The sequence below is a fragment of the Elephas maximus genome, chromosome 4, assembly GCF_024166365.1.
Source record: "Elephas maximus indicus isolate mEleMax1 chromosome 4, mEleMax1 primary haplotype, whole genome shotgun sequence".
NCBI classification, from domain to species: Eukaryota; Metazoa; Chordata; class Mammalia; order Proboscidea; family Elephantidae; genus Elephas; species Elephas maximus.
This window is the reverse complement of record NC_064822.1, coordinates 107,880,880-108,024,639: the sequence shown is the minus strand read 5'-3', so window position 1 is coordinate 108,024,639 and position 143,760 is coordinate 107,880,880. Positions and strand designations below refer to the sequence as shown.

Genomic DNA, 143,760 nt, shown 5'->3' with positions numbered 1-143,760 from the left:
TATTTGATGACTGAGAAGGAGACATGAGCCCAGGGAGCACCCATTAAAGTGCTTTCAACAAATATGTATGAAGGACTTCCTGGGGCCCCTTCTAGGAATATAGGATACAGCTTCAGCTTTAAGGAGGTGTTGAGATAAGACGTACTTATGTAATACCAATAGCAGCAACACCATCATTTCATCACACTTACCACTCCCAACAGCTCTGTGAGGCAAGAGTTATCACTCCCATTGTTATGTACGAGGAAACTGAGGCTCCAAGAGCTTCAGTGGGTGACACAGTTGGTAAGTAGCACAGCTGTGATCTGAACCAAGGTCTTCTGACTCATTGTCCAGTGTTCTTTCTGCTATCCCTTGAGATGAAGCACTTAGTAGCTGTGTCACCTTGGGCAAGTGACTGGGCCTCACTTCACAGGGTGCTGTAAGGACTAAATGAGCTAAGGCACGTAAAGCACTGAGTGTAGTGTCGGGAATACAGTAGGTGTTTGGTAAATAATAGCTACCCTGGGGAATCGCCTTCCCTGTGCCCTTGTCTGTGGTCCCCTGCACCCGAGCAGCTGCCATGGTTGCACCTACAACTCCCTATTACAATGACCTCTCCTTCCAAACTTTTAACAAGTTGAGAGCAGAAAGCCGACCTTACCCTTATTCATTTTGTATCCTTAGCACAGTGTTGCTGAGTAGATGTCTTTGCACTCAACTGAGGTGTTAAGTTAACCATCATCTCGGGGGAGCAAGATGCGCTATTCTCCAACACCACTAACATCTAAGCACAAGAGAGAGGAGATAGAGCTAAGGATGAACTTTCCAGCCCCAAAGGGGTTCCGATGGTAGAACAGAACATGGTGGTATGAAGGGTGCAGGTGGGCATCTCTGCCCTGGAATCTTAAAGAATGAGAGAGATTTTGATGTCGATGACTCCAATGACCCCTTCTGGTTTTCTCATTTCTCCAATCATCTCGTTTAGGCTTCCAATCTGGAGAAGGCCATCGCTGATGCTGAGCAGCGGGGAGACAATGCCCTGAAGGACGCCCGGGCCAAGCTGGATGAGCTGGAGGCTGCCCTGTACCAGGCCAAGGAGGAGCTGGCCCGGATGCTGCGCGAGTACCAGGAGCTCATGAGCCTGAAGTTGGCCCTGGACATGGAGATCGCCACCTACCGCAAGCTGCTGGAGGGCGAGGAGTGCAGGTGAGGGTGGGGCGTGGTGCTTTGGCATGAAATCCCCAAGGGTTTGGGAAGAACCAAAGGAGAAAACCTAACACATCCTAATCCAGAAAAGATGAGTTCTTGGGCTGTGAGGATGGCAGGTGATAGGAATAATGCTAGTAATTAATAATACCTATCAAAGAATTTTTTTTTTTATCAAAGAGTCCCTGGGTGATGCAAAAGGTTAATGTATTCAGCTGCTAACCAAAAGGTTGGAGGTTCAAGTCTACCCAGAGATGCCTCGAAAGAAAGATCTGATGCAAAAATCAGCCATTGAAAACCCTATGAATCACAGTTCTATTGACACATGTGGGGTTGCCATCAGTTAAAATCACTCCATGCCAACTTTTTTTTTTTTTAATCAAGACTCGAGTGCTTATTTCATACCACGTACTGTGCTAACTGCTTTGAGTGGATTGGTTCATGTAATCCTCATGACTTCTCAGGGTGCACCTGGGAACACTCTACTGCCCCCCCCCCCCCCCAAAAAAAAACAACAACTCATTACTATATTGGGCTTTCTTCTTCCATCTTCCTTACCTGTCCAGGTTCAATGTGAGCTTGTCAGGGGTGTCCTCCAGGTTCCCTAATGTTCTGGGGAAATGGAAGGCCGTGGTGTGTGGGCCTAACACTTGGGGAGAATGCACGTCACATATCATGCAAACTATTCTTGGGCTTGGGTGGCTGCCTGATCACTCCAAAGATTTCAGATTGCCCCCAAAGTGTCTCAGGTTCTTCCTGTGTCAAAGATCCCTAGAGTTCAGACTCCCACGTCAAGCCTGCAGGTTCAGTAGCTCTGAGGATTTGCCTCCAGGCAAAAGAGACTGTGGGTCAGATGACTGCCCTCTCTTATTTCTCTCCTTAACAGAATGTCAGGAGAATTTCCCTCCCCTGTCAGCATCTGTAAGTACTTATGGTCTTTGTCCTAAAATTATAGAATCTGGGGACTAGAGAGGACCTTAGTCACACCCTGTATCTAAGAACCCTGTATCTGGCTCTAATCTAAGAACCAGAGAGGGAAAAATCTTTGCCTAAGATCACACAGTAACCACATGCCAGAGGCACAGTCAGAAATCAGGCCTCTAGACTTCCAACCCAAGGCTTTTTCCTCCTTATCATTCTATCTGGTTCCCGGGGGTAGCAGCTAGGGAAGGCTATTGCCATAGGAGATGGGGACACAAAGGACATGTTGCAAGAAAATAATTTATGGATCTGTGTGAGGCAAGGGGAGCCAGGTATGTGAGTTGCAATCAGATTTAGGCTGGGGGATCAGAGGGGCTAGAAGAATCAGAGAAAGGGGGTCTTAGAGATCAAGCCAATAGTATTGGATCTCTGAGTTCAACAAAGAGGCTAATAGAAGGGGCGGTGGGTAGAAGGGGCGGTGGGTAAGTGTCCAGAAATACAGGTGGTTATGTTGGTCACTAGACAAAGAAACAGGTCTCTGAGATTAAATGGAGCAAGAATCAGCCAGATTGGGTATAAACTGATCAAGCCAAGGATAAGATATAGCAGGAAGTGGTCTTTGGGGCCTTTCCCCAGCGGCAGGCTGCGACCAGAGCCCCCACCCACCCACTACTCTGAGAATTGCCTCATCTGTCCTGGGGATGGGAGGCCTCTTTTGGTTCAGGCCAGCTCTGGCTGCATGGGCACTGACTCAGGTTCTTTTCTACAGCCATCATCAGCAGCACCAGTGGCGGCTTCCGGCCCAGCTCGGTCAGCGGCGGCTATGTGGCCAACAGCACTAGCTGTATCTCTGGAGTGTGCAGCGTCCGCGGCGGGGAGGGCAGAAGTCGAGGCAGTACCAGTGATTACAAGGATACCCTGGGCAAGGGCTCCAGTCTGAGTGCCCCCTCCAAGAAAGCCAGCCGGTAGAGAGGGCCCTGTGCCCTCCTGCCACCCTGTGACCCCACTCTGGGCCCCTCACTGCCCTCTCCCCAACCCACTGTCAGCTTTGTCTACACCCTGTCTGTACCCTGCCAGCCCTGCTCTTGTACATTTGGCTCTGGCCACTCCACTTCTCCCAGCCCGGGTCTCCCTGAACCTGGACAGGGCTGGATGACTCAGTTTGTGAAATGCCTCCCTGCAAACTTATGGCATTCTCCTTGGCTGCAGTCCCCCAGCCAAGCCACCGTCTTGGCTCCTGGCTTCCAGCCCTTCCTCTTCTGCCCAGCCTCTGGCTTATTCTCCAACTACTCTGCCTGGCTCCTGAGGTCTCAGACTGAGGTCATCTCATACACTGGGGCCTTTGTCCCTGTTTCTGCCTATGATAGGAGCAGGCTGTGTGTTCAAGAAAAGGAGACTGAAGGACAGACAACCAAGAGTGGCCCATTCCCCACCCCACCATGGCTCAGGCCCACAGCTGATTCAGAGTGGGACCAAGTACAAGTTAGGGTTTCTTTCTTCACTCTCCTGCTTCTAGAAGCAGAGGAGAGGAGACACTTTTCTCTTCTCTCATGTTCTTAAAGGTCTGCCCTGTTGCATCCCCAATAAACAGCACGATCTCATAGCTTGGTCTCTGAGTATTTAAAGTGTGTGCGTGTACCTCAATTCAAATGCTCATGTGAGAGTGTACCACATACACACACAGAGAGACAAAACACACACTCACACACAACACACAGACGTGCACATGAATGCACACACAGCACAAATACGCACAAACATGGACACTCATATACAACACACAGACACACACAGGCATGCACATGAACATTCACACACAACACAAACATGCACACACACACATGAACATTCACATACAACACAAACATACACACACACACAGACACATTCAATACCCAGACAGTGCACATAAACACTCACATCCAGCACAAACACACACACGAACACTCACACAGCACAAACACACACACACGAACACACACACATGAACACACACATGAATACTCACACACAGCACAAACATGCACACATACGAACACTCACACACATGAACACTCACAGCACAAACACACACGGACACTCACACAGCACAAACACACACACGAACACTCACACTCACACACAACACAAACACACATGAACACACATATGAATACTCACACACAGCACAAACATGCACACATGAGCACTCACACAGCACAAACACACACACGAACACTCACATAGCACAGACACACACTCACACTCACACAGCACAAACATGCACACACAAACACTCACATAGCACAAACACACACACAAGAACACTCACACGGCACAAACACACATGAACACTCACACTCACACAGCACAAACACACACACTCACACTCACACACAGCACAAACACATATACACATGAACACTCACACACAACACACATACTTGAACACTCACACAGCACAAACACGGAGACACACAAATACATCACTGACTAGTACCTATAAGGGCCTGTATTTCTAGGTTCGTTTTCTATGCAGAGCAGAAAAGTAGAGACTCTAAAAACGTTCCTGGCAGTGAGGGTGGGCGTGTGCTCTTGGGAAGATGCTAGGTGGCAGGTCTTCTGGGAGGAGGGAAGTGTGGAGCTGAGTCTGGGAGAAGGGGAGGAAGAAGGGAGACAAGAAAGGAGAATCCTGGAAAGGGTGTATATACTTGATTTGTAGCTTCCAACAAAAGTGTTAACTCTGTCCAGGACAGATACGATCATGCTCCTGACAGGGACCAGGCCCTCTTTCTGGGACTAGACCTTTCCTAGTGGGGAAGTGGGGGCTTGGCATGTGTTCTACCCTTTACTCCCTGCTCAAGGCCTGGCCTAATGAGCAGCCAGAGTTGAGAACCGCTGGTCTTAGAAGGATTCTGTGGTTGGGCCCAGATCAGAGGGAAAGAACTGCCGTGGTCACAGGTGGCAGGGGTGGTGGTGCCTATCTAACGCTTTATAGTTTACAAAGCACTTCCTCACCAATATCTGACAACAACACTCTAAAATTGTTGCTATTGCCATTTTACAGATGAAAAAACCAAGGATCAGAGGCCTTGTCTATGTACAACCACCCTGGGCTGGAGGAGACCCCAAAGTAACCCTGTCTATTCCTTGTCTTTTAGGGGGCTAAAGGGAAGACAGTGGGTACAGGGCTCAGCTCTGGCTCATGAGTCAGGACCGGGGTTTGTTTTTGGCAGTGCTGCCACCTGCCTGCCTGCTCCTCCTGCCCAGCAAGTTCCAGAAGAGATCAGCCACAGGGTAAGTGAGGAAAAGGACTCAGTGCTGCAGAACGTCCATGCTGCCTGGCTTCTCAAAAGGCTTTGATTTCCTCTTTTTTTAGAGAGCAAGAAGAGCCCTAGTGGCACAGTGGTTAAGACCTCAACTGCTAACCAAAAGGGTCGAATCCACCTGCTGCTCCTTGGAAACCCCATGGGGCAGTTCTACGCTGTCCTATAGGGTCACTATGAGTTGGAATTGATTAGATGGCTTTTTTTTTTTTTTTTTTTAAGAGAGCAGGAACTACTCTATTTCACCAGCCAAGGAGCTGAGTCACAGAGAGGAGCAGAGGCCTTGTCTAGGGTCATCTAGGTTGTCAGGCAGAGACTGGCTTGGACCCAAACCCTGAACTTCCATGCCCTGTGCTCTTTCCAACACACAGCACTAACCTCAACATGAACAATGGACAACAGCATTAATGCAGGACAGTATTAATCTCAATGTGGGTGAGGAGAAGGTGTGCCCATGGTGGCAGGAGGATCAGGGACAGCGGGGAGAGGCCCAGGTGTCTCAGGAGTGGAGAGGATGCCAGGAACAACAGCGAGGTGGGTATTTTACAAGGTGGGCATGCAGCGGTGTGGAGGAGGAGAGTAGAGGCAGGCCACAGGAACAGGCAGTGTGAGAGGAGGGCAGGTCAGAAGCCACCTGGGGAAGCCAGAGATACACAATGTGCACTCATCAGCTCTGCTCTGAACTGTTCAGGGAAGGTCTTTCCTGCCTAAGCCTCTGGCTCCCTGAAGCCCAGGAGGAGCAGAGACTCCTGGCTACAAGAGATGGGGAGGAATGGGGTCTCTGGAGACACCCCAGGCAGAGGAAAAGAGATTCAGGTTCACATTGTAGTCAGGATGAGGCCCTGAGTATGTGAAAGAATCTTCAGTAGGAGGGAGGAGCTGGAAGCCTAGATGGAGGGCTGTGCCAGAGACTGGCTTCCTAGTGATCATGGGCTCCATGGGGAGGGGCCGGGCTGGGTTCGCATGTGGCCCTGGGAGTTGGAGCTACACCTGAGACACTGGTCTCTCCCTGGAGAGGTCAGGGTTTTGGACACTGTCAGTTATTCATGGACTGACTTCCTCTGCTGCTCAGCCACTTTCATCTCTCACCTTCATGACCACATGCAGAAGCTGGACAATCTCACGTCCCCACCCCCCACTCACAGATGCAAGGCTCAGCCTCAGAAAGGGCAAATGATGGGTCCTGGCTCAGGCGTTCTGATTCCCAGTTCACTACCCCTTGCATTTCACTACTCTCCCAGCTAGTAGGAGGACAGGACCAACAGGGATCAGGCAGCAAAGCTCTGAAGATCTTCCTCTAGCTGTAAGTGCTCCAAGAGACAACTAGTTCTAGTTCCCCAGGTAGAACTAACCATTCTTTCCCTTGCAGCCCGCACTGTGCCTTAGAGAATATCTGTTGCATGAATTCCTCACTGTGTCCCTTACAATAACAGACCCTTCTTCAACTTTAAATGTCCAGCACTAGAATCAGCTGAACAGCTCCATTGGGCAGGGATGGTTTGTGTAAGAGGATGCCCAGAGTGGGACTGAGGGGCAGGGCAGGGCTAGGAGCTCACCCAAAAGAGAGGGGGATGTGGTTGGCCATGATATGGAGGCGGAGAAGAGGCGAGGAGAGGCGAGGAGCAAGGGGCGAGGGGCTAGGGGCAAGGCGACATTGTTCACTGCAGAGTCCCTGTCCTCAAATGCAGATAGTGGAGGCCTGAGATGCTTGACAAGTGTCCCTGAGAGCCCATCTCTGCTTTCCACTCCACCTTACTATTCCTCTCCATCAGTCTCCCAATACTAGTGGCCAGAGCCTGAATCATTTGCACCTTTGTCTTCCCAGCCAGTGCCTGGCACACAGTTTTCACTCGGTACAAGCTGGTGGAATAACTTCCCCTCCCCACAGGGCTCTGGACTCCAGGCTACTCCTGTGGATAGCAATGGACTTTGGCCCTGGTTTCATCCAGCTGGAGGGTACAGAATCAGGGCAGACCAGACAGAGTGGCCCAGGTGGTCGACTGCCATGTGCTAAAACAACCAAAGAAACCCATTGCCATCGAGAGGATTCTGACTCATAGTGACCCTTTAGGACAGAGTAGAACTGCCCCATAGAGTTTGCATGGAGTGGCTGGTGGATTCGAACTGTTGAACTTTTGGTTAGCAGCTGAGTTCTTTAACCACTGCACCACCAGGCTGAAGGCCAAATTGGCCTTAGACTAGGCTGGAGACTGGCATCCTCAGGACATCTCTGGAGGGCCAGGAGAGCAGAAGGGGTTCCATATGGGACCTTAGGATCCTGCCAAGGTGGCCGAGGACCTCCCTGCCATACCCGCCGTTCAGCTTCTTTTCTCCATGTGTGAAGTATCAGCCCCATGGCCCTTCCCTACACTTCGGGCCACCCAAAGTACCTGGTCGGGGCTCAAGGGTAGGGAATGGAAACTTATGCTCATGGAGAACTTACCATGGGCCAGAATCTCCCTAGGCAGGCCACCTGTGTCATCTCTCTGAGGTGGGCGTTATTATTCCTAAAACAGAGGCAGCATACTCAATCCGGGACTGCAGAACCAGGAGATGGCAGAGCCAAGATTCGGTGAGGTCTGTCTCTCCAAAGCCCACACTCTTTCCACATCACCACCCTGCCTCCCGGTGTGGGAACAGTCTGCTCTGTCAACCAGCTGCTGCACCTTTCCACCCTCCCCTGACATCCTGGAGACTCACTGCCCATTTTCTATGGGAACTTCTGTCCTGTTCCACCAGCTGAACCCTGATGTCTGCAGGTTCCAGGCATGGGGCTGGGCCCTCTTTTTCCCTGCTGATTGCCGTGTAAGCTACCCCTGGTTTCTCTACTGCAGGCCAGCTACAGAAGCTGTGGCCCATCATGACCTGTAAGCCATGGAGGCTGATCCCCCCAGTGGTTGGGAGGGGGTGGGTAGGGAGACAGGGCAGCACCTAGATCCCAGCCCACTTTTCTCTCCCATGAAGACCTGGTCTGCTGTGGCGAGGGCAGCCCAGAACCAGGAGGGAGGGAGGCTGTGGGGAGGTGGTGATGGGCTGGGGAGTGGAGACAGCATAGGGTGGATGGGAGTGACTCTTGGAGGGAGAAGGGTTGAAGCAGGTTGAGGGGCAGTTTACCCTGCCAAGCTGACTGGGCCCTGGCAGCAAAAAAACATCAAAGTGAAACCCTAGACCATCAAGAAGAATCTGGAAAAGCAGGAAAGAGATGACCGCAGCCAAGTGAGTGGGCTCTTTTGAGCACTGTCCTTTCTTCAGACATCAGTGTGGTAGCCAGCTAGAGACGACCACCACCTCAGCAACCACTCCTAACAGAGTCATCCCCTCTTCTCTTGAGCACTTTCTTAGCAGACGCCAGAGTTTGTACTTCTCACAACCTTGCCACCCCTCCAGCTGCCTGGGACATTTACTCCCTATCACTCATGCCCCACACTTCCCAGCAGTGAAGACTGCTTCTTATTTGGCTCACTCGCCCTTGGCCTTCTCAGGGGTCCTGCAGCCTGACCTCGAGGACTGACCCTCGAAAAGGCATGCACTGAGAGAGAACTGAGCAGGCCCCAGGCACTCCAGGCCAATACAGCCGGATGTTGACAATCAAGTCAGATACCCAGGCTGTCCCGGGAGGGCCAGCCTTTTATTTTGTCAAGATGCAACACCAAAGAAGCAAGAACTGCCATCTACTACCTTCACCATTTCATAAAAGAAAGCAACAATATAACAGTCAGAAGGACACTCAGAATAAATTCAGCCCTTTAGATTAAGTGAAGTTAGCCCCAGGAAAAACTTACTGCATTGTACTTATTTTTTCTCAGTTAGCCTCAGACTAGTAAAACATGCCAACTGTGGGCCCTGTCAGCATTTATTGTGCAATCTCTTTGTACCTCAATGTCCTCGTCTAAACAATGGGAATAAAACTGCTCCATCAATTGCACAATGTTTAGAAAATCATCAAAAGGGATAGTGAAAGGGAAGCAAGCAGGAAAATAAGAGTTACGGAATGTAAGGAATGATGACAGTGACAAGGACGGTGAAGATCCTGTGGAGCCATGCTGTGGAGGGCTCAAGGGGTGGCCACTGGTCCCAGGCTCCTGGCAGGGCTGCCACTCACTGTGTCTGCTTCCTCTTTTGCAAAAATGGGGGTAATGACAGCAACCACAATAATAACAACTACTTCTTAGCATGTTGTGGTAGGTGAGACAATATACATAAAATGCTGGAAATAGTGCCAGGCCCACAGTAAGGGCTCCTTCAATGTTAGGCATGATTATTGTTATTATTAGCTACAATGATAACTACTCAGGAAACCCAGGGTAATTTTTAAGGATTCTCTGGGAACTCCAGTCTAAAATCGATCTCCCAGCAGCGGAAGGGCTTGGCTCCTCCCTTCCTCATCTGTGCCCCAGGCTGATGTATTTTCAGCCTTGTTTCTGAAACACTGCCTCCTCCAGGGAACCGATCCAGATTTTCAGGGCCCATGACTTCCTTCTCAGTCTTTCCCTGCGTAAAGGAGCTCTTACCCCTGCACTTCTTCCTGAACTGAGCCCCTGGAATCCCCCTCTAGATCTGTGCCTTGCTCCTGACGTGCACATGTGGTTAAGAGTTTGTGGTTCACTTTGAACAGCAACGCTGGTTTCCCCTTTAAATGTCCCCACCCATTCCTGGTCTCAGTCAATGTGTCCATCTCATCCTGGTGGTGTCTGATGGGCAGAGCCTGAGTGGTGAAATGGTTTCTTGCACAGTGTTTAGGGCAGAGCAGCTACAAGCTGAATTAGTTGTTTTCAATGATGCTGGGTACAAGACACCCTGGTGGTGCAGTGGTTAAGTGTTCAGCTGCTAGCCCTAAGGTCAGGAGTTCAAATCCATCAGCTGCTCCTTGGAAACCCTATGGAGCAGCTCCACTCTGTCCTATAGGGTAACTATGAGTCGGAAACACTCGATGGTAATGGGTTTTGTTTTTTTTTTTTTTGGTTTGGGTACAAGAAACCTACAGACCTCTGTGCCCAGTGTTCTGAACACTATATATGTAATTGTAAATGTTCTAGTAGCCTCATTAATTTTGTATATATTGAGTCCTGATTGTTCCTGCTGTGAATAAATCTTTGATGGTCTTGGAAACCAGTCAAGTCAGGAGATGTATATAAATATATACACACACAAAAAAAATTATCATTTCAACATGTAATCAATATTAAAAAACTAATGATACATTTTACAGTCTTTTTTCATACCAAGTCTTCAAAATCCAGTGTGTATTTTGCATTTGCAGACTTCCTTCTCTGTGGCCCTCAGCCACCCCTCTGTCTCTTTGCAGACCTGCCTTTGTTGGGCTGGGAATGACCAGGAGGCAGGCCTCAGGCTGAGTTGCCACCTGACATCCCTAAGGACCAGCTGTGCTGGCAGGCACCACCAAAGCCAGTTTGCTGCAGAGAGGGTCTCAGGGTGAAAGAAGGCAGGCCAGCTTGGGCAACAGGCCAAGGCAAGGAAGGGAATGGCACAGTGATTGACTATCCAGACAGGGTGTCCAGAAACTTGGAATGGGAGCCATGGCTGGTGAGAGGAGAACAGATGGAAAAAGGTGTCCTGAGTCAGAAAAGGGGGGGGGGGGGCCTGGGAGAGGGGGGCTGAGGAAACTGTAGTCCATATCTCTGAGGCCCTGACCACCAGGAAGGGAAGGATGGGGAGGCCTGTCAATGCCACAAAGGGCAGGCCTGGGGAGTGGTAGCAAGAGAGTCGGAGACAATGGCGTGCTGGAGAATGTTTAATAATCAGCTCCTCCTGGATGGTGCAAGAGGTTTTCAATCAGCTGCTAACCTAATGGCTGGCAGTTCAAATCCACCCAGCAGCACCATGGAAGAAAGGCCTGGTGACCTGCTTCTATAAAGATTACAGCCAAGAAAACCCTATGGAGCAGTTTTATTCTGTAACACATGGGGTCATCATGAGTCAGGGGCCAACTTCATGACAGCTAACAACAACAATGTATACAAACACACACATACATGTACATCTATCTATATATATACACACACACATTTATATATGAGGAGCCATGGTAGCACAATAGTTAAGCATTCAGTTGCTAACCAAAAGTTTGGCAGTTCAAACTCATCTAGCAGCTGAGTGGAAGAAAAACCTGGTGCTCTGCTGCCGTAAATATCACAGCCGAGAAAACCCTACAGGACGGCTCTACCCCAACACATGGGATTGCTATGAGTCCAAAATTAACTTGATGGAAACTAATAACAGCATATTTATATATAATTTTATTATAAGTTTTTAAATAAGTTTTATTGATATAAAGGCTATGCAGCACACAATTTACAAATAATGATAAAATATACAAGACTATTGTAAACTCTATATAGCCAACTGATTCTCACAAAATGCTTTCAACTGATGTTTGCCAAACTTTTATATCCATAGGCTAAAAAGCCTAAGGGGGGTGGGAATACTGAAAATACCAGACAAAACAATTATCTTACATTAGCCTCTGAGAAAGGGTCTAGGTGTTGAGTGTGCTGGCCTCGCATCTGCTGTTGTTGGGTGTACTGCAGCAGCGTCTGCTCTGCCTTCCATTCCTTAGCCCACACCTGAAGTATCAAGCAGAATGCAGTCAGCAGGCTCTCTGCTGTCTGAAAGAGCCCCAGGCACCTCCAGGCATCCTAGGCAGCCCCCATCAACACACTGAGCAAAAGACCGCACTTCTGGAACGTGTCCAGGCCCGTGAGGCAAGAGCTGGTGGAGTCACGTTTGTTCCTACTGAGAGGTCCATGCTTTGAGTCCCCAGCAGAGTGACCTGGTAGGTCAGGCTCAAATATATGTGTTCTTGGATTCCTGAGTTCCACGTCAGAATGTGGCCCATGGAGAGGACTCCCAGCTCCAAGCCTGCGGCCTGCTCTCTTTCTCTTCCCACCCCTGGCTCTATGCCCCCAGAGGGCCTTATGAACACCGCAGCCTACACACCCAAGCTCCGACCATACCTGAAGACAGCCTAGAGATGTACCCACCAGGAAGACTGTTGCTTCTCTGTAGGATGGACCAGAGGAAGAGGTCTTCCCAGGCCTGAGTGAGGGCTTGGGGTTACTGGGGAGGGAATTCTGGGGTCTTAGTGACCTAAGCTGGTCTAGAAGGGAGAGTGTGGGCTCCAGATGAGCATATCCCCCTGCCCTACAGGCTCCTTGCTCTGTGGGAAGAGAGAAACCGGAAGGAGCTAGAGTAGGACCCACCAAGGAGGAGTCCAAGGCAAGGGTCCCTCTTGACTAAGTGTAAGGGTGCTCTTGGATACAGGACCCACATTCAGGACACCAACCAGAGCAGAACTAGGTATCCAGGTCCAGCTCTGGGTGTCAAAGGGAAAGAGAAGGCTCTGAGTCCATAGAGGAAATGGGGGTAAGAAATAAGTGCAGAGAAATGTTACAGGTAGGACTTCCCATGTGCCAGGCCCTGGGCTAGGTTCTTTAAGCGTATTTCCTTATTCAGCCTTCATCAACAAACCTATTAGCACTCCATGTGCTTAAGGTCCCCAGCTGAAGAGGACACCACATTCTCTCCTTCCCTGATGGTGACAAAGCATGTTGGAGAGGCGAAAGGAGATCTTACTCTCTCCCTCTTGCATCTCAGATTTAGCACCCGAAGGAAGATACAGAGTCAAGCTGTGAAGGCTGGCCAGGGCCTCCTCTAACAGTGAGGGCCCTTAGGGCTTCCAGGGAAGCTAGGGACTGTGTGTGGGGCCAATGGGAAGGATCTGGTAGGCTAGAGTCAGCACTGTGGACCGGGCAGAACCTGCCAGACATAGTCAGGCAAGCACAGGGCCCAATGCCAATGTGACGAATTCTGGTTGCTGGGGGTAGATGAATGAGTACTTGGAGAGTGCTGTTGGTGTTAGTTGACATTGAGATGACCAAAGGGCACATTGCATTGGGCGAATCTGCTACGAAAGACCCCTTTAAAGTGTTAAAAAGCAAAGATGTCACCTTGAAGACTAAGGTATTCCTGACCGAAGCCATGGTGTTTTCAATTGCCTCATGTGAGTGCAAAAGCTGGGCGATGAATAAGGAAGATCAAAGAGCTGATGCCTTTGAATTGAGGTGCTGGAGGAGAATATTGAATATATCATAAACTGCCAAAAGAACGAACATTTCTGTCTTGGAAGAAGTACATCCAGAATGCTCCTCAGAAGTAAATATGGCGAGATTATGTCTCACATACTTTGGACATGGTCATGGGTTGAATTGTGTCCCCCAAATACATCTGTTAACTTGGTTAGGTCATAATTCTCAGTATTGTATGATTGTCTGCCATTTTGTCATCTGATGTGATTTCCCTATGTGTTGTAAATCCTATCACTATGATGTAATGAGATGGATTAGTGGCAGTTATATTGATGAGACCTACAAGATTAGATAGTGTCTTAAGACAACCTCTTTTGAGATATAAAAGATAGAAGCAGGTAGAGAGACAGGGGGACCTCATGCCACCAAGAAAGCAGCACTGGGAGCAGAGTGCGCCCTTTGGACCCAAGGTTCCTGTGCAGATAGGTTCCTAGTCCAAGGGAAGATTGATGAGAAGGACCTTCCTCCAGAGCCAACAGAGAGAGAAAGCCTTACCCTGGAGCTGAAGCCCTGAATTTGGACTTCTAACCTGCTAGACTGTGAGAGGATAAATTTCTCTCATCCACTTGTGGTATTTCTGTTATAGAAGCACTAGATGACCAAGAAAGGCATGTTATCAGGAGGGACCAGTCCCTAGAGAAGGACATCATGCTTGGTAAAGTGAGGAGGTCAGCAAAAAAGAGGAAGAACCTCAACAAGATGGATTGACACAGTGGCTGCAACAATGGGCTCCAGCATAACAATGATTGTGAAGATGGCACAGGACTGGGCAGTTTTTTGTTCTATTGTACATAGGGTCACTATGAGTCAGAACAGACTTGATGGCACCTAACAAAAACAACAATTGAGATGTTAGTTTCCTGTACTATCTTCATGATTGTCGGTACGTTTAAGTCCGTAGTTGTAGACACTGTGTATTTTGAGCAGCTTCTAACCTAGGGAACTCATCTCCCAGCACTATATCAAACAGTGTCCCATTGTAATCCATAAGGTTTTCGTTGGCTAATTTTCAGAAGTAGATTGCCAGGCCTTTCTTCCTAGTTTTAGTCGAAGCTCCACTGAAATGTGGGTGACCCTGATAATATTTGAAATACTGATGGCATAACTTGAGTATCATAGCAACATGCAAGCCACCACAGTGTGGTGAACAGGCAGGCAGGGAGAGTGCAGGCTCTGTGAAACCTGAGGGAAGGTGCTCCTTTCCTCAGCCAAGGAAATTTTTGGATGCAGACCCTGCCTCAGACATCTCAGATTCTTGTCCCTGGGAAGCAACTGCAACCTTGACCTGAGTAGTCAGAATGAAGGGTGTGGCCAACCTGCTGCCAGCCTAAGGCTGAGCTTAAATTCTGGTCCCAGACCAAGGCAGGTAATTGATGGTGCTGGAGGCCTTTGGAGGCTCCTGCCTAACTGAATCATGAGGTGGGGCCCAATTTAGTAATCTGAACCTGCTTTTGGGAGCTAGAACATCCACGCTGGATTGGTTTCCTGGGGTAGAAAACCCAAGATATCACTTATGCTGTACCTTCCATTTCCATCAGGGGTTCTTCCCTTCCAGTGGGAGAACTGTAGCCCCACCATGCTCATTTTCCTGGAGGGATGTGGAGAGGAAGTAGCCGTGGGAATCTCAAAAGTGCTCAGGGTGAAGGGGAGGACAGAATTCCTGAGCAGCCCAAAGCTATTTTCAGGTGAAAGACTCTGTCTTCAACTTTTGCTCCCAGCTGAGCTCATTATAATATAAACACATTAGGCATGCCCCTATTCTTCTCAAGGAGAAGAACCTCTGTCAAAACGCTAACACAAAAGGCGCTCTTTCCTCTCTGCCAGCCAAGGGGGCCATGGGAAGATGGACAGAGCCCATTCTGTTCAGGGATGAACCTCTGCCTGTCTGGGGAAAGGGTGGGACTGGTTTCCACTACCTACCCCCAAGGAGCTGGTCCACTGGGAAATATCTCCATTTGTCCACAAGACCATTGTCCTCAGGGAGCCACCAATCGTGGGGTGACAGTCCAGGACAAACACATTCTTCACCAACTGGCACTGCCACTTTGCCTTTCCCAAACCTGTACCTGTGAGTAGGCAATGGGGAGAGACCCCAATGTGGACAAAGGCAACAATGGGCAAAGTCAGTTGCCCAGAAAAACAAGGCTATTGAGCTAAGAGACCAATCCCCTCAAGAAACCAGGACGAATTCTGGTAGCATGCTCTTCATCACAGAGGATAGGCCCACCCCAAGAGACAAGGTCCCAGAGTCAAACCAGCTAGGTGGCATTGGGGCTGTTTACAGGCTCAGTTCGTCTCCCCTCAGCTGGTGCGTGAGCAGCTGAGCATGTCGGTCAGCTGTCACTGCTTCTGCTAACTCTGAGTGGGGCAGAAGAATGTGGAAGGGTAGTAAGGGAAAGGGCAGTGCTGAAGAACGTGGGCCCAGAGGACCAGTCCATGGCAAGCTCTCAATATGAGAATGGTGGACAAAAGCCCCAAATGAATACAGACTCTGGGGCAGAAAAATATAGACCTTCAGCAGAAAGTCTCCAGTGGCTGGTGAATGTAACCTGCTCACTGTTGTTCCATAGACCTGGTCCAGGGCCTGGAGGTACAAAATGGAGCTTAATGAGTGTCTGTGTAGTGGGCATGTTAATGAGATAAAAGACGATCATCCTCAAGAGGGCAGCTTTTTGGAAAGGAGCTGTGAGGGGCAGAATTCAGGAGGAAGGAGAGGATTCAGAGGCAAATATCTTTGGAGGACCATTATTCTGCCTAGAATAGATGGTAAGGTAGGAGGAATGGTGAGAAGGGGGGACACAGAAGAATGAGGAGTTGAGTAGAAGGCCAAAAAGAAGCTAGTGTGTGTTCTTGATCAAAGGAGAGCCAAGCCTCACTGAGGGACTGAGGATAACCTCTGTTCTCAGGGTTAGTGTGAGATCATTTTCCAGACTCAGAACAATGGAGCCATGTTATATCTGAGGTCTTGCAGACCATAACGTGTTATTGTTCTCTGTTGAGGGCAGTGTGCCAACCTGCAGGAGGCCATTGCTGATGCCAGAGTGAGGGGGCCCAGCCCTCAGGGATGCCCAGGTCAGCTGGCTGCTGGAGGCTTCCCAAGAGGGTTGGAAGGTCATGACACTCTGGCTGTAAGACATCAAGATCCATTGAGTATCTCCAGAGCCCTGGACAATAAGGCTGTCCCTTTCAGGGAGTCCTGAGGCATGAGGAGGCCAATGGGTGGGGCAGACTCAGAAACCAGTTGGGACTTCTGGGTGGCTAAGGAGGGAGGCAAGGCATGGCGGGGGTGGGGGGAGGGTCATCATGAATAAGAGCTTTTGTTCACTCCCTGGCACATACCCTGCCTAGGAAGGCTAATGGGTAAGTGGAGAGCACTTGAGCCTAATAGATCTAGAGAGTTGGGAAGTTCCATCTTGCAGAAGGCACTGTGGTGTTGATGACTCCAGTAGTGACTACATGGGTAGAGCTTGGGGCTTAAGGGTGGCAATCTAGTTAGAAGGAGGCAGCGGTCTGGCAGACTTGTCTCAAAACTGGTGTGCAGAAAAGCACACAGGTTTTGTTCAGGTGGTATGTTTATTTGAGGTGGCTTTGGTGTGTGGGGCTGCTGATGGAGACTACGGGGGTGCTGGGCTCCTCAAGATCCCCTTGGCACCTCTACTGTATTCTGGTTGACAGTATAGATTCTTGGAGAAGCCAGACCTGGGGTCAAGTTACACCCTTGACACTTACTAGCTGTGTGATCTTAGGATGATAATAGCGATTATTTCCTGTGGATAAAGTGAGTAGTAAATAACACAGTGCACAGAAAGTCTTAGCACAAGGTCAAGCACTTAGTAAGGACTCAATAGCCATTAATTTCCAGAAAGGCTAAAGGAAATCAGGCCCAGTGTCGCCAAAAGAAGTGAAGTTACATATCTGAATGAAATGGGGCTAATTACTTTTCTGAGTGGGGTAGCCTTACGAAAAGAACTGGTCTAATGCCTACGAGGACACTGGATAGCTTGGGCCATTCCAAAGGATCAAAAATGCCAAATAACCCTCAATGTCATCCCATTCCACCTCCTCTTGCCCATTTTCTCTACTCATCCTGTGGGTCTGTCTGGGTGTCTTGGCCATAGGTGGTTGTGGGGTTGGGAAAATGAGGAATAGAACAAATATCTGAGGCCTGAACCAAAACATCAGACCACATCCAGAGGTGTTGGGTGTCAGGGGAATTAGTTGTCAGACACATCCCAGCCATCTGGAAGAGACTGCCCCAGAAGGCATCTGGTCCTCTTCCCCATGTCTGGTGCCAGAGAAGTGGAGAGATGAGTGATAGTAGGTGACCCCAAGGGTTGTTGTAGAGGATGACTCCGACCCACTGAAGTCTTGCCCCAGTGTCCCAGCTGTCCCACTCAGGGTTCTGGCAGTCCAGAGGGGGGTCTTCCTAAGGGTCCATCCTCTTGTCTCTACTCAAGGATAGCGCTTCTTCTCCTTCAGGGGAGCTGGGGAATGATGAGATACACTGACTGGCTGAGTGGCACGTAAGGCCCTCTGCATTTTCTGCCCTCCCAGGCTGCCTGGAGACCAGAACCTCCACTGAAATGATTCTCATCAAAGTCAAGTCATGGTCATGGGCCAATAACCACAGCATCAGCGATGATGGAGACAAAGGCTCTTGGAACCATATTGGCTTGGGTTCATATCTATACTCTGTCACTTACTAGGTGGGTGACCTTGAGTTAACCGTTTAACCTCTCTGGGCCTCAGTTTTCTCACCTACAAAATGGGGATATTAATAGATCCACATCATGACTTTGTGAGGATTAAATGAAATAACATATCCAGAACCATGCTTGGAGCATAGTCGGTGCTATGTAAGTGTGGCTATCGTTATTATCATCAGTCATTTCACAAAGCACATACCGGGCACTGACCCATTCCACATTTTGAGCTGTTTTGGAATTGTGAAAGGTCCAGAGTTTCAGAGAGAGACCCAATTTAGCAATTTTTCCTCCCATTTGGAAGAGACTCCTTGAGGAGGCATCTGGGTCTAAGCTTCAGGTGTGTACCAGGAAAGCCAAGACAAAGAGAGAGAAAAAGCCAGCACCCAGCAGGGCCAGCTACTCCCACTGGCGTTAAAGCAGGGTAGTGGGTGGGCATTGGGCTGGGTGTGAATAGCTGGAGGGTGGAGCTGAGGCTGAAGGGCCATGAGAACCCAGGGACTTGTGAATGGAACAAGAGAGGATGGGCACCTTTGACAACTATCTCAGAGGACATGGGTTTGACTAGGGTGCCAGCTGAGAGCATGGACTCTGAGCCCAAGTAAGATGGAGTCATATGTGGATTCTCATTCGTTATGGAGGTGAGAAGGAGCAGGGGTTGGGGAAAGGGGCAGCACAGAAAGGGGTTTCCATCATTCCATTTCTTTCTTTCATCTGTGGTCAGTGTCCACAGAATAGTGGGACCTTTGGCGGCCTGGCTTGGGCAACCACTTTGGGGGGAAGATCCTCAGTGTTGGCTTTGGCTCAGAGGCCAGGTTCCTCCTGGGAAGACCCAGGTCAGTGCCAAAAGTTCCCAGGGCTCTAGATAGGGGAGAGGTGAGAGGTAGAAAAATCACCATCACCCATGAGAGCCACCCGTCAGCCCCCTTAATACACACAGACCTCTCTCACAGTGGTCTTCTGGAATTGATTCTCTAAAAGGTAACCTGGTCATGCAGCCTTGGAGGGGCAGATACATGGGCTCTTGCTCTGGCCCAGGTGAGGCAGCACAGGTAATGGAAGTACGTCGTGGAACAGGAATAAGGTGCTAGTCTGGCTCTGACGCTACCACGCTGAGGGATTTGGGGTTAAGTTCTGCACCTTTCAGAACTTCCATCTTCCCCTCTATGAGTGGATCACTGGGGGTCATCTGGGCATGGCTAGAAGGGAGTACGGAGGAGTCAGAGTCAGAAGATTTCCACGGGAAAGTCTGGCCAAGGCTCACCTTAGATGGCCTATGGGGACTGAGTTTTTCCTGAAACCAAGTCAGGTGAGATCCTCCAACCACCTTTGCACACCCCCTCCCAATACTAGTAAAGAGTATGGGTTGCTCTCATGGGCCTGGTAAGGAGGTCCAGGGAGGAGACCCAGCCCTGACCTCAGGCCCAGAGTCTGAGGGAGGAAATGGGGAATGACAGAGAGACACAGGACCAAGGTCAAGAAGTGACCCTGTGTCTCCCCATGGGTCTGAGCTCTGCGAGGGGGGAGCAGTGTCCGCCTATCTGTCTCTCTCCCCTCACCCCAGCAGACCAGTGCATAGCCCATCACAAGTGCTCAGAACATGGAAGAAATGACTGAATGACTGGTACGCCTGTTTCTGTATTCTTTTCTCAGTTGCTTTTGACATTGAGCTTCTCTTGAAAAAAAGCCTTAATCTGTTTTCACTAACCCTTAACAGTGATTACTGGTCCAAGTGGACAGTAAGCAAGGCCAGTGGTCATGTGTCTACGGGGTCTGAAGACAGGGTCTATGAAAGTGCTCAGAGGGTGGGGTGGGGCAGGTAAGGTGCCCCTTGGCTTTGAGGACTGTCCAACTCCAAGTGTATTTCCTCTGGGAGAGGTAACCATTCCAGCCTCAATAATGCCCTTAACTTTCTTTCTTCCCCATCACATTACCACTGTCTCTACTGACACCACACATGATTGGTGCTCACCCATAACCAAAGGGAAAGTCAGACTGAAACAAGACTCTCTGTTCCCTTGTCCCTTGCCCAACCATTCTCAGGACTAGGAAGCTGGGAGCCAAGCAGGATCTCTGAGAGAGGGCAGCTCCAGTTTCTATCTGTCTTGGGTGAGCCTTTCCACTCCCAGTTAGCTACTGCAGAGGGAATAGAAAGGACCAGGGAGAAAAGGAGCATGGGCAGGTTAAGAATGAACCAAAGTTTGCCTCCGTTCCCCTAATCCCATTTAGGATACAAGCCTGGCATAAATCAATCACATCCCAGCCTCTCCATCGTTGAGAAAGGCTGCAAATTCCCAGAGCACTAGGCACTCTCATAGCCACAGGTAAGGACCAAAGCAATGCAAGGAGAAAGGTAAAAGCCCATGTTTCTTTGTTCATTATTTCAGGTCTATATGCAAAGTTCATAGCACAGTACCCAGCACGTGGTACACGCTATAGGTGTTTATTAAAGAAATACCTCCCTCTACGAGAAAGCAAAGCACAGGCGTTTTGCTGTATATCCTTTTTTTAGTCCCTCTGACTAATTAAAGTATTTGTTGATTTCTAGCCCATAGTTTCAATCAGCCGAGGGGGATTTTCAAAGGCTTTAGTATGCCACTGGCAAAACACCCTTCCAAGGAGGGAAGAACATTCCCCAGACTTGCAGGGACCTGCTGGAGGGATGCTGAGAGCTCTTTCTGCAGCACTGGCCTCGCAAGTGCCAATCTCCTGCTCAGCCCCAGGGATGGGGGCCAAGGCTGTTCCTGCAGCCCCGTGCATGTCTGCCCCACCCATCCTGCCTAACCCCCAGCCGGCTCAAAACAGAAATGCCAGCTTGTATGGTCCCTTCCAAAGAGCTCGGGCCCCTTGCCTTCCACACATGTAGACAGTGTTTGTCTCTCTGCACCCATGGGGAAAGTTGTGCAGTGAGTGGATGAGCAGTGTGTCCAGGGCCCCAGAATAATTCAAGGGCTGGATTGGAACCAAGACATGGTCCAGTGTGGGGCCATGAGATTTTCAACCTACGCTGTGACCCACAATTTCCATAAAGCCCTTGCACCAGAAAACTCAACCCCAGTGGATCGGAGCCCACTTGTGATCCCAATAATGACAGCAGGCAAATGTCTCCAAAGTCCACCTGAGCCAAAGCAATAGTGACTTTACTTCTGGACGTTTGCATTTCTGTCCAGGCTAGCATTCGGACTTGGGGTCTGAAAGTCTTAGAGAGGCTGGGTGGGATTCCCAACCCTGGGGGAATGGTGATGCATCCAGCTTCCCTGGTCCACAGAGAGACCAATCCCCTTTGTGCCTCTGCAACCCTGAGAATCCCACTGAGAGCAAAGCAGGGACCCAGAGTTAGGGTGGGAGCAGGATTCCCTTTGGCTCTCAGTGGAGGCAGGAAAATTCTTCTCTCCAGTCCTCCCTGAGGCCAGGGCTTTGTGAAGGGTTGTCTGGGGCTGGCTCAGTGCTCCATTTGCCCTTCCCCAACCTGCTGAATCTGGCTCAGGACTCCCAGGTGGGGCTGCCAGGCATGGCCCAATGATAGGTTGACTCATTCCTCAACTATTGCTTCCCTGCTTTCTGCGCTGAACGTGTTATGGGATGGAAGGTCTGCAAAGACAAGGGTACTTCAGCTTTCTCTCCTGGGTGGGGAACTGGGGGCTGGGGCAGGGCCTGGGGGCTGCTGTGGCTGTGAGCTTCTGTAAGTATGAAAAGTCCCAGAGCAACTAGTGGGCTCAGGTGCAGAGGACTCTCAGGGCCAGGGAGTACAAGAGGAATGGAGGGGAGGCCAGGAAATGGAAAGTCATGAGCTCTGTCCTCAGAGAGTGCCCAGGCTGGAGGAGAGGGAGACCCCCCTCTGGACAGGGACCCAGAGACAAAGGGGTGGACAGGACCCTTGGCCTCAGCATGGGCCTCACACAAAGACCTGGAAAGAAGTGGAGGGACATGACCTTCTGTCTGTCAATTCAAAAACTGTGTGCTGAGCACCCCCAGTGTGCAATGCTGGGCTGGGGACGTGGGACACAAGGTGAGCTGCAGTGCTCCCCGACCTTGAAGATACCTGAGGCACCATGAGACCTAGAGGGTGTGTGCAAAACCAGATCTGTGTCCTAATAAAGACATACAGATGGCAGTGGGAGGTCTGAGGAGAGAGCCTCAGGTACTGCTGAGTTTGTCTGATCCTTGCCCTGAGGACACTTGGACAAATACTACTCCCTGCCTGGTGTCTGTAAAGGGCTTCCCTATTTACACTGTGCTGCCCATATTCTATGTCCTCTGTACACCCTGTGAGACAGGCCACAACTGTCCTCTGGTTGCTCCCACTTCTCTGATAGGGAGCCCAGAAGGGTCAGCCACTAGACACCACGTAGCCCTCCCCCCATTTTTTGCTGATGGGGAGAAAGATGCCCAGAGAACTAAGGAACATGTCCTACCAAGTCTCAGTAATCCCTCTGTGGAGTGCCCAGCAAAAAGGCTGCTCAGTGTAATCCCGCTCTTCCTGCCACAGTGAGATTCCAGGCTGGGGTGGGACTCTCCCACAAGGCATGGTGCTGGTGCCTGGTTTCTTGTGGGGCTCATCGCCATTATTTACACGGCCCAGGCCTGGCATCAGGGAGGGGTTGCCCTGCCGGCTTGGGGGAGGATTCCCACGAAGCTCGGACAGAGGAGTGCAGCTTTCCCCCATGAGTGAGGCACCCAAACACTGCCTGCCACAGTTACCTGTCACGCACACACCTTTTGTCCCTGGCATCTGAGTCCCGAGCTTGGCAAATTGCAGTGATTTTCACACTGGCCAGAATGCATTCCTGCTCCTTCCACAACACGGCTGGGAGGAGGGTAAATGGGGAGAAGAGAATGTCCCAGTGTCCCCTGAGGGGTGGGGCTCCCTGCAAGGGCAGTGGGGACTGCACCCAGGAGCCTGTGTGTGTGTGTGGGAGGAGGGCGCCCTGAGGGTGATCTCTCAGTGGAGCGGGAGGACTCATGCTAGATGCCCCCAGACATTTGTTTCAAGCTTGGTCTATCCTATCAGGGTTGAGAATCCCTAATATGTCTCAGGCCCCCCAAGACACCCACATCTATTCCTGGAAAGACAATAAAGTGTGAGATTGGTGAACTCAGTAAAACCCATCTCTGAGAGTCTCAGAAGGTCTCCAGGAAAGAACCTGAGGCTCATTGCCCAAGACCTGCAATGCCAGCTCGGGCTATCGGCCTGTCGGCCTGCATTTATCTGTCAGCTGCTTTCTCAGCACAGCCCTCTGCTGAGCAATTGCCACCCCGGCTGAACCCGCTCCTCACAGAGTCACTTTCCCACAGCCTTGGCTTTTTTGTAGCTAACCGCAGGCCCTGGCTAGAGATTCCTGAGCCTGGGCTGGGTCCAGATTCCTCTACTCTTGAGAGTGAAGCCCCTCAACTTAGAGGCTTAGGACCCACCCTCACTCCACTTTCAGCCCTGGCTCAGGGTTACCCCCATAACTCATTGTGGGGCCAATGAGAGTCCTGGTGCTGTTTGGATGAGGCAGAAGAGGTGACCCACTTAGGTATCGTGCAAATTTGGTTAACGCATTCAGCTGCTAACTGAAAGTGTGAAGGCTCAAGTCCACTCAGAAGCAGCTTGGAAGAAAGGCCTGGAGATTTAGTTCCAAAAGATCACAATCATTCAAAGCCCTGTGGAGCACAGATCTGCTCTGAAACACATGGGGTCGCCACGAGTCTGTGTCGACTGAACTGCAGCTAGCTTCGGCTTAGGACAGATGCTTGCTCAAATCTAACCAGAACCTTCTCTTTTCCCTCTACTGCCACAACCCACCCAAACTAGCCCTACATAGGGGCTCTTATGGGGTCCTGTCTGAAGCCACTGTGGCAGATTGTCATGCCACAGCCTGGTCCCCCCAATTGCTCTGTCTTGTGTCTTTGGCAGGACAAGCCATGGACTGAGAATTCCATTTTCCATTCCCTTGGCCGTGAAGGAGGCTTTGGGTTGGCACTTAGGGAAAAGGCAGCAATTCCCGTTGCTTGGAACGGGACGGCTCGCCCGCCGTTATAACAGGTCGGCAGATTCTCAACACGTTACTGACGAGATTAGAAACTCCTGCAAGTATGTGTTTGCGGCGGCCTCCAGCCTGTATCAACAGATTCGATGATTCATTTCTTCCCTAGTAGAATAGCTGAGAGCCTGCTGGAACATACCGGGGGGGCAGCTCCCCCTGAAAAGAGACGCGACTGCCAGGCTGAGGCTCAGGAGTTTTTGTCAGGGGACACAGGGGATCCCTGGGTTTGCTAAGCCCCTGTAACGTGCTGTCAAAAAGCAAGGAAAATGTCAAAAGCCACAGAAAATGCTGAATTCAGAGGAGTTCTACCAGGCAGGGGGCTCATGTGGCCCCCGTTGCTATCCCCCAACCTGGAAGAGCACATGCCTGTTGTGTCTGGGCTAGGACGGTCAACATTAGCAGTGGTCCTGTGAGGGTCCCTCAGGACACTCTGACCAATGCTCCCTTGCTCCCTGGCATTCTCGGTCTGCTCACAGCCCCCGGCCCTGTCAGTGAAGAGACATTGCTGCTAGGGCTGCGGAAGTGCTGCCAATAGATCAGCGCTGCAAGGCAAGGTTATTCCTAAACGAGCTGAGCCTGGCAGGAAGAAAGAGTTTGCACCCCACACCACCGTGCAGGTGTGCGGTGAGCTCACAGCTGCCCCCCAGCCATGCCCAGCCCACTTACTTCATCATTCACATCTCGACAGCTCTCCAGCCCAGCCCAGCTCTGGAGGGGATAAAAGGGGCTTGCAGGTCCCAGTAACAGAGCCACCTCTGCCTCCTCCTGAGCTCTGTTCTCGCCAACACTTCCCAACTCCTTCAGCGTCCAGTACTCTTGCTCCACCAGGAACAAGCCATCATGTCTCGCCAATCGAGTGTGTCCTTCCGGAGCGGGGGCAGTCGTGCCTTCAGCACTGCCTCGGCCGTCACCCCGTCTGTCTCCCGCATCAGCTTTAGCTCCGTATCCCGGTCTGGGGGTGGTGGTGGTGGCGGCTTTGGCAGGGTCAGCCTTGGTGGGGCTGGTGGAGCAGGTGGCTACGGCACCCGGAGCCTCTACAACCTGGGGGGCTCCAAGAGGATCTCCATCAGCGCTAGCGGCGGCGGCTTGAGGAACCGATTTGGTGCAGGTGCTGGAGGCGGCTATGGCTTCGGAGGTGGAGCCGGGAGTGGATTTGGTTTTGGCGGTGGAGCTGGTGGTGGCTTTGGGCTCGGTGGTGGAGCTGGCTTTGGAGGGGGCTTTGGTGGCCCTGGCTTCCCCGTTTGCCCTCCTGGAGGCATCCAAGAGGTCACGGTCAACCAGAACCTTCTGACTCCCCTCAACCTGCAAATCGACCCCACCATCCAGCGGGTGAGGACCGAGGAGCGGGAGCAGATCAAGACCCTCAACAACAAGTTCGCCTCCTTCATTGACAAGGTGAGACAAGATCCCTTGGACAAACCATTGAGAGTCTGCAGTCAATGCCAAAGAGAGTGGGAAGAGGGAAGTTATGCCTGGCTTTATGCAAATGCCCACATAGTTTGCAGCTACGTGCTTCCATTTGTTTTTTGAACCTGGATTTTTTAAACAGACTGGGAGCTTGCCAGGGAGGGTCCGGTTTCTTCCCAATGCAGATGTGACAACATCAGGGCCCTGTGATTACTGTTGGGCAGAGAGATGAATTCCAGGTCTCATGTAATGGGGACAATTGCAGAGAAAGATAGATGAGATCATTGGGCAGCAGCCTGAGTGCCTTTGTGGTCACCTCCGCACTGGGCCACCCTCTGGCCAGCCGTCCCTGATACTATCTGTGCCCTAACGCATGTCCTGTCCCCTCTAGAAGAACAAGGCTAGGCACGTCACTCAGGACCTCCCCTCCAAGGCTCAGGACCAGGCACCCCAGATGGGAAAGTTTTAGGGGGACAGAGTGAGGTGGGAGGGAAAACTGGTCAATGAACCACTGAAACATGAAGCATAAGTTTCTCCACCTTCAAACTCTGCTCCCCTCCAGGTACGGTTCCTGGAGCAGCAGAACAAGGTCCTGGACACCAAGTGGACCCTGCTCCAAGAGCAGGGCAACAAGACCGTGAGGCAGAACCTGGAACCCTTGTTCGAGCAGTACATCAACAACCTCCGCAGGCAGCTGGACAGCGTCCTTGGGGAGAGAGGCCGCCTGGATTCGGAGCTAAGGAACATGCAGGACCTGGTGGAGGACTACAAGAACAAGTGAGTTAGGGCGGGGTTGGAGATGGAGGTGGGTGCATTGTCTTCTTGGCATCAAATGGGCTTTATAACCAGACGTATCTTATGCCTGTGGGCTACAAACCTAAACCTTCCATGGGTATCTACAGTACTGTTAAAAAAAATTCCAGGTTCATGTTTAGAATGTTTCAGTCCTAGGCTCAGCCCCTCTGTCGGGCACTTAGCCAACAGCCAGAACAACAGCCCACACCCTTGGCACCACCTGGTGAAATATGCAATCATGTAACCCTTACTCTTTGAGACTTTCCTCCCCAATATGCTTAAAGTAAACAAAATGGGCCTCCCCTCAAAACAAAACAAACAAAACAAAAACCAGGCACTGATAGCATAGCCCAGGATGGTGTTTCAAATAATTTCTTTAGTCCTTGTGAACCAGCAGCTGGGCACCTCCTTTTATGTTTTATTTTGATGTTCTGAGAGCTGAAAAAAATACTAGAGAAATTAACTAGAAGTAGAGTTAAGGGAGAAACAGCGTAGCTTTTCTACAGGAATATTCTCGAAGCAACTGAATTATAGCAATAATACCATGAGTATCTGGTAGGCAGTTACAGGGAAAAGAGTGCCCTAATGGGTAAGGACCCTGCCCAGGGGCTCAGGCTGCCAGCGCCCCTCTCTGCCTCTGCGATGTGAGCAGGCCCTTCCCAGTGGGGGAGCAGGCTCATAGTTGACTTGGCTCAGTGAAGACCCCAGGCCGCACCTGCCCCTCCCCCTCTGACCCACACTCCCTATTCCTTTTGCCACCAGGTATGAAGATGAAATCAACAAGCGTACCACTGCTGAGAACGAGTTTGTGATGCTGAAGAAGGTGCGTGCGGGTAGGAGAGAGCCTGTAGTAGCCTGTAGCTATGCTCTCTGAAGGGAGTGGTTCCTTTAAGTCAGGATGGAAATCTGATGCAATGCCAACCATCCCTGCTTCTCTAGGATGTGGATGCCGCCTACATGAACAAGGTGGAGCTAGAGGCCAAGGTCGATGCACTGATGGATGAGATCAACTTCCTGAAGCTCTTCTTTGAGGCGGTGAGGAATGTTCTCTATTCAGGACCCAGACAGATGGCCACCGGTGACACCCAGTGATTAAGGCCTTCGGGTAGCTGGGACTCCCCAAGCTTGAGTGACTTTCACTTATTCCTAAGCTGTGGGCACAACTCTGTCTTTCCTACCCCTTTAATACTATCCGTTGCTGTTAAGTAGATTCTGACTCATAGAGATGCAAAAGGGCCACCAGGCATCCCCTTTAATGCTATTTACACTTTATTCTTTATAAGACTAATTCTGGGGGAAAAAAACTGTTAAAGCACAAAATCCTTTCAACAATCATTTTGCAGAGTGAGGCTTAGAGTGAGTTATTGGAGACATAATTATACCTTTCCTGGCTACCTTCCATTTCTCGGATACTATCCCCTATTTTTTTCCTTCCAGCGTGACAGGCTACAGAGATAGATTCTTTTAAAATAGTTCATGACCCAAAAGGATTTGAATCTGAGAGATTACATAGTAGGAGTTTCTTAGAGTCTCAATGATTTGGGTTGTTCAATTAAGTTCTCTAATTTTGTGATGTGAGTGGTTATTTTTTTCTCAAGTTGGTACATCACATCACAATGAGAGGAATATTTAAATGGAGCTGACATTAAATACCACAGAATCCTATGACTGACTTCAAGTCTGTCTGCAGGAGCTGGCCCAGATGCAGACTCATGTCTCAGACACGTCCGTGGTGCTGTCCATGGACAACAACCGCAGCCTGGACCTGGACAGCATCATCGCCGAGGTCAAGGCCCAGTACGAGGACATTGCCAACCGCAGCCGGACAGAAGCCGAGTCCTGGTACCAGACCAAGGTGGGCGCCAGGGAGAATGTGTCTTGAGTGAGAGATGGACGTGTGTCTAGGATTCTAGACCATGACATAATGTTAAGGATGGGGTCCTGAAACCTGGTGATGCCTCTTGGGATGGGTTATGGAAACAGCCATGTATACATTTCCCACATAAATCCAAGAACCTTAATGAAAATCTCACCTTGAATCTCACACCAGTGTCTCTAGGGAAGCAAAGGCACTAAAAAGAAAATTATTTAAGACCAGGTCCTTGTTGGCAAAGCCTAACCTGGCCCCAGAATCCCAGATAATTATAACATTTGCCATTTCTTTGGGATAGTGCTGTCCATGCTCATATAAGCTCAATCTTTTCTCTTTTCTGGTGGCATCAGTATGAAGAGCTGCAGCAGACAGCTGGCCGGCATGGCGACGACCTCCGCAACACCAAGCATGAAATATCCGAGATGAACCGGATGATCCAGAGGCTCAGATCCGAGATCGACAATGTCAAGAAGCAGGTAGGATGATATTGAAAGAAAGCAAGGAAGGGGTCTGAGGTATGAAAGGGAAGCCTATCTTGTTTTGTTTAAATTTTGCATGTGTGTGTGCGTGCACACACACGTAGCTAGAACAAGTACCAGTTAGTGTCTCAGTGTTCCACCATCCCCAATGCCCAGGGCAGATGTACTGGGTTCTACCTGAGGCTCCAGATAATTTAGTCTGCTTGACCAGAATCTCAGAAAGAGGCATCCAAGGCCTTGCTGAGCCACCAGTGCCCCCATTTCTCCTCTTTCTTCCTTTCCCTCTGTAGTGTGCCAACCTGCAGAGTGCCATCGCTGATGCTGAGCAGCGTGGGGAGCTGGCCCTCAAGGATGCCAGAAACAAACTGGCAGAGCTGGAGGATGCCCTGCAGAAGGCCAAGCAGGACATGGCGCGGCTGTTGCGTGAGTACCAGGAGCTGATGAACACCAAGCTGGCCTTGGACGTTGAGATCGCCACCTACAGGAAGCTGCTGGAGGGCGAGGAGTGCAGGTGGGTAACACCTGGCAGGCGTCATGAGCCCAGGATGGCCTCTCATTTGATAAAATAGAGTTTCTTCTCCACTACAGGATGTAAAATGTACACACAAGGAGCCACAATCTTGTGCGTGATAATTATGCATAGGGTTTCAATCTCACACATGTGAATACAGCTGACCCCATATAATCTGGCCACACTGTTTTTTCTGGTCTCATTCCTCACCACCAGTATTCTTGGATGCTTCTTTTCTTCCAAACAACTAAGCAACTCACCAAATGTGTCCTGAACTTTGTCCATTTTCTGCTTTTGCTCACGGTTTTCTCTCAACCTCAATGCCCACGTCATACCCACCTCCAGAAGCCTTTCGTGATTACTCCAGCTGAGTTAAACTCTCCTGCCTTTAGGTTCTCAAACTACTCCTTTTGTGTCAATCTTCTGACACTGACCATGGTCTACTTTCTGTTAGAAGGATTTCTGTCCATGTCAAGTTTTCTCATTCTATGAGTAGGTTCCTACAGGGCAGCACTGCATTATACATACACATATTTCCCAGGGCCACTTACTCATGCTTTCCAAGTAATGGATAGAGGGAAACGTGAATTATAATCTTCCTTCAGCAACCTGTTTCTAAGTCTTCTTCATTGGAAGGTCTTTCCACAGATCTATCTCTTGCTCTAAACAGTTTTTTAGGTAAGCAGATTCTAGTTTATGGAATGAGCTCTAAAAATGACTATGGGAGTTATCCACATAGATTTAATGCTATCTTTTTTTGAAGTTTTTAACTGTTATTTCAATTTTTCCCCTTTCAGACTGAGTGGAGAAGGAGTTGGACCAGTCAATATCTGTAAGTAACTCTTTACAATAATAATGACGATAGTATGGGGGTATATCTAGATACCTGACATTCCCATCCCGGTATATGGTTATTTAATACACTTAGTAGGAAGCAGATGATGGAAGGGAAAGAACACAGATTGGGACGTGAAGCAATATGGTTCATGTCTTATCTTTTAAAGGTTAGGATTATAAGGATACTCTTATACTTCTTGAAATCTCACCTCCCAATTCCCCAGTACGTAGCACCATTCTTTGCTTACTACGGTTACCATCTTTCTGCTAGGGGCCTTAAGTAAATGACTCCAGTCTTCTAGGCCTCATTTGCTACTCTTTAAAGGGGGCCAGGTTTAGTGCTCTAACAACAGCAAGATCAAATAAATTGGGCATGTGGGATCAACCTAACAGACTGGTCTCACCAAGTTCTTTCACTTTTTCCTGCAGCTGTTGTCACAAACAACGTCTCCTCTTCCTACGGCGGTGGCAGTGGCTTTGGGGGTGGCTTCGGTGGAGGTCTTGGCGGAGGCCTTGGCGGAGGTCTTGGTGGAGGTCTTAGCAGCAGTCTTGGTGGAGGTGGAGGCGGGAGCTACTATTCCAGCAGCAGTGGTGTCGGCCTAGGCGGTGGGCTTGGCGCCGGAGGCTCTGGCTTCAGTACAAGCAGTGGCCGAAGCCTGGGAGTGGGCTTTGGCGGTGGCGGCGGCAGCAGCTCCAGCGTCAAATTTGTCTCCACTACTTCTTCCACCCGAAAGAGCTTCAAGAGTTAAGAATCCTGCACCAAGTCACTGCTCCCAAGTGCAGCAACCTGGCCCATGGTGACTATCTCTTCTAGCTAGCTGCCCAAGCCAAAGTTTTCTCTTTTCTGGAGTGTAGTCTACTCCAATCCTACTGCAGAATCACATTCTTTGGTCTGCTAGAGTACCTAATCCCGTTTCTTGTCTCCCGTGTCACAATTTTATGTTCTGCTTCAAATCAGCCTTTAAGTCCCTACAGCATAGTCTTTGATGACAAAAGAATCTAAAGTTTTCCAGTGTCTAAACCATCAAAACAGAATCCTCATCCCATCTCCCCAGTTCTTTTTGGTTCTGACTACCTCCAGAGTCTGTTCAAATAAAATGCTTTTATAATATAAGATGTTGTGCAGAATTGTTCTTCAAGGTCTAAACCCAGTCTAGAGATCCCATGAAAGTTAATCTACCCAGGTTTGATTGGTTGGTTCTGTTGATAATTTACAAGGAGAATGGAATGACATTAAAGGAAAACTGGCCATCGTGGGTGATCCAGAGGCTCCAGGAGGCATGAGAGGAGGTTGCTAAATTCTCTACAGTGAAGGAGTCTCTGGAGGGCACTAGCAGAAGTGTTTGTTGTATCGTGATTTGGACAGTTCTAGAGCATTTTGTTTTTTTTGGAAGGGGCCCCATTCAAGGTGAACTGATCTGTTAGGAACAGCAGAAATGGGCTCAAGTAAAAATTGTACATGAGGAATATGTTGCCTCCAGAACCCAGAAAGGCCCAAAAGGTGAGCTTGTTAAAACGTTATGAGTGCTGAGGGTCAATAGCTGTTTTTTTGACAGGGATGGAACGGCTCTTGGCTTACAAAATTTAACTGAGGTGGCGGGACTTTGCATTATGCCTGGGGCAGTGGCCCATTCTCTTTTGGGGAGCTCCTTTGTAAATATTTATATGTCCTAAATGAATGTGTCAAATGAATTTCTTCAGAGAAGAATATCATCAATGTAATGTCATGCCTGTGCTCCTGGAGAAAGTTGGATACAGTTAAGATCTTGCCTGCAAAGACTGTGTATGATAGTAAGGCTGTTGAGGTGCTCCATGAGTAACCGGGTAAAGGTGAATTATACCACTCCTGAGGTGAAGGCTAACTGTGGCCAAGAGACTGTTGAAATACGCCCTGAACAGAATATATCAGCCAAATCTATAATAGCAAAATATTTACCAGTTGTTGATTGGATGGAGTCAATAATTTCAATAACATTGGGTTTGGGGCCTTCATGGGTAGGACCATGGCATTAAGGTGATGGCAATCCACTGTAAGGCGCCATTTATTCTTTTCAAGTTTAAAAACACGTGAAGTTAGGTTGTTAAAGGAAAAGCAGTGGGAATAAGCATCCCTTCTCTGAACAGGCCTTGTTTAATGGGTTTCAATTCCTGAAGTTCCTGTTTTAATTTACATTGGATCATATTAACTGTTTTAACAAGGTCAAATTTTGTCAAGCCAATTTGCAAGTGCCAAAGACTTAATTTAATTTTAATTTATTACTCATTGGGTCAGAGTGGCAATGCCCACTATGGGATATTTTAGGGGAAAAGGTTCTGTGACTACGGGGAATTTAGGAAAGGTGATAATTCCAATAATTAAGGTGAGCCATGCCTGTTTTTTCTCTATTTTATGTTCAGTAACTTCCCCCAAGATTATAGGTGGTTGTTGTTGCTAGCTAACCTCTAGATTGCCCCTGACTCAGGGTGATCCCATGCACGATGGAATAAAATGCTGGCCGGCCCTGAGCCAACCCCAAGATTGATTGACAATCAGACCATTGTGATCCATAGGGTTTTCATTGGTTGGTTTTTGGAAATATATTGCCAAGCCTGTCTTCCTACTCTACCTTAGTCTGGAAGCTCTACTGAAACCTGTTCACCACCACAGCAACATGTAAGCTTCCACTGACAGGTAGGTGGTGGCTATGCCTGAGGTGCATTGGCCGAGAATTGATCCCAGGTTCCTTACAAGAGGTAACTTGTTTAAATTTAGTGGGATCCTCAGGTATAATTGTAATTTTAGCTCCAGCATTGATTAAAGCCATGAAGGTTTGCCAATTGTATTTCAGCAGATGTTAAAGTTAGTTTACAACCTATGTTGTAATGACACAAAACCAATCAGCACCCTTTTATCTTTTTGTTGCATAAATTATTTTAGTCAATTCTGGATTTCCAGTTGGGTCAAACTGTGGATCTCTGTTTCAGTTTTTTTGTTTGTTTGTTTCTTCCCCCATGTGTTCAGGTTCCTTCCTTCCTTCCTTTCCTCCCTCCCTCCCTTCTTTCCTTCCTTCTTTCTTCCCTCCCTCTGTCCCTTTCTCCCTGCCTCTCTGTCTCTTTTTCTATTTCTCTGAGTGAATATACTTGGAGGGGATTTCTCTTTACCTTCCTCATGTTTATAAGTTTCTTCCTCCAAAACCAAAAAAAAACCCAAACCCTTTGCAGTCAAGTCGATTCTGACTCTTAGTGAACCTGTAGGACATAGTAGAACTGCCCCATAGGTTTCCAAAAAGCAGCTGGTGAATTCCAGCCCCGAGTTTTTGGTGAGCGCTTCAGATCAGTATTGTCAGGGCTTGAGACCTCCTCCATAGAAATAGTTGAATTAATCCCTATAACCTTGAGGATCAGAATCTTTTTCAGTGACAGAGGCATAGGCAGCAGCAGCAGTAACAAAAGCATGCACATATACCAAGAGGATATGAAAGGGTTTATGACTCATGTAATAAGGCTTTTTGGAAAGAGCAGGGGAGGCCTCCCAAGGTGGTCCAAAAACAGCTTGAGAAAGCAGGGAAAGAAGACTGGTTTGGAGTTTTTATGATTTTTAGGAGGTGGAGCCAGTCTGAGGGTTCTTGCACATGGTTTAAATTTTGAATGTCGAAGTACTCAGGCTTTCTTATCAGCTCTCCCAGATGTGGGCAGAAGAGGAAGAGCAGGATTGGGGCTTACAAGCTGTCAGCATCCAAACATCACTACAGTGTGGTTTATCAATCAAAATATTAATCATGTAACGTGCAACATTAATAGAAAATAGAAAAAATGTATAGGAATCAGATGATCATCTTGAGAGATACAGGAAAAGCATTTTAACACTCACTCATAATTTTAAAACACTTGTTAAAACTATAAATAAACACATATTTTCATAATATGATCAAGGGCATTTACCAAAAAATATAGAGAAAATATTTACTTAGTAGTGAATGATTGAAAAGTTTCACTTTGAGATCAGGAAGGAGGCAAAAATACCTATCATCGCCATAATTATTCTATATTATACTAGAGATCATAGCCAGTGCAATAAAGGAAGACAAAGAAATAAGCATCTTAAGGACAAGAAAGAGAGAAATAGAACTAAAAAATTTTTCATATAGCATCACTGTGTATGTAGAAGATCCAAAAGAATCTCCAAACTTTTAGAATATTTGGAAACTAAACAAAGTATTTCTGAATAACCCATGGATCAAAGACATCACAAGGAAAATTTTAAATGAAAACATTTTAGAGTTATTGATAATAAAAAAATCAGTATATCAAAAGTCATTGAATGCAGTTAAAATCAGTGCTAATAGAGAAGTTTATAGCTTTAAATGCTTGTATTGGAAAATAAGAAAGGATTAAAAGCAATCAATGATCTGTTTTTACACATAAGTTGTTATGGATTGAATTGTGTCCTCCCAAAATGTGTGTCAACTTGGCTAGGCTGTGATTCCCAGTATTGTGTGATTGTCCACTATTTTGTCATCTGATGTGATTTTCCTATATGTTGTAAATCCTACCTTTATGATGTTAATGAAGCAGGATTAAAGGCAGTTATGTTAATGAGTCAGAACTCAATCTACAATATTAGGTTGATCTTGAGTCAATCTCTATCAAGATATAAAAGAGAGAGGCAAGCAGACAGACAGAGGGACCTCAGTACCACCAAGCAAGAAGAGCCAGGAGTGTATGCAGTGAAAATTTCCTAGACCAAGGGAAGATGGATGACAAGGACCTTCTCCCAGAGCCAACAGAAAGGCTTCCCCTGGAGCTGGCACCCTGAATTCAGACTTCTAGCCTCCCAGACAGTCAGAGAATAAATTTCCTGTTTGTTAAAGCCATCCACTTGTGGTATTTTTGTTACAGCAGCGCTAGAAAACCAACACGGAATTTGGTACCAAGAGTGAGGTGCCTCCAGGCACCTAATGGTGGAGATGAAGAGCTTTGGAATACTTGCCCAGCAGAGTAGACATGGGCAGTGAGGCCCGAGGGGCCAAGAAGCCAAGGAACAGGAATCAGAGTGGCCTCACTTTCAAAAGGTAGGGCCACAGCCTCTGGGGTCTCAAAAGGTGGAGCCATGGCCTCTGAGGTTTCAAAGTATGGGGCCATAGCCTCCTAGGTTCCACCACTCAGTTCTGGAGTGTGGGCCTGCCTTTCAGGAGTGTCAGTGGGATGGGGCCAGATCCTCTACCCGAAGCTGAGGGGGCGGGCTGCCATGCCCAAGAGGCAGAAGAACAGGGACTACCAGGGCTGAAGGGGTAGGCTCACCACTCAGATGGACTAGGAGAATGGGGCTGTCCAAATGTGAGGGAGCAGAGTTATCATTCCAGGGCATGGAAGGTGGAGCTGAAGCCCAGGGCTGAGGGACCTCCATCCAGAACCTGGAGAATGTGGCCAACACTCAGAGTCTGGAGGGCAGAGCCACTGCCTAAATGGTCTCAGAGAACACAGGATTATTTTCAAGCCTTGAGAGCTAGTATAATTTGTTCTGCTGACTTGCTTGATGCCTGTTATCCCTTCTTTCCCTCCAATTTCTCCCATTTGTAATGGAAATGTTTACCTCGTGCCTATTCCACCATTGTGCTTTGGAAGCAGATAATTTGTATGAAGAGGAATTTTGCCCCAGGATGGAATTTGGACTTGGAGTTGATTTAAGACTTTTGGGATGATATGATAGGGTGAATGTGTTTTACATGTGGCAAGGACATGAATTTTGGGGGGCCAAAAGGTGGAATGTTACGAATTGAATTGGGTTCCCCAAAAATGTGTGTCAACTTCGCTAGACCATGATTCTCAGTTTTGTGTGATAGTCTATCATTTTGTCATCTGATGTGCTTTTCCTAAATGTTGTAAATCCTACCTTTATGATGTTAATGAGGCAGGATTAGAGGTGGTTATGTTAATAAGGCAGGACTCAAGCCACAAGATTAGGTTGCATCTAGAGTCAATCTTTTTTGAGAATAAAAGAGAGAATTGAGCAGAGAGACGGGGGACCTCATATCACCAAGAAACTAATGGCAGGAACAGAGTGTGTCCTTTGGACCCAGGGTCCCTAGACCAGGGGAAGATAGATGACAAGTACCTTCCCCTAGAGCCAGCAGAAAGAGAAAGCCTTCTCCTGGAGCTGGCACCCTGAATTCAGATTTCTAGGCCTCTAGACTGTGAGAGAATACATTTCTCTTGTTAGAGCCATCCATTTGTGGTATTTCTGTATTATAGCCCTAGACAACTAAGACAGAAGCTAAAACAAAAGGAAAAGAGCAAGTTAAACACAAAGAAAGTAGAGGGAAGGAAGTAATAAATGTAAGAGCCTAATTCAATAAAATAGAAAATGGGCAAGCGATAAAAAAAACCAACAAAGCTAAAAGTTTGTTTTTTTAAGAGAATTAATAAAATTGAAAACCGTCTAGTACATTCATCAAGAAAACAAGAGAGAAAACACAAACTACAATAGCATGAATGTAAGATCACTGTAGATTCTACAGACATTAAACAATAAGTAAATATGAACAACTTTATATTTAAAAGTCTGACTAGTTAGATGAACAAATTGTTTAAGAAACACAACTTAGCAAAACTGATAAAACAAGAAATAGAAAATCTTAATGGCACTTTTGCCAATTAAAGAAATTGAGTAGATAATAAAACTTTCCACAAAGAAGATCTAGTCCTGGGTGGCTTTAGAGTAAATCTTAGCAAATATTTAGGGAAGAAATAATACCAATATTACAGAAACTATTTCAGAAAATAAAGAAAGATGAAACATTTCCCAACTCACTTGGTGATGACAGTATAATTCTGATAGCAAAACCAGACAAGAATATTACAAGAACAGAAAATCATAGGCCAATATCCCTCATTAACATATATACAAAAATCATTGACAAAATATTAGCAAATCAAATATAATAATATATAAAGTGGTTAATATGTCATGGCTAAGTAAAATCTATTCCAGAAATTTAAGCTTAGTTTAACATACAAAAATCATTTGATATATAAAAATCATTTGATACAGTTCAGCATATCAACTAGCCAAAGGTGAAACGTTATATAATCACTTCAATAGATACATAAAAATTTTTTGAAAAAATTCAACACCCATTTATGATTATTTTAAAAAATAGCTCTAGAGGGGAGATTCCTATACCCGATAAAGGTCATTTATGAAAAACCTACAGTTGGCATCATACTTAACAAAGAAAGAGTGAGTAGGACAAGGATATCTGATCCCACCATTTCTATCCAACATTGTAACGTAGGTTCCAGCTAGAGCAATAAGGCAAGGAAAATAAATAAAAGCCCTAAAGATTGTTGTTGTTGTTAGGTGCCATCAAGTCAGTTCTGACCCAACAGAATGGCACTCTGCCCAGTCCTGTGCCATCCTCACAATCCTTGTTATGCTCTAGCCCATTGTTGCAGCCACTGTGTCAGCCTATCTCATAGAGGGTCCTCCTCTTTTTCTCTGACCCTCTATCAAGTGTGATGCCCTTTTCCAGGGACTGATCCCTCCTGATAACATGTCTAAAAGTACATGAGACAAAGTCTTGCCACACTTGCTTCCAAGGAACATTTCGGCTGTACTTCTTCCAAGACAGTTTTCTTCTTTCTTTTGGAAGTCCATGGTATATTCAGTACTCTTCCACAACACCACAATTGAAAGGCATCAATTCTTCCTCAGCCTTCCTTATTCATTGTACAGATTTCGCATGCAGATGAGGCGACTGAAAACACCGTGGCTTGGGTCAGGCACGCTTTAGTCTTCAAGGCAACATCTTTGCTTTTTAACACTTTAAAGAGGTCTTTTGCAGCAGATGTGCTGAATGCAATGCATCCTTTGATTTCTTGACTGTTGCTTCCATGGGTGTTGATTGTGGATCCAAATAAAATGAAATCCTTGACAACTTGAATCTTTTCTCCGTTTATCATGATGTTGCTTATTGGTCCAGTTGTAAGAATTTTTGTTTTCTTTATGTTGAGGCGTAATCCATACTGAAGACTGTGCTCCTTGATCTTCATCACTAAGTGCTTCAAGTGTTTTTCACTTTCAATGAGCAAGGTTGTATCTCCTGCGTAACATAGGTTGTTAATGAGTTTCCCTCCAATCCTGATGACCCGTTCTTCTTCATATAGTCCAGCTGAATAACTATGGTGAAAGGATACAACTTTGATGCACACCTTTCCTGACTTTAAACCACACAGTATACCCTTGTTCTGTTCCAACAACTGCCTTTTGATCTATGTACAGGTTCCTCATAAACACGATTAAGTGTTCTGGAATTCCCATTCTTCACAGTGTTAACCATAATTTGTTATGATCCACACAGTCGAATGCCTCTGCATAGTCAATAAACACAGGTAAACATCTTTCTGGTATTCTCTACTTTCAGCCAAGATTCACCTGACGTCAGCAGTGATATCCCTGGTTCCAAATCCTCCTTCTGAATCTGGCTTGAATGTCTGACAGTTCCCTGTCGATATACTGCTGCAGCCGTTTTTGAACGATCTTCAGCACTTCCAGCCCTGCATCCATTTGTTGAAAGGAATCAATTGGTGTTCCGTCTATTCCTAGAACCTTGTTGTCTCCAGTGCTTTCAGTGCAGCTTCGACCTCTTCCTTCAGTACTATCGGTTCCCGATCATATTCTATCTCCTGAAATGGCTGAACGTCAACCAACTCTTTTTGGGATAGTGATACTGTGTATTCCTTCTATCTTCTTTTGACGCTTCCTGTATCATTTAATATTTTCCCTATAGAATCCTTCAGTACTGCCACTTGAGGCTGGAATTTTTTTTTCAGTTCTTTCAGCTTGAGAAATGCCAAGCATGTTCTTCCCTTTTGGTTTTCTAACTCCAGGTCTTTGCACATGGTATAAAAATGCTTTACTTTGTCTTCTCAAGCTGCCCTTTGAAATCTTCTGTTCAGTTCTTTCACTTCTTCATTTCTTCCGTTCCCTTTAGCTACTCTACATTCAAGAACAAGTTTCAAAGTCTCTTCTGACATCCATTTTGGTCTTTTCTTTCTTTCCCATCCTTTGAATGACCTTTTGCTTTCTTCATGATGTCATTCCACAACTCGTCTGGTCTTGGACCATTAGTTTTCAACATGTCAAATCTACTCTTGAGATGGTCTCTAAATTCAGGTGGGATATGTTCAAGGTTGCACTTTGGCTCTCGTAGACTTGTTCTAATTTTCTTTAGCTTTAATTTGAACTTGCCTATGAGCAATTGATGGTCTCTTCCACAGTCAGCCCCTCGCCTTGTTCTGACTGATGATATTGAGCTTCTCCATTGTCTCTTTCCACATATATACTCGATTAAATTCCTATATATTCCACTGGGCAAGGTCCATGTGTATAGTAGCCACTTACGTTGTTGAAAAAAGGTATTTGCATTGAAGAAGTTCTTCGTCTTGAATTTTGCATTCTCCGCCATCGTTTCCATCACCAAAGCTGTATTCTCCAACTATTGATCCTTTTTCTTTGTTTCCAACTTTTGCTTTCCAATCACCGGTAATTATCAGTGCATCCCGATTGCATGTTTGATCAATTTCAGAGTGCAGAAGTTGGTAAAAATCTTCAATTTCTTCATCTTTGGCCTTACTGGTTGGTGCATAAATGTGAATAATACTCATATTAACTGGCCTTCCTTGTAGGCGTATGGATATTATCCTATCACTGACAGTGTTGTAGTTCAGGAGAGATCATGAAATGTTCTTTTTCATGATGAATACAATGCCATTCCTCTTCAAGTTGTCATTCCTGGCATAGTAGACCATATGATTATCCAATTCAAAATGGCCAATACCAGTCCATTTCAGCTCGCTAATGCCTAGGATATTGATGTTTATGCATTCCATTCATTTTTGATGATTTTCAATTTTCCTAGATTCGTACTTCTTACCTTCCATGTTCTGATTATTAATGGATGTTTGCAGGTGTTTCTTCTCATTTCAAGTCATATCACATCAGCAAATGAAGGTTCCGAAAGCTTGACTCCATCCACTTCTTTAAGATCAACTCTACTTTGAGGAGGTAGCTCTTTCACGGTCATCTTTTGGTGCCTTCCAACTTGAGGGGCTCATCTTCTGGCACTGTATCAGACAATGTTCTGCTGCTACTCATAATGTTTTCATTGGCTAATTCTTTTCAGAAGTAGACCACCAAATCCTTCTTCCTAGTCTATCTTAGTCTGGAAGCTCAGCTGAAACCTGTCCACCATGGGTGACCCTGCTGGTATTTGAATATTCGTGGCATAGCTTCCAGCATCACAGCAACACTCAAGGCCCCACAATATGACAAAATGACAGACGCTTGACTGGAAAGGAAAAAATTAAATTGTCTTTAGTCACATATGACATGATTGTATAAGTAGAAAATTCCTGTGGAATCTATAAAATGCTACTAGAACCAATAAATTTTCTGTCATTATAGCCAATCAATTGTATTCCTATATACTAGCAATGAACAACTGGAATATTAAAAAACAAAACATCATTAGTAATAGCATCTTCAAACAAAATATTTAGATATGAATTTAACCAAAAATATGCAAGACCTCCACACCAAAAACTATAAAATATTGCTAAAAGAAATTAAAGACCTGTATACAAAAACATATTATGTTTATGTGTAGAAAGCCTCAATATTGCTAAGGTGTCAACTCTCCCAGAATCAATCTACAAAGTCAATGCAATCAAAAACCCTGGTAGACTTCATTGTAGAAACTGACAAGATGATTCTAAAGTTAATGTGGAAGGATAAGCATCTTGAAATAATCAAAACAATCTTAAAGCGAAGAAAGTTGGATAACTCACTCTACTAAACTTCGAGACATACTTTAAGGTGGCAGTAATCAAGACAGTGTAGTAATAGCATTAAAGACAGACAAACAAATAGTGGAACAGAACAGAGAGCCCAGAAAGAGTCACACTTAAATAGCCAGCCAACTGATTTTGACAAGGGAGCCAAACCAATTCAATGGGAAAAGAAAATCTCTTTTAAAAATGGGAATGGAATGAATGGATACTCACATACATGAAAGAGAACCTCAATCTCTACCTCACACTATACACAAAAATGAATTCGAGATGGATCATAGACCTAAATGTAAAAGCCAAAACTTTAAAGTTTCTGGCAGAAAACATAGAAGAGTATCTACATGACCTTGGAGTAAGCAAAAATATCTTAGCCCATACATGGAAATCACTAATCATTAAAGAAAAAAACATAAATTAGACTTAATCAAAATAAAAATTTTCTGTTCTTCAAAAGATACCATTAAGGAAATAAATAGGTAAGCCACAGACTGAAAGAAAATATTCCCAACATGATTATCTGACATAGGACTTTTATCCAAAATATGCTAAGAACTCCTACAACTCAATATTAAAAAGACAACACAACAAAAAATGGGCAAATCACTCAGAAATTTCACAAGAGAAGATACATAACTAGTCAATAAGCAAATAAAAAAGTGTTCGACATCATTCAATATGAGAGAAATGCAAATTAAAATCACATAAGATACATACCCACAAGAATGACTAACATGAAAAGATTAAAAATGCCAAGTGTTAGCAAAGACGTGGAGCAAACTGAACTCTTGTGTATTGCTGGTGGGAGTAGAAAATGGTAAACCACTTTGGAAAACTAATACACTTTTCTCCTATGAAATATCAATTTCATTCCTAGGTATTTATGTAAGCAAAATGAAAATATTTGCCCACACAAAGACTCATAAGTATGTTCATGACAGCTTTATTCACAGTAACCTCACCTGGAAATATCCCAGGAATTTATCAGAGAATGGATAAATAAGCTGTGATGTATTCTTACAATAACATACCATTTCAGCAATGAAAAGAAATGAGCTCCTAATACTCATAAAAACGTGGAATGAATCTCAAAAACCAGACAAAAAAACTATATACTTTATGATTCCATTTATGGAAGGTTTTAAGAGAGACAAAATTAGTCTATGGTGGAAAAATCAGAACAGTGATTTCTTGGGACAGTGGGATTGATAGGGAAGGGGCAAAAAGGAATTTTCTCAGTTTATGAAAATGTTGTATATCTTGATAGTGGTGTGGGTTATAGAGGTACATTAACCTATCAGGATTGATTGAACTCTGCACGTAAGATCTGTGCATTCAACTGTACATAAATAATACCTCAATAAACAATTAAAAAAAATAGAATTTCACTTTTCCAGTTTCTGTAGTGGAAACGGGAAAGGAAGAAGTGAATTGGGAATGAAAGCTAGATTAGTGAATCCATAGTTTCTGCCTTAGGGTCTCAAATTTCCTGCTTCCATTGTGTGTTCTTCTGTGCCTATCAGGAAAAATCCAGGCTATTTCCCAAAGCAGCAGAGGGAAGGGCAGAGGAAAAGTGGAAGGAAGTCAAATTTATCAGATCCTCCTGAGGCCTCACGTGCAACATTACTTCCACAGACTTATGCCACGGTATCAATGATCTGTCACTAATCCCAACCCTAGGCAGATGTACGTACTAAGATGTTCCAGGAGACTGCATCTCACCCAATCACTTAACATCTAAACCACGTACGTTGTGCAGTGGCTACTTCCATCTGTCAATCCTTTATAAAGGATTGACAGATGGAAGTAGCCACTAAATGCCAAGAAATCTCAGAGGAGACAATTTGAGGCAGGTTTGCTCTCTAGGATATTCATATTCTAAGAGCCAGACGATTTTCAGATGAACTTTTGGGGTAAGAATTGCCCACTACATTCGTAATTAACCAGACGTTTTCCCTTTGCTGAAAGAAAGGAAGTTTAACAAGAAGGCAGATGTACATACCAAGATGTTCCAGGAGACTGCACTTCTCCCAGTCACTTAACATTTAAACCAGGTACCTTGTGTATCTCATTAGGGGGTTGTTGGAGCATTCCCCTCTCACCACTACCAACTACACTTTTCTTTAATGGCATGGGAAGTGAGGTGGGCCCAGCAGTGGCAAGAAGACAAAGCCAGAGGCTCAAAGTGGAAAAAAAAAAATAAAGGGAGGTGGGGGTGTGAGGAGACAGTGGAGGGAAAAACAAACCAGCCCACTGATGACTCTCCTTGGAGATTTTACTGGTCCCTCTGGAGCTCTGGCTTGGCTTCCTTCAATCCCTGTTCATACTAAAACCTCAGGGTCTTTACAGGAAGAGCACCTGACCCCTCCTACCCTCACCCATGCCCTTTTGCACTGCTTATGCTAGGCATGCCCAAACCTGGTCCTACTGTTCAGCTCACCTTCTTCCCACCTTCACATCTTCTCTGAAGCACTTCTTTTCACCTCCAACATCACTTCTTGCCTCAGATCACCAAAACGTCTCATTCATGAGATACACATTGCTCCTCCTCCTCCAGGTGGTTTCCCCACATTGATGTGGAAAGCCAAGGATTGTCTTCTTTTCTGAGTATGCTCTTCAGTCCCCAGCTCCATTACGTGGTTATCGTTGACTTATCGTTCAAGCGAATGTGCACCTATTCAATACCAGTACCTACAGAGTAAGTAAAAAATAAGTGAACACGTTCAAAAATGTATTAGTATGTGTTATATGAACATGTCACCAAAATAAGGGAACAATCAGAGTTATTTCTGTTTGAGTTACGAACACTCAACAGGTGCTTCTCATGCCACATGACCTGCATCAATCCTGTACTGTAATAATTAGACTCTCATCCATCCCAGACCCTTTTTCACATATTACTTTTGATGGTTGAAATGGTACCCACATTGCTTCTCTCCGTTTTCTCAAGTCTGTGAGGAACAGGTGGGACAAACACAAGGTCTTGGTATATCCTCGCTAGAAGAAGTCACATGGAGTGATATCTGGGGACTGTTCCCAAGGCAGTTCAATGCTTGGAAACAATCATCTCTTCAAAAACTGTGGAGAGTGTTCTTTAAATGAACTCTGGACCCCATGGTTGGCCTGAGGTAGAGCCCCAACGCATTGGAAAATGAAATTGTCAGAGACTTCCTGTAGCTGTGCAGAAAGCCATTTAGCATGTCCAGACATGTGCTTTCTACCAAAAAAAAAAAGTGCACCACAGATTCATGTACATGAAAATTGAGAAATATAAGGGAAACTCTACAACTTAGTAGTCCATAAACAAACTTAGTAACCCATATTACATGCATATAAATAAGCTGGTTACTAAGTAATATGACTACCACCTGTCTGTCAGTTTGTCATTCTGCGGTGGCTTGCTTGTTGCTGTGATGCTGGAAGCTCTGCCACTGGTATTTCAAACACTAGCAAGGTCACTCATGGTGGACAGGTTTCAGCGGAGCTTCCAGACTAAGACAGACTAGGAAGAACAGCCTGATGAGCTACTTCCAAAAATTAGACAATAAAAACCTATGGATCCCAGCAGAACGTTGTCCAACTCACTCGCTTTGAACACATTATCAGGAGGGACCAACTGCTGGAGGAGGACATGATGTTTGGTGAAGTAGAGGGCCACCAAGGGCAAGCAAGACCCTTGGTGAGAGTGATTGTCGCAGATGCCACAGTGATGGGCTGGGACACGCCAGCAACTGTGAGGATGATGCAGAACCGAGTAATGTTTCATTCTGTTGTACACACGATCACCATGAGTTGGAGTTGACTCAACAGCAGCTAATAACAAAGTAATAAAATTTTCATAGTGTCAATACTCTTGGAATCACTCCGTATGTCATAGAAGGCTGCATTGTCCACTCCAGCCTTGGTGCTACCGTCTCCATTCTTTATACATGTGGCTGCACGTGTTTCTATTTCAGTGGGCACCCCTGGGGCCAGAACCGGGTCTGTGGGATTCCCTCTGAGCAGCATCATCCTGCTCTGTGGCTTGCAGGATTAGGCACTTAGTCTCAGGCTGTTGACAACAATGACAATAGCCTACCCCTCGTTCTCATCTGCCAGTTCCACCCAGGGAGGCTGAAAGACAAGGCAAATCCTTTGAGGCAGAATTTCCGCTGGCTCAACCTTCAAGAGCTCCCTCCTGCCCTTCCTCCATGCTGGGAAAAATGCAAGAAGTTCATGTTAACCTGGGCTCAGCACAAAGCCTCTCCTGGTTCCATGGCAATCCAAGAGAGCACCGGAGCATATGGAGGCTCTCCTGGCAGAGAAGAGGCTGGGCTCAGCAGCCCGCCAGGGTGGAGTCAGCTGTCACCTGTGTTACTCACACTGCTTGCTTTAGTTTCTCTCACATAGTTGGTTACCCGAACTATCATCTTTTGTTCTGATCTTATTATGAAGATTCTGGCCTTCCCCACCCTGCTCCTGTGGGAAAACGGAACTCCCTGGGGTGCCACCATTCTGGGTCACTGGGGAGATTTTATCTGAGAGGCCAATTCTCTAGCCATCCAGTGACCCCCACTGCCTGTGAACACATCCTCTCCTGGGTGCTAGGGCAGAGAAGGGGCTGTACTCTACAGCAGGGTACTCAGCCCCAGGGCAACAGTCTGAGAGTGGGCTAGGGATCCAGAAAAAGGAAGATATAGAAAATCAAGTACAAACTTAACCCTTTAAGGATTGTAAAGGTGGGAAAGAGTAGACTCAGAATGAATCAGCCAGGGGGCCCCTGCTCTCCAGCTCCACCTCTGCTCTCCTGGGAGCCCTCATCATCCCTCATGAGTCCTCCCAGCTGCTGACCTCACTCTCTGCCAGGGCCCCTGGAATGGTCTCCCAGGGCATCCCTAGCAGGTGGTGAAGAGGATTTTGAAAACATAGCTACTAACAGAAGTATATATATTAGAGACCTTCTTCTAAATCTACCAACAGGAGAAATGTTATGTGTCAGGAGATTGAACATGATACTTTATACTGCTGGTGCACGGGCCAAGCCTAGGCCTAGATAACATGTTGAACCTAAAGCATCCTCTGAGAGGCTCAATGGTTGAACGTGAGGTCCCTGCTGCAATTCAGTTATATACTTCACTCAGGGATGAGTCCTACCCACCCTCAAAAAGATGTAAAGTCAGCTCTAAAAGAGGACTTGATCTGGTCATGTGTGCTGGTTGATAGCCACCTGGCCTTGTGTGCATAGCCTGAAGGGGGACTGGAAGCTGACAGATGATGATGTGGGGAAGCCTGATTCCCGAGGAGGGAGAGCAGCTTCCTGGGCTTCTGCCAGGGACTAGGCTCCTTCCTCCAGCCATGTTTTCCTCCAGGACAAAGTGCTGAATCTACCAGGGAACAGAGCTCTGCCATGCCCTGCTGCTCTGAGCCCCAGTGGGTTTACAGACTGCACTTCTGATCTGGTCACTCCTGTGCCATCTGTGGCTGTGTATGCCAAAGGTATCAAGGGCGATTCCATATGCATGGCTTCCTAGGCCTTTACTCACATGACACAAGCCTGCAATGGTGGATTCATCTTCTCTCACTGCCCCCACAAAATGCTGCACCTGTGCTCCAGCTCATGAAGCTTCTCATGGGTTCCTGAATACATCAAGATTTCTTATACGTCCATTATGAAAATAATGATATTAGCTCATCTTCATCAAGAACAGTGCCTGCCACATAGTTGGCCCTCAATGAATATACATTGACTGACTGACTGAATGAATGAATGTTCTCTATACATATTGTCCTCCTAAGTTCAATGTTCCTATAAAGGAAGTGCTACATTTTATTCATGTGCTATTCTCTGTATATGCAGGTCCCTGGTTTGTGCTTGACCTCTAACTGAAAGGTTGGTGGCTCAAATCCACCCAGTGGCACTGTGGAAGAAAGGCCTGGCGATGTTCTTCCATAAAGATTACAGCCAAGAAAACCCTAGGGAGCTCAATCCTACTCTGGTACACATGGGGTCACCATGAGTCAGAATTAATTCAACAGCAACAGGTTTGGGTTTTTTGATGTTTTATTCTCTATATCTATCACTTAGGCCTGGCACATATTTGTTGTTGTTGTTAGGTGCTGTAGAGTCAACTCTGACTCAGAAAGGAAATGTTGCCTAATCCTGCACCATCCTCATGATCACTGGTATATTTGAGCCCATTGTTTTGGCTATGGTGTCAATCCATCTTAACAAGGGTTTGGCTCGTTGTCGATGACCCTCTACAGGTGCTCAATAAATGCGTGCTATTAATTATGTAGAACCCAGTGCAATTTCCCAGCCCTCTGAGCAGGGCTTGGAAACTGATCATCAGAGCATGGGGCATATATCTTTCTTTAAAGGCAGCAATGACTAGAAGCAGTGCTAAAATTTGATGTGATGCACAGTTGGGTTTGTTGCTAGGGAAATGAGGGGGGCAGTGTGGGAGAATCCAAAGGAAATTTCAGGAAGCAAATATTTAAAGTCTGTGTAGGAGGGAAGGGAGGAAAGAGTGAAAGCAAGGAGGCAAGCAGAAAGGAGGGAGCCTCCAGGAAGAGGGGCTTGTAGTCCAGATGTGCAGATGCTACTAAAAGTGGAATATGGAACAGGGTAGGCAGCAATGCAACTGCCAATGGCTGAGGTAGGGTGGAGATGACAGATGGAAGAGCAGGGGTTTGATACTAAGTGGAACAGAGACCTACAGAGGGGGTGCCTTGAGCTGCACTCCCTTGTGCTACAGTGGAAGTGAATACAGCCCCAAAGGAGCTGGGGGAAGAAAGAAACTTTCAGATTTACTTCAGATGGTACTGCACCCAATTCTCTCAGAGGGTAGTTGTGACAGAGCTAACATAGCAAGGGAGCTCATGGCTGGCTCAACCCTGAGGAATGTATGAAAGGGAAAGATCATCAGGGACCAATGTGACTGTCTGAAGTCAATAAGTAGTGCTTAGCAGGCTGTGGACCAGGAATTTAAGGGAAGTTCTGAAATATCTTTAATAAGTGGAGCTTTGAGCTCCCCACTTGGGCAGCACACTGGGAGGCTTGGAGGTAATCAAAAGCATGGAGGGAGAGGAAGTGGGAAGCAGGTGTTTCTGTTGGACCTCAGCCTCAACCTTCAATGACTTCACCTGTCATCTTCGATTCCAGAACTCCAGTTTCCAAAGCACTGCCTAATGACTAGGCATCATGGAAGTTTGCCCATTTTGGAGAAGGAAAAACAATTTGATTCCTTAGGGGTACCAGCTCCCCAGGAGGAAAATTAAAAAAGCTCTGATTTATAGCATTTCCCAATTTCAATATTGTAAATATCCTTATTATGGGTTATTTCAAGCTACCAGTGATTTACCTACTGGCTCGAAAAAATTCGGAACATATGACATTGGTTCTCATTACAGGAAATCACTGTCTGGGTAGGGTGCTCTTGCCTCCTCAGCATACAGTAAGCCAGGCACTATGCCGAGAGCTAGAAATAAGGAGACACAGTTCCTGGCACAAGCTGCTTACAATCTAGTAGAGAAGAGAATAACTGGCAATCATAATGCCAAACCACTTCTGTTGGCAAGATTTTAAGACTAGGGTGGGAGGGGGCAATGGTGATACATGAAACTAGAGAAAGGAGTAAAGGCAAGGTATCCAAGGGTCTTATGAGAAAGATTAGGGCACTGGGACTTTTTTTTTTTTTTTTGTACTTTAGGTGAAGGTTTACAGAACAAACTAGTTTCTCATTAAACAGTACATGTATTGTTTTATGACATTGGTTAACAACCCCATGACATGCCAACACTCTCCTTTCTTGACCTCGGGTTCCCTATTACCAGCTTTCCTGTCCTCTTCTGCCTTCTAGTCCTTGTCCCTGGGTTGGTGTGCCCCTTTAGTCTCATCTTGTTTTATGGACCTGTCTAATCTTTGGCTGCAGGGTGAGCATTGGATGTGACTTCATTACTGAGTTAAAAGGGTCTCCAGTGGCCATACTCTCCGGGTTTCTCCAATCTCTGTCAGTTTAGTAAGTCTGATCTTTTTTGTGTGAGTTAGAATTTTGTTCTACATTTTTCTCCAGGCCTGTCTGTGACCCTCTGTTGTGATCCCTGTCAAAGCACCCAGTAGTGGTAGCCAGGCACCATCTAGTTGTACTGGACTCAGTCTGGTGGAGGTTGAGGGAGTTGTGGTCCATTAGTCTTTTGGACTAATCTTTCCCTTATATCTTTAGTTTTCTTCATTATTCCTTGCTCCCGAAGGGGTGAGACCAGTGGAATATCTCAGATGGCTGCTCACAGGCTTTTAAGACCACAGACTCTACTCACCAAAGTGGAATGTAGAACATTTTCCCTATAAACTATGTTATGCCAATTGAGCTAGATGCTCCCTGAGACCATGGTCCCCAGCAATTCCGTCTCTCAGGGAGTTTGGATGTGCCTATGGAGCTTCCATGAGCTTGCCTTGTACAAGTTCTCCTGGCTTCCCCAGCATTGCACACTGTCCTATAAGGCTATACTCATATCCATAGGGCTCCACTGTGGGAGGCTCATAATCTTTGCCACCCCTTTTGCTACCCCTCTGAGCTGAATGTCACTGTGTAACCACACTGTGGAGCCTCATAAGCTTGTCTGCAGCATAAATTTGAACCGCGGCCACAGTTGGAGAATCATAAGGAGCTACACTTTGCATGGAACCCACCACCTTCCACCTGCATTTGAGAGCATTGAGGATCCCCCCTCACTCCAGCCCTGCAAGCCCAGAGCTAAGCTACCTAATGCAAAACGGGAGGGATACAGCCAACATTACATTGTTTGGAGGAGTGCTAGGAGCAAGGTTGGTCAGAAACCACAACAAAAATGCCAGAAAGAAAAGTAAGCAATCCAGGCAGACACAGAGATGGTCTATTCCTAAGAGAATCTTCAACACATTGACAAGCAAAACCTGTTTTCACTTTCCTTGCCTTTTCTTCAGAGTTCCCAGCATAAAGGACAACAAAAAGGGGGCATCCCAGCATTAGTATTTATAGAACTGCTCGACTAGCAGGGTAACATTGATCAAGGGGGTTAACTAATTTAGTGAATAGGGAAAGAGTATTGGGGTGCTAGGAACTCTGTCTGCCATCAAGAGAAAGTGCCTGGAGTGTAAGCTATCCCCAAGAACACTGGGAAAATGCTGCTGCTCCTAATTGACATTCCAATCCTTCCTACCCAACCGGGCATCATCCACGCCAAGCCTCTATCCCAGAGAGCTGAGTGGATCAAAACACTGCACCACAAGAAGGAACACATTCCCAGAACTGGGTGGAAGCACATTCTTGGTCAGTCATTGTGCAACCAGGGTGGAGGGAGGGGAGATGCTTCCGTTGTCTTGGAAAGGTGTTTCTTTCCTGCCAGATGCTGAGTTAGCACCTTCTTTGGGCAGGAAACTCCCTGCCCTCCCGAATCCCATGTCCCCCCAAATTTTGGAGAGATGGGACTGCTCATAAAATAGTAACAAGAGTTTTTCTCAGGCTTATCTCAACATGGAAGTTTGTCTTTCCTCCCACAGCTACCTCCTGAACTAACGTGTTCTCATAGAACAACGTGCCTAGAACTGCTCTCAATTCTTCCCATACACAGTACTTTATGTCTGGACTGGAAAAAATGGACCTCTCTCCCCTCTAAACCAAGCAACACTCTCATTTGGCAGTCTGCCCACCCTCCTAAGGTATGTAGAGATTTGAGATTTCTAGCACTGAGATTAGAAATATAAATTTGGAATTTACTTGTGACATCAGTCCACTTGCAAGGGCACATTTTTATGATTCACTGCTTCTATATGCCCCTCAACTTTTCCATACACGCCCTATTAAAAAGTCTGATAGTTAATTCGTAAGAGATGTCAAATACTGTGGGAATGAAAATCCAGTGAAATCCTTAATGGTTTTTGTCCTATTCATTTTGGATTCTTTAGATTGAAGGTCTAAGAGACCTTTTCAAAACAGCAGAGAGAGAGATGTCTATGAATTTCAACTGGGAAGAAAAATTTCATGATAATCAGCTAAATGGTAAAAGTAAATGTTGGGGAGGGGCTCATGAATGAACATTAACTGCTTCCAGAAGCCAGGCACCTGGGCAGAGTGGCCTTGGGTTATGTCTGCTTCTGTCCTCTCAGAAAATGACAATTGAGCAGCTTATCACACAAGACAAAAACAAATATTGCCCTTAAAATGTAAAAGCTCAACTCCTGTGTTCCTCTTGTCTTTCAAGGGAGGGTTATGTCCCTAAAGTAGCCCCCAGTTCCGTACCGAGGTTAACAGAAGGAGTGGTTCAACTTTGGTGGAAAAAAAACACAACAGGTCACTTCTTGCCCAGGCCTTTGGGCGAATGCCTCTAAGCCATGAGGAAGAGTCCCACCCTGGTGGGGAGAGCGCTGCTGGTGAAGGAGAAAACCTGTGTGGGAAGAAGGCACACAAGGGAGTGTCTGAGTAAGCAGAAAAGAAAAAAAAAAAGGAAGGGACAATTACCACAGATCAGCTCCTTGTCTCCTTTGTTTGAGAACATGACTAACTCATTACTTCAGTAAATTTGCATCCAAACTTATTGTGTTGTGATCAAGTCAAGGCTGGAAGGCAGGAGAATTTCTCTATGACTAAAGGAAGCCAAAAAAGCAATCTTCATATTTCATATCTTTCTAGAAGCTGGAGGTGATCTCACTATTTGTAAAGCTTGGCCCATCCCAACTTGCAAGCTCACCTTCCAGGACTGAGCCCAGCCCATTCTCACCATATATAAAGTGCGCTGGGAAGCCCTGCTCAGAGTTTCCCTCCTGTCAGCTCCACACCACAGCTCCTCACACTTTCCTCACCTTCTCATCTTTAGAGAACCATGTCTAGCAAATCCACCATCATCCGCCGTGGCTTCAGCACCAGCTCGGCCAGAGTCCCTGGAGTAAACCGCTCAGGCTTCAGCAGCGTCTCAGTGTCCCGCTCCAGGGGCGGTGGTGTCCTCGGTGGGGCCTGTGGAGGAGCTGGCTTTGGCAGCAGGAGCCTCTATGGCCTGGGGGGCTCCAAGAGGATCTCCATTGGAGGGGGCAGCTACATCACAGGGGGTGGATGTGGCAGCAGAGTCGGAGGTGGCTATGGCTTTGGAGGAGGAGCCGGGAGCGGATTTGGTTTTGGCGGTGGAGCTGGTGGTGGCTTTGGGCTTGGTGGTGGAGCTGGCTTTGGTGGTGGCTATGGGGGCTTCCCTGTCTGCCCACCTGGAGGCATCCAAGAGGTCACTGTCAACCAGAATCTCCTCACTCCTCTGAACCTGCAAATTGACCCCACCATCCAGCGAGTGAGGACTGAGGAACGGGAACAGATCAAGACCCTCAACAACAAGTTTGCTTCCTTCATCGACAAGGTAAGACACGAGGACATTCCCTTCAGCAAGTATTTTACAGTCTCCTAACTAGAGAAACAATAAGCTTGCTGCCAGGGAGAGATTTAGGAAGGGAAAGAAGAGGAGTCAGTTTAGCATTCCACAGGGGTCCACACTGGCTCCATATTGACAACAGGTAGAAGTGATGGAAATAATTTTGAAAGAATGAATCTTTTGAATGGCTTTTATTCCTGGATAGGAAATTTTCTCTATTTTTGATAACTCTGAAGCATAGAAAGGGAATGAAAGAATGTAATGGGTTCACTTTCATTTCTGAAGTTTCTAAGAGATTCCAAAGAAAAGTCCAGTCACAAACTGCTCTGTTGCTCTGTGCAGGATGGGGAAATAATGAAAAAGAAGTAAGAATAATAATGTTTGGTTCAGATGCAGAAATATTCATATAATCCATAGAAAAATAATTTATTCTACAAAGAGGATGACCATCAATCAAGGATATTTTAGAGGAGATTCTTGCACTAAATGGGAAGTTAGATTTCGATCTAATAATTGGATAACATTTAACATCCCTTCTGAGCTCCTATATAAAATACAAACTTTGCACAATACATCAGGTAAATAACATTTTTAAACTAGATTTAGAATTCTTCTTGCCAAGACAGGAGAATGCTGAAAACAACTGATAAGTTCCATAACTTCAGGGTGGGAAAAGTTCAAAGTTTCATGGGGGAGTTTCACTGGGGAGGTCACTGGGGTATGAAAGGAAAAGGTTTCAGGAACAGCACTCTCAGCCTGAGCCTCTGAGCTGCCTCTCTTAGGCCAGAATCAAGGAGACCTCCCAGACCTGCTTAGACACCTGGGAACACAGACACTTCATTCTTTCCTTTGCCTACACATGGCCACTTGTTTCCTTTCCCTCCAGGTACGGTTCCTGGAGCAGCAGAACAAAGTCCTAGACACCAAGTGGACCCTGCTCCAGGAGCAGGGTACCAAGACTGTGAGGCAGAACCTGGAACCCTTGTTCGAGCAGTACATCAACAACCTCCGCAGGCAGTTGGACAGCATCCTTGGGGAGAGAAGCCGCCTGGACTCTGAGCTCAGGGGCATGCAGGACCTGGTCGAGGACTACAAGAACAAGTGAGTTAAAGAGAATTTGTAGGGCATAGTCCTTGAGGATGGATCTTCAAGTAATAGATATCACAAGATACAAAACTGACCCTACAATTCCTTATAAAACAAGTCCAGTGGAAAAAAAAAATTAAAGTCTATGAACAAACCCAAAAAACAAAAGAGAATTATACGTAGAATAGGAAAGGTAAAAAAAGAAAAGAAATTGATGAAACATAAAAATCATCATTTAGGCTCTCTGAGGCAAGAAAGGAAACCCTGGTGGCATAGTGGTTAAGTGCTACCGGCTGCTAACCAAAGGTCCGCATTTCAAATCCACCAGGCGCTCCTTGGAAACTCCGTGGGGTAGTTCTAATCTGTCCTATAGGGTCGCTATGAGTCGGAATCGACTCGATGGCACTGGGTTTGCTTTCATTTGGTTTGAGGCAAGAAAGCTCAATTAGTAAATATTAAATTTTATGGAAAGCATTGGATCTCAGATTGCTTTTTCTACATCATCTTACCCATTTGCTAAATTATACTATGCCTTCTTCTTCTTCTAGATATGAAGATGAAATCAACAAGCGCACAGCAGCAGAGAATGAATTTGTGACTCTGAAGAAGGTTGGTTGATTCAGATCATGGATTCAGGTTTCTTTATAGGAGCAGAATTGGTAGACAGCCTAAAAATTGAATAGGCTGGGGATGAGGGCTCAGCTGATTTAAGGTGTTGGTCTTTCCCCAGGATGTGGATGCTGCCTACATGAATAAGGTTGAACTGCAAGCCAAGGTCGATAGTCTTACAGATGAGATCAATTTCCTGAAAGTCTTCTATGACGCAGTAAGTATCTCTATCCCCATGTTATGTAGTCTAGTGGGGTTCAGTAATGGGTGGAAGATTCTTGGGCTGGAATCCCCTGTGAATGTCTCTGGAAAAGGTGATCTTACAATCTTCTGTCCTGCAGGAACTGTCTCAGATGCAAACCCACATCTCAGACACATCTGTGGTCCTGTCCATGGACAACAACCGCAACCTGGACCTGGACAGCATTATTGCTGAAGTCAAAGCCCAATATGAGGAGATAGCTCAGAGGAGCCGGGCTGAGGCTGAGTCCTGGTACCAGACCAAGGTGAGCAGTGAGTTGGCAGCTGTGAGGAAACCTGTGCCCCTCTCGCTGATGGTCCAGTTAGCTGAACCAGCAAGAAAGTGGTCTTTATTTGAGAAATGTATTTCAGAGAAGCTGGGGTCTTCTCACAGGATATATGTCCTTTCATGGTTAAAGTGGACATTTACAGTATTTATGCCCAAATATATTAAGTAAAAGAATGCAACTGCAAGAGGAAACTACCTTAGATAAGCAGCTAGTGATCTTTCATTTTATCTTATTCCTGAATCCTGGGTCTCAGAAACATTGTACAGAATATCACCTTCCCGGAAGAGAAGAAGATCAACAGTAGTCCAATAATAAGAATGCTGTGTGATTCAGTTGTACAGTAGCTAAAAACCTTGAAACATCAACTTTTCCCACATTCCCTAGATGAGAAACCATTAGGTTCAAGTTTTTTGAATGCCTGGTCAAGAACTGAAAGCCACTGTCGGCATGTGAAAACCCATACCCAGTGTCTCTCTCTCTCTGGGCCACAGTATGAAGAACTGCAGATCACCGCAGGCAGACATGGTGACGACCTGCGCACCACCAAGCAGGAGATTTCTGAGATCAACCGTGTGATCCAGAGGCTGAGGTCCGAGATCGATCATGTCAAGAAGCAGGTACAATAGTGGGGGAATAGAGGGGAATAAAGAGGGCGATGGTGAATGAAAGCAACATTCCCTTGTTAGTCAATCAGGCAGTCATCAACCATCATCTGTGCAGATTTCTGGGTTCTGAAGGAACAGCAGGGGAGGGAAGATGATCCAAACCAAGAGTGCGATATGAACATGTGGAGGGAAACATTCCCAAGTGTTCAGATCTGAAAAAAATTTAGGCTAGAGACATTGTAAAGGAGGTACACAAGAAGAATGACTGACTTGGAAATTGCAAAGGAACATATTGGGAAGGAAAAATGCAGAAAGCTTGAGGAATCTAGTGGCAAATCTGTACAAGTTAAAGGTGAAAAAGGAGAGAGGAACAAAGGCAGAGCGTGAAGAGCAGTGTTGCCCAAGTGTGTTGGAGACTGAGGTAAGAAAAAGGCAGGATCTTTAGAGTGTGAAGTGAAAACCCACCACTTTCACTGAGGATGTTTTTAATTTCATGTAGGTTAGTGTGTCATCCTCATCAGATCATCAATAATGGTCCTGGTTTGGCTTTGGAGACAATACAACAAAATGAAGTGAGACCCTTCATTCCAATGTCTGCTGTACTGTCTTCCATCAGTCACCACCCACACCCTCATTCAGGGTGGTTAACACAAAGCAGCATGGGTCTTTGTCAAGCGAGTCCCAGACATGAAAAGTTTTAAAGTACTGAGACTTGGTAGGAAGAGTCAAAACTCCTCTTCATCAATTCTGTGTTGTACGATTCTACATCACTGAGAAAGGAGAACCAGGAATAGACACAACAGAAAAATCAGATTACAAATTCATTCTTTTTCTTTTCCCCATCAAGTGTGCCAACCTCCAGGCCGCCATTGCTGATGCTGAACAGCGTGGGGAGATGGCCCTCAAGGATGCCAAGAACAAGCTGGCAGATCTGGAGGATGCCTTGCAGAAGGCCAAGCAGGACATGGCCCGGCTGCTGAAGGAGTACCAGGAGCTGATGAATGTCAAGCTTGCCCTGGACGTGGAGATCGCCACCTACAGAAAGCTGCTGGAAGGAGAGGAATGCAGGTGGGTAAAACAACTTTCTCAAACTTCTGGATGGTATCTCCAGGATATCCAGCCCCTGAGCACGCATTTTGGCCAGTACAGTCATGACCATAATCGCTATTCTCGAAAAACGACCTAAAGGACCATTTCCCCTGGACTATTCCTCACTCGATGGCACTGGATTTTGGGTATTCCTCAGATTGAGGCTTCCCCCACTAATTCAGCTAATGGCTTTCTAAAATCTCATCTTCCCCGTGTTTCTTGTCCTCCTAGGCTGAGTGGGGAAGGCGTTGGACCAGTCAACATCTGTAAGTACTTTTGTATGCCTTCCTCCCCTGCCTTTGCTCTTCTGCCTGGATTCAGGCTGGCAGAAGGAGTTTCACCATGTTTCATTGTTTCCTTTTCCTCTCCCCTCACAGCTGTAACGCAGTCTACCATCTCCGGTGGATATGGCAGCTCTGGTGGTGTTGGCAGTGGCTTAGGCCTGGGTGGAGGCAGTGGCTACTCCTACAGCAGTGGCTTCAGTTCCGGGAGTGGCAGAGGCATTGGAGGTGGCCTCAGCTCTGCTGGGGGCAGCAGTTCCACCATCAAATATACCACCACCTCGTCCTCCAGTAGGAAGAGCTACAAGCACTGAAGTTCTACCACCAGCTTCCGGTTCTCCAATGCTTCAGGCCCATTGCCAGCAGCACAGCCTCCACCTCAGGCTGCCTCTCTTCTCCTGGCCTCTCATCTTCTCTGCTGTCTGAGTTAGAGCTGATGTTGCCTAGTGTCCTCATTTCCTCTCTTTACCTATACCTGCTCCACCTGAGCTTCCTTTTCACACCATCACAATGTCAACCTCTGAGTTTACATCATAATTTAATCACATGTGATGTTTCACTTTGTTTCTAAATTATCCATCTCTTGCCGCCAATGTCCTGCATCTGAGACTAAACACTTCAACAGAATTCCCTCTGCCACAGTTAATTATAGAAACTCAGTCTAGATTATACTCCAGAACGGGACAATTTCCCTTTGATTTCCAGTGGCCCAGGAGTTCCCCATCTTACAAGTGTTGTGATCCTCCCTTGCAGTGGCCATGGAGGCACAGGTGACAAGCCCTATGATGTACAGAGTCTGTATCCCTGTGATGTTTTCTTTGCTCTTTGATCTCTGGTCATTGCCAAATAAAGCAGACTTATAATATATTGCGTTGTTTCAGTTTCTTTGCCTTGGCACCAATGGCTCTTAAGATTTTTCACCTCACAAAACCTCTCTCATTTTTGAGAGATACCCCAAATCCCCATGTCCCTCACTCCCTCCTTATAAAAGTCTAATAAACAGTAATTTGACATTGTGATGCTCAGGGTTCCGCCTCATATCAGATCCCATCCTAAATGTTTAGCAAGTGAAATGGGAAGGATCTGGTCCACCATCATTGGACACTCTCATTTTATTGCCCGTACCATGTTCCAGCACCTTGGTCCCTCTGATTGGTGTCTGAGGCCATGCCATCCCCTGTCCTACCACTCACCCTTAATTTCCAGGTGGAGAAACATATTCCTGGCCAACCAAATCAAAAGAATATTTGACAAGAGCATAGAATGTTTGGTTTATACTTAGAATTGCCTTCCTGACCAAGAAACTTACCTGACAACATGTACCCAGAGCATTAAAAAATGAGCATACTTTTGAATTATACTTCTAAAAATATATCCTGAGGAAATAGTACAAATGCAGAGAGATGTGCTTACATAGATGTGTATCACAAGAATATTCACAACAGGGAAAAACTGGAAGCACTACAGTAGATCATATTGAGCACCCAACACACTCAGACACAAAATTCAAATTCTCATTTCTTGAACTGTGAAGGCAAGCCAAGAATGGAAATTCCCTTCTCCTCACTCTCTAAGAATCTAAAGCAGTCCTGGGCCTCCCATGGAGATCTAGGAACAGTCCGGTCTGTGTTGCTCAGAAGGGGTGGTCCATATCTTCTCTCACATGTGACCTATATTGGTTTGACTTCTATGAATGGGTAATAGGAAACTCAGAACTCAGAGTGAGGTTGGTCTGTCAACTTGTACTGCTCTGGGGCCACACCAGTCCTTGTTTCTCCCCAGAGGGACAATGATTCCCCCAGCCCCCTGGCTCTCATATCACAAGAGAAATTTTCTTGGATCGACTAATATACGGAGGGTATTTCTGGAAACTGCCGTATCAATATCTTGCTGTGTTCACCCCTAATCATTCCCTCAGCCACAAGCGTAGCCTGTTACGTTACTGCCTCTTTACTTTTCTCACAGAACTTCCCCAACAGCAAGTAAGTGATGACTGGCTTCTGAAATCTAAGCCTACTTGCCACATACATTATTATGTGCCAAAGAGGAATAATGGAAAGGAAAATAACTGACAAGGAAAATTACCTAGGCTATAACAATGTATCAGTCTGGTTGCTCTAGAGAAACAGAACAAAAAATGAAGCTGAGAAATAATCACCAATGGATTCTAAAATCTCAGAGAAAAATTTTATGGTATACATTATTATTGAGAGACTAGGCTGAAAAATGCTCATATCTCCAAACATCCCTAGTATTATGTGTCTCGTGATATGATACAATAGAGAAGACATAATAGGAACTATGAAATAAATGTGCCTGAAACAATTGAACTAATCTAATCAAGTCTCTAATGCAACTACCAGAACATAGAAAATATTCTTGGATTGGGCATAGAAGCAGTTAAATGATACCAACAGGAAATAATCAGCCAAATCCAGAATGCAAACACTCTATTAAAAACAATTCATCTACTATTCAGTGGCATAAAAAAAAACAAAAGGAAGGGTCTGTTATAGAACAAATGAACTTAAGACACATAACAGTCAAGTATAACATGTGACCTCTTGTGGATATAGCTTCAAGCAAACCAGCCACAGAAAGACATCTTGGAGATAATTAGAGACATTTGAATATGAACAAGATATTAGATTTCATTAAGGAATGATAATTTTAATAGATTGTATTGGTCATGGTTCTTCAAATAAACAGAACTAATAGGACATAAATATATAGAGAAGATAGATATAGAGACAAAAAGGAGAAAAAAGGAGAGATAGGTTTTAAAGAATTGGCTCATGTGATCATAGGGGGCTTGCAAGTTTTAAATCCGTAGGTCAAATGAGAGGCTGGAAAGTCTGGTACGATATTGTCTTAGTTATCTAGTGCTGCTATAACAGAAATATCACAAGTGGACAGCTTCAACAAAGAGAAATTTATTTTCTCACAGTAAAGTAGGCTAGAAATCCAAATTCAGGGCTTCAGGTCCAGGCGAATGCTCTCTCTCTCTGTTGGCTCTGGAGGAAGGTCCTTCTCACCTATCTTAACCTAGACAAGGAGCTTCTTCTTGCAGGAGCTCTGGGTCCAGAGGATGTCCTTGTTCCTGGCATTGCTTTCTTGGTGGTATGAGGTCACCTCTCTCTGCTCCTTTTGAGAGATAAAAGGTGGTGCAGGCCATACTCCAGGCAAACTCCCTTTACATTGTATGTGGGATGTGACATGGGTAAAAGTGTTACATCCCACCTAATCCTTTTTAACATGACCTAATCTTGCCTCATTAACAACAGCCAGAGATTAGGATTTATAACACACAGGAAAATTGCATCAATCAGAAAATGGAGGACAGCCATACAACACTGGGAATCATGGCCCAACCAAGTTGACACTTATTTTTGGGGGACACAATTCAATCCATGACAGATATCTATGTTGCAATCTTGAGGCCAAATACATTTGCTTCTCAGAAACCTCAGTTTTTGCTCGTAAGGCCTTTAACTGATTGAAAAAAGCCCACCCACACTATTAAAGATAACCAAAATGTGAGGGTTTAACACAAGAGTCACAACAATAGTCTCAAAGATATCAACGATCGTGAAGGTGTTGAAGGACCAGGGAACATTTTCTTCTGTTATGTATAAAGTTGCCATGAGTCGGAACTGTGTCCATTGCAACTAACAACAACAATCTTCTTTATAAGCGTCAACTAATTGCAAATGTTAATCACATCTACCAAATACCTTCACAGCAACATCCAGACTATTTGACCGAACAACTGTTACCGTAGGCTAGCCAAGTTGACACACTAAAATTAAGCATCACACGGATATAATATTGTTATGCAGTTAGACTAAAGAATTAATTGCTTAGGCACATATACGGAATGAGCCCCTGGGTGATAGAAATGACTGAAAAACTCAGCTGCTAACAAAAAATTTGGAGGATCAAATCCACACACAGTCTTCCAGGAACAATGGTCTGGCGATCTACATCAAAAACTATCAGCCATTGAAAACCATATGGAGCACAGTTCTACTCGGACACACATGGGGTCGCCATTATTCAGAGTCAATTCAGCGGCAACCTCTACAGAGGTAGGCAAATGCACTCAATATTTGCAAGTGAAAAAATTGATGCTTGGATTTCTTTTCAAATACTCCAACAAAGGAAGAAGAACAGGGGAATTCGATATAATTGGTTGAAGCTGTTAAAATGGTTGAAGTTGTTTAAACTAGATGATTGGTATATGGAGGTTCGTATACAATTCTCTTTGATTTTATGTGTTTGAAACTTTCAATAACACAAAATTTAAGTAATAACGTACATTGTTATATGGAAGAGAGCTCAAGTATATACTGGGATTAAATACCCGTGACTATAAACATGATGTGCTCTAGAAAATCTTCGGATGACTCACAACATTACTCTAGGGAGGTGGAGGCATTAAAAACAATGATGTCTGCATTGAATAAGGTTGTTTTGATTAAGTGAGAGTAAAAAATAACATCTATAAGCTAATTTATTAGCTTAATATTTTAAAGAATACAATATTCTACGCATGAATATGTGAATGAAAACCAAAAAAAAAAAAAACCAAACCCATTGCCATCGAGTGGATTCCAACTCATAGCGCCCCTAAGGGCAGAGTAGAAGTGTCCCGATAGAGTTTCCAAGAAGCAACTGGTGGATTCAAACTGCTGACGTTTTTGGTTAACAACCATAGCTCCTAACCACTACACCACCATCTAAATTTAACCTAGTGGAGGAAAGTGAGGCATTTCCCTCTTCTCCTCAGGAATTACCAAAAAACAACAAGGGGAACAAGAAGCATAAAGTAAACTCCAATCACCAAAATTAAAAGATCTTAAAATCTCTGGACCAAAAAACAGAAGAAGGACTCACAGAAATAGAAAAGTATAATCAAAAGGGTCAGGAATACTGAGAGGGATGCTTACAGCTGCAGATCCAAGAAAAGGCCAGTGAAGAACACTCTCAAAAACCAACAAAACAAAACCAAACAACATTGTAAGCACAAAGCAAAACCAAACAAAGCCTCACATTGAGGTTTTTCCACATACCAGGCACTGTTGACTCATTTAACTCATGCAAAGTCAATGCCAATGGCACTTCCTCAGGTCTAAACCCAAGAATCCCTTGTTTGCAACAACGGGAACAGGGTGTGTGGGCTGGGGGCAAGACCCCATTTGTCATGAAGCCTCCAGATGCTATGAAGCCAAGGCTGAATAACGAAGCAGAGATAAGACTCATTTGCAGCACAATTTGTCGGTAAGAGAAAGAAAGCAAAGAGACTGAATTGTAAACCACCCTCCAGTGATCTTGATTGACTGGCTAGGATTAAAGATAAAAAGAATTATTCACACAGTCCTGGAATATGGCCCCAATATCTCCCCTCAGGGGCCAGGTGGCACAGAAGTTAAGCACTTCGCTGCTAAACTACTAGCCGCTCCTTGGGAGAAAGATGTGACAGTCTGCTTCCATAAAGATTTACAGCCTTGGAAACCCTCTGGGCAGCTCTATTCAGTCCTAAGGAGTCACTATGAGTCAGAATTCAACTCAGAATACATTCTGCAACGTATGGCTATGCCGGGAGGACTTTACCTCAATCAAAGATGATTACTATCCAGTAAGGAAAAATCTTAGGGCCCACAAAAGATACTACAAGGTAAAAAATCAAAGGAACAGAAAAAACAAAAGGCAGAAAAAGGACACTCACCAGAAAATAAGTCACTGTGAAATATTAACAAACAGCTCAATGAAATAATTACCTCTAGATCAAAGGAGAACGAAGGGACCATAGACTAAAACAATAATATATAAAACATTAGATTGCAGAGTTCAGGAAAAAAGCAGAGAAAATAAGTAAATAAAGGAAGCCATGTCAGAAACAAAGGCCAAACTAAAAGCAGCACAAAGGGATTAGACATTGCTGAATGCCCAATGATGGACATACAGAAGAAGGCTGAGAGAAGCCAGCAATATGACATGAGGATCGGAGAGTGTGAAAAGAGCTGCAAGCAAAAATATAACTATGAAAGACAAAACAGTTTCCAAGCATAATTGGAAACCATAAGGAAAAGAGAATATACATGAGAGACTGGAGATTGTATACACAGAGAGAGAACCCACACTGCAGAAAGGCATAAAGAAGGAAAGCTGCTAGAAGGATATACAAGGAACCGGTAACAGTGCTTTCCTACAAATAGGGGAACTGAGTGGCTGGGGAATAGTCTTAATTGAAGCACATATTTTGTTTCATAAATGTGTGTTACATATTCAATTTTAAATATGTGAATAAATGTGTAAATAAAAAATATTCAATATTATAAGTAGACATTCAACTATGTCTACATGGGGAAAAAGGTAAATACATAAGAGAAACTTCCTTAGCTTCTGGATTTAACTACTAGTTTATAGAAAATACAGAGAGGGTGGTGGGCATATAGGAGTTCATTTTGTTGTTCTACTTTTTCAGCTGAATAAATAATTAAAAGAAAAATTTTTAACTTAATATTGGCTTTTATTGAGAACACAGTGATCCTTCTGTTGGGGCATATGCAATGGATTACATCTGATCTCTAATGTCCCAAATGGCAGGAAAGATTAGGTCGGGGAGAAGAGATCACTCAGTATCACTCGGTGCATTGTGATACACGACCATAAAATGTCCAACCTTTGCTGGAGACAGTGACTAACTCCTGACTACAGTGAATTGGGAATAGTCTTATTGTATTGTGATCAAGTCAAAGCTGGAAGGCAGGAGAATTTTTCCCTGACTAAAGGAAACTAAAACAGCAACCCTCACATTTCATAACTTTTCTAATAACCTGGGTGTGATCTCACTCTTTGTAAAGCTCAGCCCTTCCCACCTTGCAAGCTCACCTTCCAGGGCTGAGCCCAGCCCATTCTCACCATATATAAAGTGCGCTGGGAAGCCCTGCTCAGAGTTTCCCTCCTGTCAGCTCCACACCACAGCTTCTCACACTTTCCTCACCTTCTCATCTTTAGAGAACCATGTCTAGCAAATCCACCATCATCCGCCGTGGCTTCAGCACCAGCTCGGCCAGAGTCCCTGGAGTAAACCGCTCAGGCTTCAGCAGCGTCTCAGTGTCCCGCTCCAGGGGCGGTGGTGTCCTCGGTGGGGCCTGTGGAGGAGCTGGCTTTGGCAGCAGGAGCCTCTATGGCCTGGGGGGCTCCAAGAGGATCTCCATTGGAGGGGGCAGCTACATCACAGGGGGTGGATGTGGCAGCAGAGTCGGAGGTGGCTATGGCTTTGGAGGAGGAGCCGGGAGCGGATTTGGTTTTGGCGGTGGAGCTGGTGGTGGCTTTGGGCTTGGTGGTGGAGCTGGCTTTGGTGGTGGCTATGGGGGCTTCCCTGTCTGCCCACCTGGAGGCATCCAAGAGGTCACTGTCAACCAGAATCTCCTCACTCCTCTGAACCTGCAAATTGACCCCACCATCCAGCGAGTGAGGACTGAGGAACGGGAACAGATCAAGACCCTCAACAACAAGTTTGCTTCCTTCATCGACAAGGTGAGCCATGACAATGTTTTTCTCTCCATCAGGTATTTCAGAGTCTTCTAACTGAGAAACAATGAGTTTGCTGCCAGTGGGGAGACTTAGGAGGAGAGAGGAGGGGCCCTGATTAGCATTCCACAAGGATGCCACACTGGCTCCATGTTGGCAACAGGCAGAGGTGATGCAAATAATTTTGAAATAATTAATCTCTTCAGTGGCCCTCATTCCTGCCTAGCAAGAGTTATCAGCTTCTGACGATCCTGAAATATAGAAAAGAAATAGAAGAATATAATGTGTTTCCTTTTCCTTGTGAAGTTTCTAAGCAATTACAAAGGAAAGTCCAGTCATAAAGAGCCCTGAGCTCTGGAAAGGAGGGGGGAAATATGAGTTTATGTTAATAGTGGAGGAAGAATTTGGAAAAGGAGAGCTAAAAACTCTGCACAACTTGATGACAGTAATCAATGTCACTGAATGGTACACATAGAAATCATTGAATTGGTGTACCTTTTTTGCATATATTTTCTTCAAAAATTAAAATAAGTTATTTAAAAAATAATAAGGAAAGAATATTTTGCCCAGGTGCAGAAGCATTTATAGAATTTATAGAAATAAGAGCTTATTCTAGAAAAAGAGGATGACCATCACTCAAGAATGTTTAAGAGGATACTCATGCACTGAATGGGAACTTGGATTCCAATCTAGCAATTAGGGAACAGTTAACATCCCTTCTAATTGCTCCCCAAATGAAACTCTTTGCCATCAAGTTGATTCTGGCTCACAGTGACCCAATAGGACAGAGTAGAAATACCCCCATAGAGTTTGAAGGCTGTGATCTTTAGGGAAGCAGACTGCCACATTTTTCTCCCACACACAGGTTCATGAGTTCAAACCCTGAACCTTTTGGTTCGATTGTGCTTAACCAATGAGCAACCAGGGCTACTACTAAAAAAAAAAGTTTTGTAGAATAAATCCTGTAAATGCTATTTTGTTAACAAAATTTATGTTTCTTCTGCTCAAGAGGACAGACAGTGTTGACAATCACTGATAGGCTCCGTAACTACGGGCTGAGAAAAGCTCAAAAACCCTTGGGGGAGTTCCATGGAAGATCTGCGAAGTGTGAAGGAAAAACATTTGGGAAGCAGAACTCTCAGCTTGAGCCCTGAGCTGCTCCTCCAAGGCCAGAACCGTGGAGACCTCCCAGACCTGCTTGGAGACCTGAGAACACAGGCACTTCTTTCTTTCCTTTGCCTACGCATGACCACTTGTTTCCTTCCCCTCCAGGTACGGTTTCTGGAGCAGCAGAACAAGGTCCTAGACACCAAGTGGACCCTCCTCCAGGAGCAGGGCACCAAGACCGTGAGGCAGAACCTGGAACCCTTGTTCGAGCAGTACATCAACAACCTCCGCACGCAGTTGGACAGCATCCTTGGGGAGAGAAGCCGCCTGGACTCTGAGCTCAGAGGCATGCAGGACCTGGTAGAGGACTACAAGAAGAAGTGAGTTAAAGAGAATTTGTAGGGCTAGTCCTTGAGGATGGCCCTTTAAGAAATAGATATCACCAGATAAAAAATTGCCTTTACAATTCTTTAGCAAAACCAGTCCCATAGAAATAAAACTCACGAATTACTGTCTACAGCCAAATTAGAAACACAACAGGGAAGTAGGGGTAGAAGAGGAAGGGTAATAAAGGAAAGAAATTGATGAATCATAAAAATCATCCTTTATGCTCTCTGTGGAAAGAAAGCTAAATTTGTAACTATTAATCTTTATGGACAGCATCAGATCTCAGGCTGCCTTTCTATATCATCTTACCCACTGGCTAAATTCTATTCTACCTTTTTCTTCTTCTAGATATGAAGATGAAATCCACAAGCGCACAGCAGCAGAGAATGAATTTGTGACTCTGAAGAAGGTTGGTTGATTCAGATCATGGATTCAGGTTTCTTTATAGGAGCAGAATTGGTAGACAGCCTAAAAATTGAATAGGCTGGGGATGAGGGCTCAGCTGATTTAAGGTGTTGGTCTTTCCCCAGGATGTGGATGCTGCCTACATGAATAAGGTTGAACTGCAAGCCAAGGTCGATAGTCTTACAGATGAGATCAATTTCCTGAAAGTCTTCTACGACGCAGTAAGTATCTCTATCCCCATGTTATGTAGTCTAGTGGGGTTCAGTAATGGGTGGAAGATTCTTGGGCTGGAATCCCCCGTGAATGTCTCTGGAAAAGGTGATCTTACAATCTTCTGTCCTGCAGGAACTGTCTCAGATGCAAACCCACATCTCAGACACATCTGTGGTCCTGTCCATGGACAACAACCGCAACCTGGACCTGGACAGCATTATTGCTGAAGTCAAAGCCCAATATGAGGAGATAGCTCAGAGGAGCCGGGCTGAGGCTGAGTCCTGGTACCAGACCAAGGTGAGCAGTGAGTTGGCAGCTGTGAGGAAACCTGTGCCCCTCTCGCTGATGGTCCAGTTAGCTGAACCAGCAAGAAAGTGGTCTTTATTTGAGAAATGTATTTCAGAGAAGCTGGGGTCATCTCACAGGATATATATCCTTTCATGGTTAAAGTGGACATTTACAGTATTTATGCCCAAATATATTAAGTAAAAGAATGCAACTGCAAGAGGAAACTACCTTAGATAAGCAGCTAGTGATCTTTCATTTTATCTTATTCCTGAATCCTGGGTCTCAGAAACATTGTACAGAATATCACCTTCCCGGAAGAGAAGAAGATCAACAGTAGTCCAATAATAAGAATGCTGTGTGATTCAGTTGTACAGTAGCTAAAAACCTTGAAACATCAACTTTTCCCACATTCCCTAGATGAGAAACCATTAGGTTCAAGTTTTTTGAATGCCTGGTCAAGAACTGAAAGCCACTGTCGGCATGTGAAAACCCATACCCAGTGTCTCTCTCTCTCTGGGCCACAGTATGAAGAACTGCAGATCACCGCAGGCAGACATGGTGACGACCTGCGCACCACCAAGCAGGAGATTTCTGAGATCAACCGTGTGATCCAGAGGCTGAGGTCCGAGATCGATCATGTCAAGAAGCAGGTACAATAGTGGGGGAATAGAGGGGAATAAAGAGGGCAATGGTGAATGAAAGCAACATTCCCTTGTTAGTCAATCAGGCAGTCATCAACCATCATCTGTGCAGATTTCTGGGTTCTGAAGGAACAGCAGGGGAGGGAAGATGATCCAAACCAAGAGTGCGATATGAACATGTGGAGGGAAACATTCCCAAGTGTTCAGATCTGTAAAAATTTAGGCTAGAGGCATTGTAAAGGAGGTACACAAGAAGAATGACTGACTTGGAAATTGCAAAGGAACATATTGGGAAGGAAAAATGCAGAAAGCTTGAGGAATCTAGTGGCAAATCTGTACAAGTTAAAGGTGAAAAAGGAGAGAGGAACAAAGGCAGAGCGTGAAGAGCAGTGTTGCCCAAGTGTGTTGGAGACTGAGGTAAGAAAAAGGCAGGATCTTTAGAGTGTGAAGTGAAAACCCACCACTTTCACTGAGGATGTTTTTAATTTCATGTAGGTTAGTGTGTCATCCTCATCAGATCATCAATAATGGTCCTGGTTTGGCTTTGGAGACAATACAACAAAACGAAGTGAGACCCTTCATTCCAATGTCCGCTGTACTGTCTTTCATCAGTCACCACCCACACCCTCATTCAGGGTGGTTAACACAAAGCAGCATGGGTCTTTGTCAAGCGAGTCCCAGACATGAAAAGTTTTAAAGTACTGAGACTTGGTAGGAAGAGTCAAAACTCCTTCTTCATCAATTCTGTGTTGTACGATTCTACATCACTGAGAAAGGAGAACCAGGAATAGACACAACAGAAAAATCAGATTACAAATTCATTCTTTTTCTTTTGCCCAACAAGTGTGCCAACCTCCAGGCCGCCATTGCTGACGCTGAACAGCGTGGGGAGATGGCCCTCAAGGATGCCAGGAACAAGCTGGCAGATCTGGAGGATGCCTTGCAGAAGGCCAAGCAGGACATGGCCCGGCTGCTGAAGGAGTACCAGGAGCTGATGAATGTCAAGCTTGCCCTGGATGTGGAGATCGCCACCTACAGGAAGCTGTTGGAAGGCGAGGAGTGCAGGTGGGTAACACATACAACTTTCTCAAACTTCTGAGTGCTGTCTCCAAGACACCCAGGCCATGAGCAGAGCTTTTGGCCACTATAGTAATGACCATAATTGCTGTCCTCAGAAAAAAACCAAAAGGACCATTTCCTCTGGTCTATTCCTCAGATTGAGGTTTCCCACACAGATTCAGCTAATGGTTCTCTGGGATCTCATCTTCCCTGTGTTTCTTGTCCTCCTAGGCTGAGTGGGGAAGGCGTTGGACCAGTCAACATCTGTAAGTACTTTTGTGAGCCTTCCTCCCTTGCCTTTGCTCTTTTCCCTTGATTCAGGCTGGCAGGAAGAGTTTCAACATGCTTCATTTTTTCCCTGTTTCTTTCCCTTCAAAGCTGTGTCTCAGTCAACCATCTCCAGTGGCTATGGCAGCTCCGGTGGTGTTGGCAGTGGCTTAGGCCTGGGCGGAGGCAGTGGCTACTCCTACAGCAGTGGCTTCAGTTCTGGGAGTGGCAGAGGCATTGGAGGTGGCCTCAGCTCTGTTGGGGGCAGCAGTTCCACCATCAAATATACCACCACCTCGTCTAGGAAGAGCTACAAGCACTGAAGTTCTACCACCAGCTTCCGGTTCTCCAATGCTTCAGGCCCGTTGCCAGCGGCACAGTCTCCACCTCAGGCTGCTTCTTCTCTCCAGACCTCTTGTGTTCTTTGTTGTCAGATTAGAGCTGATGTTGCCTAGTATCCTCATTTCCTCTGTCTGCCTATACCTGCTCCACCTGAGCTCCCTTTTCTCACCAATACAATGTCAACCTCTGAGTTTACATCATAATTTAATCACACGCGATGCTTCACTTTCTTACTAAATTATCCATCTTCTGCCACCAATGTCCTGCATCTGAGACTAAACATTTCAAGAGGATACTCTCTGCCACTGTTAATTATAGAAACTCAGTCTAGATTATACTCCAGAACAGGACAATTTCCCTTTGATTTCCAGTGGCCCAGAGTTCCCCATCTTACAAGTGTTGTGATCCTCACTTGCAGTGGCCGTGAAGGCGCAGGTGACAAGTCCTATGATGTACAGAGTCTGTATCTCTGTGATGTTTTCTCTGCTCTTTGAACTCTTGTCATTGCCAAATAAAGCAGACTTATTATATATCGCATTGTTTCAGTTTCTTTGCCTTGGTACCAATGGTTCTTAAGATTTTTCCCCTCACAAAATCTTTCTCATTTTTGAGAGATACCCCAAGTGCCTGTGTCCCTCACTCCCTCCTTACAAAAGTTTAACAAACAGCAACTTGGCATTGTGATGCTCAGGGCTCCATCCCAGATCAGATCCCATCCTAAATGTTTAGCAAGTGAAATGGGAAGGAATGGGCCCACCATCATTGTATACTCTCTTTTTACTACCATACCATATTCCAACACCTTGGTCCCTCTGACTGGTGTCTGAGGCCACGCCATCCCCTGTCCTACCACTCACCCTTAATTTCTGGTTGGAGAAACATATTTCTGGCTAACTAAAGCAAAGAGCATTTGACAAAATGCATAGAATGTTTGACTTAGAATTGCCTTCTTGACCAAGGAACTTACCTGACAACATGTACCCAGAGCATTAAAAAATGAGCATACTTTTGAATTATACTTCTAAAAATATATCCTGAGGAAATAGTACAAATGCAGAGAGATGTGCTTACATAGACGTGTATCACAAGAATATTCACAACAGGGAAAAACTGGAAGCACTACAGTAGATCAAATTGAGCACCCAACACACTCAAACACAAAATTCAAATTCTCATTTCTTGAACTGTGAAGGCAAGCCAAGAATGGAAATTCCCTTCTCCTCACTCTCTAAGAATCTAAAGCAGTCCTGGGCCTCCCATGGAGATCTAGGAACAGTCAGGTCTGTGTTGCTCAGAAGGGATGGTCCATATCTTCTCTCACATGTGACCTATATTGGTTTGACTTCTATGAATGGGTAATAGGATACTCAGGACTCAGAATGAGGTTGGTCTGTCAACTTGTACTGTTCTGGGGCCACACCAGTCCTTGTTTCCCCCCAGAGGGACAATGATTCCCCTAGCCCCCTGGCTCTCATATCACAAGAGAAATTTTCTTGGATCGGCTAATATACGGAGGGTATTTCTGGAAACTGCTGTATCAATATCTTGCTGTGTTCACCCCTAATCATTCCCTCAGCCGCAAGCGTAGCCTCTTACGTTACTGCCTCTTTACTTTTCTCACAGAACTTCCCCAACAGCAAGTAAGTGATGACTGGCTTCTGAAATCTAAGCCTACTTGCCACATACCTTATTATGTGCCAAAGAGGAATAATGGAAAGGAAAATAACTGACAAGGAAAATTACCTAGGCTATAACAATGTATCAGTCTGGTTGCTCTAGAGAAACAGAACAAAAAATGAAGCTGAGAAATAATCACCAATGGATTCTAAAATCTCAGAGAAAAATTTTATGGTATACATTATTATTGAGAGACTAGGCTGAAAATGCTCATATTCCCAGATCAACCTTAACATCCCTAATGTTATGTGTCTCATGATATGATACAATAGAGAAGACATAACAGGAACTATGACATAAATGTGCCTGAAACAATTGAACTAATCCAATCAAGCCTCTAGCTACCGGAATATAGGAAATTTTCATGGATTGGAAAGAAGTTAAGTGACACCCACAGGAAATAATCTGCCAAATCCAGAATGCAAACATTCTGTATAAAACAATTTATGTACTATTCAATGGCATAAAAAAGAAAAGGAAGGGTCTGTTATAGAACAAAAGAACCTTAAAGAGACATAGCAGTCAAATATAACATGTGAACCTAGTGTCGATATAGCTTCAAGCAAACCAGCCACAAAAAGACATCTTGGAGATAATTAAAGATATTTGAATATGAAGAAGATATTAGACTTCTTTAAGGAATGATGATTTTAATAGATTTTATGGGTCATGGTTCTCCAAATAAACAGAACCCATAGGATATAAATATAGAGAGAAGACAGATATAGAGATAGAAATGGAGAAAGAGGGAGAGATTTTTTTTTAAGGAATTGGCTCATGTGATTGTAGGGGGCTGGCAAGTTTTAAATCCATAGGTCCAATGACAGGCTGGAAAGTCTGGTAGGATATTGTCTTAGTTATCTATCTAGTGCTGCTGTAACAGAAATACCACAAATGGATGGCTTTCACAAAGAGAAATTTATTTCCTCAGAGTAAAGTAAGCTAGAAATTCAAATTTTCAGCTCCAGGCAAAGGCTTTCTGTCTCTGTCGGATCTAGAGGAAGGTCCTTATCATCAATCTTCCCCTAGACTAGGAGCTTCTGCACACAGGAAACCTGGGTCCAAGGGACAAGCTTTGCTCCCCACACTGCTTTCTTGGTGGTATGAAGTCCCCTCTCTCTGCTCCTTTTGAGAGATAAAAGTTGGTGCAGACCACATCCCAGGGAAATTTCTTTTACATTGGTTGAGGGATGTGACCTGGGTAAAAGTGTTACTTCCCACCCTAATCCTTTTTAACATAATCTAATCTTGCCTCATCAACAACAGGCAGAGATTAGGATTTATAATACATAGGAAAATTGCTGCCAAGAAATATGGAAGACACCTTCCTGGCCAACTGACTGGAAGAGATCCATATTTATGCCTATTCCCAAGAAAGGTGATCCAACCGAATGTGGAAATTATAGAACAATATCGTTAATATCACACGCAAGCAAAATTTTACTGAAGATCATTCAAGAACGGCTGCAGCAGTATATCGACAGGGAACTGGCAGAAATTCAGGCTGGTTTCAGAAGAGGTCATGGAACCAGGGATATCATTGCTGATGTCAGATGGATCCTGGCTGAAAGCAGAGAATACCAGAAGGATGTTTACCTGTGTTTTATTGACTATGCAAAGGCATTCGACTGTGTGGATCATAACAAACTATGGATAACATTGCGAAGAATGGGAATTCCAGAACACTCAATTGTGCTCATGCGGAACCTTTACGTGGATCAAGGGGTAGTAGTTCTGACAGGACAAGGGGATACTGATTGGTTTAAAGTCAGGAAAGGTGTGCATCAGGGTTGTATTCTTTCACCATACCTATTTAATCTGTACGCTGAACAAATAACATGAGAAGCTGGACTAAATGAATTAAAATGGGACATCAGGATTGGAGGAAGACTCATTAACAACCTGCATTATGTAGATGACATAACCTTGCTTGCTGAAAGTGAAGAGGACTTGAAGCACTTACTAATGAAGATCAAAGACCACAGTTTTCAGTATGGATTGCACCTCAACATAAAGAAAACAAAAATCCTCACAACTGGACCAATGAGCAACGTCATGATAAATGGAGAAAACATTGAAGTTGTCAAGGATTTCATTTTACTTGGATCCACAATCAACAGCCATGAAAGCACCAGTCAAGAAATCAAAAGACACGTTGCATCGGGCAAATCTGCTGCAAAGGACCTCTTCAAAGTGTTGAAGAACGAAGATGTCACCCTGAAGACTAAGGTGCGCCTGACCCAAGGCATGGTGTTTTCAATCGCATCCTATGCATGTGAAAGCTGGACAATGAATAAGGGGACTGAAGAAGAGCTGACACCTTTGAATTGTGGTGTTGGGGAAGAATATTGAACATACCACGGACTGCCAAAAGAACGAACAAATCTGTCTTGGAAGAAGTGCGACCAGAATGCTCCTTAGAGGCAAGGGTGGCGAGACCGTGTCTTACATACTTTGGACATTTTGTCAGGAGGGATGAGTCCCTGGAGAAGGACATCATGCTTGGCAGAGTACAGGGTCAGCGGAAAAGAGGAAGACCCTCAGCAAGGTGGATTGACACAGTGGCTGCAACAATGAGCTCAAACATAACAACGATTGTAAGGATGGCGCAGGAGCCGGCAGTGTTTCGTTCTGTTGTGCATAGGGTCGCTATGAGTCGGAACTGACTCGACGGCACCTAACAATAACAACAACAGGAAAATTGCATCAATCAGAAAATGGAGGACAACCACACAACACTGGGAATCATGGCCCAACCAAGTTGATACTATTTTCAGGGCATACGGTTCAATCCATGGCGGATATCTATGTTGCAATCTTTAGGCCAAATTCATTTGCCTCTCAGAAACCTCGGTTTTTGCTCATAAGACCTTTAAGTCATTGAACGAAGACCCCACATTACCAAAGGTAATCACAATGTGATGAATTGACATAAGTCACAACAAGGGACTCAAACATATCAACGATAATGGAGATGATGCAGGACCAGGCAACATTTTCTTCTGTTATATATGAAGTTGCCATGAGTCGGAGCTGTCTCCATGGCAACTAACAACAGCAACAATCTCCTTTGTTAAGAGTCAACGAATTGTAAATGTTAATCACATCCACAAAATACCTTCACAGCAATGTTTAAATTAGTATTTGACCAAACAACTGGTACCATAGGCTTGCCAAGCTCACACACAAAATTAACCATCACATAGATACGATATTGTTATACAGTTAGACTGAAGAATTGAATTGCTTAGGCACATATACTGAATGAGTCCTTGGGTGGTACAAATGACTAAATGCTCAGCTGCTAACACAAAGTTTGGAGTTTCAAATCCACAAGAGTCTCCTCAGAACAATGGTCTGGCGATCTACATCAAAAACCATCAGCCATTGAAAACCGTACGGAGCATACTTCTATTCGGACACATATGGAGTTGCCAGGAGTCAGAGTCAGTTCAATGGCAACTGTTAAATAAGTAAGCAAGTATACTCAATATTTACAAGTGAAAAAACTTGATGTTTGGATTTCTTTTCAAATACTCCAACAAAGGAAAAAGAATAGGGGAATTAGATAAATTAAGAAAATGTTTGAAGCCATTTAAACTAGGTGCGATCATATAGGATCCTCTTTAATTTCATGTGTTTGAAATCTTCAATAACACAATTTTTTTTTAATTCATTTTTATTGTTCTTTAAGTGAAAGTTTACAAATCAGGTCAGTCTCTCATACAAATACTTACATGCACCTTGCTATACACTCCTAACTGCTCTTCCTCTAATGAGATAGCACAGTTCTTCCCTCTACTCTCTCTCCTCGTGTCCATTCGGGTTGTTACTGGCCCCCTCTGCCCTCTCATCTCCCCTCCAAACGGGAGATGCCAACATAGTCTCATACGTCTACTTGATCCAAGAAGCTCATTCTTCACCAGTATCATTTTCCATCCCATATTCCAGACCAATCCCTGTCTGAAGAGTTGGCTTTGGGAATGGTTCCTGTCCTGGGCTAACAGAAGGTCTGGAAACCTTGGCCTCCGGGATCCTTCTCGTCCCAGTCTGACCATTAAGTCTGGTCTTTTTACAAGAATTTGGGGTCTGCATCCCACTGTTCCCTTGCTCCCTCAGGGGTTCTCTGTTGTGTTCCCTGTCAGGGCAGTTATCGGTTGTGGCCGGGCACCACAGAGTTCTTCTGGTCTCAGGCTGATGTAATCTCTGGTTTATGTGGTCGTTTCCATCTCTTAGGCTCATAATTACCTTGTGTCTTTGGTGTCCTTCATTCTTCCTTGTTCCAGGTGGGTTGAGACGAATTGAGGCATCTTAGATGGCTGCTTGCTAGCGTTTAAGACCCCAGACGCCACTCTCCAAAGTGGGATTCGGAATGTTCTCTTGATAGATTTTATTATGCTAATTGACTTAGGTGTCCCCCAGAAACATGGTCCTCGAACCCCTGCCCCTGCTACGCTGGCCTTTGAAGCATGCAGTTTATTCAAGAAACTTCTTTGCTTTTGGTTTAGTCCAGCTGTGTTGACCTCTCCTGTATTGTGTATTGACTTTCCCTTCAGCTAAAATAAAACTTATCTACTATCTAATTGGAAACCCTGGTGGTGTAGTGATTAAGCGCTACGGCTGCTAACCAAAAGGTCAGCAGTTCAAGTCCACCAGGTGCTCTTTGGAAACACTATGGGGCAGTTCTACCCTGTCCTATAGGGTTGCTAGGAGTTGGAATCCACTCGACAGCAGTGGGTTTGGTTTTCAGTTACTATCTAATTAGTGAATAGCCCTTTCCCTCCCTACCTACCCCCTCTCATAACCATCAAAGGATACTTTCTTCTCTGTTTAAACTATTTCTCAAGTTCTTATAATAGTGGTCTTATACAATATTTGTCCTTTTGCAACTGACTAATTTCACTCAGTATAATGTCTTCCAGATTTCTCCATGTTATGAAATGTTTTGTGGATTCATCATTGTTCTTTATAGATGTATAGTATTCCATCGTGTGAATATACCATAATTTATCCATTCATCCATTGATGGGCATCTTGGTTGCTTCCATCTTTTTGCTATTGTAAACAGTGCTACAATGAACATGGGCGTGCACATATCTGTTCATGTAAAGGCTCTTATTTCTCTAGAACATATGCCGAGGAGTCGGATTGCTGGATCGTATGGTAGTTCTATTTCTAGCTTTTTAAGGAAGTGCCAAATTGATTTCCAAAGTGGTTGTACCATTTGACATTCCCATCAGCAGTGTATAAGTGTTGCAGTCTCTCCACAACCTCTCCGACGTTTATTCTTTTTGTGTTTTTTGGCTTAATGCCAGCCTTGCTGGAGTGCGATGGAATCTCGTTGTAGTTTTGATTTGCATTTCTGTAATGGCTAATGATTATGAGCATTTCCTCATGTATCTGCTAGCTACCTGAATGTCTTCTTTAGTGAAGTGACTGTTCATATCCTTTACCCGTTTTTTTAATTGGCTTATTTGTCTTTTCGTAGTTGAGTTTTAGTAGGATCATGTAGATTTTAGAGATCAGGTGCTGATCTGACACGTCATAGCTAAAAACTTTTTCTCAGTCTGTAGGTAGTCTTTTGACTCTTTTGGTGAAGTCTTTGGATGAGCATAGGTGTTTGATTTTTAGGAGCTCCCAGTTATCTTGTTTCTCTTCTGCATTTAGTAATGTTTTGTATACTGTTTATGCCATGAATTAGGGCTCCTAACGTTGTCGCTATTTTTTCTTCATGATCTTTATTGTTTTAGATTTTGTATTTAGGTCTTTGATCCATTTTGAGTTAGTTTTTGTGCATGGTGTGAGGTATGGGTCTTGTTTCATTTTTTTGCAGATCGATATCCAGTCATGCCAGCACCATTTGTTAAAAAGACTTGTCTTTTCCCCAATTAACTGACTTTGGGCCTTTGTCAAATATCAGCTGCTCATATGCAGATGGATTTATGTCTGGGTTCTCAATTCTGTTCCATTGGTCTATGAATCTGTTGCTGTAGTGGTACCAGGCTGTTTTGACCACTGTGGCTGTATAATAGGTTCTAAAATCAGGTAGAATGAGGCCTCCTCCTTTGTTCTTCTTTGTCAGTAATGCTTCACTTATCTGGTGTCTCTTCCCTTCCATAAGAAGTTGGTGATTTGTTTCTCCATCTCATTAAAAAATGTCATTGGGGAGAGGTGGAGCCAAGATGGCGGAATAGGCAGACTTTTCCGTGGAGCCTCTTTACAACAAAGACCTGAAAAAACAAGTGAAACGAGTATATTTGTGACAAGCTGCGAGCCCTGAGCATCAAAGGCAAGCTTAGACAATGAACTGAGGGGCAGGGAAAGGAAGAGACCGTTCAGAAGCGGAGAGGAGTTGCCGGACCTGAACCGTGGGGAGCCCTCAGGCACCATTTCTGGAGTGGCTGCCGCAGTGGGCTCGTCCTAGCGTTCGGCCACAGTTTCCTCTGGGAGAAGCAGCCAGCCACACAGCCCACTCACTCCTCCGGAACCTGAGCAGGAGGGCACTCTCGGCAAAATCTAAGTACTTGCGTATATTTTACTGCACCCCCCCACCCCCAACCCAGCTTCAGCGGCTGAATCCCTAGGCCTGAGATAGACCCTGGTGAGCACCTGGAGTCGTCCTCCTGGCCTTGGGGAAGGAAAAAAATTCCAACTCGGGGGAAAGATAATTTGCTAGCTCCATTAACTGGGGGAGCTCAGGACAGAACCGGTTCCTGTCCAGGCATAAAGCATCCGTGGACCTTGAGCACCTTTCCCTTTTGCATGGACCTGTGTGAGACTATTTCAGGAGAATGGGCCCTTGTTGGCAAACTCCAGCCATTTCAAACTCCATTTGCACCGGGCATTTGTGTGGAGCCCTGGGCAGGCCCAGACCAGAGCAGGACAGGAGAACAGCAGTCCAGGCTGGTCAGCTGGGGTGGGCACAACCAACGAAGGAGGACTGTTCCTGCCAACACCTCTCCCCTCAGACACGACAAAGCGATTCTACCCTGCCACCTGGGGCTCAGATCACACTGGATCGCTCAGCTCCCCAGAGAGGAAGTTTTATTGGGTCATGATCATTTTCGGAGAGGTGGGTGTTTGACGTTTGACATTGCTTTGCCTATTAAACAAGGTCCTCACCTACCCACAACAGGGACCTAAGGACTGGTGGCTCCACTTGGGTCGCCCAGCCACCCACGACAGGGGCCCAGGGATAACTGGTACCTCCCAGTCCTCACAACCAAAAATTTGGGGTGCCCATGGTCCCCCTGCAGAGCCCACCCACCAGCACGCTTTAAGGAACAGAGACGTGTTTTCCTCAGAGACACTTGGGGGTCGGTTCTCAGCCCCCTGCCTTGTTCAGAGCGTGAGCCGTGCTGCAATCATATACCGGTATATACACCAATCACCCCTGCCCGTCTAAGACTGTAGGACAGAGCCTGTACCACACACTTGATATCAGCTACCTGGAAACCTGAGCTGAATTCATACAAGAAAACTGAATGGACTCCTAGATTGATGTACCTGAAACCAGCTCTAGCCAGCTGGGGACAGGACACCAGAGCTCCAAAGGTGAAAATAATCAAGCTAGCTCACTCAAGCAACCCACAGGGGTATACCAAAACAAAACAAAGCAAGCAGTTACGACCCAGTAAGCAAGCATAAACTAATACAATAACTTATAGATGGCTCAGAGACAACAGTCAATATCAAGTCACATAAAGAAATAGACCATGATCACCTCAACAGGCTCTCAAAACAAAGAATCCAGGGATCTTCTAGAGGAAAGTGCATTCCTGGAATTACCAGATGCAGAATACAAAAGTTTAATATATAGACCCTTCAAGACATCAGGAAGGCAATGAGGTAATATGCAGAACTAGCCAAGGAACACACAGATAAAGCAATTGAAGAAATGAGAAAGATTATTCAGGAACATAATGAAAAGTTTAATAAGCTGGAAAAATCCGTAGACAGACAGCAATCAGGAATTCATAAGATTAACAAAAAAAATTATAGAATAAGACAACTCAATAAAAAGTCAGAGGAGCCAAATTGAGCAAGTAGAAGCTAGAATTTCTGAACTCAAAGATAAATCACTTGGCACTAATATATTTGAAGAAAAATCAGAAAAAAGAAGTTAAAAAAATGAAGAAACCTTAAGAATCATGTGGGACTCTATCAAGACAAATAACCTACAAGTAATTGGAGTACCAGAACAGGGAGGGATAGCAGAAAATACAGAGAGAATTGTTGAAGATTTGTTGGCAGAAAACTTCCCTGATATTGTGAAAGATGAGAAGATATCTATCCAAGATGCTCATCGAACTCCACGTAAGGTACCTCTTAAAAGAAAGCCACCAAGACATATTATAATCAAGCTTGCCAAAACCAAAGATAAGGAGACAATTATAAGAGCAGCAAGGGATAAAAGAAAAGTCACCTACAAGGGAGAGCCAATAAGAATAAGCTTGGACTACTGGTAGAAACCATGCAGGCAAGAAGGCAATGGGATGACATATTTAAAAAATTGAAGGAAAAAAATTGCCTGCCAAGAATCATATATCCATCAAAACTGTGTCTTAAATATGAAAGCGAAATTAAGATATTTCCAGATAAACACAAGTTGAGGGAATTCATAAACACCAAACCAAAACTACAAGAAATACTAAAAGGAGTTCTTTGGTTAGAAAATCAATAATATCAGGTATCGATCCAAGTCTAGAACACTGGGCAGAGCAACCAGAAGTCAACCCAGACAGGAAAATCCAAAAAAAAACAAAGCAAGATTAAAAAAAAAAAAAGCCTAACACAGAGTAACGGCGATGTTATTATATAAAAGAAGACAACAGTATAATAATAAAGAGGGACTAAGAAATGTAATCATACACCTTCCATATGGAGAGGAAGATACAGCAATACAAACAAATAAAAGTTAGTTATAAATATAGAAAAATAAGTGTAAATAATAAGGTAACCACAAAGGAGACAAACTATCCTCCTCATGAAAATAAAATACAACGGAAAAATACAGACTCAGCAGAAACAAAATCAACAACAACAAATATGAGGAAAGGACAATATATAAAGAAAATCTACTCAGCACATATAATCAAGTGGGAAAAAGAAGCTGTCAACACACAAAAAGAGACGTCAAAATAATAGCACTCAATTCATACCTATCCATAATTACCCTGAATGTAAATGGACTAAATGCACCAATAAAGAGACAGAGAGTGGCAGAATAGATTAATAAACAGGGTCCATCTATATGCTGCCTACAAGAGACACACCATAGACTTAGAGACATAAACAAACTAAAACTCAAAGAATGGAAAAAAATATATCAAGCAAACAACAATCAAAAAAGAGCAGGAGTGCCAATAGTAATTTCTGACAAAACAGACTTTAAGGTTAAATCCATCAGAAAGGATAAGGAAGGACACTATATAATGATTAAAGGGACAATACACCAAGAAGATATAACCATATTAAATATTTATGCACCCAATGACAGGGCTGCAAGACACATAAAACAAACTCCATCAGCATTGAAAAGTGAGATAGACAGCTCCACAGTAATAGTAGGAGACTTCAACACACCACTTTCGGTGAAGGACAGGGCATCCAGAAAGAACCTCAATAAAGACACGCAAGATCTAAATGCCACAATCAACCAACTTGACCTCGTAGACATATACAGAACACTCCACCCAACAGCAACCAACTATACTTTCTTTTCTAGTGCCCATGGAACATTCTCTAGACTAGACCACATATTAGGTCATAAAGCAAGCCTTAGCAGAATCCAAAACATTGAAATATTACAAAGCATCTTCTCTGACCATAAGGCCATAAAAGAGGAAATAAATAACAGGAAAAGCAGGGAAAAGAAATCAAACACTATAGCCTGCTCAAAAAAGACTGGATTATAGAAGACAGTAAGGATGGAATAAAGAAATTCATAGAATCCAATGAGAATGAAAACACTTCCTATCAGAACCTTTGGGACACAGCAAAAGCACTGCCAAGAGGTCAATTTATATCAATAAATGCACCCATACAAAAAGAAGAAAGGGCCAAAATCAAAGAATTATCCCTACAACTTGAACAAATAGAAAGAGAGCAACAAAAGAAACCCACCGGCACCAGAAGAAAACAAATAATAAAAATTAGAGCTGAACTAAATGAAATAGAAAACAGAAAAAACAATTGAAAGAATTAACGAGACCAAAAGCTGGTTTTTGAATGAAAAACTCAACAAAATTGGTAAACTATTGGCCAAACTGACAAAAGAAAAGCAGCAGAGGAAGCAAATAACCCGAATAAGAAATGAGATGGGCGCTATTATAACAGACCCAACTGAAATTAAAAGAATCATATCAGATTACTATGAAAAACTATACTCAAACAAATTTGAAAACCTAGAAGAAATGGATGACTTCCTAGAAACACACTACCTGCCTAAACTAACACAAACAGAGGTAGAACAACTAAATAGACTCATAACAAAAGAAGAGATTGAAAAAGTAATCAAAAAACTCCCAACAAAAAAAAGCCCTGGTCTGGACAGCTTCACGGCAGAGCTCTACCAAACTTTCAGAGAAGAATTAACACCACTACTACTAAAGGTATTTCAGAGCATAGAAAAGGATGGAATACTACCCAATTCATTCTATGAAGCCACCATATCCCTGATACCAAAACCAGGTAAAGACACCACAACAAAAGAAAATTATAGACCTATACCCTTCATGAATGTAGATGCAAAAATCCTCAACAAAATTCTAGCCAATAGAATTCAACAACATATCAAACAAGTAATTCACCATGACCAAGTGGGGTTCATACCAGGTATGCAGGGATGGTTCACCTTAGAAAAACAATTAATGTAATCCACCACATAAATAAAACAAAAGACAAGAATCACATGATTTTATCAATTAATGCAGAAAAGGCATTTGACAAAGTTCAACACCCATTCATGATAAAAACTCTCAGGAAAATAGGAATAGAAGGAAAACTTCTCAATATAATAAAGGGCATTTATACAAAGCCAACAGCCAACATCACCCCAAATGGAGAGAGCCTGAAAACATTCCCACTGAGCTCGGGAACCAGACAAGGATGCCCTTTATCACCACTCTTATTCAATATTGTGCTGGAAGTCCTAGCCAGAGCAACTAGGCTAGATAAAGAAATAAAGGGCATCCAGATTGGCAAGGAGAAGTGAAAGTATCTCTATTTGCAGATGACGTGATCTTATACACAGAAAACCCTAAAGAATCCTCCAGAAAACTACTGAAACTAATAGAAGAGTTCAGCAGAGTATCGGGATACAAGATAAACATACAAAAATTAGTTGGATTCCTCTACACCAACAAAAAGAACATCGAAGAGGAAATCACCAAATCAATGCCATTTACAGTAGCCCCCAAGAAGATAAAATACTTAGGAATAAATCTTACCAGAGATGTAAAAGCCTTATACAAAGAAAACTACAGTACACTTCTGCAAGAAACCAAAAGAGACTTACATAAGTGGAAGAACATACCTTGCTCATGGATAGGAACACTTAACATTATAAAAATGTCTATTCTACCAAAAGCAATCTATACATTTAATGCAATTCCGATCCAAATCCCAAGGACATTCTTTAATGAAATGGAGAAACAAATCACCAATTTCATATGGAAGAGAAAGAGGCCCCGGATAAATAAGGCATTACTGAAAAAGAAGAACAAAGTAGGAGGCCTTACTTTACCTGATTTCAGAACCTATTATACTGCCACAGCAGTCAAAACAGCCTGGTACTGGTACTGGTACAACAACAGATACATGGACCAATGGAACAGAATCGAGAATCCAGACATAAATCCATCCACGTATGAACAGCTGATATTTGACAAAGGCCCCAAAACTGTTAAAGGGGAAAAAGACAGTCTTTTTAACAAATGGTGCTGCCATAACTAGATTACAAAAAAAAAAAAAAAAAAAAAAAAACTGGATATCCATTTGCAAAAACATGAAACAAGACCCATACCTCACTCCATATACAAAAACTAACTCAAAATGGATCAAAGACCTAAATATAAAATCTAAAACGATAAAGATCATGGAAGAGAAAATAGGGACAATGTTAGGAGCCCTAATGCATGGCATAAACAGTGTAGAAAACATTATAAAGAACGTAGAAGAAAAACTAGATAACTGGGAGCTCCTAAAAATCAAACACCTATGCTCATCCAAAAAAACAAGGACTTCATCAGAAGAGTTAAAACACTACCTACAGACTGCGAAAAAGTTTTTGGCTATGACATTTCTGATCAGCGCCGGATCTCTAAAATCTACGTAATACTGCAAAAACTCAACGGCAAAAAGACAAATAACCCAATTAAAAAATGGGGAAAAGATATGAATAGACACTTCACTAAAGAAGACATTCAGGTAGCTAACAGATATATGAGGAAATGTTCACAGTCATTAACCATTAGAGAAATGCAGATCAAAACTACAATGAGATTTCATCTCACTCCAACAAGGCTGGCATTAACCCAAAAAACACAAAATAATAAATGTTGGAGAGGCTGTGGAGAGATTGGAACACTTCTATACTGCTGGTGGGAATGTCAAATGGTACAACCACTTTGGAAATCAATTTGGCACTTCCTTAAAAAGCTAGAAATAGAACTACCATATGATCCAGCAATCCCACTCCTGGCAATATATCCTAAAGAAATAAGAGCCGTTACAGGAACAGATATATGCACACCCATGTTTATTGCAGCACTGTTTACAATAGCAAAAACATGGAAGCAACCAAGGTGCCCGTCAACACATGAATGGATAAATAAATTATGGTATATTCACACGATGGAATACTACACATCGATAAAGAACAGTGAGAAATCTGAGAAATGTTTCATAACTTGGAGGAACCTGGAAGGCATTGTGCTGAGTAAAATTAGTTGCAAAAGGACAAATATTGTATAAGACTTGAGAAATAGTTTAAACTGAGAAGAAAACATTCTTTTGTGGTTACAAGACGGGGGAGGAAGGGAGGGTGGGAGAGGGGTATTCACTAATTAGATAGTAGATAAGAACTACTTTAGGTGAAGAGAAAGACAGCACACAGTACAGGGGAGGTCAGCACAATTGGACTAAACCAAAAGCAAAGAAGTTTCCTGAATAAGCCGAATGCTTCGAAGGCCAGTGTAGCAGGGGCAGGGGTCTGGGGACCATGGTTTCAGGGGACATCTAAGTCAATTGGCATAATAAAATCTATTAACAAAACATTCTGCATTCCACTTTGAAGAGTGGCATTTGGGGTCTAAACGCTAGCAAGCAGCCATCTAAGATGCATCAATTGGTCTCAACCCACCTGGATCAAAGGAGAATGAAGAACACCAAGGACACAAGGTGACTACAAGCCCAAGAGACAGAAAGGGCCACATGAACCGGCGACTACATCATCCTGAGACCAGAAGAACTAGATGGTGCCCGGCTACAACTGATGACTGCCCTGACAGGGAACACAACAGAGAACCCCTGAGGGAGCAGGAGAGCAGTGGGATGCCGACCCCAAATTCTCATAAGACCAGACTTAATGATCTGACTGAGACTGGAGGGACCCCAGTGGTCATGGCCCCCAGAACTTCTGTTGGCCCAGGACAGGAACCATTCCTGAAGCCAACTCTTCAGACATGGATTGGACTGGACAATGGGTTGGAGAGGGATGCTGGTGAGGAGTGGGCTTCTTGGATCAGATGGACACGTGAGACTATGTTGGCGTCTCCTGCCTGGAGGGCAGACGAGAGGGTGGAGGGGGTTAGAAGCTGGCGAAATGGACATGAAAAGAGACAGTGGAGGGAGAGAGAAGGCTGTCTCATTAGGGGGAGAGTAATTGGGAGTGTGTAGCAAGGTGTATATGGGTTTTTGTGTGAGAGAATGACTTGATTTGTAAACTTTCACTTAAAGCACAATAAAAATTATTTTTCAAAAATGTCGTTGGAATTTGGATCAGAATTGCATTGTATCTATAGATGGCTTTTGGAAGAATAGACATTTTTACAATGTTAAGTCTTCCTATCCATGAGCAAGGTATGTTTTTCCACTTCTGTAGGTCTCTTCTGGTTTCTTCCAGTAGTGTCTTGTAGTTTTCTTTGTATAGGTCTTTTATGTCTCTGGTAAGATTTATTCCTAAGCATTCTATCTTCTTGGGGGCTACTGTAAATGGTATTGGTTTGGTGATTTCCTCTTTGATGTTCTTTTTGTTGCTGTAGAGGAATCCAACTAACTTTTGTGTGTTTATCTTGTATCCTGATACTTTGCTGAACTCTTCTATTGGTTTCAGCAGTTTTCTGGAGGATTCTTTAGGGTTTTCTGTGTATAAGATCATGCCATCTGCAAATGGAGATATTTTTACTTCTTCCTTACCAAATTGGATGCCCTTTATTTCCTTATCTAGCCTAATTGCTCTGGCTAGGACCTCCAGCACAATGTTGAATAAGAGTGGTGATAAAGGGCATCCTTGTCTAATTCCCAGTCTCAGGGTGAATGCTTTCAGAATCTCTCCAGTTAGGATGATGTTGGCTGTCGGCTTTGTATAAATGTCCTTTATTATTTTGAGGAATTTTCCTTCTATTCCTGTTTTGCTGAGAGTTTTTATCATGAGTGAGTGTTGGACTTTGTCAAATGCCTTTTCTGCATCAATTGATAAAATCATGTGATTCTTGTCTTCTGTTTTATTTATGTGGTGGGTTACATTAATTATTTTTCTAATGTAGAACCACCGCTGCATGCCTGGTATGAATCTCACTTGGTCATGGTGAATTATTATTATTATTTTTTTGATATGTTGTTGAATTCTATTGGTTGAGGATTTTTGCATCTACGTTTATTAGGGACATAAGTCTATAATTTTCTTTTTTTGTGGCGTCTTTACCTGGTTTTGGTATCGGGTATATGCTGGCTTCATAGCATGAGTTTGGGAGTATTCTGTCCTTTTCTATGCTCTAAGTACCTTTAGTACTAGTGGTGTTACCTCTTCTCTGACACTCTGATAGAACTCTGCAGTGAAGCCGTCAGGGCCAGGGATTTTTTTTGTTGGAAGTTTTTTGATTACCTTTTCAATCTCTTCTTTTGTTATGTGTCTATTTTGTTGTTCTACCTCTGTTTGTATTAGTTTAGGTAGGTAGTGTGTTTCTAGGAATTCATCTGTTTCTTCTAGGTTTTCAAATGTGGTAGAGTACAATTTTTCATAGTAATCTGATATGATTCTTTTAACGTCAGATGGGTCTGTTGTGGTATCTCCCTTCTCATCTCTTATTCAGGTTATTTGTTTCCTTTCCTGTTTTTCTTTTGTCAGTCTGGCCAATGGTTTATCAATTTTGTTAATTTTTTCGAAGACAAAGCTTTTGGTCTTTTTAACTCTTTCAATTGTTTTTCTCTTCTCAAATTCATTTAATTCTACTCTAATTTTTATTATTAGTTTTCTTCTGGTGCTTGAGGGGTTTTTTTGTTGTTGATGATGCTCTCTTTCTGTTTATTAAAGTTGCAGGGACAGTTATTTGATTTTGGTCCTTTTTTCTTTTTGTATGGGTGCATTTATTGATATAAATTGACCTCTGAGCACTGCATTCTCTGAATAACACAAAATTTAAGTAATAAGGTAGATTGTTACACTGACAGGAGCTCAAATATATTCTGGGATTAAAAATCCAGTGACTATAAACATGAATGTGTTCGATAAAATCTTCAGGTGACTCACAACATAGATCTAGGGAGATGGAGACATTAAGCACAATGATATCTGCATTGAATAAGGTTGTTTTCATGATGTGAAAGAGGAAAAAATAACATTTGTATACTAATTTATTAGGTTAATATTTTAAATAATACAATATTCAACACATGGATATGTGAATAAAAACAAAACAAAAACAAACCAAACCCATTACCACTGAGTGGATACCAACTCATAGCAACCATATATGACGGAGTAGAAGTGCCCCATGGAGTTGCCAAGGAGTGACTGGTGGATTCAAACTGCTGACGTTTTTGGTTAACAGCCATAGCTCCTAACCACTACACCACCATCTAAATTTAACCTAGTGGAGGAAAGTGAGGCATTTCCCTCTTCTCTTCAGGAATTACAAAAAAAACAACCAGGAGAACTAGAAGCATAAAGTAAACTCCAATCACCAAAATTAAAATTAAAAGACCTTAAAATCTCTGAACCAAAAACAGAAGAAGGACTCACAGAAATAGAAAAGTATAATCAAAAGGGTCAGGAATACTGAGAGGGATGCTTACAGCTGCAGATCCAAGAAAAGGCCAGTGAAGAACACTCTCAAAAACCGACAAAACAAAACCAAACAACATTGTAAGCACAAAGCAAAACCAAACAAAGCCTCGCATTGAGGTTTTTCTACATACCAGGCACTGTTGACTCATTTAACTCATGCAAAGTCAATGCCAATGGCACTTCCTCAGGTCTAAACCCAAGAATCCCTTGTTTGCAACAACGGGAACAGGGTGTGTGGGCTGGGGGCAAGACCCCATTTGTCGTGAAGCCTCCAGATGCTATGAAGCCAAGGCTGAATAACGAATCAGAGGTAAGCCTCATTTGTAGCACAATTTCTTGGTAAGAAAAAGAAAACACAGAGACTGAATTGTAAACCACCCTCCAGTGATCTTGATTGACTGGCTAGAATTAAAGATTAAAAGGATTATTCACACAGTCCTGGAATATGGCCCCAATATCTCCCCTCAGGGGCCAGGTGGCACAGAAGTTATGCCCTTGGCTGCTAAACCACTAGCCGCTCCATGGGAGAAAGATGTGACAGTCTGCTTCCATAAAGATTTACAGCCTTGGAAACCCTCTGGGCAGCTCTATTCAGTCCTAAGGAGTCACTATGAGTCAGAATTCAACTCAGAATACGTTCTGCAACGTATGGCTATGCCAGGAGGACTTTACCTCAATCAAAGATGATTACTATCCAGTAAGGAAAAATCTCAGGGCCCACAAAAGATACTACATGGTAAAAAATCAAAGGAACAGAAAAAACAAAAGGCAGAAAAAGGACACTCACCAGAAAATAAGTCACTGTGAAATATTAACAAACAGCTCAATGAAATAATTACCTCTAGATCAAAGGAGAACGAAGGGACCATAGACTAAAACAATAAAATATAAAACATTAGATTGCAGAGTTCAGAAAAAAAGCAGAGAAAATAAGTAAATAAAGGAAGCCATATCAGAAACAAAGGCCAAACTAAAAGCAGCACAAAGGGATTAGACATTGCTGAATGCCCAATGATGGACATACAGAAGAAGGCTGAGAGAAGCCAGCAATATGACATGAGGATCGGAGAGTGTGAAAAGAGCTGCAAGCAAAAATATAACTATGAAAGACAAAACAGTTTCCAAGCATAATTGGAAACCATAAGGAAAGAGAATATACATGAGAGACTGGAGATTGTATACACAGAGAGAGAACCCACACTGCAGAAAGGCATAAAGAAGGAAAGCTGCTAGAAGGATATACAAGGAACCGGTAACAGTGCTTTCCTACAAATAGGGGAACTGAGTGGCTGGGGAATAGTCTTAATTTAAGCACATACTTTGTTTCATAAATGTGTGTTACATATTCAATTTTAAATATGTGAATAAATGCGTAAATAAAAAAATATTCAATATTATAAGTAGACATTCAACTATGTCTACACCGGGAAAAAGGTAAATACATAAGAGAAATTTCCTTAGCTTCTAGATTTAACTACTAGTTTATAGAAAATACAGAGAGGGTGGTGGGTATATAGGAGTTCATTTTGTTGTTCTACTTTTTCAGCTGAATAAATAATTAAAAGAAAAAAATTTTAACTTAATATTGGCTTTTATTGAGAACACAGTGATCCTTCTGTTGGGGCATATGCAATGGATTACATCTGATCTCTAATGTCCCAAATGGCAGGAAAGATTAGGTCGGGGAGAAGAGATCACTCAGTATCACTCGGTGCATTGTGATACACGACCATAAAATGTCCAACCTTTGCTGGAGACAGTGACTAACTCCTGACTACAGTGAATTGGGAATAGTCTTATTGTATTGTGATCAAGTCAAAGCTGGAAGGCAGGAGAATTTTTCCCTGACTAAAGGAAACTAAAACAGCAACCCTCACATTTCATAACTTTTCTAATAACCTGGGTGTGATCTCACTCTTTGTAAAGCTCAGCCCTTCCCACCTTGCAAGCTCACCTTCCAGGGCTGAGCCCAGCCCATTCTCACCATATATAAAGTGCGCTGGGAAGCCCTGCTCAGAGTTTCCCTCCTGTCAGCTCCACACCACAGCTTCTCACACTTTCCTCACCTTCTCATCTTTAGAGAACCATGTCTAGCAAATCCACCATCATCCGCCGTGGCTTCAGCACCAGCTCGGCCAGAGTCCCTGGAGTAAACCGCTCAGGCTTCAGCAGCGTCTCAGTGTCCCGCTCCAGGGGCGGTGGTGTCCTCGGTGGGGCCTGTGGAGGAGCTGGCTTTGGCAGCAGGAGCCTCTATGGCCTGGGGGGCTCCAAGAGGATCTCCATTGGAGGGGGCAGCTACATCACAGGGGGTGGATGTGGCAGCAGAGTCGGAGGTGGCTATGGCTTTGGAGGAGGAGCCGGGAGCGGATTTGGTTTTGGCGGTGGAGCTGGTGGTGGCTTTGGGCTTGGTGGTGGAGCTGGCTTTGGTGGTGGCTATGGGGGCTTCCCTGTCTGCCCACCTGGAGGCATCCAAGAGGTCACTGTCAACCAGAATCTCCTCACTCCTCTGAACCTGCAAATTGACCCCACCATCCAGCGAGTGAGGACTGAGGAACGGGAACAGATCAAGACCCTCAACAACAAGTTTGCTTCCTTCATCGACAAGGTGAGCCATGACAATGTTTTTCTCTCCATCAGGTATTTCAGAGTCTTCTAACTGAGAAACAATGAGTTTGCTGCCAGTGGGGAGACTTAGGAGGAGAGAGGAGGGGCCCTGATTAGCATTCCACAAGGATGCCACACTGGCTCCATGTTGGCAACAGGCAGAGGTGATGCAAATAATTTTGAAATAATTAATCTCTTCAGTGGCCCTCATTCCTGCCTAGCAAGAGTTATCAGCTTCTGACGATCCTGAAATATAGAAAAGAAATAGAAGAATGTAATGTGTTCCCTTTCACTTGTGAAGTTTCTAAGCAATTACAAAGGAAAGTCCAGTCATAAAGAGCCCTGAGCTCTGGAAAGGAGGGGGGAAATATGAGTTTATGTTAATAGTGGAGGAAGAATTTGGAAAAGGAGAGCTAAAAACTCTGCACAACTTGATGACAGTAATCAATGTCACTGAATGGTACACATAGAAATCATTGAATTGGTGTACCTTTTTTGCATATATTTTCTTCAAAAATTAAAATAAGTTATTTAAAAAATAATAAGGAAAGAATATTTTGCCCAGGTGCAGAAGCATTTATAGAATTTATAGAAATAAGAGCTTATTCTAGAAAAAGAGGATGACCATCACTCAAGAATGTTTAAGAGGATACTCATGCACTGAATGGGAACTTGGATTCCAATCTAGCAATTAGGGAACAGTTAACATCCCTTCTAATTGCTCCCCAAATGAAACTCTTTGCCATCAAGTTGATTCTGGCTCACAGTGACTCAATAGGACAGAGTAGAAATACCCCCATACAGTTTGAAGGCTGTGATCTTTAGGGAAGCAGACTGCCACATTTTTCTCCCACACACAGGTTCATGAGTTCAAACCCTGAACCTTTTGGTTCGATTGTGCTTAACCAATGAGCAACCAGGGCTACTACTAAAAAAAAAAAGTTTTGTAGAATAAATCCTGTAAATGCTATTTTGTTAACAAAATTTATGTTTCTTCTGCTCAAGAGGACAGACAGTGTTGAAAATCACTGATAGGCTCCGTAACTACGGGCTGAAAAAAGCTCAAAAACCCTTGGGGGAGTTCCATGGAGGGTCTGCGAGGTGTGAAGGAAAAACATTTGGGAAGCAGAATTCTCAGCTTGAGCCCTGAGCTGCTCCTCCAAGGCCAGAACCATGGAGACCTCCCAGACCTGCTTGGAGACCTGAGAACACAGGCACTTCTTTCTTTCCTTTGCCTACGCATGACCACTTGTTCCCTTCCCCTCCAGGTACGGTTCCTGGAGCAGCAGAACAAGGTCCTAGACACCAAGTGGACCCTCCTCCAGGAGCAGGGCACCAAGACCGTGAGGCAGAACCTGGAACCCTTGTTCGAGCAGTACATCAACAACCTCCGCACGCAGTTGGACAGCATCCTTGGGGAGAGAAGCCGCCTGGACTCTGAGCTCAGAGGCATGCAGGACCTGGTAGAGGACTACAAGAAGAAGTGAGTTAAAGAGAATTTGTAGGGCTAGTCCTTGAGGATGGCCCTTTAAGAAATAGATATCACCAGATATAAAATGGGCTTTACAATTCTTTAGCAAAACCAGTCCCATAGAAATAAAACCCACGGATTACTATCTACAGCCAAATTAGAAACACAACAGGGAAGTAGGGGTAGAAGAGGAAGGGTAATAAAGGAAAGAAATTGAATCATAAAAATCATCCTTTATGCTCTCTGTGGAAAGAAAGCTAAATTTGTAACTATTAATCTTTATGGACAGCATCAGATCTCAGGCTGCCTTTCTATATCATCTTACCCACTGGCTAAATTCTATTCTACCTTTTTCTTCTTCTAGATATGAAGATGAAATCCACAAGCGCACAGCAGCAGAGAATGAATTTGTGACTCTGAAGAAGGTTGGTTGATTCAGATCATGGATTCAGGTTTCTTTATAGGAGCAGAATTGGTAGACAGCCTAAAAATTGAACAGGCTGGGGATGAGGGCTCAGCTGATTTAAGTTGTTGGTCTTTCCCCAGGATGTGGATGCTGCCTACATGAATAAGGTTGAACTGCAAGCCAAGGTCGATAGTCTTACAGATGAGATCAATTTCCTGAAAGTCTTCTACGACGCAGTAAGTATCTCTATCCCCATGTTATGTAGTCTAGTGGGGTTCAGTAATGGGTGGAAGATTCTTGGGCTGGGATCCCCTGTGAATGTCTCTGGAAAAGGTGATCTTACAATCTTCTGTCCTGCAGGAACTGTCTCAGATGCAAACCCACATCTCAGACACATCTGTGGTCCTGTCCATGGACAACAACCGCAACCTGGACCTAGACAGCATTATTGCTGAAGTCAAAGCCCAATATGAGGAGATAGCTCAGAGGAGCCGGGCTGAGGCTGAGTCCTGGTACCAGACCAAGGTGAGCAGTGAGTTGGCAGCTGTGAGGAAACCTGTGCCCCTCTCGCTGATGGTCCAGTTAGCTGAACCAGCAAGAAAGTGGTCTTTATTTGAGAAATGTATTTCAGAGAAGCTGGGGTCATCTCACAGGATATATATCCTTTCATGGTTAAAGTGGACATTTACAGTATTTATGCCCAAATATATTAAGTAAAAGAATGCAACTGCAAGAGGAAACTACCTTAGATAAGCAGCTAGTGATCTTTCATTTTATCTTATTCCTGAATCCTGGGTCTCAGAAACATTATACAGAATATCACCTTCCCAGAAGAGAAGAAGATCAACAGTAGTCCAATAATAAGAATGCTGTGTGATTCAGTTGTACAGTAGCTAAAAACCTTGAAACATCAACTTTTCCCACATTCCCTAGATGAGAAACCATTAGGTTCAAGTTTTTTGAATGCCTGGTCAAGAACTGAAAGCCACTGTCGGCATGTGAAAACCCATACCCAGTGTCTCTCTCTCTCTGGGCCACAGTATGAAGAACTGCAGATCACCGCAGGCAGACATGGTGACGACCTGCGCACCACCAAGCAGGAGATTTCTGAGATCAACCGTGTGATCCAGAGGCTGAGGTCCGAGATCGATCATGTCAAGAAGCAGGTACAATAGTGGGGGAATAGAGGGGAATAAAGAGGGCGATGGTGAATGAAAGCAACATTCCCTTGTTAGTCAATCAGGCAGTCATCAACCATCATCTGTGCAGATTTCTGGGTTCTGAAGGAACAGCAGGGAAGGGAAGATGATCCAAACCAAGAGTGCGATATGAACATGAGGAGGGAAACATTCCCAAGTGTTCAGATCTGAAAAAAATTTAGGCTAGAGGCATTATAAAGGATGTACACAAGAAGAATGACTGACTGACTTGGAAATTGCAAAGGAACATATTGGGAAGGAAAAATGCAGAAAGCTTGAGGAATCTAGTGGCAAATCTGTTCAAGTTAAAGGTGAACAAGGAGAGAGGAACAAAGGCAGAGCGTGAAGAGCAGTGTTGCCCAAGTGTGTTGGAGACTGAGGTGAGAGAAAGACGAGATCTTTAGAGTGTGAAGTGAAAACCCACCACTTTCACTGAGGATGTTTTTAATTTCATGTAGGTTAGTGTGTCATCCTCATCAGATCATCAATAATGGTCCTGGTTTGGCTTTGGAGACAATACAACAAAACGAAGTGAGACCCTTCATTCCAATGTCCGCTGTACTGTCTTCCATCAGTCACCACCCACACCCTCATTCAGGGTGGTTAACACAAAGCAGCATGGGTCTTTGTCAAGCGAGTCCCAGACATGAAAAGTTTTAAAGTACTGAGACTTGGTAGGAAGAGTCAAAACTCCTTCTTCATCAATTCTGTGTTGTACGATTCTACATCACTGAGAAAGGAGAACCAGGAATAGACACAACAGAAAAATCAGATTACAAATTCATTCTTTTTCTTTTCCCCATCAAGTGTGCCAACCTCCAGGCCGCCATTGCTGATGCTGAACAGCGTGGGGAGATGGCCCTCAAGGATGCCAAGAACAAGCTGGCAGATCTGGAGGATGCCTTGCAGAAGGCCAAGCAGGACATGGCCCGGCTGCTGAAGGAGTACCAGGAGCTGATGAATGTCAAGCTTGCCCTGGACGTGGAGATCGCCACCTACAGGAAGCTGTTGGAAGGCGAGGAGTGCAGGTGGGTAACACATACAACTTTCTCAAACTTCTGAGTGCTGTCTCCAAGACACCCAGGCCATGAGCAGAGCTTTTGGCCACTATAGTAATGACCATAATTGCTGTCCTCAGAAAAAAACCAAAAGGACCATTTCCTCTGGTCTATTCCTCAGATTGAGGTTTCCCACACAAATTCAGCTAATGGTTCTCTGGGATCTCATCTTCCCTGTGTTTCTTGTCCTCCTAGGCTGAGTGGGGAAGGCGTTGGACCAGTCAACATCTGTAAGTACTTTTGTGAGCCTTCCTCCCTTGCCTTTGCTCTTTTCCCTTGATTCAGGCTGGCAGGAAGAGTTTCAACATGCTTCATTTTTTCCCTGTTTCTTTCCCTTCAAAGCTGTGTCTCAGTCAACCATCTCCAGTGGCTATGGCAGCTCCGGTGGTGTTGGCAGTGGCTTAGGCCTGGGCGGAGGCAGTGGCTACTCCTACAGCAGTGGCTTCAGTTCTGGGAGTGGCAGAGGCATTGGAGGTGGCCTCAGCTCTGTTGGGGGCAGCAGTTCCACCATCAAATATACCACCACCTCGTCTAGGAAGAGCTACAAGCACTGAAGTTCTACCACCAGCTTCCGGTTCTCCAATGCTTCAGGCCCGTTGCCAGCGGCACAGTCTCCACCTCAGGCTGCTTCTTCTCTCCAGACCTCTTGTGTTCTTTGCTGTCAGATTAGAGCTGATGTTGCCTAGTATCCTCATTTCCTCTGTCTGCCTATACCTGCTCCACCTGAGCTTCCTTTTCTCACCAATACAATGTCAACCTCTGAGTTTACATCATAATTTAATCACACGCGATGCTTCACTTTCTTACTAAATTATCCATCTCCTGCCACCAATGTCCTGCATCCGAGACTAAACATTTCAAGAGGATACTCTCTGCCACTGTTAATTATAGAAACTCAGTCTAGATTATACTCCAGAACAGGACAATTTCCCTTTGATTTCCAGTGGCCCAGAGTTCCCCATCTTACAAGTGTTGTGATCCTCACTTGCAGTGGCCGTGAAGGCGCAGGTGACAAGTCCTATGATGTACAGAGTCTGTATCTCTGTGATGTTTTCTCTGCTCTTTGAACTCTTGTCATTGCCAAATAAAGCAGACTTATTATATATCGCATTGTTTCAGTTTCTTTGCCTTGGTACCAATGGTTCTTAAGATTTTTCCCCTCACAAAATCTTTCTCATTTTTGAGAGATACCCCAAGTGCCTGTGTCCCTCACTCTCTCCTTACAAAAGTTTAACAAACAGCAACTTGGCATTGTGATGCTCAGGGCTCCATCCCAGATCAGATCCCATCCTAAATGTTTAGCAAGTGAAATGGGAAGGAATGGGCCCACCATCATTGTATACTCTCTTTTTACTACCATACCATATTCCAACACCTTGGTCCCTCTGACTGGTGTCTGAGGCCACGCCATCCCCTGTCCTACCACTCACCCTTAATTTCTGGTTGGAGAAACATATTTCCGGCTAACTAAAGCAAAGAGCATTTGACAAGAGCATAGAATGTTTGACTTAGAATTGCCTTCTTGACCAAGGAACTTACCTGACAACATGTACCCAAGCATCAAAAAATGAGCATACTTTTGAATTATACTTCTAAAAATATATCCTGAGGAAATAGTACAAATGCAGAGAGATGTGCTTACATAGATGTGTATCACAAGAATATTCACAACAGGGAAAAACTGGAAGCACTACAGTAGATCAAATTGAGCACCCAACACACTCAGACACAAAATTCAAATTCTCATTTCTTGAACTGTGAAGGCAAGCCAAGAATGGAAATTCCCTTCTCCTCACTCTCTAAGAATCTAAAGCAGTCCTGGGCCTCCCATGGAGATCTAGGAACAGTCAGGTCTGTGTTGCTCAGAAGGGGTGGTCCATATCTTCTCTCACATGTGACCTATATTGGTTTGACTTCTATGAATGGGTAATAGGATACTCAGGACTCAGAATGAGGTTGGTCTGTCAACTTGTACTGCTCTGGAGCCACACCAGTCCTTGTTTCTCCCCAGAGGGACAATGATTCCCCTAGCCCCCTGGCTCTCATACCACAAGAGAAATTTTCTTGGATCGGCTAATATACGGAGGGTATTTCTGGAAACTGCTGTATCAATATCCTGCTGTGTTCACCCCAATCATTCCCTCAGCCACAAGCGTAGCCTCTTACGTTACTGCCTCTTTACTTTTCTCACAGAACTTCCCCAACAGCAAGTAAGTGATGACTGGCTTCTGAAATCTAAGCCTACTTGCCACATACCTTATTATGTGCCAAAGAGGAATAATGGAAAGGAAAATAACTGACAAGGAAAATTACCTAGGCTATAACAATGTATCAGTCTGGTTGCTCTAGAGAAACAGAACAAAAAATGAAGCTGAGAAATAATCACCAATGGATTCTAAAATCTCAGAGAAAAATTTTATGGTATACATTATTATTGAGAGACTAGGCTGAAAATGCTCATATCCCCAGATCAACCTTAACATCCCTAATGTTATGTGTCTCATGATATGATACAATAGAGAAAACATAACAGGAACTATGACATAAATGTGCCTGAAACAATTGAACTAATCCAATCAAGCCTCTAGCTACCGGAATATAGGAAATTTTCATGGATTGGAAAGAAGTTAAGTGACACCCACAGGAAATAATCTGCCAAATCCAGAATGCAAGCATTCTGTTTAAAACAATTTATGTACTACTCAATGGCATAAAAAAGAAAAGGAAGGGTCTGTTATAGAACAAAGGAACCTTAAAGAGACATAGCAGTCAAGTATAACATGTGAACCTAGTGTCGATATAGCTTCAAGCAAACCAGCCACAAAAAGACATCTTGGAGATAATTAAAGACATTTGAATGTGAAGAAGATATTAGACTTCTTTAAGGAATGATGATTTTAATAGATTTTATGGGTCATGGTCCTCCAAATAAACAGAACCCATAGGATATAAATATATAGAGAAGATAGATATAGAGATAGAAATGGAGAAAGAGGGAGAGTTTTTTTTTTTAGGAATTGGCTCATGTGATTGTAGGGGGCTGGCAAGTTTTAAATCCATAGGTCCAATGACAGGCTGGAAAGTCTGGTAGGATATTGCCTTAGTTATCTATCTAGTGCTGCTGTAACAGAAATACCACAAATGGATGGCTTTCACAAAGAGAAATTTATTTCCTCAGAGTAAAGTAAGCTAGAAATTCAAATTTTCAGCTCCAGGCAAAGGCTTTCTGTCTCTGTCGGATCTAGAGGAAGGTCCTTATCGTCAATCTTCCCCTAGACTAGGAGCTTCTGCACACAGGAAACCTGGGTCCAAGGGACAAGCTTTGCTCCCCGCACTGTTTTCTTGGTGGTATGAAGTCCCCTCTCTCTGCTCCTTTTGAGAGATAAAAGTTGGTGCAGACCACATCCCAAGGAAATTTCTTTTACATTGGTTGAGGGATGTGACCTGGGTAAAAGTGTTACTTCCCACCCTAATCCTTTTTAACATAATCTAATCTTGCCTCATCAACAACAGGCAGAGATTAGGATTTATAATACATAGGAAAATTGCTGCCAAGAAATATGGAAGACACCTTCCTGGCCAACTGACTGGAAGAGATCCATATTTATGCCTATTCCCAAGAAAGGTGATCCAACCGAATGTGGAAATTATAGAACAATATCGTTAATATCACACGCAAGCAAAATTTTGCTGAAGATCATTCAAGAACGGCTGCAGCAGTATATTGACAGGGAACTGGCAGAAATTCAGGCTGGTTTCAGAAGAGGACATGGAACCAGGGATATCATTGCTGATATCAGATGGATCCTGGCTGAAAGCAGAGAATACCAGAAGGATGTTTACCTGTGTTTTATTGACTATGCAAAGGCATTCGACTGTGTGGATCATAACAAACTATGGATAACATTGCAAAGAATGGGAATTCCAGAACACTCAATTGTGCTCATGCGGAACATTTACGTGGATCAAGGGGTAGTAGTTCTGACAGGACAAGGGGATACTGATTGGTTTAAAGTCAGGAAAGGTGTGCATCAGGGTTGTATTCTTTCACCATACCTATTTAATCTGTACGCTGAACAAATAACATGAGAAGCTGGACTAAATGAACTAAAATGGGACATCAGGATTGGAGGAAGACTCATTAACAACCTGCATTATGTAGATGACATAACCTTGCTTGCTGAAAGTGAAGAGGACTTGAAGCACTTACTAATGAAGATCAAAGACCACAGTCTTCAGTATGGATTGCACCTCAACATAAAGAAAACAAAAATCCTCACAACTGGACCAATGAGCAACGTCATGATAAATGGAGAAAACATTGAAGTTGTCAAGGATTTCATTTTACTTGGATCCACAATCAACAGCCATGAAAGCACCAGTCAAGAAATCAAAAGACGCGTTGCATCGGGCAAATCTGCTGCAAAGGACCTCTTCAAAGTGTTGAAGAACGAAGATGTCACCCTGAAGACTAAGGTGCGCCTGACCCAAGGCATGGTGTTTTCAATCGCATCCTATGCATGTGAAAGCTGGACAATGAATAAGGGGACTGAAGAAGAGCTGACACCTTTGAATTGTGGTGTTGGGGAAGAATATTGAACATACCACGGACTGCCAAAAGAACGAACAAATCTGTCTTGGAAGAAGTGCGACCAGAATGCTCCTTAGAGGCAAGGGTGGCGAGACCGTGTCTTACATACTTTGGACATTTTGTCAGGAGGGATGAGTCCCTGGAGAAGGACATCATGCTTGGCAGAGTACAGGGTCAGCGGAAAAGAGGAAGACCCTCAGCAAGGTGGATTGACACAGTGGCTGCAACAATGAGCTCAAACATAACAACGATTGTAAGGATGGCGCAGGAGCCAGCAGTGTTTCGTTCTGTTGTGCATAGGGTCGCTATGAGTCGGAACTGACTCGACGGCACCTAACAACAATAACAACAGGAAAATTGCATCAATCAGAAAATGGAGGACAACCACACAACACTGGGAATCATGGCCCAACCAAGTTGATACTATTTTCAGGGCATACAGTTCAATCCATGGCGGATATCTATGTTGTAATCTTTAGGCCAAATTTATTTGCTTCTCAGAAACCTCGGTTTTTGCTCATAAGACCTTTAAGTCATTGAACGAAGACCCCACATTACCAAAGGTAATCACAATGTGATGAATTGACGTAAGTCACAACAAGGGACTCAAACATATCAACGATAATGGAGATGATGCAGGACCAGGCAACATTTTCTTCTGTTATATATAAAGTTGCCATGAGTTGGAGCTGTCTCCATGGCAACTAACAACAGCAACAATCTCCTTTGTAAGAGTCAAAGAATTGTAAATGTTAGTCACATCTACAAAATACCTTCACAGCAACGTTTAAATTAGTATTTGACCAAACAACTGGTACCATAGGCTTGCCAAGCTCACACACAAAATTAACTATCACATAGATAGGATATTGTTATACAGTTAGACTGAAGAATTGAATTGCTTAGGCACATATACTGAATGAGTCCTTGGGTGGTACAAATGACTAAATGCTCAGCTGCTAACACAAAGTTTGGAGTTTCAAATCCACAAGAGTCTCCTCAGAACAATGGTCTGGTGATCTACATCAAAAACCATCAGCCATTGAAAACCGTACGGAGCATACTTCTATTCGGACACATATGGAGTTGCCAGGAGTCAGAGTCAATTCAATGGCAACTGTTAAATAAGTAAGCAAGTATACTCAATATTTACAAGTGAAAAAACCTGATGTTTGGATTTCTTTTCAAATACTCCAACAAAGGAAAAAGAATAGGGGAATTAGATAAATTAAGAAAATATTTGAAGCCATTTAAACTAGGTGCAATCATATATGATCCTCTTTAATTTTATGTGTTTGAAATCTTCAATAACACAATTTTTTTTTTAATTCATTTTTATTGTGCTTTAAGTGAAAGTTTACAAATCAGGTCAGTCTCTCATACAAATACTTATATGCACCTTGCTATACACTCCTAATTGCTCTTCCTCTAATGAGATAGCACAGTTCTTCCCTCTACTCTCTCTCCTCGTGTCCATTCGGGTAGTTACTGGCCCCCTCTGCCCTCTCATCTCCCCTCCAAATGGGAGATGCCAACATAGTCTCATACGTCTACCTGATCCAAGAAGCTCATTCTTCACCAGTATCATTTTCCATCCCATATTCCAGACCAATCCCTGTCTGAAGAGTTGGCTTTGGGAATGGTTCCTGTCCCGGGCTAACAGAAGGTCTGGAAACCTTGGCCTCCGAGATCCTTCTCGTCCCAGTCTGACCATTAAGTCTGGTCTTTTTACAAGAATTTGGGGTCTGCATCCCACTGTTCTCTTGCTCCCTCAGGGGTTCTCTGTTGTGTTCCCTGTCAGGGCAGTTATCGGTTGTGGCCGGGCACCACAGAGTTCTTCTGGTCTCAGGTTGAGGTAATCTCTGGTTTATGTGGTCGTTTCCATCTCTTAGGCTCATAATTACCTTGTGTCTTTGGTGTCCTTCATTCTTCCTTGTTCCAGGTGGGTTGAGACGAATTGAGGCATCTTAGATGGCTGCTTGCTAGCGTTTAAGACCCCAGACGCCACTCTCCAAAGTGGGATTCGGAATGTTCTCTTGATAGATTTTATTATGCTAATTGACTTAGATGTCCCCCAGAAACATGGTCCTCGAACCCCTGCCCCTGCTACGCTGGCCTTTGAAGCATGCAGTTTATTCAGGAAACTTCTTTGCTTTTGGTTTAGTCCAGCTGTGTTGACCTCTCCTGTATTGTGTATTGTCTTTCCCTTCAGCTAAAATAAAACTTATCTACTATCTAATTGGAAACCCTGGTGGTGTAGTGATTAAGCGCTACGGCTGCTAACCAAAAGGTCAGCAGTTTAAGTCCACCAGGTGCTCTTTGGAAACACTATGGGGCAGTTCTACCCTGTCCTACAGGGTTGCTAGGAGTTGGAATCCACTCGACGGCAGTGGGTTTGGTTTTTGGTTACTATCTAATTAGTGAATAGCCCTTTCCCTCCCTACCTACCCCCTCTCATAACCATCAAAGGATACTTTCTTCTCTGTTTAAACTATTTCTCAAGTTCTTATAATAGTGGTCTTATACAATATTTGTCCTTTTGCAACTGACTAATTTCACTCAGTATAATGTCTTCCAGATTTCTCCATGTTATGAAATGTTTTGTGGATTCATCATTGTTCTTTATAGATGTATAGTATTTCATCGTGTGAATATACCATAATTTATCCATTCATCCATTGATGGGCATCTTGGTTGCTTCCATCTTTTTGCTATTGTAAACAGTGCTACAATGAACATGGGTGTGCACATATCTGTTCATGTAAAGGCTCTTATTTCTCTAGAACATATGCCGAGGAGTCGGATTGCTGGATCGTATGGTAGTTCTATTTCTAGCTTTTTAAGGAAGTGCCAAATCGATTTCCAAAGTGGTTGTACCATTTGACATTCCCATCAGCAGTGTATAAGTGTTGCAGTCTCTCCACAACCTCTCCAACATTTATTCTTTTTGTGTTTTTTGGCTTAATGCCAGCCTTGCTGGAGTGCGATGGAATCTCGTTGTAGTTTTGATTTGCATTTCTGTAATGGCTAATGATTATGAGCATTTCCTCATGTATCTGCTAGCTACCTGAATGTCTTCTTTAGTGAAGTGACTGTTCATATCCTTTGCCCGTTTTTTTAATTGGCTTATTTGTCTTTTCGTAGTTGAGTTTTAGTAGGATCATGTAGATTTTAGAGATCAGGTGCTGATCTGACACGTCATAGCTAAAAACTTTTTCTCAGTCTGTAGGTAGTCTTTTGACTCTTTTGGTGAAGTCTTTGGATGAGCATAGGTGTTTGATTTTTAGGAGCTCCCAGTTATCTTGTTTCTCTTCTGCATTTAGTAATGTTTTGTATACTGTTTATGCCATGAATTAGGGCTCCTAACGTTGTCGCTATTTTTTCTTCATGATCTTTATTGTTTTAGATTTTGTATTTAGGTCTTTGATCCATTTTGAGTTAGTTTTTGTGCATGGTGTGAGGTATGGGTCTTGTTTCATTTTTTTGCAGATCGATATCCAGTCATGCCAGCACCATTTGTTAAAAAGACTTGTCTTTTCCCCAATTAACTGACTTTGGGCCTTTGTCAAATATCAGCTGCTCATATGCAGATGGATTTATGTCTGGGTTCTCAATTCTGTTCCATTGGTCTATGAATCTGTTGCTGTAGTGGTACCAGGCTGTTTTGACAACTGTGGCTGTATAATAGGTTCTAAAATCAGGTAGAATGAGGCCTCCTCCTTTGTTCTTCTTTGTCAGTAATGCTTCACTTATCTGGTGTCTCTTCCCTTCCATAAGAAGTTGGTGATTTGTTTCTCCATCTCATTAAAAAATGTCATTGGGGAGAGGTGGAGCCAAGATGGCGGAATAGGCAGACTTTTCCGTGGAGCCTCTTTACAACAAAGACCTGAAAAAACAAGTGAAACGAGTATATTTGTGACAAGCTGCGAGCCCTGAGCATCAAAGGCAAGCTTAGACAATGAACTGAGGGGCAGGGAAAGGAAGAGACCGTTCAGAAGCGGAGAGGAGTTGCCGGACCTGAACCGTGGGGAGCCCTCAGGCACCATTTCTGGAGTGGCTGCCGCAGTGGGCTCGTCCTAGCGTTCGGCCACAGTTTCCTCTGGGAGAAGCAGCCAGCCACACAGCCCACTCACTCCTCCGGAACCTGAGCAGGAGGGCACTCTCGGCAAAATCTAAGTACTTGCGTATATTTTACTGCACCCCCCCACCCCCAACCCAGCTTCAGCGGCTGAATCCCTAGGCCTGAGATAGACCCTGGTGAGCACCTGGAGTCGTCCTCCTGGCCTTGGGGAAGGAAAAAAATTCCAACTCGGGGGAAAGATAATTTGCTAGCTCCATTAACTGGGGGAGCTCAGGACAGAACCGGTTCCTGTCCAGGCATAAAGCATCCGTGGACCTTGAGCACCTTTCCCTTTTGCATGGACCTGTGTGGGCCTATTTCAGGAGAATGGGCCCTTGTTGGCAGACTCCAGCCATTTCAAACTCCATTTGCACTGGGCATTTGTGTGGAGCCCTGGGCAGGCCCAGACCAGAGCAGGACAGGAGAGCAGCAGTCCAGGCTGGTCAGCTGGGGTGGGCACAACCAACGAAAGAGGACTGTTCCTGCCAACACCTCTCCCCTCAGACACGACAAAGCGATTCTACCCTGCCACCTGGGGCTCAGATCACACTGGATCGCTCAGCTCCCCAGAGAGGAAGTTTTATTGGGTCATGATCATTTTCGGGGAGGTGGGTGTTTGACGTTTGACATTGCTTTGCCTATTAAACAAGGTCCTCACCTACCCACAACAGGGACCTAAGGACTGGTGGCTCCACTTGGGTCGCCCAGCCACCCACGACAGGCACCCAGGGATAACTGGTACCTCCCAGTCCTCACAACCAAAAATTTGGGGTGCCCATGGTCCCCCTGCAGAGCCCACCCACCAGCACGCTTTAAGGAACAGAGACGTGTTTTCCTCAGAGACACTTGGGGGTCGGTTCTCAGCCCCCTGCCTTGTTCAGAGCGTGAGCCGTGCTGCAATCATATACCGGTATATACACCAATCACCCCTGCCCGTCTAAGACTGTAGGACAGAGCCTGTACCACACACTTGATATCAGCTACCTGGAAACCTGAGCTGAATTCATACAAGAAAACTGAATGGACTCCTAGATTGATGTACCTGAAACCAGCTCTAGCCAGCTGGGGACAGGACACCAGAGCTCCAAAGGTGAAAATAATCAAGCTAGCTCACTCAAGCAACCCACAGGGGTATACCAAAACAAAACAAAGCAAGCAGTTACGACCCAGTAAGCAAGCATAAACTAATACAATAACTTATAGATGGCTCAGAGACAACAGTCAATATCAAGTCACATAAAGAAATAGACCATGATCACCTCAACAGGCTCTCAAAACAAAGAATCCAGGGATCTTTTAGATGAAAGTGCATTCTTTGAATTACCAGATGCAGAATACAAAAGTTTAACATACAGAACCCTTCAAGACATCAAGAAGGAAATGAGGCAATATGTAGAACAAGCCAAGGAACACATAAATAAAGCAACAGAAGAACTCAGAAAGATTATTCAGGAACATAATGAAAAGCTTAATAAGCTGGAAAAATCCATAGACAGAGAGCAATCAGAAATTCAGAAGATTAACAATAAAATTACAGAATTACATAACTCAATAAAAGTCAGAAAAGCACAATTGAGCAAATAGAAGCTAGAATTTCTGAACTCGAAGATAAATCACTTGGCACTAATACTTTTGAAGAAAAATCAGAAAAAAGAATTTAAAAAAATGAAGAAACCTTAAGAATCATGTGGAACTCTATCAAGGGAAATAACCTACAAGTGATTGGAGTACCAGAATAAAAAAACGGAGGGATAATAGAAAATACAGAGAAAATTGGCGAGGATCTGTTGGCAGAAAACTTCCCTGATATTGTGAAAGATGAGAAGATATCTATCCAAGATGCTCATCGAACTCCACATAAGGTAGATCTTAAAAGAAAGTCACCAAGGCATATTATAACCACACTTGCCAAAACCAAAGATAAGGAGACAATTATAAGAGCAGCAAGGGATAAAAGAAAAGTCACCTACAAGGGAGAGCCTATAAAAATAAGCTCGGACTACTCAGTAGAAACCATGCAGGCAAGAAGGCAATGGGATGACATATTTAAAACATTGAAGGAAAAAAATTGCCTGCCAAGAATCATATCTCCATCAAAACTGTCTCTTAAATATGAAGTTGAAATTAACATATTTCCAGATAAACGCAAGTTGAGGGAATTCGTAAAAACTAAACCAAAACTATAAGAAATACTAAAAGGAGTTCTTTGGTTAGAAAATCAATAATATCAGGTTTCAGCCCAAGACTAGAACATTGGGCAGAGCAACCAGAAGTCAAAATAAACAGGGAAATCCAAAAAAAAAAAAAGAAAGATTTTAAAAATGCCCAACACAGGGTAACAGAGATGTATTATATAAAAGAAGACAACATTAAAATAACAAAGAGGGACTAAGAAATGTAATCATACACCTTCCATATGGAGAGGAAGATACGGCGATACAAAGAAATAAAAGTTAGCTATAAATTTAGAAAAATAGGGATAAATAATAAGGTAACCACAAAGGAGGCAAACTATCCTACTCATCAAAATAAAATAAAATGGAAAAATACAGACTCAGCAGACACAAAATCAACAACAACAAATATGAGGAAAGGACAATATATAAAGAAAATCTACTCAGCATATATACTCAAGTGGGAAAAAGAAGCTGTCAACACACAAAAAGAGATGTCAAAATAATAGCACTAAATTCATACCTGTCCATAATTATCCTGAATGTAGATGGACTAAATGCACCAATAAAGAGACTGAGAGTGGCAGAATGGATTAAAAAACAGGGTCCATCTATATGCTGACACACACCATAGACTTAGAGACGTAAACAAACTAAAACTCAAAGAATGGAAAAAAATATATCAAGCAAACAACAATCAAAAAAGAGAAGGAGTGCCAATAGTAATTTCTTACAAAATAGACTTTAAAGTTAAATCCATCAGAAAGGATAAAGAAGGACACTATATAATGGTTAAAGGGATAACACACCAAGAAGATATAACCATATTAAATATTTATGCACCCAATGACAGGGCTGCAAGACACATAAAACAAACTCCATCAGCATTGAAAAGTGAGATAGACAGCTCCACAATAATAGTAGGAGACTTCAACACACCAATTTCGGTGAAGGTCGGGGTATCCAGAAAGAAGCTCAATAAAGACACGCAAGATCTAAATGCCACAATCAACCAACTTGACCTCGTAGACATATACAGAACACTCCACCCAACAGCAACCAACTATACTTTCTTTTCTAGTGCCCATGGAATATATTCTAGAATAGACCACATATTAGGTCATAAAGCAAGCCTTAGCAGAATCCAAAACATTGAAATATTACAAAGAATTTTCTCTGACCATAAGGCCATAAAAGTAGAAATCAATAACAGGAAAAGCAGGGAAAAGAAATCAAACACTTGGAAACTGAACAATACCCTGCTCAAAAAAGACTGGATTATAGAATACATTAAGAAAGGAATAAAGAAATTCATAGAATCCAATGAGAATGAAAACACTTCCTATCAGAACCTTTGGGACACAGCAAAAGCACTGCCAAGAGGTCAATTTATATCAATAAATGCACCCATACAAAAAGAAGAAAGGGCCAAAATCAAAGAATTATCCCTACAACTTGAACAAATAGAAAGAGAGCAACAAAAGAAACCCACCGGCACCAGAACAAAACAAATAATAAAAGTTAGAGCTCAACTAAATGAAATAGAAAACAGAAAAACAATTGAAAGAATTAACGAGACCAAAAGCTGGTTTTTGAATGAAAAACTCAACAAAATTGATAAACTATTGGCCAATTGACAAAAGAAAAGAAAAGCAGGAGAGGAAGCAAATAACCCGAATAAGAAATGAGATGGGCGATATTATAACAGACCCAACTGAAATTAAAAGAATCATATCAGATTACTATGAAAAACTATACTCAAACAAATTTGAAAACCTAGAAGAAATGGATGAATTCCTAGAAACACACTACCTACCTAAACTAACACAAACAGAGGTAGAACAACTAAATAGACTCATAACAAAAGAAGAGATTGAAAAGGTAATGAAAAAACTCCCAACAAAAAAAAGCCCTGGTCTGGACAGCTTCACGGCAGAGCTCTACCAAACTTTCAGAGAAGAGCTAACACCACTACTACTAAAGGTATTTCAGAGCATAGAAAAGGATGGAATACTACCAAATTCATTCTATGAAGCCACCATATCCCTGATACCAAAACCAGGTAAAGACACCACAACAAAAGAAAATTGTAGACTTATATCCTTCATGAATGTAGATGCAAAAATCCTCAACAAAATTCTAGCCAATAAAATTCAACAACATATCAAACAAATAATGCACCATGAGCAAGTGGGGTTCATACCAGGCATGCAGGGATGGTTCAACACTAGAAAAACAATTAATGTAATCCACCACATAAATAAAACAAAAGACAAGAATCACATGATTTTATCATTTGATGCAGAAAAGGCATTTAACAAAGTTCAACACTCATTCATGATAAAAAAAAAAAACTCTCAGGAAAATAGGAATAGAAGGAAAATTTCTCAACATAATAAAGGGTGTTTATACAAAGCCAACAGCCAACATCCCCCCAAATGGAGAGAGCCTGAAAACATTCCCATTGAGTTCGGGAACCAGACAAGGATGCCCTTTATCACCACTCTTATTCAATATTGTGCTGGAAGTCCTAGCCAGAGCAATTAGGCTAGATAAAGAAATAAAGGGCATCCAGATTGGTAAGGAAGAAGTAAAAGTATCTCTATTTGCAGATGACATGATCTTATACACAGAAAACCCTAAGGAATCCTCCAGAAAACTACTGAAACTAATAGAAGAGTTCAGCAGGGTATCAGGATACAAGATAAACATACAAAAATCAGTTGGATTCCTATACACCAACAAAAAGAACATCGAAGAAGAAATCACCAAATCAATGCCATTACAGTAGCCCCCAAGAAGATAAAATACTTGGGAATAAACCTTACCAGAGACGTAAAAGACTTATACAAAGAAAACTACAGTACACTTCTGCAAGAAACCAAAAGAAACTTACATAAGTGGAAGAACATACCTTGCTCATGGATAAAAAGACTTAACATTATATAAATGTCTATTCTACCAAAAGCAATCTATACATTTAATGCAATTCCGATCCAAATCCCAATGACATTCCTTAATGAGATGGAAAAACAAATCACCAATTTCATATGGAAGGGAAAGAGGCCCCAGATAAATAAGGCATTACTGAAAAACAACAACAAAGTAGGAGGCCTTACTTTGCCTGATTTTAGAACCTATTCTACTGCCACAGTAGTCAAAATAGCCTGGTACTGGTACAACAACAGATACACGCACCAACGGAACAGAATTGAGAATCCAGACATAAATCCATCTGCATATGAGCAGCTGATATTTGACAAAGGCCCAAAGTCAGTTAATTGGGGAAAAGACAAGTCTTTTTAACAAATGGTGCTACCATAACTGGATATCCATCTGCAAAAAAATGAAGCAAGACCCATACCTCACTCCATGCACAAAAACTAACTCAAAATGAATCGAAGACCTAAATGTAAAATCTAAAATGATAAAGATCACGGAAGAGAAAATAGGGACAATGTTAGGAGCCCTAATGCATGGCATAAACAGTGCAGAAAACATTAGAAAGAACGTAGAAGAAAAACTAGATAACTGGGAGCTCCTAAAAATCAAACACCTATGCTCATCCAAAAAAAAACATAGACTTCATCAAAAGAGTAAAAAGACTACCTACAGACTGGGAAAAAGTTTTTGGCTATGACATTTCTGATCAGTGCCTGATCTTTGAAATCTACGTAATACTGCAAAAACTCAACTGCAAAAAGACAAATAACCCAATTAAAAAAATGGGGAAAAGATATGAATAGGCACTTCACTAAAGAAGACATTCAGGTAGCTAACAGATATATGAGGAAATGTTCACAATCGTTAACCATTAGAGAAATGCAGATCAAAACTACAATGAGATTTCATCTCACTCCAACAAGGCTGGCATTAACCCAAAAAACACAAAATAATAAATGTTGGAGAGGCTGTGGAGAGATTGGAACACTTCTACACTGCTGGTGGGAATGTCAAATGGTAAAACCACTTTGGAAATCGATTTGACACTTCCTTAAAAAGCTAGAAATAGAACTACCATATGATCCAGCAATCCCACTCCTGGCAATATATCCTAGAGAAATAAGAGCCTTTACACGAACAGATATACGCACACCCATGTTTATTGCAGCACTGTTTACAATAGCAAAAACATGGAAGCAACCAAGGTGCCCATCAACGCATGAACGGATAAATTATGGTATATTCACACACTGGAATACTAAGCATCGATAAAGAACAGTGAGGAATCTGTGAAACGTTTCATAACATGGAGGAACCTGGAAGGCATTATGCTGAGTGAAATTAGTCAGTTGCAAAACGACAAATATTGTATAAGATTTGAGAAATAGTTTAAACTGAGTAGAAAACATTCTTTTGTGGTTACGAGATGGGAGAGGAAGGGAGGGTGGGAGAGGGGTATTCACTAATTAGATAGTAGATAAGAACTACTTTAGGTGAAGAGAAAGACAGCACACAGTACAGGGGAGGTCAGCACAATTGGACTAAACCAAAAGCAAAGAAGTTTCCTGAATAAACTGAATGCTTCAAAGGCCAGCGTAGCAGGGGCAGGGGTCTGGGGACCATGGTTTCAGGGGACATCTAAGTCAATTGGCATAATAAAATCTATTAACAAAACATTCTGCATCCCACTTTGAAGAGTGGCATTTGGGGTCTTAAACGCTAGCAAGCAGCCATCTAAGATGCATCAATTGGTCTCAACACACCTGGATCAAAGGAGAATGAAGAACACCAAGGGCACAAGGTGACTACAAGCCCAAGAGACAGAAAGGGCCACATGAACCAGCGACTACATCATCCTGAGACCAGAAGAACTAGATGGTGCCCGGCTACAACTGATGACTGCCCTGACAGGGAACACAACAGAGAACCCCTGAGGGAGCAGGAGAGCAGTGGGATGCAGACCCCAAATTCTCATAAGACCAGACTTAATGATCTGACTGAGACTGGAGGGACCCTGGTGGTCATGGCCCCCAGAACTTCTGTTAGCCCAGGACAGGAACCATTCCCGAAGCCAACTCTTCAGACATGGATTGGACTGGACAATGCGTTGGAGAGGGATGCTGGTGAGGAGTGGGCTTCTTGGATCAGGTGGACACTTGAGACTATGTTGGCATCTCCTGCCTGGAGGGGAGATGAGAGGGTGGAGGGGGTTAGAAGCTGGCGAAAAGGACACGAAAAGAGAGAGTGGAAGGAGAGAGCAGGCTGTCTCATTAGGGGGAAAGTAACTGGGAGTGTGTAGCAAGGTGTATATGGGTTTTTGTGTGAGAGAATGACTTGATTTGTAAACTTTCACTTAAAGCACAATAAAAATTATTTTTCAAAAATGTCGTTGGAATTTGGATCAGAATTGCATTGTATCTATAGATGGCTTTTGGAAGAATAGACATTTTTACAATGTTAAGTCTTCCTATCCATGAGCAAGGTATGTTTTTCCACTTCTGTAGGTCTCTTCTGGTTTCTTGCAGTAGTGTCTTGTTTTCTTTGTATAGTCCTTTTATGTCTTTGGTAAGATTTATTCCTAAGCATTCTATCTTCTTGGGGGCTACTGTAAATGGTATTGATTTGGTGATTTCCTCTTCGATGTTCTTTTTGTTGGTGTAGAGGAATCCAACTGATTTTTGTGTGTTTATCTTCTATCTTGATACTTTGCTGAACTCTTCTACTAGTTTCAGCAGTTTTCTGGAGGATTCTTTAGGGTTTTCTGTGTATAAGATCATGTCATCTGCAAATAGAGATACTTTTACTTCTTCCTTACCAATCTGGATGCCCTTTATTTCTTTATCTAGCCTAATTGCTCTGGCTAGGACTTCCAGCACAATGTTGATTAAGAGTGATGATAAAGGGCATCCTTGTCTAATTCCCAGTCTCAGGGTGAATGCTTTCAGAATCTCTCCAGTTAGGATGATGTTGGCTGTGGGCTTGGTATAAATGCCCTTTATTATATTGAGGGATTTTCCTTTTATTCCTGTTTTGCTGAGAGTTTTTATCATGAATGGGCGCTGGACTTTGTCAAATGCCTTTTCTGCATCAATTGATAAAATCATGTGATTCTTGTCTTCTGTTTTATATATATGGTGGATTACATTAATTGTTTTTCTAATGTAGAACCATACCTGCACACCTGGTATGAATCTCACTTGGTCATGGTGAATTATTTTTTTTTGATATGTTGTTGAATTCTATTGGTTGAGGATTTTTGCATCTACGTTCATGAGGGACGTAGGTCTGTAATTTTCTTTTTTTGTGGCGTCTTTACCTGGTTTGGGTATCGGGTATATGCTGGCTTCATAGCATGAGTTTGGGAGTATTCTGTCCTTTTCTATGCTCTAAGTACCTTTAGTAGTAGTGGTGTTACCTCTTCTCTGACACTCTGATAGAACTCTGCAGTGAAGCCGTCAGGGCCAGGGATTTTTTTTGTTGGAAGTTTTTTGATTACCTTTTCAATCTCTTCTTTTGTTATGTGTCTATTTTGTTGTTCTACCTCTGTTTGTATTAGTTTAGGTAGGTAGTGTGTTTCTAGGAATTCATCTGTTTCTTCTAGGTTTTCAAATGTGGTAGAGTACAATTTTTCATAGTAATCTGATATGATTCTTTTAACGTCAGATGGGTCTGTTGTGGTATCTCCCTTCTCATCTCTTATTCAGGTTATTTGTTTCCTTTCCTGTTTTTCTTTTGTCAGTCTGGCCAATGGTTTATCAATTTTGTTAATTTTTTCGAAGACAAAGCTTTTGGTCTTTTTAACTCTTTCAATTGTTTTTCTCTTCTCAAATTCATTTAATTCTACTCTAATTTTTATTATTAGTTTTCTTCTGGTGCTTGAGGGTTTTTTTGTTGTTGATGATGCTCTCTTTCTGTTTATTAAAGTTGCAGGGACAGTTATTTGATTTTGGTCCTTTTTTCTTTTTGTATGGGTGCATTTATTGATATAAATTGACCTCTGAGCACTGCATTCTCTGAATAACACAAAATTTAAGTAATAAGGTAGATTGTTACACTGACAAGAGCTCAAATATATTCTGGGATTAAAAATCCAGTGACTATAAACATGAATGTGTTCGATAAAATCTTCAGGTGACTCACAACATAGATCTAGGGAGATGGAGGCATTAAGCACAATGATATCTGCATTGAATAAGGTTGTTTTCATGAAGTGAAAGAGGAAAAAATAACATTTGTATACTAATTTATTAGGTTAATATTTTAAATAATACAATATTCAACACATGGATATGTGAATAAAAACAAAACAAAAACAAACCAAACCCATTACCACTGAGTGGATACCAACTCATAGCAACCATATATGACAGAGTAGAAGTGCCCCATGGAGTTGCCAAGGAGTGACTGGTGGATTCAAACTGCTGACGTTTTTGGTTAACAGCCATAGCTCCTAACCACTACACCACCATCTAAATTTAACCTAGTGGAGGAAAGTGAGGCATTTCCCTCTTCTCTTCAGGAATTACAAAAAAAAACAACCAGGAGAACTAGAAGCATAAAGTAAACTCCAATCACCAAAATTAAAATTAAAAGACCTTAAAATCTCTGAACCAAAAACAGAAGAAGGACTCACAGAAATAGAAAAGTATAATCAAAAGGGTCAGGAATACTGAGAGGGATGCTTACAGCTGCAGATCCAAGAAAAGGCCAGTGAAGAACACTCTCAAAAACCGACAAAACAAAACCAAACAACATTGTAAGCACAAAGCAAAACCAAACAAAGCCTCGCATTGAGGTTTTTCTACATACCAGGCACTGTTGACTCATTTAACTCATGCAAAGTCAATGCCAATGGCACTTCCTCAGGTCTAAACCCAAGAATCCCTTGTTTGCAACAACGGGAACAGGGTGTGTGGGCTGGGGGCAAGACCCCATTTGTCGTGAAGCCTCCAGATGCTATGAAGCCAAGGCTGAATAACAAATCAGAGGTAAGCCTCATTTGTAGCATAACTTGTTGGTAAGAGAAAGAAAGCAAAGAGACTGAACTGTAAACCACCCTGCAGTGATCTTGATGGACTGGCTAGGATTAAAGATTAAAAGGATTATTCACACAGTCCTGGAATATGGCCCCAATATCTCCCCTCAGGGGCCAGGTGGCACAGAAGTTATGCCCTTGGCTGCTAAACCACTAGCCGCTCCATGGGAGAAAGATGTGACAGTCTGCTTCCATAAAGATTTACAGCCTTGGAAACCCTCTGGGCAGCTCTATTCAGTCCTAAGGAGTCACTATGAGTCAGAATTCAACTCAGAATACGTTCTGCAGCGTATGGCTATGCCAGGAGGACTTTACCTCAATCAAAGATGATTACTATCCAGTAAGGAAAAATCTCAGGGCCCACAAAAGATACTACACGGTAAAAAATCAAAGGAACAGAAAAAACAAAAGGCAGAAGAAGGACAATCACCAGAAAAAAAGTCACTGTGAAATATTAACAAACAGCTCAATGAAATAGTTACCTCTAGATCAAAGGAGAACGAAGGGACCATAGACTAAAACAATAAAATATAAAACATTAGATTGCAGAGTTCAGAAAAAAAGCAGAGAAAATAAGTAAATAAAGGAAGCCATGTCAGAAACAAAGGCCAAACTAAAAGCAGCACAAAGGGATTAGACGTTGCTGAATGCCCAATGATGGACATACAGAAGAAGGCTGAGAGAAGCCAGCAATATGACATGAGGATCGGAGAGTGTGAAAAGAGCTGCAAGCAAAAATATAACTATGAAAGACAAAACAGTTTCCAAGCATAATTGGAAACCATAAGGAAAAGAGAATATACATGAGAGACTGGAGATTGTATACACAGAGAGAGAACCCACACTGCAGAAAGGCATAAAGAAGGAAAGCTGCTAGAAGGATATACAAGGAACCGGTAACAGTGCTTTCCTACAAATAGGGGAACTGAGTGGCTGGGGAATAGTCTTAATTGAAGCACATATTTTGTTTCATAAATGTGTGTTACATATTCAATTTTAAATATGTGAATAAATGCGTAAATAAAAAATATTCAATATTATAAGTAGACATTCAACTATGTCTACATCGGGAAAAAGGTAAATACATAAGAGAAACTTCCTTAGCTTCTAGATTTAACTACTAGTTTATAGAAAATACAGAGAGGGTGGTGGGTATATAGGAGTTCATTTTGTTGTTCTACTTTTTCAGCTGAATAAATAATTAAAAGAAAAAAATTTTAACTTAATATTGGCTTTTATTGAGAACACAGTGATCCTTCTGTTGGGGCATATGCAATGGATTACATCTGATCTCTAATGTCCCAAATGGCAGGAAAGATTAGGTCGGGGAGAAGAGATCACTCAGTATCACTCGGTGCATTGTGATACACGACCATAAAATGTCCAACCTTTGCTGGAGACAGTGACTAACTCCTGACTACAGTGAATTGGGAATAGTCTTATTGTATTGTGATCAAGTCAAAGCTGGAAGGCAGGAGAATTTTTCCCTGACTAAAGGAAACTAAAACAGCAACCCTCACATTTCATAACTTTTCTAATAACCTGGGTGTGATCTCACTCTTTGTAAAGCTCAGCCCTTCCCACCTTGCAAGCTCACCTTCCAGGGCTGAGCCCAGCCCATTCTCACCATATATAAAGTGCGCTGGGAAGCCCTGCTCAGAGTTTCCCTCCTGTCAGCTCCACACCACAGCTTCTCACACTTTCCTCACCTTCTCATCTTTAGAGAACCATGTCTAGCAAATCCACCATCATCCGCCGTGGCTTCAGCACCAGCTCGGCCAGAGTCCCTGGAGTAAACCGCTCAGGCTTCAGCAGCGTCTCAGTGTCCCGCTCCAGGGGCGGTGGTGTCCTCGGTGGGGCCTGTGGAGGAGCTGGCTTTGGCAGCAGGAGCCTCTATGGCCTGGGGGGCTCCAAGAGGATCTCCATTGGAGGGGGCAGCTACATCACAGGGGGTGGATGTGGCAGCAGAGTCGGAGGTGGCTATGGCTTTGGAGGAGGAGCCGGGAGCGGATTTGGTTTTGGCGGTGGAGCTGGTGGTGGCTTTGGGCTTGGTGGTGGAGCTGGCTTTGGTGGTGGCTATGGGGGCTTCCCTGTCTGCCCACCTGGAGGCATCCAAGAGGTCACTGTCAACCAGAATCTCCTCACTCCTCTGAACCTGCAAATTGACCCCACCATCCAGCGAGTGAGGACTGAGGAACGGGAACAGATCAAGACCCTCAACAACAAGTTTGCTTCCTTCATCGACAAGGTGAGCCATGACAATGTTTTTCTCTCCATCAGGTATTTCAGAGTCTTCTAACTGAGAAACAATGAGTTTGCTGCCAGTGGGGAGACTTAGGAGGAGAGAGGAGGGGCCCTGATTAGCATTCCACAAGGATGCCACACTGGCTCCATGTTGGCAACAGGCAGAGGTGATGCAAATAATTTTGAAATAATTAATCTCTTCAGTGGCCCTCATTCCTGCCTAGCAAGAGTTATCAGCTTCTGACGATCCTGAAATATAGAAAAGAAATAGAAGAATGTAATGTGTTCCCTTTCACTTGTGAAGTTTCTAAGCAATTACAAAGGAAAGTCCAGTCATAAAGAGCCCTGAGCTCTGGAAAGGAGGGGGGAAATATGAGTTTATGTTAATAGTGGAGGAAGAATTTGGAAAAGGAGAGCTAAAAACTCTGCACAACTTGATGACAGTAATCAATGTCACTGAATGGTACACATAGAAATCATTGAATTGGTGTACCTTTTTTGCATATATTTTCTTCAAAAATTAAAATAAGTTATTTAAAAAATAATAAGGAAAGAATATTTTGCCCAGGTGCAGAAGCATTTATAGAATTTATAGAAATAAGAGCTTATTCTAGAAAAAGAGGATGACCATCACTCAAGAATGTTTAAGAGGATACTCATGCACTGAATGGGAACTTGGATTCCAATCTAGCAATTAGGGAACAGTTAACATCCCTTCTAATTGCTCCCCAAATGAAACTCTTTGCCATCAAGTTGATTCTGGCTCACAGTGACTCAATAGGACAGAGTAGAAATACCCCCATACAGTTTGAAGGCTGTGATCTTTAGGGAAGCAGACTGCCACATTTTTCTCCCACACACAGGTTCATGAGTTCAAACCCTGAACCTTTTGGTTCGATTGTGCTTAACCAATGAGCAACCAGGGCTACTACTAAAAAAAAAAAGTTTCGCAGAATAAATCCTGTAAATGCTATTTTGTTAACAAAATTTATGTTTCTTCTGCTCAGGAGGACAGACAGTGTAGAAAATCACTGATAGGCTCCATAACTAGGGGCTGAGAAAAGCTCAAAAACCCTTGGGGGAGTTCCATGGAAGATCTGCGAAGTGTGAAGGAAAAACATTTGGGAAGCAGAACTCTCAGCTTGAGCCCTGAGCTGCTCCTCCAAGGCCAGAACCATGGAGACCTCCCAGACCTGCTTGGAGACCTGAGAACACAGGCACTTCTTTCTTTCCTTTGCCTACGCATGACCACTTGTTTCCTTCCCCTCCAGGTACGGTTCCTGGAGCAGCAGAACAAGGTCCTAGACACCAAGTGGACCCTGCTCCAGGAGCAGGGCACCAAGACCGTGAGGCAGAACCTGGAACCCTTGTTCGAGCAGTACATCAACAATCTCCGCAGGCAATTGGACAGCATCCTTGGGGAGAGAAGCCGCCTGGACTCTGAGCTCAGAGGCATGCAGGACCTGGTAGAGGACTACAAGAAGAAGTGAGTTAAAGAGAATTTGTAGGGCTAGTCCTTGAGGATGGCCCTTTAAGAAATAGATATCACCAGATATAAAATGGGCTTTACAATTCTTTAGCAAAACCAGTCCCATAGAAATAAAACCCACGGATTACTATCTACAGCCAAATTAGAAAAACAACAGGGAAGTAGGGGTAGAAGAGGAAGGGTAATAAAGGAAAGAAATTGATGAATCATAAAAATCATCCTTTATGCTCTCTGTGGAAAGAAAGCTAAATTTGTAACTATTAATCTTTATGGACAGCATCAGATCTCAGGCTGCCTTTCTATATCATCTTACCCACTGGCTAAATTCTATTCTACCTTTTTCTTCTTCTAGATATGAAGATGAAATCCACAAGCGCACAGCAGCAGAGAATGAATTTGTGACTCTGAAGAAGGTTGGTTGATTCAGATCATGGATTCAGGTTTCTTTATAGGAGCAGAATTGGTAGACAGCCTAAAAATTGAACAGGCTGGGGATGAGGGCTCAGCTGATTTAAGGTGTTGGTCTGTCCCCAGGATGTGGATGCTGCCTACATGAATAAGGTTGAACTGCAAGCCAAGGTCGATAGTCTTACAGATGAGATCAATTTCCTGAAAGTCTTCTATGATGCAGTAAGTATCTCTATCCCCATGTTATGTAGTCTAGTGGGGTTCAGTAATGGGTGGAAGATTCTTGGGCTGGGATCCCCCGTGAATGTCTCTGGAAAAGGTGATCTTACAATCTTCTGTCCTGCAGGAACTGTCTCAGATGCAAATCCACATCTCAGACACATCTGTGGTCCTGTCCATGGACAACAACCGCAACCTAGACCTGGACAGCATTATTGCTGAAGTCAAAGCCCAATATGAGGAGATAGCTCAGAGGAGCCGGGCTGAGGCTGAGTCCTGGTACCAGACCAAGGTGAGCAGTGAGTTGGCAGCTGTGAGGAAACCTGTGGCCCTCTCGCTGATGGTCCAGTTAGCTGAACCAGGAAGAAAGTGGTCTTTGAGAAATGTATTTCAGAAAAGCTGGGGTCATCTCACAGGATATATGTCCTTTCATGGTTAAAGTGGACATTTACAGTATTTATGCCCAAATATATTAAGTAAAAGAATGCAACTGCAAGAGGAAACTACCTTAGATAAGCAGCTAGTGATCTTTCATTTTATCTTATTCCTGAATCCTGGGTCTCAGAAACATTGTACAGAATATCACCTTCCCGGAAGAGAAGAAGATCAACAGTAGTCCAATAATAAGAATGCTATGTGATTCAGTTGTACAGTAGCTAAAAACCTTGAAACATCAACTTTTACCACATTCCCTAGATGAGAAACCATTAGGTTCAAGTTTTTTGAATGCCTGGTCAAGAATTGAAAGCCACTGTCGGCATGTGAAAACCCATACCCAGTGTCTCTCTCTCTCTGGGCCACAGTATGAAGAACTGCAGATCACCGCAGGCAGACATGGTGACGACCTGCGCACCACCAAGCAGGAGATTTCTGAGATCAACCGTGTGATCCAGAGGCTGAGGTCCGAGATCGATCATGTCAAGAAGCAGGTACAATAGTGGGGGAATAGAGGGGAATAAAGAGGGCGATGGTGAATGAAAGCAACATTCCCTTGTTAGTCAATCAGGCAGTCATCAACCATCATCTGTGCAGATTTCTGGGTTCTGAAGGAACAGCAGGGGAGGAAAGATGATCCAAACCAAGAGTGCGATATGAACATGAGGAGGGAAACATTCCCAAGTGTTCAGATCTGTAAAAATTTAGGCTAGAGGCATTATAAAGGATGTACACAAGAAGAATGACTGACTTGGAAATTGCAAAGGAACATATTGGGAAGGAAAAATGCAGAAAGCTTGAGAAATCTAGTGGCAAATCTGTTCAAGTCAAAGGTCAAAAAGGAGAGAGGAGAAAAGGCAGAGTGTGAAGAGCAGTGTTGCCCATGTGTGTTGGAGACTGAGGTGAGAAAAAGGCAAGATCTTTAGAGTGTGAAGTGAAAACCCATCACTTTCACTGAGGATGTTTTTAATTTCATGTAGGTTAGTGTGTCATCCTCATCAGATCATCAATAATGGTCCTGGTTTGACTTTGGAGACAATACAACAAAATGAAGTGAGACTCTTCATTCCAATGTCCCCTGGACTTACGTTCACTGTACTGTCTTCCATCTGTCGCCACCCACGTCCTCATTCAGGGTGGTTAGCACAAATCAGCATGGGTTTTCGTCAAGCGGCTCCCAAACCTGAATAGTTTTAAAGTGTTCAGACTTTGTAAGAAGAGTCAAAGCTCTTCCTCCATCAGTTCTGTGCTGTAGGATTCTACATCACTGGGAAAGAAGAGGAACCAGGAATAGTCACCCCTGAAGGAAGAGATTACACATTCTTTCTTCTTCTTTTTCCCTGTCTAGTGTGCCAGCCTGCAGGCTGCCATTGCTGATGCTGAACAGCGTGGGGAGATGGCCCTCAAGGATGCCAAGAACAAGCTGGCGGGGCTGGAGGATGCCCTGCAGAAGGCCAAGCAAGACATGGCCCGGCTGCTGAAGGAGTACCAGGAGCTGATGAATGTCAAGCTGGCCCTTGACGTGGAGATTGCCACCTACAGGAAGCTGCTGGAAGGCGAGGAGTGCAGGTGGATAACTCCTACAACTTTCTCAAACTTCTGGGTGGTGTCTCCCCAATATCCAGCCCCTGAGCACACCATTTGGCCACTATAGTCATGACCATAATTGCTACTCTTGGAAAACAACGAAAAGGACCATTTCCCCTGGACTATTCCTTATATTGAGGCTTCCCACACTAATTCAGTGAATGGCTCCCTGAAATCTCATCTTCCCTGTGTTTCTTCTCATAGGCTGAATGGGGAAGGCGTTGGACCAGTAAATATCTGTAAGTACCTTTGCGTGCCTTCCTGCAATACCTTTGCTCTTCTGCATTCAGGGTGCCAAAAGGAGTTTCACCATGTTTCATTGTTTCCCTGTTTCTCTACCCCTCACAGCTGTGTCTCAGTCAACCATCTCCAGTGGATATGGCAGCTCCGGTGGTGTTGGCAGTGGCTTAGGCCTGGGTGGAGGCAGTGGCTACTCCTACAGCAGTGGCTTCAGTTCCGGGAGTGGCAGAGGCATTGGAGGTGGCCTCAGCTCTGTTGGGGGCAGCAGTTCCACCATCAAATATACCACCACCTCATCCTCCAGTAGGAAGAGCTACAAGCACTGAAGTTCTACCACCAGCTTCCGGTTCTCCAGTGCTTCAGGCCCATCGCCAGCGGCACAGCCTCTACCTCAGGCTGCCTCTCTTCTCCTGGTCTCTCGTCTTCTCTGCTGTCTGAGTTAGAGCTGATGTTGCCTAGTGTCCTCATTTCCTCTCTCTGCCTATACCTGCTCCATCTGAGCTCCCTTTTCACACCATCACAATGTCGGCCTCTGAGTTTACATGATAATTTAATCTCATGCGATGGTTCGCTTTGTTACTAAATTACCCATCTCTTGCCGCCAATGTCCTGCATCTGAGGCTAAATGTTTCAACAGAATTCCCTCTGCCACTGGTAATTACAGAAATTCAGTCTGGATTATACTCCAGAATAGGACAAGTTCCCTTTGATTTCCAGTGGCCTGGAGTTCCCCATCTTACAAGTGTTGTGATCCTCCCTTGCAGTGGCCGTGAAGGCGCAGGTGACAAGTCCTATGATGTACAGAGTCTGTATCCCTGTGATGTTTTCTTTGCTCTTTGATCTCTTGTCATTGCCAAATAAAGCAGACTTATAATATATTGCATTGTTTCAGTTTCTTTGCCTTGGCACCAATCTTTCTTAAGACTTTTCCCCTCACAAAATCTTTCTCATTTTTGAGAGATACCCCAAGTCCCCGTATTCCTCACCCCCTCCTTACAGAAGTTTAACAAACAGCAATTTGGCATTGTGATGCTCAGGGTTCCACCTCATATCAGATCCCATCCTAAATGTTTAGCAAGTGAAATGGGAAGGATCTGGTCCACCTTCTGATTGGTGTCTGAGGCCATGCCATCCCCTGTCCCACCACTCACCCTTAATTTCCAGTTAGAGAAACATATTCCTGGCCAACCAAATCAAAAGAACATTTGACAAGAGCATAGAATGTTTGGTTTATACTTAGAATTGCCTTCCTGACCAAGAAACTTACCTGACAACATGTACCCAGAGCATCAAAAAATGAGCATACTTTTGAATTATACTTCTAAAAATATATCCTGAGGAAATAGTACAAATGCAGAGAGATGTGCTTACATAGATGTGTATCACAAGAATATTCACAACAGGGAAAAACTGGAAGCACTACAGTAGATCAAATTGAGCACCCAACACACTCAGACACAAAATTCAAATTCTCATTTCTTGAACTGTGAAGGCAAGCCAAGAATGGAAATTCCCTTCTCCTCACTCTCTAAGAATCTAAAGCAGTCCTGGGCCTCCCATGGAGATCTAGGAACAGTCCGGTCTGTGTTGCTCAGAAGGGATGGTCCATATCCTCTTCCACATGTGACCTGGCCTGGTTTGACTTCTATGAGTGGGTAAAAGGAAACTCAGGACTCAGAGAGAGGTTGGTCTGTCAACTTGTGCTGCTCCAGGGCCACACTAGTCCCTGTTTCTCCGAAAAGGGACAACTATCCCGCTAGCTCCCTGGCTATCATATCAGAAAAGGAATTTTCTTGGATTGGCTAATTTATAGAGGGTATTTCTGGATCCTGTTCTATTAGTATCCTGCTGTGTTCACCCCTAACCATTCCCCCCAGCATCATGGGCAGCCTCTTACATTAGTAACTCTTTACTTTTCTCACAGAGCTTTCCCAACAGCAGATAAGTAATGACTGGCTTCTGAAATCTAAGCCCACTTACCACACACATTATTATGCACCAGTGAGGAATAAAGGAAAGGGAAATAACTGACAAGTAAAATCATCTAGACTATAACAATTTTTTTATAACAATGTATCAGCCAGGTTTCTCTAGAGAAACAGAACCAGTAATGAACCTGAGAAATAATTATCAATAGATGCTAAAATCTTAGACAAAATTAAAAAAAAAAATTTTTAAATCTTTGATAAAAATTTGATGGTGCAGATTATTAATGACTGATCTGGCTGAAACTGCACAGATCCCCTGATCAATCTTAACATCACTAGCAGCTTGTGCTTCATGATATGATACAATAGAGAACACATAGACGAATCCATGGCATAACTGTGCCTGAAACAATTGAATTAATCTAATCAAGCTTCTAATACAAATGCCAGAATATAGGAAATTTTCTTGGATTGGGGATAGAAGTTAAGTGATGCCAACAGGAAATAATCAGCTAAATCCAGATTGCAAACATTCTATTAAAAACTATTTACTATTCAATAGCATAAAAAAAGAATAGGAAGGGTCTGTTATAGAATAAATGAAACTTAAGAGACATAGCAGTCAAGTGCAACATGTGAATGTAATGTGAATGTTACTTCAAGTAAAGACAAAAAGATGTGATGGTTAAGATTGTGTATCAACTTGGCCGGGCCATGATTCTCAGTGTTTTGGCAGTGGCATAATATTGTGATGACTTCCCTGTTGAGATCTGATATCTGATCATGCCTATGATGGCATCTGCTGTGAGTAGCAACTCAGTAGAAAGAAAGTTTCCTTGGGCATGTGGTCTGCTTTGAATATAAATGGACATTCTTGCAAGGCCCATGGGCTTGTTGCTCACACTGGATCCTACAGCTGGCTCCTGTTCATCTGATCTCCAGTTCTTGGGACTTAAGCTAGCAACTTACCTGTGGTCTTGCCTGTCTATCTTGGGATTCATTGATCTTCACAGCCTGTGAGCAAGAGCTTTGCTCTTTGGTCCCTGTGGCTATGTGAATCAGGAGAAGCCTCTATCCTGACCCACAGACTTGGGACATTCCAGTCTCTACAACTTCGTGAGCCATTTCCTTGATATAAATCTCTCTCTGTGTGTGTGTGTATGTATATATATATATACATACATACATATATGTGTGTGTATGTGTATATATATATATACATACATACATATATGTGTGTGTGTATGTATATATATATATATATATATATACATACATACATATATGTGTGTGTGTGTATGCTTTACTGGCTTTGCTTCTCTAGAGAACCCAGCCTAAACCATTTGGTACCAGGAGTGGGGTGCTGCTTTAACAGATACTAAAATGTGGAAGTAGTTTTGAAACTGTGAATGGGTAGAGGCTGGTAGAATTTTAAGATTGCTTTGAAGAGACTGTTGGTGGAATTATGGACTTCAAAGACAATTGTGGTGAGAACTCTGAAGGAAGTGAGGAGAGCTGTTACACTGGAGACAGCACAAACGGTGAGAAGCAGCATCAGAGAAATGGCAGCAGCAGAACCAGGAGACCAATGCAAGACAACCCTAGACCCTACCCATGGAGTGAGAGAGCTGAGTGCCTTTGGCAGAAGGCTTCCTGGCAGAGCGTGGAGCCTCCAGACACTTACTGGAGGAGCTAGGCTTGCCGACTCATTGAGCAAGAGAGCTGAATGCCTTCCAGCCAAAGTTTACTGGTGAAGTGGGTGCCTCCAGGTACTTATCAGTGGAGCCACAGAGCTTTGGAACATTTACCCAAGCAGAGCATATGAGCTCCAAGAGACCAAGGAACCAGGAAGCAGAAGCTGAAGAGACAAGGAATACAGGAAGCAGAGCTACCTCCATCTCAAATGGTATAGCCACAACCTCTGGGGTCTCAAAGGGTGGAATCACCACTCAGATGGACTAGGAGAATGGGGCCTTCCAAAGCTGAGGGAGCAGAGCTGCCATTTCAGTGGGCCTGGAAGGTGGAGCTGAAGCCCAGGGAGAAGGGGCCTCCAATCAGAATCCAGAGAGTGTGGCCAATACCTACAGTCTGGAGGGCAAGGCTGTTGTGTAAATGGTCTCAGAGAACAGAGGATTATTTTCAAGCCTTGAGGGCTAATGTATTGTGTTCTGCTGACTTGCTTGGTACCTGTTATGCCTTCTTCCCCTCCAATTTCTCCCATTTGTAATGGAAATGTCTACCTTGGATCTGTTCCACCATTATACTTTTGGAAGCAGATAACTTGTGTTCTAGATTTCACGAGTGAAGAGAAATTTTTTGGATTTTGGACTTGGAGTTGAATTAAGACTTTTGCTATGATATGATGGGGTAAATATGTTTTACATATGACAAGGACATGGATTTTTGGGGGCCAAAGGGTAGAAGTCATGGATTGAATTGTGTCCCCCCAAAAATCTGTCAAATTTGTTATGCCGTGACTTCCAGTATTGTGTGATTTTCCACCATTTTGTCATCTGATGTGATTTTCCTATGTGTTGTAAATCCCATCTCTATGCTGTTAATGAGATGGAATTAGTGGCTGTTAAGTTGATAAGGCAAAGATTCAATTTACAAGATTAGGTTTTGTCTTAAGCCAATCTCTTTTGAGATATCAAAGGGAGAAGCAAGCAGAGAGACATGAAGACCTCATACCACCAAGAAAGTAGGACTGGGAGCAGAGTGCATCCTTTGGACCCAGGATCCCTGTGCCTGAGAAGCTCCTAGACCAGGGGATGATTGATGACAAGAGCCTTCCTCCTGAGCTGATAAAGAGAGAAAGCCTTCCCCTGGAGCTGGCCCACTGAATTTGGACTACTAGCCTCCCAGACTGTGAGAGAATAAACTTCTGTTTGTTAAAGCTATCCACTTGTGGTATTTATGTTATAGTAGCACTAGACAACTAAGGCAGACATCTTGGAGATAATCAGAGATATTTGAATATGAAGTAGATATTAGATTTCATTAAGGAATGATGATTTGAATGGATTGTGTTAGTCATGGTTGTCCAAATAAACAGAACCAATAGAATATAAAGATGATGCATGGATGGATGGATGGATGGACGGACGGACGGACGGACGGACGGACGGACGGACGGACGGACGGACGGACGGACGGACGGACGGACGGATGGACGGATGGATGGATGGATGGATGGATGGGTGGGTGGGTGGGTGGAGGAAGGGAGGGATGGAGGGATGGGTGAATGGGTGGATGGGTGGATGGGTGGGTGGATGGATGGATGGATGATAGGTAGGTAGATAGGTAGATAGATAGATGATAGATAGATGATAGACAGACAGGTGATAGACAGACAGACAGATAGATAGATAGATATGAAGACAGGAATGGAGAAAGAAGGAGAAAGAGGGATTTATTTTAAGGAGTTGGCTTGCATGATTGTGGAGGGCTGGCAAATTCTAAATCCACAGGCCAAGAAACAGGCTGGAAACTCTGGTAGGATATGTATGTTGCAATCTTGGGGTAGAATTCATTCCTCTCAGAAACCTCAGTTTTTGCTTATAAGGCCTTTAACTGATTGAATGAGGCCCACCCACATTATCAAAGATAATCACAATGTGATGGATTGACACGATAGTCATGGCACTGGACTCAAACACATCAATGATTATGAAGATGGTGCAGGACCAGGCAACATTTTCTTCTGTTATACCTAAAGTTGCCATGAGTAAGAGCTGTCTTCATGGCAACTAACAAAAACAATCTCCTTTATAAGAGTTAACTAATTGTAAATGTTAATCACATCTACAAAATACCTTCACAGCAACATCTTAACTAGTATTTGATCAAACAACTGGGTACCATAGGCTAGCCAAGCTGTCACATGAAATTAACCATCACAGAGATATAATATTGTTATGCAGTTAAACTCAAAGAATTTAATTGCTTAAGCACATATATATTGAATGAGTCCCTGGGTGGTACAATGACTAACACGCTCAGCTACTAAGAAAAAGTTTGGAGGTTCGAGTCCACCCAGAGGCTCCTCAGAAGAAAAGCCTAGTGATCTACTTCCAAAAATATTAGCCATTGAAAACGGTATGGATCACAGTTCTACTCTGACACACATGGGGTCACCATGAGGTAGAGTCAATTCCATGGCAACTGGTAAATAAATAAGTATGCTCAATATTTGCAAGTGAAATAACTTGATGTTTGAATTTCCTTTCAAATACTCTAACAAAAGAAAAAGAGTAGGGGAGTCAGATGAAATAAAATTGAGAAAATGGTTGAAATTGTTTAAATTGGGTGATTGGTACATGGAAGTTCATACACTATGTTTTTGAAATTTTCAATAACACAAAATTTAAGTAATAAAGTAGATTGTTATACTGAGGAGAGCTCAGATATACATTGGGATTAAATATCCAGTGACTGTAAACATGATGAGCTCTAGAAAACTTGTGGGTGACTTGCAACATGGCTCTAGGGAGATAGAGGCATTGAGGATGGTTAAAAACCAAACCCATTGCCAGTCGAGTCAATTCCGTCTCATAGCAACCCTATAGGACAGAGTAGAACTGCCCCATAGGGTTTCCAAAGACAGCCTGGTGGAATAGAACTGCCAGCCTTTTGATTAGCAGCTGTAGCTCTTTACCACTACTCCACCAGGGTTTCCAGTTGAGGCTGATATCTGCATTGAGTAAGGTTGTTTTCATGAAGTAAAACCAAAACCAATCCCATTGCCATTGAGTCAATTCATACTCATAGCGACCCTATAAGTCAGAGTAGAACTGCTCCATAGAGTTTCCAAGGAGTGCCTGGTGGATATGAACTGCCGGCCTTTTGGTTAGCAGCTATAGCACTTAACCACTACACCACCAGGGTTTCCTTCATGAAGCAAGAGGGGAAAAAATAATATTTCTTTTTTTCCTTTAACCTCTTTTTTTTAATGATTTAAGTAAAAGTTTACAGAACAAATTAGTTTCATATTCAAAACTTTACACACAGATAGTTTCATGGCTTTGGCTACAATCCTGCATTGTGTCAGCACGCTCCCCCTTTCCCTTTCCACCCAGGGTTCACCATGTCCATTTGACCAGTTTTCCTGTCCCCTCCTGCTTCTCATCTTTGTTCCCGTCAAATGGTGTTGCCCATTTGATCTCATATACTTGATTGATCTAAGAATATTCCTCACTTGTACTATTGTTTGTCTTATAGGCCTAATATTTGGCTGAAAGTTGAACTTTGGGAGTAGCTTCAAGTCTGAGAAGGGTGTCTGGGGGCCATAGTCTCAGAGGTCCCTCCAGTCTCTGTCAGACCAGTAAATCTGGTATTTTTTGTGAATTTGATCATTTGTCCTACATTTTTCTCCCACTGTCCGGGACTTCCTGTTGTAATACCAGTCAAAGTGGCCAGTAGTGGTAGCTGGACACTATCTAGTTCTCCTGGTATCAGGGTAATGTAGGCTGTGGTTCATGTGGTCCATTAGTCCTTTAGACTAATTGCTCCCTTGGGTCTTTAGTTTTTTTCTTCTTTCCTTTGCTCCAGACTAGAGAAGACTGATAGTTGTATCTTAGATGACTGCTCTAAAGCTTTTAAGACCCCAGATGATGCCCACCAAAGTAGCATGTAAAACACCGTCTTTAAGAATTATGTTGTCCCAGGCAGGGCCAAGATGACAGAATAGACAGATGCCTCCGGAGAGCCCTCTTACAACAAAGACCCAAAGAAACAAGTGAAACAAGTACATTTATGACAAGCTAGGAGCCATGAACATCAAAGGCAAAGTTAGAAAACAAACTGAGCAGCAGGGGGAGGAAGAAATAGTTCAGAAGTGGAGAGGAGTTACTGGACCTGAATCACCGGGAGTCCTCAGGCACTATTCCCAGGAGCAGCTGCAGTGGGCAGGTGGTAGAGTTCTGCTCAGTTTCCTCAGGGAGAAGCAGCCAGCCACACAGCCTACTCATACCTCCGGAACCAGAGAATAATGGCACTCTCGGCAAAAGCTAAGTACTTGCATATATTTTACTGCGTGCCTCACTCCCAAGCTAGCTTCAGCAGCTGTTGATTTCCCTGGGCCTGAGATAGGTCCTGTTGAGTGCCTAGAGCCATCCTCCCAGTCTTGGAGAAGGAATAAATTCACAGGTGGGGGAAAGATAATTTGCCAGCTCCACTAACCTGGGGAGATCAGGACAGAAGCAGCTCCTGTCCAGGCATAAAGCGTCCATGAACTTTGAGTACCTTTCCCCTGCATAGATCTGTGTGGGCCTATTTCAGGAGAATAGGCCCTTGTTGGCAGACTACAACTGTTTCAGCTGTGCGGTAGAGGGGTGCGTGTTTGATGTTTGACACCACTTTGCCTATTAAACAGGGTCCTCACCTATTCACATCAGGGGCCTAAGAAGTGGTGCCTCCACTCAGGCCACCCAGCCACCCACAACAGGGGTCCAAGGATAACTGATACCTCCCAGTCCCTACAACCAAAAACTTTGGGTGCTCATGGTCCATCTGCAGAGCCCAACCACCTGTACACTCTAGGGAACAGGGATGTGTTTTCTTCAGAGACACTTAGGGGGCGATTCTCACCCCTGTTCCTTGTTCAGAGTGTGACCCCTTGCTGCAACCAGGTTCCAGTACCTACACCAATAACCTCTGCCCCTCTAAGACTGTAGGACAGAGCCTTTACCACAAACTTGATGAGCAGCTGCCTGGACACCTGAGCTGAATCCATACAAGAAAAATGAATGGACTCCTAGACTGATATACCTGATAACAGCTCTAGCCATCTGGTGACAGGATGTCAGAGCTTCGAAGGTGAAAATAATCTAGCTAGCTCACTCAAGCAACCTGTTTGGACATATCAAAACAAAACAAAGGAAGAAGCTAGGACACAGTAAGCAAACATAAAACAAACTAATACAATAACTTATAGATGGCTCAGAGACAACAGTGAATATCAAATCACATAACGAAACAGACCATAATCACTTCAACAAGCTCTCAAAACAAAGAATCAAGGGATCTTCTAGATGAAAGTGTCTTCCTGGAATTACCAGATACAGTATACAAAAGATTAATACAGTATACAAAAGACATCAGGAAGGAAATCAAACAATACACAGAACAAGCCAAGGAACACACACATAAAGCAGCTGACGAAACTAAAAAGGTTATTCAGGAACATAATAAAAATTTTAATAAGCTGCAAAAGTCCAGAGACAGAGAGCAATCAGAAATTCAGAAGATTAACAATAAAATTACAGAAGTAGACAACTCAATAGAAAGTCAGAGGAGCAGAATTGAGCAAGTGGAAGGCAGAATTAGTGAACTTGAAGATAAAGGACTTGACACCAATATATTTGAAGAAAAATCAGAAAAAAGTTTTTTAAAAAATGAAGAAACCTTAAGAATCATGTGGGACTCTATCAAGAGAAATAACTTATGAGTGATTGGAGTAGCAGAACACAGAGGGATAACAGAAAATACAGAGAGAATTGTTGAAGATTTGTTGGCAGAAAACTTGCCTGTTCTCGTGAAAAATGAGAAGACATCTATGCAAGATGCTCATTGAAGTCCACATAAGGTAGATTTGAAAAGAAAGTCCCCAAGACATATGATAATCAAACCTGCCAAAACCAAGGATAAAGGGAGACTTTAAGAGCACCTAGGCATAAGCAAAAAGTCACCTACAAAGGAGAGTCGACAAGAATAAGCTCAGACTATTCAGCAGAAACCATGCAGACAAGAAGGCAATGGGATGACTTGTATAAAGGATTGAAGGAAAAAAATGACCAACCAAGAATCATATATCCAGCAAAACTGTCTCTCAAGTATGAAGGTGAAATTAGGACTTTTCCAGATAAACAGAAGTTTAGGGAATTCGTCAAAACCAAACCAAAACTACAAGAAATACTAAAGGGGGTTCTTTGGTTAGAAATCAATAATATCAGGTATCAACGCCAGACTAGAACACTGGACAGAGCAATCACATCTCAACCCAGACAGGGAAATCACAAAAACAAATCAAGATTAAAAAAAAAAATGCTCAAAACAGGGAAACAGCAATGTTACTATGTAAAAGAAGACAACATTAAAACAAGAAAGAGGGACTAAGAAATGTAGTCATAGATCTTTCATATGGAGAGGAAGACAAGGTGATACAAAGAAATAAAAGTTAGGTTTAAATTTAGAAAAATAGGGGTAAATATTAAGGTAACCACAAAGAAGACAAACCATTCTACACATCAAAATAAAATACAAGAAAAAAATAGAGACTCAGCAGAAACAAAATCAACAACAATGAATAAGAGGAAAAGGCAATGTATAAAGATTAACTACGCAGCAGAAAAATTAAGTGGGAAGAAGAAACTGTCTACAATACACAAAAGAAGATGTCAAAATGACAATATTAAATTCATACCTATCCATAATTACGCTGAATGTAAATGGACTAAATGCACCAATAAAGAGACAGAGAGTGGCAGGATGGATTTAAAAAAACATGATCTGTCTATATGCTGCCTCCTAGAGACACACCTTAGACTTAGAGACACAAACAAACTAAAACCCAAAGGATGGGAAAAAGTATATCAAGCAAACAACAATAAAAAAAGAGCAGGAGTAGCAATATTAATTTCTGACAAAATAGACTTTAAAGTTAAATCTACCACAAAGGATAAGGAAGAACACTATACAATGATTAAAGGGACAATATACCATGAGGATATAACCATATTAAATATGTATGCACCCAGTGACAGGGCAGCAAGATACATAAAACAAACTCTAATAGCATTGGAAAGTGAGATAGACAGCTCCACAGTAATAGTAGGAGACTTCAACACACCACTTTCAGTGAAGGATACAGCATTTAGAAAGAAGCTCAGTAAAGACATGGAAGATCTAAACGCCACAATCAACCAACTTGACCTTATAGACATACACAGAACACTCCACTGAACAGCAGTCAAGTGTACTTTCTTTTCTAGTGCACATGGAACATTCTTTAGAATAGACCACATATAAGTCCATAAAGCAAGCCTTAGCAGAATCCAAAACACTGAAATATTACAAAGCATCTTCTCTGGCCATAAGGCCATAAAAGTAGAAATCATTAACAGAAAAAGCAGGGAAAAGAAATTGAACACTTGAAAATTGAACAATACCCTGCTCAAAAAAGACTGGGTTATAGAAGACATTAAGGATGGAATAAAGAAATACATAGAATCCAATGAGAATGAAAACACTTCCTATCAGAACCTTTGGGACACAGCAAAAGCACTGCCAAGAGATCAATTTATATCAATAAATGCACCCATACAAAAAGAAGAAAGGGCCAAAACCAAAGAATTATCCCTACAACCTGAACAAATAGAAAGAGATCAATAAAAGAAACTCTCAGGCATCAGAAGAAAGCAAATAATAAAAATTAGAGCAGAACTAAATGAAATAGAAAACAGAAAAACAACTGAAAGAATTAACAAGACCAAAAGCTGGTTCCTTGGAAAAATTAACAAAATTGATAAACCATTGGCCAAACTGAAAAAGAAAAACAAGAGAGGAAGCAAATAAACCGAATAAGAAATGAGATGGGAAATATTACAACAGACTCAACTGAAATTAAAAGAATCGTATCAGATTACTACGAAAAATTGTACTCTAACAAATTTGAAAAACCTAGAGAAATGGATGAATTCCTAGAAACACACTACCTACCTAAACTAATACAAACAGAGGTAGAACAACTAAGTTGACCCATAACAAAAGAAGAGATTGAAAAGGTAATCGAAAAACTCCCAACAAAAAAAAAGCCCTGGCCCTAACAGCTTCACTGCAGAGTTCTACCAAACTTTCAGGGAAGAGTTAAAACCACTACTACTAAAAGTATTTCAGAGCATAGAAAAGGACAGAATATTTCCAAACTCATTCTACGAAGGCAGCATATCTCTGATACCAAAACCAGGTAAAGACACCACAAAAAAAATTATAGACCTATATCCTTCATGAACTCAGATGCAAAAATTCTCAATAAATTCAATAGAATTCAACAGCATATAAAAAAAATAATTCACCATGACCAAGTGGGATTCATACCAGGTATGCAGGGATGGTTCTACATTAGAAAAACAATGTAATCCATCATATAAATAAAAGACAAGAATCACGTGGCTTTATCAATTGATGCAGAAAAGGCATTTGACAAAGTTCAACACCCATTCATGATAAAAATTCTCAGCAAAATAGGAACAGAAGGAAAATTCCTCAACATAATAAAGGGCATTTATACAAAGCCAATAGCCAATATCATCCTAAATGGAGAGATTCTGAAAGCATTTCCCTTGAGATTGGGAATCAGACAAGGACGCCCTTTATCACTACTCTTATTCAACATTGTGCTGGAGGTCCTAGCCAGAGCAATTAGGCTAGATAAAGAAATAAAGGGCATCCAGACTGGTAAGGAAGAAGTAAAAGTATCTCTATTTGCAGATGACATGATCTTATACACAGAAAACTCTAAAGAAGGAATCCTCAAGAAAACTACTGAAACTAATAGAAGAGTTCAGAGTATCAGGATAAAAGATAAACACACAAAAATCAGTTGGATTCCTCTACACCAACAAAAAGAACATCGAAGAGGAAATCACTAAATCAATACCGTTTATAGTAGCCCCCAAGAAGGTAAAATACTTGGGAATAAATCTTACCAGAGATGTAAAAGACTTATACAAAGAAAACTACAAAACACTACTGCAAGAAACCAAAAGTGACCTGCATAAGTGGAAAAACATACCTTGCTCATGGATAGGAAGACTTAACATTGTAAAAATGTCTATTCTACCAAAAGCGGTCTATAGATACAATGCAATTCCAATCCAAATTCCAATAACATTTTTTAATGAGTTGGAGAAACAAATCACCAACTTCATATGGAAGGGAAAGAGGCCCCGGATAAGTAAAGCATCACTGAAAAAGAAGAACAAAGTGGGAGGCCTAACTCTATCTGATTTAGAACCTGTTATACCACCAGTGTAGTGAAAACAGCCTGGTACTGGTACAACAATAATACATTGAACAATGGAAGAGAACTGAGAATCCAGACATAAATCCACCCACATATGGGCAGTTGATATTTGACAAAGAGCCAAAATCAGTTAATTGGGGAAAAGACAGTCTTTTTAACAAATGGTGCTGGCGTAACTGGATATCCACCTGCAAAAAAATGAAACAAGACCCACACCTCACACCATGCATAAAAACTAACTCAAAATGGATCAAAGACCTAAATACAAAATCTAAAACTATAAAGATCATGGGAGAAAAAATAGAGACAATGCTAGGAGCCCTAATACATGGCATAAACAGTATTCAAAGCATGACTAACACTGCAGAAGAGAAACAAGATAACTGGGAGCTCCTAAAAATCAAACACTTATGCTCACCCAAAGACTTTACCAAAAGAGTAAAAAGATTAGGTACAGACTGGGAAAAAGTTTTTAGCTGTGACATTTCCGATCAGCACCTGATCTCTAAAATCTACATGATGCTGCAAAAACTCAACTACGAAAAGACAAATAACCTAATTAAACAATGGGCAAAAGATATGAACAGACACTTCACTAAAGAAGACGTTCAGGTAGCTAACAGATATGTGAGGAAATGTTCATGATCATGAGCCATTAGAGAAATGCAAATCAAAACTACAATGAGATTCCATCGCACTCCAACAAGGCTGGCATTAACCCAAAAAACACAAAATAATAAATGTTGGAGAGGTTGTGGAGAGACTGCAACACTTAGACACTGCTCGTGGGAATGTAAAAAGGTACAAACACTTTGGAGTTTGATTTTCCTCTTCTTTAAAAAGCTAGAAATAGAACTACCATAGGATCCAGCAATCCCACTCCTTGGAATATATCCTAGACAAATAAGAGCCTTTACGCAAACAACTCTACGCGTAGCCATGTTCATGGCAGCACTGTTTACAATAGCAAAAAGATGGAAGCAACCAAGGTGCCTATCAATGGGTGAATGGATAAATGATTTATGGTATATTCACACAATGGAATACTATGCATTGATAATGAACAATGATGAATCTGTGAAACATTTCAAAACATGGAGGAATCTGGAAGGCATTATGCTGAGTGAAATTAGCAAAGTTGCAAAAGGACAAATATTGTATAAGACCGCTATTATAAGAACTCAAGAAATAGTTTAAACAGAGAAGAAAATATTCTTTGATGGTTTCAAGAGGGGGGAGGGAGGGAAGGAGGGAGGGGGTTTTCACTAATTAGGTAGTAGATAAGAACTATTTTAGGTGACAGGAAAGACAACACACAGTACATAAGAGCTCAGCACAACTGGACTAAACCAAAAGCAAAGAAGTTTCCTAAATAAACTGAACACTTTGAAGGCCAGAGTACTAGGGGCAGGGGTTCGGGGACCATGGTTTCGGGGGACATCTAAGTCAATTGGCATAATAAAATCAATTAAGAAAACAGTCTGCATCCCACTTTGGAGAGTGGCATCTGGGGTCTTAAAAGCTAGCAAGTGGCCATCTAAGTTGCATCAATTGGTCTCAACCCATCTGGAGCAAAGCAGAATGAAGAACACAAAGACACAAGGTAATTATGAGTCCAAGAGGCAGAAAAGGCCACATAAACCAGAGACTACATCAGCCTGAGACCAGAAGAACCATGTGGTGCCCGGCCACAACCGATAACTGCCCTGACAGGGAACACAACAGAGAACCCCTGAGGGAGCAAGAGAGCAGTGGGATGCAGACCCCAAATTCTTGTAAAAAGACCAGGCTTAATGGTCTGACTGAGACTAGAAGGACCCCGGTGGTCATGGTCCCCAGATCTTCTGTTAGCCCAAGACAGGAACCATTCCCAAATCCAACTCTCCAGGCAGGGATTGGACTGGACAATGGCATAGAAAATGATACTGGTGAAAAATGAGCTTCTTGAATTAAGTAGACACATGAGACTATGTTGGCATTTCCTGTCTGGAGGGGAGATGAAAGGGCAGAGGGGGTCAGAGGCTGGCCGAATGGACAGAAGAAGAGAGAGTGGAGGGAAGGAGTGTGCTGTTTCATTAGGGGGGGAGCAATTAGGAGTATATAGCAAGGTGTATATAAATTTTTATATGAGAGACTGACTTGATTTGTAACCTTTCACTTAAAGCACAATAAAAATTGAAAAAAAATATGTTGTACCAATTGACATAGATGCCCCCTGAGTCAATGGTCCTTTGCCTTCGAGCTGGGAACTTCATCTCATGAGGTGTTTGGTTATGTCTAAGAGTTTCGCCTGACTGTGCCACTTGCGTACTCTATTGTCTGTATTAATATATGAGAAGCACCTACAATAATATATTTAGAAATTGCCACCTCCGAACCTGAATCCTCTGGTGGGTGTGTTCCCTTACCCCCTCCCTCACCTCTTGGCATATCTATGTAACAATTCGTAGATTATTCTTTATTGATAATATTGTTGCAGGATTGTGTATGTATAATAGTTACATATTATTGTTAGGTGCTGTTGAGTTGGTTCCAACTCTTAAGGACCTATATACAACAGAATGAAACACTGCTCGATCCTGTACCACTCTCACAATTGTTATTTTGGTTGAGCTGGTTTTTGCAACCACTGTGTCAGTCCTTCTTACTGAGGCTTTTCTTCTTTTTCGCTGTTTTTTTTTTTCTACCAAACATGATGTCCTTGTCCAGGGACTGATCTCTCCTGATAACATGTCCAAAATATGTGAGGCAAAGTCTCTCCATCCTCACTTCCAAAGAGCACTCTAGCTTTACTTCTTCCAAGACAGATTAATGTGAAAATTATCAAACAATATCATTAATATCACATACAAGTAAAATTTGCTGAAGATCATTCAAATGTCACAGCGGTACATCGATAGGGAACTGTCAGAAATTCAAGCAAAATTCATTTATTTATTCCTGTGTTCCTCTCAGTGTCTTTTCTTGCCTTGGTCATGTTGTGCTGACTTCTCCGATATTGTATATTGCCTTTCCCTTCACCAATAATAACTCGCGTCTACTACCTCTTTGGTAATTTTCCCTCCCTCTCACTCCCATCCCTAGTAACCATCAAAAAACCATTTTTTTTTCCCATGTGTAAACCTTTTGTCGTTACCTTATAAAAGCAGGCCCATACAATATTTGTCTTTTTGTGATTCACTTATTTCACTCAACATAATGTCCTCCAGATTCATCCATGTTGTGCGATGTTTTGGGGATTCATCATTATTCCATTGTGTGTATGTACCACAGTTTTTTAATCCATTCATCTGTTAATGGGCACTTGGGTTGCTTCCACCTTTCTGCTGCTGTGAATCATGCTGCAATGAACATGGCTGTGCATATGTCTATTTTTGTCACAGTTCTTATTTCTTTAGGGTATATGCCTAGGGGTGGGATTGCTGGATCACATGGTATTCCTGTTTCTAGCTCTTTGAGGACACGCCATACCATTTTTCGTAGTGGTTATACTCATTTTACACTCCCACCAGGAGTGTACAAGAGTTCCAATCTCTCCACATCCTTGTGAACATTTGTCATTTTCTGTTGTTTTTTTTTTTTAGTGCCAGTAAGGTTGGTGTGAAATAGTATCTCATTGTAGTTTTGATTTGCATCTGTCTAACTGGTAATGATCATGAGTATTTCTTCAAATGTTTGTTAGCAGCTTGAATGTCTTCTTTGGTGAAGTGTTCATTTCCTTCGCACATTTCTTAATTGGATTATTTGTCTTTTTTGTTGTAGTTGTAGAGGTGTTAAAGTTTTCTACAAATTTTAGAGATTATACCCTTGTCAGATATGTTGTAGTCAATTTCTTTTTCCCAATCTGCAGGTTCTCTTGTTACTCTTTTGGAGAACTCTCGTGGAGCATAAGTGTTTAATTTTTAGGAGGTCTCATTAATCTAGTTCATTTTCTTCTGTGTGTGCATTTTTAGTTATGTTTGGTAATCTATTTATACCATATATTAGGGCCCTTAGCATTGTCCCTAATTTTTCCTCCATGATCTTTATAATTTTATGTTTTATATTTGGGTCTTTGATCCATTTTGAGTTAGTTTTTGTGTATGGTATGAGGTACGGATCCTGTTTAATTTTTCTACAAATAGATATCCAGTTTTGCCAGCACCATTTGTTGAAGAGATTGTTTCTTCCTCATTCAATACCTTTGGTCCTTTGTCAAAGATCAGCTGTCTATAGGTGGATGGATTTATGTCTGGGTTCTCAATTCTGTTCTCTTGGTTTGTGTCTCTTGTTGTACTAGTACTAGGCTGTTTTGACCACCATGGTTGTATTAGGTAGTGTAAAGCCACCTACTTTGTTCTTTTTTAATAAGGCTTTACTGATTCACAGGCAAGTGGCACTGCCAAGTGACTGTACTTGGGTTTAGTAGACTGGATTTGCAGTATTTCCCACTTCGCTAACAGGTTGAAATGCAAATCTTCATAAAGACCCTGAATGGCAAGACCATCACCCTGGAGGTGGAACCCAGTGACACCACTGAGACTGTAAAGGCTAAGATCAGGATAAAGAAGGCATCCCTCCTGACCAGCAGAGGCTCATCTTCGCAGGTAAGCAGCTGGAAGATGGCCGCACTCTTTCTGACCTCAACATCTAGAGTTGACTCTGCATGTTATCCTTCATCTGGGGAGTGACTGTTAATTCCTCGATCTTTCATTCACAGGACCCAATGATGGCATTACTCTGCACTATTGCATTTGCCCCAGTTTAAATTTAGAAATTACCTGTTTCGGTAATAACTAAACCTCTTCAAAATGTTAGTAAAGGTTTCGTTGCATGGTAAACAAAAAAAAAGGCTTTATTCATTCAGGGCCTCTTTCCCTTCCACATAAAGTTAGTGATTAGGTTTTCATCTCAATGAAGAAAGCTGTTTGGATGTCGATCAGGATTGTATTATACTTGTGTGTTGCTTGGGTAGTATTGACATTTTCACAATGTTAAGTCTTCCTATCCAAGAGCATGGTTTGTTTTTTCCACTTATGTGGGTCTTTTGGATTCTTGCAGTAGTGTTTTGTAGTTTTCTTTGTATGTCTTTTATGTCCCTGATTAAATTTCTTCCTAAGTATTTTATCTTTTGGGGAACTATTGTAAGTTATTTGCATCTTCTCCTGTTTCTCTTTTGTCAGTTTGGCCAGTGGTTTGTCAATTTTATTAATCCTTTCAGAAAAACAGCTTTTAGTCTTGTTTCTTTCTAGTGTTTTTCTGTTTTCTATTTCATTTATTTCTGCCTAATTTTTATTATTTCATTTTTTCCACTGACCGTGGGCTTCTTTAACTGCTCTCTTCCTAATTGTTTGAGCTATAGGGTTAATATTTTGGTTGTTGTCATTTCTTCTTTTTTTGAAGAAGTTGACCTCTGAGCACTGTTTTTGCTGTGTCACAAAGGTTTTAGTATGTTCCGTTTTCATTCTCATTTGATTCTAGGAAATTTTTAATTTCATCTTGGATTGGTAATCTTCTATTACCCAGTTATTTTTAAGAAGGGTGTTATTTAGTTTCTATTTATTAGATTTTTTTTTTCCTTGCTCTTCCTGTTATTGATTTCTACTTTTATAGCACTGTGGTCAGAGAAGATGCTTTGTATTATTTTTATGTTTTTTTAATTTGTTGAGGCTTGCTCTGTGGCCTAAAATGTGCTCTATTCTGGAGAAATGATCTATGAGCAGTGAGGGAGAATGTATACTTTTCCACTGTTGGGTGATGTGGTCTGTATATGTCTATGAGGTCAAGTTGGTTGAGATCTTCTGTGTCTGTCGAGTTTCTTTCTTGTTGTCCTGTCCTTCACCAAGAGTGGTGTATTAAAGTATCCTAGTATTATTGTGAAAGTGTCTATTTCTCCTTTCAGTGCTGTTAGAGTTTTTGTTACGTATTTTGGAGCTCTGTTATCGAGTTCATACATATTTATTGTGGTTATGTCCTCTTGGTCGGATTGATGCTTTAATCATTATATAATATCCTTTCTTGTCTTTTATAGTGGATTTTGCTTTAAAATTCATTTTATCAAAGATTAATATTGCCACTGCTCTTTTTTGGTTATTGTTTGCTTGATATATCTTTTCCCATCCTTTAAGTTTTAGTTTATTTATATTTTTGTTTCTAAGGTGTGTCTCTTGCAGACAGCATATTGATGGGTCATTGGTTTCTTTTTTTTTTTTTTTTTTAATACATTCCACTACCCTCCGCCTCTTTACTGGTACATTTAGGCCATTTACATTCAGTGTGATTATCAATAGGTATGAGTTTATTTCCGTCATTTTCTTTCTTTTTTTTTTGTGGTGTTGATTATTTCTTTGTTCCACTTAATTTTCTCTGCTGAGCTTTTTTTTTTTTAAATTGTGGCTTTTCTTTTCATTTCCTTCTTTGTATTTGGTTTTGTGTGTGCTGAATGTTTATGATTGCCTTCTTTTTTTATATATAGTTTTTATTGTGCTTTAAGTGAAAGTTTACAAATCAAGTCAGTCTCTCACACAAAAACCCATATACACCTTGCTACACACTCCCAACTACTCTCCCCCTAATGAGACAGCCTGCTCTCTCCCTCCACTCTCTCTTTTCGTGTCCATTTCGCCAGCTTCTAACCCCCTCCACCCTCTCATCTCCCCTCCAGGCAGGAGATGCCAACATAGTCTCAATTGTCCACCTGATCCAAGAAGCCCACTCCTCACCAGCATTCCTCTCCAATGCATTGTCCAGTCCAATCCATGTCTGAAGAGTTGGCTTCGAGAATGTTTCCTGTCCTGGGCCAACAGAAGGTCTGCGGGCTGTGACCACCGGGGTCCCTCTAGTCTCAGTCAGATCATTAAGTCTGGTCTTATGAGAATTTGGGGTCTGCATCCCACTGCTCTCCTGCTCCCTCAGGGGTTCTCTGTTGTGTTCCCTGTCAGGGTAGTCATTGGTTGTAGCCAGGCACCATCTAGTTCTTCTGGCCTAAGGATGATGTAGTCTCTGGTTCATGTGGTCCTTTCTGTCTCTTGGGATAGTAATTGCCTTGTGTCCTTGATGTTCTTCATTCTCCTTTGATCCAGGTGTGTTGAGACCAATTGATGCATCTTAGATATCTGCTTCGACTCGACGGCACTGGGTTTTTGGGCTAGATGGCTGCTTGCTAGCGTTTAAGACCCCAGACACCACTCTTCAAAGTGGGATGCAGAATGCTTTCTTAATAGATTTTATTATGCCAATTGACTTAGATGTCCCCTGAAACCATGGTCCCCAGACCCCTGCCCCTGCTACAATGGCCTTCGAAGCATTCAGTTTATTCAGGAAACTTCTTTGCTTTTGGTTTAGTCCAGTTGTGCTGACCTCCCCTGTATTGTGTGCTGTCTTTCCCTTCACCTTAAGTAGTTCTTATCTACTATCTAATTAGTGAATGCCCCTCTCCCACCCTCCCTCCCTCCCCCCTCTCATAACCACAAAAGAATGTTTTCTTCTCAGTTTAAACTATTTCTCAAGTTCTTATAATAGTGGTCTTATACAATATTTGTCCTTTTGCAACTGAGTAATTTCACTCAGCGTAATGCCTTCCAGGTTTCTCCATGTTATGAAATGTTTCACAGATCCCTCACTGTTCTTTATCAATGCATAGTATTCCATTGTGTGAATATACCATAACTTATTTATCCATTCATCCGTTGATGGGGACTTTGGTTACTTCCATGTTTTTGCCATTGTAAACAGTGCTGCAATAAATATGGGTGGGCATATATCTGTTCGTGTAAAGGCTCTTATTTCTCTAGGATATATTCCGAGGAGTGGGGTTGCTGGATCGTATGGTAGTTCTATTTCTAGCTTTTTAAGGAAGTGCCAAATCTATTTCCAAAGTGGTTGTACCCTTTGACATTCCCACCAGCAGTGTAAAAGTGTTCCAATCTCTCCACAGCCTCTCTAACATTTATTATTTTGTGTTTTTTGGATTAGCGCCAGCCTTGTTGGAGTGAGATGAAATCTCATTGTAGTTTTGATCTGCATTTCTCTAATGGCTAAAGATTGTGAACATTTCCTCATGTATCTGTTAGCTACCTGAATGTCTTCTTTAGTGAAGTGTCTATTCATATCTTTTGCCCATTTTTTTATTGGGTTAATTGCCTTTTTGCAGTTCAGTTTTTGCAGTATCATGTAGATTTTAGAGATCAAGTGCTGATCGGAAGTGTCATAGCTAAAAACTTTTTCCCAGTCTTTAGGTAGTCTTTTTACTCTTTTGGTGAAGTCTTTGGATGAGCATAGACGTTTGATTTTTAGGAGCTCCCAGTTATCCTGTTTTTCTTCTACAATCTTTATAATGTTTTGTATACTGTTTATGCCATGTATTAGGGCTCCTAACGTTGTCCCTATTTTTCCTTCCATGATCTTTATCATTTTAGATTTTATATTTAGGTCTTTGATTCATTTTGAGTTAGTTTTTGTGTATGGAGTGAGGTATGGATCTGGTTTCATTTTTTTGCTTGTGGTTATCCAGTTATGCCAGCACCATTTGTTAAAAAGAGTGTCTTTTCCCCCATTTAACTGTTTTAGGGCCTTTGTCAAATATCAACTGCTTATTATGTGGATGGATTTATGTCTGGATTCTCAATTCTGTTCCATTGGTCCATGTATCTGTTGTTGTACCAATACCGAGCTGTTTTGACTACTGTGGCAGTGTAATAGGCTCTAAAATCAGGTAAAGTAGGGCCTCCCACTTTGTTCTTCTTTTTCAGTAACGCCTTATTTATCCGAGGCCTCTTTCCCTTCCATATGAAATTGGTGATTTGTTTCTCCATCTCATTAAGGAAGGTCTTTGGAATTTGGATCGGAATTGCATTAAATGTATAGATCCCTTTTGTAGAATAGACATTTTTATAATGTTAAGTGTTCCTATCCATGAGCAAGGTATGTTCTTCCACTTATGTAAGTTTCTTTTGGTTTCTTGCAGAAGTGTACTGTAGTTTTCTTTGTATAAGTCTTTTACATCTCTGGTAGGATTTATTCCCAAGTATTTTATCTTCTCGGGGGCTACTGGAAATGGCATTGATTTGGTGATTTCCTCTTCGATGTTCTTTTTGTTGGTGTAGAGGAATCCAACTGATTTTTGTATGTTTATCTCGTATCCCGATACTCTGCTGAACTCTTCTATTAGTTTCAGTAGTTTTCTGGAGGATTCCTTAGGGTTTTCTGTGTGTAAAATCACGTCATCTGCAAATAGAGATACTTTCACTTCTTCCTTAAAATCTGGATGCCCTTTATTTCTTTATCTAGGCTAATTTTCTTGCTTGGACTTCCAGCACAGTGTTGAATAAGAGTGGTGATAAAGGGCATCCTTGTCTGGTTCCTGAGCTCAATGGGAATGTTTTCCAGCTCTTTCCATTTAGGGTGATGTTGGCTGTTGGCTTTGTATAAATGCCCTTTATTATGTTGAGGAATTTTCCTTCTATTCCTATTTTGCTGACAGTTTTTATCATGAATGAGTGTTGAACTTTGTCAAATGTCTTTTCTGCATCAATTGATAAAATCATGTGATTCTTCTCTTTTGTTTTATTTATGTGGTGGATTACATTGATTGTTTTTCTGATGTTGAACCATTTCTGCATACCTGGTATGAACCCCACTTGGTCATGGTGAATTATTTTTTTGATGTGTTGTTGGATTCTATTGGCTAGAATTTTGTTGAGGATTTTTGCATCTACATTCATGAGGGATATAGGTCTATAATTTTCTTTTGTTGTGGTGTCTTCACCTGGTTTTGGTATCAGGGATATGGTGGCTTCATACAATGAGTTTGGTAGTATTCCGTCCTTTTCTATGCTCTGAAATACCTTTTAGTAGTAGTGGTGTTAACTCTTCTCTGAAAGTTTGGTAGAACTCTGCGGTGAAGCTGTCCGGACCAGGGTTTTTTTTTCTTGGGAGTTTTTTGATTACCTTTACAATCTCTTCTTTTGTTAGGAGTCTATTTAGTTGTTCTACCTCTGTTTGTGTTAGTTTAGGTAGGTAGTGTGTTTCTAGGAATTTATCCATTTCCTCTAGGTTTTCAAATTTGTTCTAGTATAGTTTTTCACAGTAATCTGATATGATTCTTTTAATTTCAGTTGGGTCTGTTGTAATATTGCCCATCTCATTTCTTATTCAAGTTATTTCCTTCCTCTCCTGTTTTTCTTTTGTCAGTTTGGCCAGTGGTTTATCAATTTTGTTGAGTTTTTCTTTTAAAAAACCAGCTTTTGGTCTTGTTAATTCTTTCAATTGTTTTTCTGTTTTCTATTTCATTTAGTTCAGCTCTAATTTTTATTATTTGTTTTCTTCTGGTGCCTGTGGGTTTCTTTTGTTGTTCTCTTTCTATTTGTTCAAGATGTAGGTATAATTCTTTGATTTTGGCCCTTTCTTCTTTTTGTATGGGTGCATTTATTGATATAAATTGACCTCTTGGCAGTGCTTTTGCTGTGTCCCAAAGGTTCTGATAGGAAGTGTTTTCATTCTCATTGGGTTCTGTGTATTTCTTTATTCCATCCTTAATGTCTTCTATAATCCAATCTTTTTTGAGCAGGGTATTGCTTAGTTTCCAAGAGTTTGATTTCTTTTCCCTGCTTTCCCTGTTATTGATTTCTACTTTTATGGCCTTATGGTCAGAGAAGATGCTTTGTAATATTTCAATGTTTTGGATTCTGCTAAGGCTTGCTTTATGACCTAATATGTGGTCTATTCTAGAGAATGTTCCATGGGCACTAGAAAAGAAAGTATAGTTTGTTGCTTTTGGGTGCAGTGTTCTGTATACGTCTACGAGGTCAAGTTGGTTGATTGTGGCATTTAGATCTTGCGTGTCTTTATTGAGCTTCTTTCTGGATACCCCGACCTTCACCGAAAGTGGTGTGTTGAAGTCTCCTACTATTATTGTGGAGCTGTCTATCTCACTTTTCAATGCTGATAGAGTTTGTTTTATGTGTCTTGCAGCCCTGTCATTGGGTGCATAAATATTTAATATGGTTATATCTTCTTGGTGTATTGTCCCTTTAATCATTATATAGTGTCCTTCCTTATCCTTTCTGATGGATTTAACTTTAAAGTCTATTTTGTCAGAAATTAATATTGCCACTCCTGCTTTTATTTGATTACTGTTTGCTTGATATATTTTTTTCCATCCTTTGAGTTTTAGTTTGTTTATGTCTCTAAGTCTAAGGTGAGTCTCTTGTAGGCAGCATACAGATGGACCCTGTTTTTTAATCCATTCTGCCACTCTCTGTCTCTTTATTGGTGCATTTAGTCCATTTACATTCAGGATAATTATGGATAGGTATGAATTTACTGCTATCATTTTGACGTCTCTTTTTGTGCGTTGACAGCTTCTTTTTCCCACTTGATTATATGTGCTGAGTAGATTTTCTTTATATATTGTCCTTTCCTCATATTTGTTGTTGTTGATTTTGTTTCTGCTGAGTCTGTATTTTTCCCTTGTATTTTATTTTGATGAGTAGGATAGTTTGTCTCCTTTGTGGTTACCTAATTATTTACCCCTATTTTTATGAATTTAAAACTAACTTTTATTTGTTTGTATTGCTGTATCTTCCTCTCCATATGGAAGGTGTATGATTACATTTCTTAGTCCCTCTTTATTATTTTTTCTTTATTATTTTAATGTTGTCTTCTTTTATATAATAACATCGCCGTTACCCTGTCTTTGGCTTTTTTTTTTTTAATAATCTTGCTTTTTTTTTTTTTTTTTTGGATTTCCCTGTCTGGGTTGACTTCTCGTTGCTCTGCCCAGTGTTCTAGTCTTGGGTTGATACCTGATATTATTGATTTTGTAACCAAAGAACTCCCTTTAGTGTT

General features: G+C 43.1%; 6 protein-coding genes across 7 annotated transcripts in view; all 6 read left to right on the top strand.

The window, feature by feature from the left end:
- The window catches only part of KRT71 (keratin 71), an 8,657-nt gene extending 5,579 nt beyond the window's left edge, over positions 1 to 3,078 (top strand). For both annotated transcript variants that reach the window (XM_049883214.1, XM_049883213.1), the window contains 3 exons: positions 968 to 1,188; positions 2,075 to 2,109; positions 2,879 to 3,078. In XM_049883214.1, the coding sequence (XP_049739171.1) occupies positions 968 to 1,188; positions 2,075 to 2,109; positions 2,879 to 3,078 (456 nt within the window). The remainder of the gene's footprint in view (positions 1 to 967; positions 1,189 to 2,074; positions 2,110 to 2,878) is intronic.
- Positions 3,079 to 24,971: 21,893 nt separating this feature from the next.
- On the top strand, positions 24,972 to 31,250 carry KRT5 (keratin 5). The gene is made up of 9 exons (XM_049883212.1): positions 24,972 to 25,646; positions 26,221 to 26,435; positions 27,216 to 27,276; positions 27,393 to 27,488; positions 28,144 to 28,308; positions 28,677 to 28,802; positions 29,096 to 29,316; positions 30,114 to 30,148; positions 30,583 to 31,250. The coding sequence occupies exons 1-9, from the start codon at positions 25,092 to 25,094 to the stop codon at positions 30,900 to 30,902; spliced, it is 1,794 nt and encodes a 597-aa protein (XP_049739169.1). The 5' UTR covers positions 24,972 to 25,091; the 3' UTR covers positions 30,903 to 31,250.
- Positions 31,251 to 51,374: 20,124 nt separating this feature from the next.
- Positions 51,375 to 56,861, top strand: KRT6A (keratin 6A). The gene is made up of 10 exons (XM_049881553.1): positions 51,375 to 51,416; positions 51,811 to 52,335; positions 53,234 to 53,448; positions 53,982 to 54,042; positions 54,164 to 54,259; positions 54,384 to 54,548; positions 55,064 to 55,189; positions 56,025 to 56,245; positions 56,498 to 56,532; positions 56,644 to 56,861. Exons 2-10 carry the CDS (start codon positions 51,817 to 51,819, stop codon positions 56,859 to 56,861), a joined length of 1,656 nt encoding a protein of 551 aa, XP_049737510.1. The 5' UTR covers positions 51,375 to 51,416; positions 51,811 to 51,816.
- LOC126074731 (keratin, type II cytoskeletal 6A-like) lies at positions 51,375 to 68,776 on the top strand. Its single transcript, XM_049881554.1, has 10 exons — positions 51,375 to 51,416; positions 63,568 to 64,092; positions 65,359 to 65,573; positions 65,929 to 65,989; positions 66,111 to 66,206; positions 66,331 to 66,495; positions 67,011 to 67,136; positions 67,972 to 68,192; positions 68,418 to 68,452; positions 68,565 to 68,776. Exons 2-10 carry the CDS (start codon positions 63,574 to 63,576, stop codon positions 68,774 to 68,776), a joined length of 1,650 nt encoding a protein of 549 aa, XP_049737511.1. The 5' UTR covers positions 51,375 to 51,416; positions 63,568 to 63,573.
- Positions 68,777 to 88,846: 20,070 nt separating this feature from the next.
- On the top strand, positions 88,847 to 94,052 carry LOC126074729 (keratin, type II cytoskeletal 6A-like). The gene is made up of 9 exons (XM_049881552.1): positions 88,847 to 89,365; positions 90,633 to 90,847; positions 91,200 to 91,260; positions 91,382 to 91,477; positions 91,602 to 91,766; positions 92,282 to 92,407; positions 93,248 to 93,468; positions 93,694 to 93,728; positions 93,841 to 94,052. The coding sequence occupies exons 1-9, from the start codon at positions 88,847 to 88,849 to the stop codon at positions 94,050 to 94,052; spliced, it is 1,650 nt and encodes a 549-aa protein (XP_049737509.1).
- A 20,038-nt stretch (positions 94,053 to 114,090) lies between these two features.
- Positions 114,091 to 119,309, top strand: LOC126074728 (keratin, type II cytoskeletal 6A-like). The gene is made up of 9 exons (XM_049881551.1): positions 114,091 to 114,609; positions 115,877 to 116,091; positions 116,447 to 116,507; positions 116,629 to 116,724; positions 116,849 to 117,013; positions 117,525 to 117,650; positions 118,505 to 118,725; positions 118,948 to 118,982; positions 119,092 to 119,309. The coding sequence occupies exons 1-9, from the start codon at positions 114,091 to 114,093 to the stop codon at positions 119,307 to 119,309; spliced, it is 1,656 nt and encodes a 551-aa protein (XP_049737508.1).
- Positions 119,310 to 143,760: the final 24,451 nt, after the last annotated feature.

What these genes read in the sequence shown, in the direction of transcription:
- KRT5 (XM_049883212.1), top strand. Translation starts at nt 25,092, where the DNA reads ATGTCTCGCCAATCGAGTGTGTCCTTCCGGAGCGGGGGCAGTCGTGCC. An exon ending in AGTTTGTGATGCTGAAGAAG is followed by an intron (nt 27,277 to 27,392) that starts GTGCGTGCGGGT and finishes CTGCTTCTCTAG; the next exon opens with GATGTGGATGCCGCCTACAT. An exon ending in TGAAGCTCTTCTTTGAGGCG is followed by an intron (nt 27,489 to 28,143) that starts GTGAGGAATGTT and finishes GTCTGTCTGCAG; the next exon opens with GAGCTGGCCCAGATGCAGAC.
- KRT6A (XM_049881553.1), top strand. Translation starts at nt 51,817, where the DNA reads ATGTCTAGCAAATCCACCATCATCCGCCGTGGCTTCAGCACCAGCTCG. An exon ending in TTGCTTCCTTCATCGACAAG is followed by an intron (nt 52,336 to 53,233) that starts GTAAGACACGAG and finishes CTTTCCCTCCAG; the next exon opens with GTACGGTTCCTGGAGCAGCA. An exon ending in AGTCCTGGTACCAGACCAAG is followed by an intron (nt 54,549 to 55,063) that starts GTGAGCAGTGAG and finishes TCTGGGCCACAG; the next exon opens with TATGAAGAACTGCAGATCAC.
- LOC126074731 (XM_049881554.1), top strand. Translation starts at nt 63,574, where the DNA reads ATGTCTAGCAAATCCACCATCATCCGCCGTGGCTTCAGCACCAGCTCG. An exon ending in TCGATCATGTCAAGAAGCAG is followed by an intron (nt 67,137 to 67,971) that starts GTACAATAGTGG and finishes TTGCCCAACAAG; the next exon opens with TGTGCCAACCTCCAGGCCGC. An exon ending in TTGGAAGGCGAGGAGTGCAG is followed by an intron (nt 68,193 to 68,417) that starts GTGGGTAACACA and finishes TTGTCCTCCTAG; the next exon opens with GCTGAGTGGGGAAGGCGTTG.
- LOC126074729 (XM_049881552.1), top strand. Translation starts at nt 88,847, where the DNA reads ATGTCTAGCAAATCCACCATCATCCGCCGTGGCTTCAGCACCAGCTCG. An exon ending in TTGCTTCCTTCATCGACAAG is followed by an intron (nt 89,366 to 90,632) that starts GTGAGCCATGAC and finishes CTTCCCCTCCAG; the next exon opens with GTACGGTTCCTGGAGCAGCA. An exon ending in TGAAAGTCTTCTACGACGCA is followed by an intron (nt 91,478 to 91,601) that starts GTAAGTATCTCT and finishes TCTGTCCTGCAG; the next exon opens with GAACTGTCTCAGATGCAAAC.
- LOC126074728 (XM_049881551.1), top strand. Translation starts at nt 114,091, where the DNA reads ATGTCTAGCAAATCCACCATCATCCGCCGTGGCTTCAGCACCAGCTCG. An exon ending in AATTTGTGACTCTGAAGAAG is followed by an intron (nt 116,508 to 116,628) that starts GTTGGTTGATTC and finishes GTCTGTCCCCAG; the next exon opens with GATGTGGATGCTGCCTACAT. An exon ending in TCGATCATGTCAAGAAGCAG is followed by an intron (nt 117,651 to 118,504) that starts GTACAATAGTGG and finishes TTCCCTGTCTAG; the next exon opens with TGTGCCAGCCTGCAGGCTGC.